Genomic DNA, 121896 nt, shown 5'->3' on the forward strand with positions numbered 1-121896 from the left:
GTTCCTGCAGGGTAATAATGAGATTCTCAAAAACCTGGGCCTTGTTGCTCTCACAAGTTTCTTTTGAGTGGCCGTCTTCACCACAACATAAACAGCAAACTGTGTATTTTCGCTTCCTGGCCTTACGCTTATCCTCAGCACCATCACTCTTATACCCAGCACCCCCACTGGTGGAAGGAGATTGGGCCCAGGAACTGTCGGGGGAATCAGTGATCAGCACCTGATCCTGAGCTCTGTCCCTGTATGTGGGGGCAGAAGCAGCCATGGATAAAAGTGGAGGGTCCCGAGGCTCCACCAGGATCACATCCTCATCCGAGTCATCAAGGGCATCAAGGGTATCGTCTATCTCTATCAAGCTGCAGTTAGCACTGGGGCCCTGAAATGCCACAGGGTTAGCTGCCCTCTCCAAGACTGACTCAGATCTTTTGGGCCGCTTTCGTTTAATAAAAGTGCTATCCCAATCCTCTTCCGCCCTTATCATCGTGATTAGCTCCAGGAAATTGGGAAGATGCCCCTGCTCATTGGCATACATCCTGAGAAGATCCTTGAGCCTGAAGCGCAGGTCCCTGTTCAGCTCAGCCCCTAGAAGGAGCTGGTGGAGGCGAGCCTGGTTTGCATCTTTCTCAGCTATGACCCCCGCCTGAATAGCATTCTGGAGCTGCACCTCTAAACGGATCACATAAAGAGACACTTTCTCCCCTTGCGCCTGCAGGGTGTTAAAAAATTTACCATGGGCGGTCACACTGTTTTCAGACTCCCCAAACACCAGTTTCATGGCCCGCAAGAAATCTGCCACACTTAGGTTGGGGTTGGCTGCCTGGAGCAAGCGCATGACCTCCCTGGCAGGGCCCCTAAGGGTTTTCATCAAGCGCTTGAGCTTTTCCTCCTCAGAGAGATTCCAATCTGGCAAGACCCCATTGACCTCAATCAGCCAGTTTTCAAAAGTTTCTTCCCCCTGGGCTGGCATCGCCCTTCCAGAGAACAACTTTAAGTTTCTCTCTGTCAATCTGGCCATTAAAGGAGCAAGGCTCCTCCCCAGGGACCTCAGCATGGAATGGGCCCAAGGTGGCAAGCGTGCGTTCCGGCCCCGGCTGTTAAACACATGTGCAAAGATGCTAGCCATGACTGACAATGACTGGCTATCTGAAGGTAACAAAATGCTCAGGCTTTTCAGAGAAGCCTAATCTGCAGGAGGAATCTCCAAAGCAATGTGCAGGACTCTGCCTTCCTTGTATCTCAGTAGGGACTGTAAAGAAAAAAAAAAGGAGGCAGGGGGTCAATAAAGCAGCAGACTACAGGGTAGCAATCTGCAGCCCAATTTTCTCCCTTCCTGAATACCCTGCACTGCATTTTATATCTGCCCACTGCACTAAGAAAGCCCCGCAGAAGGACAATGACAACCTCATAGCAACAGCCAGTGTCCCTTTGGCAGTAGGTTCTTTTCAGAGCCACATTCATCTCCTCCCTCCAGTCCTCCAAGAGGGAGGACAACTGTTGCTTCGAATTCTAGGTGTAATCCTGTGTGGGGCTGATACTGGGCTCTCTAAGGAGGGTGCCATGGCCTAAGACTGACAGATTTGTGGAAATAAATAAGATCTTATTAATCTCATGGTCTAACGTCTCCACCACACCCCCTTTTCAAAGTTTTCCTCGTTATTTCTGATGCTTACAGGATCTCAGGAACAAGTGCACGCCTTTGTTTCAGTTCCAGCCTCTGCAGTCAGCGCTGCGAAATCTCGCCTCCGGGGTCCAGTCGGCCTCTGTCCACTAAGGGTCGCCGATCGGGGTCCTCAGGGCGTCAAGACTGCGCCACGGCGGCGGACAGAGCAGGGAAGGGAAGGGTCAATAGCAGCCTCATCCTTCACCACCCCCCTCCCCGGTCGCCCCTGCTGTCGCCAGGTGGAAATTTTCCTCTCCCACCTGCTGAATACCAGCCAAAGCGACCCCCCCCCTTTACACGCCCCCAGGGAAACCGTGGGCCTACCAGCTCTGCAACCAGCTACACGGATTTCAAGTTCGGCTTTGGCTTCGATGACCTGCCACGGAGAAAGGGAAAACGAGTTGGACACTCACACCCCCATATTCTCCCCAAGAAGAGATGAGGCAGTTTGCGATTTCAACCCTCCACCCTTCCAACCCCCCCCCGAAATGCTCCCCCACCCTCAATCCAGGCAAATCCTACCCATTCGGCAGCATCCAGTGGCACCCTACCTCCTCCCTCGGTGCAGCCCGGCCACGCGAATTCTCCTTCCCCAGCGGGGAGCCGCCCTGGACTCTCCGCGCCGGGCAATCGCGCCCCTTCCCCTACCTGTACCTGCTGATGGACAACGGATGCCCAGGCGTCGGTAGCTGTGAGTCCGCGTCCGCCGCCCTGCAAGGGGAAAAAGACGGGCGCCTCCTCTGCCGCTCCGAGCAAACCCGAGCTGCGCGCCCGAGCCGCTTCCCACGGCCGCACAGAAGGGGTAGCCAAGTAGAGGCAGCGAGGTTCCCACGCCAGACGCCGCCTTTTAGCCTCTGCCCACTGAGACAAAAGAGCGTGACGCGCGGGGCGGTACAGCCAATCAGCGGGGCGCAGGGGCGGGCTCTCCGCGCAGCCACGGGGCGGGCCGAGAGGCATCAAGCACAGCTTGGAATCACCCACCCGCCGATTCGCAATTTACTCAGGAGTTGGAGACTCTCCCCAACCGCCGCTTCCCTTCCTCTCCCTTTCTCCCTTGGCTTAAATCCGCGCTCTGAATTCGGGGGCCTTAAACAAGAGGTGGGACCGAAATCAGCCGAACAATAAAAACTTCCTTACCTTTGTATAGGGCAGGGCGGGATGGGGAGCACTAGCGGTTTCTGGGTACAAATAGGCTCGCACGAACCTCTTTATTCTCAGCAGCCCTGTGCAAGAAGTGGTAGTATTTTCGTTTAACAGAGAGTGGATTGAAGCACCAAGGCTCTTATTCAGTATTCACTAAAGTATAGGTGCAAGGCAGGCTGCATCAGAATCATTTTGGGGAGCTGGTTAGAAGTGCAGATACCGGGATCCCACCTCTGAGGGATTCTCGTTTACTAGGACTAGGGGCGAGGGCGTGATTTTGTTTTTTAACTAGTGTTGTAAGTAAAACCTGCAAAAGATGGTACCTGTGTAAGGCAGAAACCTGTCAGAGAAGGAAAACTCGAATATTTTTCACTAATAGAGAGTAGTAGAAAAGTGGTAAGACTGCACCCTGTAAAAGGTGGAAAACTTTAGAGACCTGGAAAAACAAGGCAATCATGTCGAGTTCCGGCTTTCACAAGTAGTTGATTCTGAGGTCCCTCGGTGGCACAAACGGTTTGTGCTGGGCTTCTAACCTAAAGGTTGGCGGTTGGAACCCACTTAACGAGCCCCACAGGAAAACAGCCTGGCGATCTTCTTCTGTAAAGATTACAGCCAAGAAAACTCTGTGGAGCTGTTCTGCACTATAACACATGGGGTCGCCATGAATTGGAGTCAACTCCATAGCAATGGGTTTGATTTTGATTTTGTAGTTGATTCTGACATGTAGAGATTTGTGAACCATTGCGTTAAAAATGACATCATTCTGAAGGTGATAAGTAATGGGCCTGCCACCAATGTATCTGTCCACAGATATCTGTCTGTCCACAGCGTATCTATGGTGAAATACAACTCCAGATGAGAAGATCCTACCTGGAGTCCATGATCTTCCTGAAAATGTATGCAAAGATTTCGGACTCTGTGGTAGGCTGAATAATGGCCACCCAAAGATATCAGGTCCTAATCTCTGGAACCTGTAAATATTACCTAATAAGGAAAAAAGGTCTGTGCAGATATGATTAAATTAAGAATCTTGACATATAAAGATTATCCTAGATTATTTGGGCAGGTCCTAAATCCAATCACATGTGTACTTACAACGGAGAGGCTGAAGGAGATTTGATACACATAGAAGAAGCAAGAAGGCGATGTGAAGAGAGAGGCAGAGATTGGAGTCGTGCAACCACAAGCAAAGGAAAGCTGACAGCCATCAGAAACTGGAAGAGGCAAGGAACGAATTCTCCCCTAGAGCCTCCAAAGGGAGCTGACACTTTGTTTTTGGTCCATTGAAAGTGATGTTGAACTTCTGGCCTCCAAAACTGTGAGAGAATAAATTTCTGCTGTTTTATTAAACCACCAAATTTGTGGTTAATTTGTTATGGCAGCCACAGAAAACCAATATGGACTATATTTTTCTGAATCCATATTTTTCTTCATTAACATTTTCCTCCTTCTGCTTCTACTTGAGGAAGAGGTGTGAGAAATGAAACAAAATGTGACTCCTGAAGTATAGCTCTCTGCCAATGATATAGTTCCATTTCCTGGCTGGAAGATAGGGTTGTAGGTTGCCCTTCTCCATTGCTGGATTTGGCATCATTGGCCCCAGAGAAGGAGCAACCCCATGGAAACAACATGTAGGGCTGTCTGGAGTGAACAGGCCGTGATGCCAGTGGCTCGAAAGGCTAATTCATTTTCTCTTACTTGTGCTTCTGGTAAAGCATGTCTTCCTTCCATTATGTAGAGTGTGACTAGGAGGTCCCTATGGGACTTGCAGAGTTCAAGGGTTGATGGTGGTATGAAAGGTAAAAGTGGACAGACTGTCCAAGTGCAAAGGAGCCTACCAAGGTACTTCATCTGCTCCTTTCTGCCTTCTAATTTCCAACTCCAATACCTAGAATTCTTTGGAGAAAACAGTCCAAATTGGGAGACTACGCACCTTCCATCTCAGGATTGTGGCCTTTCTCTTGCGAGTGGAACAGTGAAGTGGTGGTGGTGGTGGTGATGGTGGGAGGGATGCTGGAGGTAGACAGAAGGTACCTTGCTCACCTTTCACAGTCAGGGTGTATACCAGGCAGTTGCTCTTGGATTTGCTTCAGACTCTTGCTTCTGCTCCCCAGCACCATGACATCTGACCCTGGTCTTTCAGGCCTACTTTTCTTCTACATTTAAATTGGCTCCATCACCAAATCAGGGGCTCCACAGTGGACTCAGTGATATCAAAAAAGACAAAGAATAGATCTCAGAGCTCTGACAAAAATAGTGAAAGGAAATGGATTGTGTAAAGGTGCCTGGATTGGGCCCAAAGAATAAAGCCAGGGTCTCTTCACACAGGGATGGGAGTAGTGTTTGCTACTGGCTCCAATTCGATACAGAGAATCCCTTATTTCTGGCCTCATGGGGGAAGGGAGCCTTCCAATTGCAAGGATTCAGGCTCTGGTGGCTCTAAAGAGAAGACATTTTTCTATTGCAACAAATAAACTAAAAACCTGAAGGTTGGGAGCTAAAACTTTCAGTTGAAACAATAATAGCTACTTTTTGCTGCCTGCCTCCTCTGGGCCAGGAATTTTCCATGCCTTACCTCATTTAAGAGTCTCAGCAACACTGTTGAGACAGGCATTGTTATTCCCACCAAAGCAGCTAAGGGCATGCAGGCACTTTACTAGGGCTTTGGTCCATTGGGAGTCAAAGCCTAGAGAGAGATGCTTATGGGAGATTCTATCTATGTTAAGCTGGCATCCCAAAGGTTGCATTGTCCACAAAAATATCATTCAACATTAGGGTGATATAAAGATATTTTTAGGCAAACAAAAACTGAGAGTTTGTCAAAAGCCAACCTGCACTAATGGAAATTCTAAAGGATGTACTTCATGAGGAAAATTATCTCTGAAGAACTAAGATGGTGAAAGGAATGAAGAGCAAAGAAAGCGGTAGTACCTGGGCAATGTTCAACGTAAGTGAACATTTACGGAAGAAGGCAGCATAACAACATCTATTCAGGTTTTTTCTGAAAATAAACTTGAAGTACCTCACAATAGGAAAAGACGTCAGGAGGGGCATAAATGGAATTCAAGCTTGCTAAGGCCTTGAATCATATTGGAAGTGATTTAGGTATTTATTAAATTTACACTTAGATAATTCTGTATTAAAATAATACAACAAAATGTAAATTTCCAAACTAGTAGGTAAAAAAGTTGAATAGTAAAAAAAATCAATTTTTTATTTAGTCAACTTTTAAATTAAAAAAAGAAAAGAAACATAGGTGAGATGAATAAAAGCACAAAATAAAGTGATAGCTTTATACCCAGATAGGTCAATAACTTAACTTTATTAAATGTTTATGAGCTAAATTCTCAAGTTAAAAAAGAAAACATACTGTCCAATGGGATTAATAAATACAACTACATGCTGTTTACAGGAGACTAATCCAAAATATATGGATATTAAAAGGTTGAAAGTAAAAAGATGGAGAAAGACAAATCATGCAAATACTGTATAACTGATAGAAAACTAGTATAGCTGTATTCATATCAGACAAAACACACTTAAAAGCAAAAGGCCTTATTAGAGATATAGAAGGTCATTTCACAATGATGAAAGTTTCAATTTCTGAGGAAGTATAACAAATTTGCATTATTATTTTTTTATAACAAAGCCTCAAAAATATATATAAAAAAATCAACATACTAAAAGGAGAAATAAATATATAATTAGAGTGGGAAGTCTTACCACACCTCTCTCAGTAGTTGATCACAGAGACAATAAAAAATGTCAGTAAGGATATAGAATTCTTGAATATGCTTAATAACTTGAGCTAATAGACAATGTATAGAACACTGCAACCAACAACTGTAGAATACACATACAGAACATTTACAAAACTTGACCATGTACTAGGCCAGAAATCAAGTCTCAATACATTTCAAAGAATTGAAATCTGATCACAATGCAAAAATGTTACAAACAAACAAACAAAAAGATAACTTGAAAATCCCTGTATGTTTGGAAATTAAGGTATACGCTCTGAAATAACTCATGGGCCAAATAAGAATGATAGTGGAAATTAAAAATAATATTTTTAGCTAAACAATAATGAAAATATTCATTCCAAAACTTGTGGGATGCAGCTGAAGTAGTGCTTAAAAGGAAAAAGTATCAGCAAAAATGAAAAGCCAAAAATTAATCAGTTAAGCATCCATCTTAAGAAGAAAGCAAACAACAAGAAAAACCCAACAAAATTAGAAAAAAATGAAATAATAAAGATAAGGACAGAAATTAATGGAATAGAAAGAAATTAAAATAACAGGACAAGAATGTCCTCACTCGCCACTTCAAGAAAAAGAAACCAATGGCATCCAGATTGGAAAGAAAGAGGTAAAACAATTGCTATTTGCAGATGACATGATTTTATATATAGAAAATGAAAAGAAAACACCAAAAAATTATTAGAATAAACGAGTTCAGTAAGGTTGCAGGATACAAGTTCAATATACCAAAATCAATTGTTTTTCTCTACACTAGCAATAAACAATTCAAAAATGAAATTAAGAAAACAATTGCATTTATGATAACATCACAAAGAATAATATACTTCTGAATAAATTTAACAGAAGAAATGCTTGACTCCTAAACTAAGAACTACAAAATATCGTTGAAAGAAATTAAAGGTCTAAATAAATGGAAAAAAAATCCTGTGTTCATGTATTGGAAGACTTAATATTGTTAAAATGGCCATACTCCCCAAATTGATCTACAGATTAAACTTAATCTCTATCAAATCTCAATTGGCTTCCTCATAGAAACAGGCAAGATGATCCGAAAATTGATATGGAAATGCAAGGGACCGAACAGCCAAAAACAATCTTGAAAAAGAACTAAGTTAGAGGACTCACACTTCTCAATTTCAAAACTTACTACAAAGCTACAGTAAACAGGAGTGTATGCTACTGGCATAAGGATAGAAATATAGATGAAAGGATTAGAATAGAGAGTGCAGAAATAAACTCATACATCAATGGCTGGCTGGTTTTCAACAAGAGTGCCAAGTCCATCCAATGGGGAAAGAATAGTCTCCTCAACAAATGACACTGAGGCTCTGAATATTCACATTCAAAAGCCTGAAGTTGGACTTCTACCTCATTCCATATTAAAAAATTTAACTCAAAATGGATCAAAGACCTAAATGTAAAGCTAGAATTATAAAACTCTTAGAAGAAATTGCAGAAGTAAATCTTCATGACATTGAGTTTGGCAATGCCTTCTTATATACCATGCTTAAGCACAACTGAAAAAAAAAACACATAGATTAGGCTTCCTCAAAATTTAAAAATTTGGGGGCCAAAAGACACAGTCAAGAAAGTGAAAAGACGATCCACAGAATGAGATAAAATATATGCAAACCATTTATCTGAAAAGGGACTTGTATCTAGAATATCTAAAGTACTCTTACCACAGAATAATAAAAAGCCAAGTAACTCAATTTAAAAATTGGGCAAAGGATCTGAATAGCCATTTCTCCAAAGAAGATATACAATGACCAATAAGCACATGAAAAGATGCGCAACATCATTAGCCACCAGAAAATGCACGTCAAAATCAAAATGAGAACATTTTGATTACAACCTCATGAGAGACCCTGAGCCAGAACCACCCAGCTAATTCACTCTCATATTCCTGACCCACGGAAACTATGAGATAATAAATGTTTGTTGCTATAAGCTGTTAAAACAAACAAACAAAAAATACCACAGTGAGATACTACTTTATACCCACTAGGATGGTTACAATCAAAAAGACAGACAAGTGTCGTTGAAGATGTAGACAAATTGGAACCATCGTACATGGCTGGTGGGAATGTAAAATGCTGCAGCCACTGTGGAAAAGAGTCTGGAGTTTCTTGAAAAGCTTAAATGTAGCATTAACATACGATTTAGCAATTTCACTCTTAGGCATATTCTCAAGAGAAATGAAAACATATGTCCATATAAAAACTTGTATATGAATGTTCATAGCAGCCACTATTCATAATAGCCAAAAAGTGGAAACAACCTAAATGTCCATCAACTGATGAGTGGATAAAAGGATTCATGCCACAACACGGATGCACCTTGAAAACATTATGCTAAATAAAAGAAGCCAGGTAGATACAAAAGGCCATCTACTGTACAATTCCATTTATATGAAATGTGCAGAAAAGGCAATCCTTGAAGACAAAAAACAGATTAGTGGTTGCCAGAGCTAGGGAGAGGAGGGAATGAGAAGTGACTACTAATTGGTATGGGGTTTCTTTTTGGAGTAATGAAAAAATGTTTTAAAATTGGTAATGGTGGTGGTTGTACATCTCTGTGAGTATATTTTAAAACACAGAATTATATACCTTAAGAGTGAATTTTATAGATGTGAACTATCTCTCAATAAAGATTTTTTTTTTAAGAATACATATGGTATGGATCCATTCATGTAAAGCTCAAACACAGATGAGACTAAACTGTATTGTTTAGACATGCATACAGAGGTGATAAAAATAAAAGGAAACAATGAAATATTACCACAGAAGTCATGATAATAGTTCCCTCTGTGGGGAAAGGTGGAGTTTTGATTGAGAAGAGACCCACAGAGGGCTTCTTTGGTGCCAGCAATGTTTTAATCCTGATTGTGATTGATGGTTACATGGGTGTTTGGTTTCTGACTATTTGTTAAAATGTACATATTGTCTGATGCACATTTCCGTGTATATATATCCTACTTTCAATAAAACATTAAAATTAAACTCCTTCATATGAGTTTATGTGGACTACACTGATTTAGCACTGTTAGAATGAACTGACAATTGGCCTAATATTATTTTAAGAGTTTCTTCTCTTCTTCCTAGGTCTGTGGGTAGTGCCTGCAGTCTTAAAAGCTTTCAAGCGGCCATCCAAGATACAACAGTTGGTCTCTATTCGCCTGGAGCAACAGAGGAAGAAGGAGATTCCAAGAATCAGAGAAGGAAATGGTTTGCAGCTCTAATTTCCTTGATGAACTACTACCTCAACGGATAGGGCCCGTCTACCATTACTGAACGTTTTGATCAGGGACCCATGAAGTCATCTTTACACGAAACAAGAATTTACTTCAGTAAATAAAAAAGTGTCTGCCTTGAGCATTGCACCGTATTGAAGAATTACCTATGTGAGATTGAAATGACAACAGTAACTCTAAAGCAGAACTTTAAAGGGCAGTGAGTATAAGTTGGAAACCCCGGTGGTATAGTGCTTAAGTGCTACGGCTGCAAACCAAAGGACTGGCAGTTCGAATCTGCCAGGCGCTCCTTGGAAACTCTATGGGGCAGTTCTACTCTGTCCTATAGGGTCGCTATGAGTCAGAATTGACTCGACGGCACTAGGTTTGGTTTTTTGGTTTTTGAGTATAAAAGTTAACAGCGGTAAAACAATAGGGGCGGAAATAGTGAGAATGGTGACACAATCTGAAGTATGTAATAACCATTGTTAATGAATTAAACATGTAAAAACTTTTGAACAGATGTATGCTGTGTTGTGTACATTTTCACCAAAAAAATTTTTTTTTTAATGATGGACCAATTCAGGCTATTTATTCCAGATAGTCAAAGAAAAAAGTTGTTAAATTAACTATTTGTAAGATTAAAAGAGGGAGTAGGGGAGGAGAGAGAGCTGGGTAGAGGGGAAGGAAGATTTGACTGTCTAAAAAGAAGTACTTCTATGGTTCCTGAGCAAAGCACTAGAGCATAGGGGTAATAGCGGTAAAGTATGCAGGCTTTGCAGCCAAAACAATTAGTTTCCAATTTTGCACCTACCACTTTGTTGTCAACTTTTCAATCCTTCTGTGCTTCTGTTTCCACATCAGCAAATGGAAATTATAATAGCATCTAGCTCAAATGTCATTATAAGGATTAAGGTAGATAATCCTTAGAATGTCTTAAGAATGATTTTTGACACTTAAGTGCTCAATAACTATTATCTATTATTATTTTTTCCTGAAGCTCGTTAGAAGGTGCATTATGTTAATTCTGAGTCCCTGTTGTATGTCTGGAGTCCCTGAGTGGTGCGAACGGCTAAGCGCTCAGCTGCTAAAAGAAAAGTTGTCATCGGTTTGAGTCCACCCAGAGGTGCCCCAGAAGAAAGGCCTGGTGAGCTACTTCCAAAAAATCAGTCATTGTAAACAAACACAGTGTTGCCATGAGTTGGAACTGACTTTATGTCAACTGCTTTTGTTTGTTTTTCGGCTATATGTCTGTTGTTGTCCCGTTTTTTATTTATTGTAGAGACATGAAAATATTAACATTGCATTTTAAAACAACCCAAATGTCCATCAACAGATGACTGGATAAACAAAAGGTGGTATATATATACAATGAAATATTATTCAGCCATAAAAAGAATGAAGTACTGATACATGCTACAATGTAGATGAACCTCAAAAACATGATGCTAAGTGAAAGAAGCCAGACACAAAAAGTCACAGGTTGTATGATTCCATTTGTATGAAATGTACAGAATAAGCAAGTGCTTAGAAACAGAAAGCAGATCTGTGGTTGCCAGGACCTGGGGGAAGGGGAAATGGGAAGTAATTGCTTAGTGGGGATGATGAAAAGGTTTTGAAATTAGATAGAGGTGGTAGTTGCACAACATTGTGAATGTACTAAATATCACTGAATTGTGTACTTTAAAATGTTAATTTTATGTTACATGAATTTCATCTCAAACAAAAAAGGTGCATTTTAAAACATTTTTCTGATGTTTCACTCTTTTAAGCTGGTTCTGCCTCCTCAGTTAGCCCAAAGGAGGCTGAAAGCAGTGAATATTTATTGAATGTTCTAATGTACCAGGTGCCTTTCATATGCCAACTCACTTATTCCTCAAACTCATCTTGTGGATTGGTATGTTTAATAGAAACATACATTCAGAACTCAGCTGTGATTGATAAGGGGTCATGGTCAGGGGTGGGGAGAAGCTAGGGCTCTGGTTCTTGAAGTAGTCCCCAGTGTTCTGAGGAGTTGAATATAGAGTAAAGCTACTGTACTGTTAATTGGTCCCGTGCTAGTGAGTCATCTGCACTGAAGGTATTCTACCTTCTTTCACAATTACATAGCTGGGACTGAGCATCTGTCATTAAAATTCAGGTAATCTCTTTCCAATGCTCTGTGACATTTAAGAGAGCTGACCAAACTCCTTGTCAATGCTTGTCTAAAGCTGCTGTCCTGGGCCCACAAATCCTTCCCTCAGCCCACTTATTTTTCATAAAGGAATTAGTTGGATTCCTCTACACCAATAAAAAGAACATTGAAGAGAAAATCACCAAATCAATACCATTTACAGTAGTCCCCAAGAAGATAAAATACTTAGGAATAAATCTTACCAGAGATGTAAAAGACCTATAAAGAAAACTACAATACACTTCTCAAGAAACAAAAAGAGACCTACATAACTGCAAAAACATACCTTGCTCATGGATAGGAAGCCTTAACATTATAAAAATGTCTAGTCTACCAAAAGCAATCTATACATTTAATGCAATTCTGATCGAAATTCTCACAGCATTCTTTAATGAGATAAAGAAACAAATCACCAACTTCATATGGAAGGGAAAGACGCCCCAGATAAGTAAGACATTACTGAAAAAGAAGAACAAAATGGGGGACCTTACTTTACCTGATTTTAGAACCTATAGTACCGCCACAGTAGTCAAAACAGCCTGGCGCTGGTACAACAACAGATACATAGACCAATGGAACAGAATTGAGAATCCAGACATAAATCCATCCACATATGAGCAGTTGATATTTGACAAAGGCCCCGAAAGAGTTAAATGGGGGAAAAGACAGTCTTTTTAACAAATGGTGCTGGCATAACTGGATATCCATCTGCAAAAAAAATGAAACAAGACCCATACCTCACTCCATGCACAAAAACGAGCTCAAAATGGATCAAAGACCTAAATATAAAATCTAAAAGGATAAAGATCATGGAAGAAAAAATAAGGACAATGTTAGGAGCCCTAATACATAGCATAAACAGTATACAAAACATTATTAAGAATGTAGAAGGAAAACTAGATAGCTGGGAGCTCCTAAAAATCGAACACCTATGCTCTCATCCAAAGACTTCACCAAAAGAGTAAAAAGACTACCTACAGACTGGGAAAAAGTTTTTAGCTATGACATTTCTGATCAGCGCCTGATCTCTAAAATCTACATGATACAGCAAAAACTCAACTGCAAAAAGACAAATAACCCAATTAAAAAACGGGCAAAAGATATGAATAGATACTTCACTAAAGAAGACATTCAGGTAGCTAACAGATATATGAGGAAATGTTCACAATCACTAGCCATTAAAGAGAAATGCAAATTAAAACTACGATGAGATTTCATCTCACTCCAACAAGGCTGGCCTTAATCCAAAACACACAAAAGAATAAATGTTGGAGAGGCTGCGGAGAGATTGGACCACTTATACACTGCTGGTGGGAATGTAAAATGATACAACCACTTTGGAAATCAATTTGGTGCTTCCTTAAAAAGTTAGAAATAGAACTACCATACGATCCAGCAATCCCACTCCTCGGAATATATCCTAGAGAAATAAGAGCCTTTACACGAACAGATATACGCACACGCATGTTTATTGCAGCACTGTTTACAATAGCAAAAAGATGGAAGCAACCAAGGTGCCCATCAACAGATGAATGGATAAATGAACTATGGTATATTCACACAATGGAATACTATGCATCCATAAAGAACAGTGATGAATCTGTGAAACATTTCATAACATGGAGGAACCTGGAAGGCATTATGCTGAGTGAAATTAGTCAGAGGCAAAAGGACAAATATTGTATAAGACCACGATTATAAGAACTTGAGAAATAGTTTAAACTGAGAAGAAAGCATTCTTTTCTGGTTACAAGAGGGGGGAGGGAGGGAAGGTGGGCGAGGGGCATTCACTAAGTAAATAGTAGGTAAGAACTACTTTAGGTGAAGGGAAAGACAGCACACAATACAGGGGAGGTCAGCACAATTGGACTAAACCAAAAGCAAAGAAGTTTCCTGAATAAACTGAATGCTTCGAAGGCCAGCATAGCAGGGGCAGGGGTCTGGGGACCATGGTTTCAGGGGACATCTAAGTCAATTGGCATAATAAAGTCTATTAAGAAAACATTCTGCATCCCACTTTGAAGAGTGCCATCTGGGGTCCTAAACACTAGCAAGCAGCCATCTAAGATGCATTGATTTGTCTCAACCCACCTGGATCAAAGGAGAATGAAGAACACCAAGGACACAAGGCGATTTTGAGCCCAAGAGACAGAAAGGGCCACGTGAAGCAGAGACTACATCATTCTGAGACCAGAAGAACAAGATGGTGCCCGGCTACAACCGATGACTGCCCTGACAGGGAACACAACAGAGAACCCCTGAGGGATCAGGAGACCAGTGGGATGCAGACCCCAAATTCTCATAAGACCAGACTTATTGGTCTGACTGAGACTAGAAGGACCCCGGTGGTCATGGCCCCCAGACCTTCTGTTGGCCCAGGACAGGAACCATTCCTGAAGCCAACTCTTCAGACATGGATTGGACTGGACAATGGGTTGGAGAGGGATGCTGGTGAGGAGTGAGCTTCTTGGATCAGGTGGACACTTGAGACTATGTTGGCATGTCCTGCCTGGAGGGGAGATGAGAGGGTGGAGGGGGTTAGAAGCTGGTGAAAAGGACACGAAAAGAGAGAGTAGAGGGAGAGAGCGGGCTGTCTCATTAGGGGGAGAGTAATTGGGAGTGTGTAGCAAGGTGTATATGGGTTTTTGTGTGAGAGACTGACTTGATTTGTAAACTTTCACTTAAAGTACAATAAAAATTATCTTTAAAAAATTACTAGAAAAAATAAGGAAAAAAGACGCAAATTCCCAGTAAACAAAAAATCTACAAAAATGAAAGAAACAAAAATGACGAACAAAGGGAATTGAACACAGAAAAATAAGAGGAACAAAGAAAATATCACCAGCTCAAAAAAGCACTACAAAATGATAGCAGTAAACTCACACATATCAATAATCACTCTGAAAGTAAATGGCTTAAATGTACCCATAAAGAGACAGAATGGATAAAGAAAAACAGGACCCATCAATATGCTATCTACAAGGGACACATATTGGAAACAAAGACATAAATATATTAAAAATCAAAGAGTGGAAAAAATATATCAAGCAAACAGCTACCAAAAAAGAGCAGGAGTGGCAATACTAATCTCAGATAAAATAGACTTTAAGGTAAAATTCACCATAAAAGACAAGGAAGGACATTATATAATAATTAAAGAGACAATCCATCATGAGGACATAACCATAATAAATACGCATCCAATGACAGGGCTCCAAAACACACAGAACAAACTCTAACAGCACTGAAAAGAGAAATTGACAGTTCCACAATAATAGTAGGAGACTTCAAGACATCATTCTTGGTAAAGGACAGAACATCTAGAAAGAAACTCAACACAGATACAGAAGATCTAAAGGCCACAACCAGGCAAATTGACCTCATACACATATATAGAACACTCCACCCAACAGCAGCAAAGTACACATTCTTTTCCAACCCATATGGAACGTTCTCCAGAATAGATCACATCTTAGGCCACAAAGCAACCCTCAACAAAATCCAAAATATAGAGATGATACAAAGCATCTTCTCTGATCACAATGCCATACAAGTAGAAATTAACAACAGGAAGAGCAAGGAAAAAAAAATTTTAAATGGAAACTGAATAACAGAAGAAATCAAAGATGGAATAAAAAAATTCCTAGAATCAAATGAGAATGACAACACACCATACCAAAACTTTGGGACACAGCAAAGCCAGCACTCAGAGATCAATTTATAGCAATATATGCACACATCAAAAAAGGAGAAAGGAACGAAATCAAAACATTAGCTATACAACTCAGAAAAGTAGAAAGAGAACAGCAAAAGAAGCCCACAGAAACCAGAAGAAAGCAAATAATAAAAACCAGAGCAGAAAAATAATAGAAAGAATCAACAAAACAAAGAGTTGGTTCTTTGAGAGGATCAATGAAATCAACAAATAATTGGCCAAATTGACAAAAGAAAAACAGGAGAGGAAGAAAATAACTCAAATAAGAAATGAAATGGAGGACATTAAAACAGACCAACTTAAATAAAAAAGATCATAACAGAATACTACGAAAAATTATACTCCAACAATTTTGAAAACCTATAGGAGATGGACAAATTCCTAGAAACACACTACCTACCTAAACTAACATAAATTGTTAGATAGTCTGAACAGACCCATAACAAGAGAAGAGATTGAAAGGTGAAAAAAAAAAAAAGCTCCCAACAAAAAAAAAAGTCCCAACCCAGATGGCTTCACTAGAGAATTCCACCAAACATTCAGAAAAGAGCTTACACCAGTACCACACAAATTATTTCAGAACATAAAAAAGGAAGTGAGACTTCTGAATTCACTCGATAAAACCAGCATAACCCTGATACCAAAACCAGGCACGCCTGATACCAAAACACCACAAAAAAAGAAAATTACAGACTAATGTTTCTCATGAATATAGAAACAAAAATTCTCAGCAAAATTCTAGCCAATAGAATTCGGCATCATATATAAAAAAAATAATAATACACCAGGACCAAGTGGGATTCATACTAGGTATGCAAGGGTGGTTCAACACTAGAAAATCAATCAACGTAGTCCACCATATAAATAAAAAAAAAGAAAAGAATCACATGATCACCTCAATCGACACAAAAAAAGGCATTCAGTAAAGTCCAACACCAATTCCTGATTAAAAAAAAAAAACTCTCAAAATAGGAATAGAAAGGAAATTCCTCAACATAATAAAGGGCTTCTATACAAACCTATTGAAACCCTGGTGGCATAATGGTTAAGTGCTATGGCTGCTAACCAAAGGGTTGGCAGTTCAAATCCACCAGGTGCTCCTTGGAAACTCTATGGGGGGGGGTCCTACTCTGTCCTATAGGGTCACTATGAATCGGAATCGACTTGACAGGAATGCCTTTGGTTTTGGTTTATACAAACTCAGTGAGAGAGGCTGAAAACATTCACCCTGAGAACGGGAACAAGACAAGGATGCCCTTTACCACCACTTCTATTTAACATTGTGCTGGAAGTTCTAGCTAAAGCAATAAGGAAAGAAAAGAAATAAAGGGCATCCAAACTGGTAAGGAAGAAGTAAAACCATCCCTGTTCATGAATGGGAGCCCTGGTGGCAAAGTGGTTAATAGCTCAGGCTACTAACCTAAAGGTCAGCAGTTCAAATCCACCAGCTGCTCTTTGGAAACCCTATGGGGCAGTTCTACTCCATTCTCTGTTGCTATCAGTTGGAATCGGCTCGAGAGCACACAACAACATTGATGAATGATATGATACTATACATACAGAACCCAAAAGACTTCACAAGAAAACTACCGAAACTAATAGAAAGATTCAGCAGAGTTGCAGGATATGAGATAAACATACAAAAATCACTTGGGTTCCTATACACCAATAAAGAGAACTACAAAAAGGAAATCAGGAAAGCAATACCATTTATCACAATCCCTAAAAAAATAAAATACTTAGGAAAAAATCTAACCAGAGACATAAAAGACCTATACAAAGAAAACTACAAAACACTACTACGAGAAACCAAGAGGCATACATAAATGGAAAAACATACCACGTTCATGGATAGGTAAGCTCAACATTGTGAAAATGCCAATTCTACCCAAAGCAATGCAATGCAATTCCGATCCAAATACCAACAGCATTCTTTAATGAGATGGAAAAGCTAACCATTAACTTTACATGGAAAGGAAAAAGGCCCTGGTAAGTAGAGCACTATTGAAGAAGAACGAAGTAGGAGGCCTCACAGTACCTGACTCAGAACCTACTCTACACTCACGGTAGTGAAAACAGCCTGGTACTGGTACAACAAAACACGTTGACCAATGGAACATAATTGAGAAACCAGATGTAAATCCATCCACCTACAGTCACCTGATCTTTGACAAAGGACCAAAATCCATTAAATGGGGGAAAAGACAATCTTTTCAACAAATACTGCTGAAAAACTGAACGTCCATCTGTAAAAGAAAATGAAACAGGACCCATGCCTCATACCATACACAAAAAGTAATTCAATAGACCGGTGGAACAGAATTGAGAACCCAGATATAAATCCATCCGCATATGAGCAGCTGATATTTGACAAAGGCCCAGTGTCAGTTAATTGGGGAAAAGATAGTCTTTTTAACAAATGGTGCTGGCATAACTGGATATCCAGTTGCAAAAAAATGAAACAGGGTCCATACCTCACACCATGCACAAAAACTAACTCCAAGTGGATCAAAGACCTAAACATATAGACTAAAACGATAAAGATCGTGGAAGAAAAAATAGGGACAACCCTAGGAGCCCTAATACAAGGCATAAACAGAATACAAAACATTACCAAAAATGACGAAGAGAAACCAGATAACTGGGAGCTCCTAAAAATCAAACACCTATGCTCATCTAAAGACTTCACCAAAAGAGTAAAAAGACCACCTACAGACTGGGAAAGAATTTTCGGCTATGACATCTCCGACCAGTGCCTGATCTCTAAAATCTACATGATTCTGTCAAAACTCAACCACAAAAAGACAAACAACCCAATCAAGAAGTGGGCAAAGGATATGAACACACACTTCACTAAAGAAGATATTCAGGCAGCTAACAGATACATGAGAAAATGCTCTCGGATCATTAGCCATTAGAGAAATGCAAATTAAAACTACGATGAGATTCCATCTCACTCCAACAAGGCTGGCATTAATCCAAAAAACACAAAAGAATAAATGTTGGAGAGGCTGCAGAGAAATTGGAACTCTCATACACTGCTGGTGGGAATGTCAAATGGTACAACCACTTTGGAAATCTATCTGGCGTTATCTTAAACAGTTAGAAATAGAACTACCATACAACCCAGAAATCCCACTCCTCGGAATATACCCTAGAGAAATAAGAGCCTTCACACAAACAGATATATGCACACCCATGTTTATTGCAGCTCTGTTTACAATAGCAAAAAGCTGGAAGCAACCAAGGTGTCCATCAATGGATGAATGGGTAAATAAATTTTGGTATATTCACACAATGGAATACGACGCATCGATAAAGAACGGTGACGAATCTGTGAAACATTTCATAACATGGAGGAACCTGGAAGGCATTATGCTGAGCGAAATCAGTCAGAGGCAAAAGGACAAATATTGTATAAGACCACTATTATAAGATCTTGAGAAATAGTATAAACTGAGAAGAACACATACTTTTGTGGTTACGAGGGGGGGAGGGAGGGAGGGAGGGAGAGAGGGAGAGGGTTTTTTACTGATTAATTAGTAGATAAGAACTGCTTTAGGTGAAGGGAAGGACAACACTCAATTCATGAAAGGTCAGCTCAACTGGACTGGACCAAAAGCAAAGAAGTTTCCGGGATAAAATGAATGCTTCAAAGGTCAGCGGAGCAAGGGCGGGGGTTTGGGAACCATGGTTTAAGGGGACTTCTAAGTCAATGGGCAAAATAATTCTATTATGAAAACATTCTGCATCCCACTTTGAAATGTGGCGTCTGGGGTCTTAAATGCTAACAAGCGGCCATCTAAGATGCATCAATTGGTCTCAACCCACCTGGAGCAAAGGAAAATGAAGAACACCAAGGTCACATGACAACTAAGAGCCCAAGAGACAGAAAGGGCCACATGAACCAGAGACCTACATCATCCTGAGACCAGAAGAACTAGTTGGTGCCCGGCCACAATTGATGACTGTCCTGACAGGGAGCACAATAGAGAACCCCTGAGGGAGCAGGAGATAAGTGGGATGCAGACCCCAAATTCTCATAAAAAGACCAGACTTAATGGTCTGACTGTGACTAGAGGAATCCCGGTGGTCATGGTCCCCAAACCTTCTGTTGGCACAGGACAGGAACCATCCCTGAAGACAACTCATCAGACATGAAAGGGACTGGACAGTGGGTAGGAGAGAGATGCTGATGAAGAGTGAGCTAATTATATCAGGTGGACACTTGAGACTGTGTTGGCATCTCCTGTCTGGAGGGGGGATGGGAGGATAGAGAGAGTTGGAAGCTGGCAAAATTGTCACGAAAGGAGAGACTGGAAGGGCTGACTCATTAGGGGGAGAGCAAGTGGGAGTATGGAGTAAGATGTATATAAACTTATATGTGACAGACTGACTTGATTTGTAAACGTTCACTTGAAGCTCAATAAAAGTTAACAAAAAAAAAGTAATTCAAAATTGATCAAAGACCTAAATATAAAACCAGAAACTATAAAGATCATTGAAGAAAAAATAGTGTCAACACTAGGGGCCGTAATATACAGCACAAATAGGGTATAAACCATAACTAATAATACACAAACACCAGAAGATAAGCTAGATAACTGGGATCTTCTGAAAATTAAACAGTATGCTTATCAAAAGGCTTCACCAAAAAGTAAAAAGAGAACATATAGACTGAGAAAAAAAAATTTGGGTATGACTTATCCCACAGAGGTGTAATCTTTAAAATCTATAGGAAAATCCAACACCTCTACAACAAAAAGACAAATAATCCAATTAAAAAATGGGCAAAGGATATGAACAGACATTTCACCAAAGACGGCATTCAGGTGGCTAACAGACACATGAGGAAATGCTCATGATCACAAGCCATTAGAGAAATCCAAATCAAACTACAATGAAATACATCTCACCCCGACATTACCAGCACAAATCAAAAAAAAAAAAAAAACAGAAAATAACAAATGTTGGAGGGGCTACAAGGAAATTGGAACCCTTATGCACTGCTGGTCTGTCATACCGTGGGGGTTTGCCTGCTGCTGTGATCCTAGAAGCTATGCCACTGGTATTCAAACACCAGCAGGGTCACCCATGGCAGGCAGGTTTCAGCTGAGCTTCCAGACTAGGACAGACTAGGAAGAAGGACCTGGCAAGCTACTTCTGAAAAGAATTAGCCAGTGAAAACTTTTTGTATAGCAGCAGAACATTGTCTGATACAGTGCCAGAAGATGAGCCCTCAGGTTGGAAGGCACTCAAAATACGACTGAGGAAGAGTTGCCTCCTCAAAGTAGAAAAAAAAAAAAGTAGAGTCACCCTTAATGATGTGGATGGAGTCAAGCTTTCGGGACCTTCATTTGCTGATGTGGCATAACTCAAAATGAAAAGAAACAGCTGCAAGCATCCATTAATAATCAGAACCTGAAATGTATGAAGAATGAATCTAGGAAATTTGGAAATCATCAAAAATGAAATGGAATGCATAAAGATCGATATCCTAGGGATTAGTGAGCTGAAATGGACTGGTATTGGCCATTTTGAATCAGACAATCACATAGTCTACTATGCTGGGAATGACAGCTTGAAGAGGAATGGTGTTGCATTCATCGTCAAAAAGAACATTTCAAGATCTGTCCTGAAGTACAATGCTGTCAGTGATAGGATAACATCCATATGCCTACAAGGAAGATCAGTTAACACCATTATTATTCAAATTTACGCACCAACCGCTAAGGCCAAAGATGAAGAAATTGAAGATTTTTACCAACTTCTGCAGTCTGAAATTGATCGAACATGCAGTCAGGATGCATTGATAGTTAACTGCTGATTGGAATGTGAAAATTGGAAACACAGAAGAGGGATCGGTAGTTGGAGAATATTGCCTTGGTGATAGAAACGGTGCATGGTAGAATTTTGCAAGACAAATGACTTCTTCATTGCAAATACCTTTTTCAACAAAATAAATGGTGACTTTTATACACTTGGACCTCACCAAATGGAACACACAGGACTCAAATCAACTACATCCGTGGAGAGAGACGATGGAAAACTCAATATCATCAGTCAGAACAAGAGGCTGACTTCAGAACAGACTATCAGTTGGTCATATGCAAGTTCAAGTTGAAGCTGAAGAAAATTAGAGCAAGTCCAAGATAGCCAAAATACAACCTTGAGTATGAAGTAGCGAAAATGCATTTTCTTTAGTGATTTAACATTAGAGAGAGGATATATTTTCTCATTTGTTTTAGTATAGCTGTATAAGCTGTGATTAATCTCTAGTCCTTGGAAAATGGTGCAGGCTCTGTTCAAAATATAGCTGAGCAGCCTGTTCCACTCTTAAATATAACAAACACCCTAATACCTTATAATATGTTTTCCTCTGTTCAAAATAGGTGATTGAGAGCTTGACGTGACTAACGCCATAGTGATGCTCTAAGTAATCTCTAAACATTTTTTAATTGCACCAGCTGCACCGGTCTCTTCCAAAGGGGTGCGGAGCTATCTCAGCTCCTGTGGCCTTGGTCTCTTTTCTTCCTTTTGTTCTCTTGAGAAATGGCCTTCAGCCTGCAAACCAACAAGAAGGCGTTTTTTCTTGCTCCCTATCTCAGCCACAGTGGACCTGGCAAAACACCTCCACTAGCTGAGAGATTCTTGAGAGTTTTTCAGCCTGTTACAAATATACTGATTAGAATCCAGATGCCTGACATGTTTATTTTTAGTTTAATAAAGAGTTTTTGTAGTTGTTTTGTGATGTATAAGGCCATCTGTGTGCTACATGCTCAAAACATTAGGTAACCCTGATCTTTCCCATATAAAACCCTCCCATCAACCCTTTAGGGCAGACAGAATTTGGGAGGAATTTAACCCCCTCTGTCTCTTGAATACCGGTATTCAATAAAGCCTTCTTACTTTTTACTGCTTACCTCCTCCTGTCTCAGTATTGGCTTTGCGGCAGGCGGCTTGAACCCGCCGTTTCCGGTAACAAATATATCCTACCTGAATTTAGAGACCGTCACAAGAATAGATTTGATGCACTGAACACTAATGACCGAAGACCAAAGAGTTATGGAATGACATCAAGGACATCATACATGAAGAAAGCAGGAATTCATTAAAAAGACAGAAAGAAATGAAAGACCAAAATGGATGTCAGAAGAGACTCTAAAGCTTGCTCTTGAACATCAAGCAGCTAAATCAAATGGAAGAAATGATGACGAGCTGACCAGAAGATTTCAAAGAGTGGCTTCAGAAGAAAAAGCAAATTATTATAATGACATATGCCAAGACCTGCAGTTAGCCTGAGACAAGAACTAGGTGGTACCTGGCTACCACCAATGACCGCCCTGACTGGGAACAGAGCAGAGAGTCCCTGGCAGAGCAGGAGAAAAGTGGTGTGCAGAACTCAAATTCCAATAAAAAAGACCAGACTTAATGGTTTAACTGAGACTGGAGGGACCCCAGAAGACATGGGCCCGGGACTCTCTGTGAGCCAAGAACAGAAAACATTCCCGAAGCCGACTCTTCAAATATTAGACTGGACTATAAAATATAAAATGATACTCGTGAAGAGAGTGTGTCTTAGTTCAAGTAGATAAGAAAAAAAAAAATTTTTTATAAGACTAAATGGGCAGCTCCTGTCCAGAGGTGAGATGAGAAGGCGAAAAGGGACAGGAGCTGGTTGAATGGACACGGAAAATCTGGGGTGGAAAGGAGGAGTGTGCTGTCACGTTATACAGAGAGCAACTAGGGTCACCCAACAATGTGTATATAAATTTGTGTATGAGAAACTAACTTGAACTGTGAACTTTCACTTAAAGCACAATAAAAAAATAATAAAGAAATCAAACGACACATTGCATTGGGAAAATTTGCTGCAAAAGACCTTTTGAAAGTAAAAGGAAAGATGTCACCTTGAAGACTAAAGTGGGCCTGATCCAAGCCACAGTGTTTTCAATCACCTCATATGCATGCGAAAGCTGGACAATGAATAAAGAAGACGGAAGAATTGACACCTTTGAGTTACGGTGTTGGCAAAGAATACTGAATATACCATGGACTGCCAAAAGAAAGAACAAATCTGCCTTGGAAGAAGTACAGCCAGAATGCTCCTTAGAAGCGAGACTGGCAAGACCATGTCTCACATACTTTGGGCATGTTATCAGGAGGGATCAGTCCCTGAAGAAGGACATAATGTTTGGTAAAGTAGAGGGTCAGCAAAAAAGAGGAAGACCCTCAACATGATGGATTGACACAATGGCTGCAACAATGGGTTTAAGCATAACAACAATTGTGAGGATGGCACAGGACTGGGCAGTGTTTCATTCTGTTCTACATAGGGTCGCTCAATACTACCTAACAACAACAACAACATGCACTGCTGGTGGGAATACAAAATGGTACAACCATTTTGGAAAGTGATATGGTGCTTCCTTAAAAAGCTAGAAATGGAAACACCATGTAATCCAGCAATCCCACTTCTAGGAATATGCCCTATAGTAATAAGAGCTGTCACACAAATAGACATATGTACAGCCATGTTCATTGCAGCATTATTCACAATAGCAAAAAGATGGAAACAACCTAAGTGCCCATCAATAGACGAATGAATAAACTATGGTACATACACACAATGGAATAATATGCAATGATAAGGAACAAAGATGAATCTTCGAAATATCTCATAACATGGATGAATCTGGAGGGCATTATGCTGAGTGAAATAAGTCCATCACAAAAGGACAAATGCTGTATAAGATCACTATTATAAAAACTCATGCAAAGGTTTATACAGGAAAAAAAAAAACTTCCATTCCACAATTTCTAGACATAATGATCAGTGACATGGGTTACGTTGTTCACATTATCTCAACATTCTCATTTCTGTTCTAGTTGTTTCATTTCATTTCATTTATCTAACCTTTCTGCCCCCCAACTTTCTCATCTATGCTTTAAAATAGCTGTTGACCCTTTGTTATACATAGATTTTTTTTTTCCAAACTCAGTACTCAGGGATAACAACCGTTACTCTTTGTGCTGAAATGTTACTTAGTTTAAAAGTAACTTCAGGGGATAATTCAAGGTTTGAAGAGCAAATCGGGGTCATAGTCTCAGGGACTTCTCCAGCGTCAGTAGGTTTAGTAAATGTGGATTCTTTAAGAATTTGAAGCTCTCCTATAGGATCACTATGAGTCGGGATCAACATGACGGCAATGGATTTTGTATAGAGAAGTATTATCCTAAGTATTCGGCTTTCATTACACAATGCTGGAACACAGATGAATGAGTGGATTTTGATGCCACCATTGGCTTAACTTTGTCAAAATGGCTATAAAAATGCACACTTGCTTTTTTATTATTATTTTGTCTATAATTGTTAATGTAAACAACAGGCATCTCTACTCTTATACCATCCTTATTCCAATTATGGGAGATCTGTACTCTCTAATTTATTAATTTCTGTTTGGTGAAACTTTCTACCTGGTATTACTAATAGTGAAGTGGAGGAACACAAATCCTAAACCCAGATGCCTGGGTTTAAATCTCAGCTGTCATTTACCAGCTATGTGAGCTGGCTCAAGTAACCTATACTCTCTGTACCTCAGAAAATGTAGATACAATAGTATCTACCTCATGAATACAGAAAAGTTTCAAATTGGAGGCATTCAGTGTCAGACTAAGAATGATGGGGCCAACCCACAAAAGGTCAGGGTGTAAACCATTTAGGAAGAATGTGTCAAGATGTAAGCAAGTTGCTCTGGGAGGGGGGAGGGGGGTGGGGTGGGGTGGGGTGGGAACACATAACCAAGTACAATTTTACAATCAAGTTTCCCCGAACCAGGTAGTGGTGACTCACACCTTCCTAGCTAGGTGGCCAACCTTTGCATTTCGAAGGACCTCAAGCTGAAGCTGATCTTATCTACAATCAATCATTAACCCTCTACCTGTCTTTTGTTCTCTATGTATAAAGACCTCTCCACTTGAATTGCAGAGCACTTTGTATCTTTACTTAGTGTTGCCCAGCTACAGCTGGTCCTATTCCAAAATGAAACTCCTTTTCTTTCACTCTTAAAAAATAATAATAATAATAAGATTTTGAAGCTCTTGTCCACATTTTTCTCCCTTTTTATCAGGATTTGTCTGTTGTGTTCCTGAACAGAACGTTCAGTAGTGGTAGCCAGGCACCATCTAGTTCTTCTGGTCTCAAGGTGGAGGAGGCAGTGGTTCATTAGACAATTAGTCCTGTCGTACAGTTCCTTTTCTGATTCTTGGGTTTCCTTCTTTCTCTTTTGGTGCATAAGAATAAAGATCAGTTCTTGTATCTTAGATGGCTACTCATAAGCTTTTAAGACCCCATACACTACTCACCATACTGGGAGGTAGAACATAAACTTTAAGAACTATCTTATACCAGTTGACTGGATTGTCCCACAAGACCACAGCCCTAAGCCCCAAAACCAAGAGAACTAATCCCATCAGGTGACTGGTTGTGTCCAATTAGTATCAGCATTTGTAGCCTCCTCTTTTTTTGCTTGTTGTTATCGTTGCAAAACCATATACAACCTAGCATTTGCCCATTCATCCCTCTTCCCTATGTACAACATACTGACATCAGTTAAATCAGTCATGCTGTACAAACTTCACCTATATTCTGTGCCACCTTTCCCGTTTCTGTAAACAAAGAATGACAACTGCCTAGAGAGTACCTCTTCCTCTCTCCCCTCCCCCACCCCTGTAACCACTAATGAACATTAGTTTTTCCATGTTTATCTATTCACGTCAAGTCATAAAAGCAAGAACATACAATATTTGTTTTTTTGTGATTGACTTATTTGGCTCAACATAATGTCCTCCAGGTTCATCCACACTGTAATATGTTTCTGGAACTCACTTGTCTTTATCACTGAGTATTATTCCATTGTATGTATGTACCACATTTTACTTATGCATTCATCCTCTGATGGGCATTTAGGTTGTTTCCATCTTTTTGCTACTATGAATAGTGCTGCAACGAACATAGGTGTGCATATGTCTGCCTGTGTCACTTCTATTAGATCCTTAAGGTATATACCTAGGAGTGGAGTTGCTGGGTCATACAGCAGATCCACATCTAGTTTTTTGAGGAACTGCCAGACTGTTTTCCACAATGACTATACCATTTTGCATTCCCAACAGCAATGAATGAGGGTTCCAACTTCTCCACATCCCCTCCAACATGTGTTATTATTTTTTTTTATCTTAGCTATCCTAGTGGGAGTCAGGTTCCCTCAATGTTTAATATTTTGACATATTTGTTTTATTGTTCTCTCTCACTACTTATATATTCATAGTATTTTTTCCTGAAATATTTGCAAATGGGTTGCATACATTACTCCTTAATACTTCAGTGCATGTTTCCCAAGGACAAAGGCATTCTCACATGTAACAACAATATAGTTATCAAATTCAGGAAATTTAACAGTGATACAGTATTGTAATCTATAGCCCTTACTCCAATTTTGCCAATTGTGAGGGAGGATATTTTTGCTCTATTTGGTTTCCCAGGATAGAAGGAAAATTAATAGTTAGACAATGAAAACTATGATTTTTGACTATATAATGTGAAGATTTATCTAAAAAATTAAAACTGCCTAGCAATAAATGAAATGGCTTTTTTCCAAAAATAGGTAATTCTCTATCTAGGCAGAGACTAGATGAGTCCCTGTTAGGAATGAGGGAGAGGAGATCACTTATGATTCTGAGTGACAGAATAAGCTTTTCCCTGTGTTTATTTCAGCAAACCAAGTGACTTATATGTGATGCAATGGACTTAATTCTTTTTTTCATTTACTGTTTCTAGTGTCAGGTTGGCCCTTTGTGCATGTAGCTGGAGTAGCCAGCCTCTTCCATGGCATAGTCTTGAAGCAACCCCCAAGTTCCATCAACCTGAAAATATTTTATTTTAGAATGTTCTGTAAACAAGTTAATCCTGAAATAATAATACTATCTAATATGTATTATGTGCCTACTATGGGCCTGGCGGAGCCCTGGTGGTGCAGTGGTTAAGAGGTTGGCTGCTAACCAAAATGTCAGCATTTCGAATCCACCAGCCACTCCTTGGAAACCGTACAAAAAAAAAAAAAATTACCATCAATTCCAAACTGCTCCACAGGGTTTTCAAGGAGCAGCTAGTGGATTCAGTTAGCAGCTGAGCTCTTAACCACTGTGCCACAGAGCTCCATAGGGCAGTTCTATTCTGTCCTATAGGGTCAGTATGAGTTGGAATCTACTCAACAGTGATGTGTTTGGTTTGGTTTTTATGGGCCAGGCACAGGTTTAAATGCCTTGCAAGTATTAACTCATTAAGTCTCAAAAAAAAAAAAAAAACCCCTAGGACATAGTTGTTTTTATTATTTTACCACTGAGGAATCTAAGGAAACCCTGGTGGCATAGTGGTTAAGTGCTACAGCTGCTAACCAAGAGGTTAGCAGTTCAAATCCACCAGGCGCTCCTTAGAAACTCTATGGGGCAGTTCTACTCTGTCCTATAGGGTCGCTACGAGTCAGGCTCGACGGCAGTGGGTTTGGTTTTTTTTGTTTAAGGAATCTGAAGCTCAGGCAAATTTTGTTATCTTGATTTAGTTCAGGTCCAATATGTTAGAAAATTTAAGATACTAAGTTACAGTTCAAATGAGCATATATAGAGATTTTTAAAAAATTAGTTTAATTCTTAAAAAGAAAAACGTTAAGAAACTGAAACAGTATTTCAAGACTTCAAGAAACAGTATTTCTTTCTTTATACCTATTCCTTTCCAAAATGGCAGTCTAACTTGGACTTCTTACTTATTTAGGTTCAGTTCTCTATGTCTACATTTCCTGATTTTCTGATTGTTATTGTAATTACTATTTTTATTTTAGACATAAACATTTTCATTGATATTACAACTCAGGATTAAAGGTTTCCCCGAACTGTTCTGTGTAAAGCTGTTGAATCTTCTCTGCTTCATTATCATTCTAGGAGATGGAGGGACCAGGAGGATGCCCCCTTCTTTCCCTGGCCTTGTGGGTTTCATATTTTTCAGAAGTTGTTGTTAGTGCTGTCAACTCAGCCCTGAGTCACGGGGACCTTATGGATAACAAAATGAAACGTTGCCCGGTCCTGTGCCGTTTTCATTACTGTTGATACGTTTAAGTCCATTGTTGCAGCTATTGTGTCAGTCCCTTTCATTGAGGGTTTCCTAATTTTCATTGGCCCTCAACTTTATCAAATATGATGTCCCTTTTTAGTGACTGTTTTTTCCCGTGACGTGGCCAAGGTGAGTTGAAGTCTCACCATCCTCGCTTCTAAGGAACATTCTGTTTGTATTTCTTCTAAGATTGATTTGTTCATTCTTCTGGCAGTCCACAACATATTCAATATTCTTCGTCAACACAGTTAAATGCATCAATTCTTCTGTCTTTTTCACTATCAGATCTATCAAAATAGTTAACTCCTGGCTAGTTCTTACTAATCCTCCAAATTTCAGCGTAAATGTCACATCCTCAGAGACGTTTCTGTTACCCTCCAAGACTAGGTCAGATTCTCCTGTTACCTGCTCTCACTGCATCATTGACCTTTCCTTCATGGCAATTATCACATTTAATTATATGGTTTATGGTTAGACAGTAATACCACTCCCTGAGGGGCCCCATCTGTTTTGCTCCTCAAAGTATTCTCAGTACCTAGCACATTGTAGCCACTCAACACATATTTGTCGAATGAATGAATGAACAACTGAAGATCTAGTTCCACACCAAAAAGAAAAGATACTAGCAAAGAAAACATAATTGATGAAATAGTTTCCCTGGAGGTAAAAAGTAGGTATTCTAGTATCAAAGGTCAGAGCTAGGCAGTGATTCAGTCAAAACCAGGGATTTGGTGGATCCAGCAGGGAGTTGAGGTCCAGGCCAGAACTTTGGTTAGTAGTTACAGGGCACCACCAGCAGCAAGAAGGATCTCACTTAAGTGCGAGAATGCTGTAGCTGGCTGGAGGTAAGATGGCTTCCAGGGTTAAACCCTTCTGGAAAGAAATGATGCTACAGGACACGTGCCCTTGTTATTTTGTTCACTGGGGACAGAGAATGGAGCTAGGCTGGAAAGAGTTTGAGGAATAAACGAGTTTGAGGAAAAACTGCTGGCTCCAAAACAACGCCCCCTCTCACTGAGTGGTGCAGTGGTTAAGTGCTCCGCTAACTGAAAGGTCAGTGGTTCGAAACCACCAGCCGCTCTGCAGGAGAAAGATGTGGCAGTCTGCTTCCTTAAAGATTAGCCCATTGCCGTCGAGTCAATACTGACTCATAGCGACCCTGTAGGACAGAGTAGAATGTCCCACAGGGTTTCCTAGACAGGGTCGCTATGAGTTGGCATTGACTCGACAGCAATGGGTTCCCACTGAGTGGGTTTCACAGAACTGGCATTAAAATTTCTACACACAGCCCCCAGATGGCAGCAGTGTGTTATTCTTGTGGTGCAAGGTCCTGATAATTGCTCTGCCTTGACATGGTCACACTCAACACCCCATGACTGCTCCCACGGCAAACTTAGATTTAGGATTTCCTCACCCTGTGTTAAGAGAGTGCTCCCGGAAGTGACCCCATTGGCCTTTCCATGAAGCCTGGTTCCCACGATTCTGACTCCTCAAGTTGCTCTTCTCTCCTTGCCATTCCTGAGTGCCCCCAACCCTGCTGGAAATCATGAGTCAGTTATTTCCTCCAGCACCCCATAGTCAACATGTCCAAAAAGGAATTCATATTTCTCATCTACCTACCTTCTCCCCAAGCCTACTCTTCTTTATAGCATCTTGAACATCTTCCTATTCATTAAAGCCTGGTGAGTCCACCTCTAAAATATTTCATATCTGCGTCCAATTTGTCTGGGAGAGGTCAGCTGGACAATGCATGCGAAAGCTGGACGATGAATAAGGAAGAATTGACACCTTTGAATTGTGGTGTTGGTGAAGAATATTGAATATACCATGGACTGCCAAAAGAACGAACAAGTCTGTCTTGGAAGAAGTACAGCCAGAATGCTCCTTGGAAACGAGGTTGGCGAGACTACATCTCACATACTCTGGACATGTTATAAGGAGAGATCAGTCCCTGGAGAAGGACATCATGCTTGGCAGAGTACAGGGTCAGTGGAAAAGAGGAAGACCCTCAATGAGGTGGATTGACACAGTGGCTGCAACAATGAGCTCAAGCATAACAACAATTGTAAGGATGGCTCAGGACCGGGCAGTGCTTCGTTCTGATGTGCTTAGGGTCACTATGAGTCAGAACCAACTCAATGGCACCTAACGACAACAACAACAACCTAACTCATCTGCTTATCTCCATCATCTTCCCACCACAAGCCATCCTGCAACACGATCTGTGCTTTTACTCGAACTCTTCCCAAGGACAGGAATGCCCTCGTTTCTTAATCTATTTAGGTTGTAGACATGACTCAAGGTGCAGATCAACTAGCAACTCCTTCAAGAATCTTTTCTGGGTCTCTTCCCAGCCCGCACCCCCATCACTCTTTCTACTGCCTTTCCACACCACTTTACTTGGAATTCCTTTTATACCTCTAATTTTAACATTCTGCTTTGTAGGAAACCCTGGTGGTGTAGTGGTTAAGTGCTACGACTGCTAACCAAAGGGTCAGCAGTTCGAATCTGCCAGGTGCTCCTTGGAAGCTCTATGGGGCAGTTCTACTCTGCCATATAGGGTCGCTATGAGTCAGAATCGACTCAACAGCACTGAGTTTATTTATGTACATGGGTATCTGCCCTGGTCCTTAGCATACTAGCAACTATGTGGCACAAATGCTACAACTTGGGCCCCCCACAACACCCAACGAGAGACCCTTTCCCACTGAATTCACACCCGGTCTAAAAATCCTTCTCAGAATAGCACTCTAGGCAGATCCAGTCCATAAAATGAAGCATATTTGCCGGCCCTGTCCTAACTATAAGCAACTATAAAACAAAGACTGTCCGATTCTTCTTTGAATTCACCACAGCATCTTACACATAATCTATGTTCATTTAAAGACTTCTTGAATTAATGAATAAAAAAGAAATGTGGAATAAAGCAAAATTCCAGCAGCAGGAATGCTGCTTGCAGACTGAATGTGTCTATTTTATCTTCCTGGTGATAGTCACATGGTTTGCATCAATATTTCCCAATAGTATTCAGACCAGCAACTTACTGAAAACTGCATGACCAATGACACACTCAGCAGGTTTACAAAGCACACTTAATCCTTAACCACACATTATTTTTCTCAACCTAACATTCAGACTCATCAGCCTGTTTTCACATCCTGCTTTCAAATTTTCAGTCCATTGAAAAACATCGTAAAAGGGTTGCACAATTTGGGCCTTAATTGATCCATGCTGAAGTGCTCTCTTTCAATATCACATTTCCAAAGGGCTTATACAGGTCCTTATCCTGAGTGCAAAAAACAATACAACACAGATATGTTCTGAACTGCCATTTGCAAAAACATTTCCTAGACATATTATAAGCTGGCATTTCATTGTGTATATGTGTGTGTGTGTGTGTCTGTGCATGCAGGTTTTTAAAAGGAAGATTATGTCTTATTTTGCTTGGTTCTGTAAGAAGTTTGAAATTTCAAGGCTAATTTGAGTTTTCACTTCTTTCACAGATGTCTTACTGTGCTTATAAAGAATTCCCAGAGTCTAAAGGGATGCAAAACAGATGTTTAGTCTCAGAAATCTGGAAGGGGGAAAAAAAGAGCTACTTTGTGGTGACAGGACTATATTTATTACAAGATGCAACATAGTACGATTGTGAAAGCCTCACAATCACTTGTTCCCAAATTCGTGCCCAGTATTCAAAAATCCGCCATGAGCTTTGTTGCATAGCAATTCGAACAAACTGTAAAAGAAAACATTTATGAAACGATCAGGGAAATGTGAACACCGACTAGATATTTGATGATAATGAGCAATTATTGGGAATTTTGTTAAATGTGATAATGACATTGAAGTTTTCTTTCTTTTTTTTTTTTTTTTTTTACTAAAAAGCATCTTTAGTTTTTAGAGATGTATACTGAAATATTTATAGATGAAATATGATGCCTGGGATTTGCTTCTAAATAATTCACTTTTAAAAATTTTATTGTTTTATGTGAAAGTCTACAGCGCAAACTAATTCTTATTTAAAAATTTATCCACAAATTGTTTCATGACATTGGTGGCAATCCCCATAGTGTGTCAGCATTCTCCCCCTTTCCCTTTCCACCCTGGGTTCTCCATGTCCATTCATCCAGCTTTCCTGTCCCTTCCTGCCTTCTAGTCTTTGCTTTTGGACAGGTGTTGCCCATTTGGTTTCCTGACTGAACTAAGACATATTCCTCAAGTGTGTTTTTTTGTTTCATAGGCCTGTCTAATCTTTGTCTGAAAGGTAGACTTTGAGAGTGGTTTCAGTTCTGAGTTAGCAGAGTGTCTGGGGGCCGTAGTTTTGGGGATTCCTCCAGTATTTGTCAGACCAGTAAGTCTGATCTTTTTTTGTGTATTTGAATTTTGCTCTGTATGTTTCTACTGCTCTATTTGGAACCTTTTATTGTGATCCCTGTCAAAGTGGTCGGTTGGTGGTAGCAGGGCACCATCTAGTTCTTCTGGGCTCAGGCTGGTGAAAGCTGTGGTTCATGTGGTCCATTAGTCCTTTGGACTAATATTTTCCTTGTGTCTTTGGTTTTCTTTATTCTCCTTTGCTCCAAATGTAGTAGGGCCAGTATGTGTACCTTACATGGCCACTTGCAAGCTTTTAACACCTCAGACGCTCCTCACCAAAGTAGGATGTAGAACATTTTCTTGATGAACCATGTTATGCCAATTGACCTAGATGTCCCTCAAGACCATGGTCCCCAGCCCTCAGCCCCAGTAACTCAGTCTCTCAAGGTGTTGGGATGTGTCTAGGAAGCTTCTATGGCTTTGTCTTGGTCAAGTTGTGCTGACTTTCCCTATATGGTGTGTTGTCTTTCCCTTCGCCAAAGTTAACACTTGTCTGCTATCTAACTAGTGATTTCTCCTCCCCACACCTCCCCTCCCACATAACTATCAAATATTTTTTTTTCTGATTGTAAACTTTTCTTGGATTTTTATAATAATGGTCTCATACAATATTTGTCCTTTTGTCATTGATTTATTTCACTCAGCATAATGCCCTTGAGATTCATCCATGTTGTGAGATGTTTCACAGATTCATCATTGTTCTTTATCATTGTGTATACCATAATTTGTTTTTCCATTCACCTGTTGATGGGCATTTAGGTTAAATAATTCATTTTTGGGGCAGGGACTGGGTGGAGGTATAAATGAAACATGGCTGACCATGTTGATAACTGTTGAAGCTGGATGATGAGTACATAGGCATTCATTTTAAGTCTCTCTGCTTTTGTATATGTTTGAAGTTTCCCATAATAAGAGATTTTTTAGAACACCATGAAAGTGGCAGCATAGTTTTTGGAAGGCTCCTGGTAATACAAATTTATCCGAGAATGGTAACCCACAAACTTCTTAGCCCACCTTGACCACATTAGCAAGGATGAGCTAATTAAATGTCCTATCATGAGGCAGAGGCCACCAGGGACAGGAAATGAGGCAGGGCAAGTCTGGCAAGAAAGGAAGCTAGGAAAGGCCTGGAACGTAGACTCTTGCCAGAGTGGACAAGCCACTGCTTGCCAAGGAAAGAGTTTGGGGGGTGGTAGCAGTTGGAGAGAGGATGCCAAAAGAAAGTAGCAGATGCTGAAGGGGGAAGGTGTGTGTCTTTTTTATGCATGTTGTTGGGGACTAGTGGAATGCAGCTTATATGTCAGGGCTATAAAACAAACTCACCTTTTGGCTGGAGCTATCTTTGCCTCCCCTCTAGCGCCTTTGAAAACGTTATGGAGAAAAGACATTTAGAATTCATTTTTAGTCCAATTTTCAAGTCAAACAATAACTTATTAAATCATTTTCTGTTTTTTTTTTCCCTACCCTTTAAAATCCACACGTCTTACTAACTATAGTAGACAAGTGTTAACTTTGGTGAAAGGAAAGACAATACAAAATATAGGGAAAGTCAGAACAACTTGACCAAGGTAAAGCCACAGATGCTTTGTAGACACATCCAAACACCTTGAGGGACTGAGTTACTGGGGCTGAGGGCTGGGGACCATGGTCTTGAGGGACATCTAGGTCAATTGGCATAGCATGGTTCATCAAGAAAATGTTCTACATCCTACTTTGGTGAGTGGTATGTGGGGTCTTAAAACTTTGCAAGTGGCCAGCTAAAATACATATATTGTTCCTACCACGTTTGAAGGAAAGGATAATGAAGAAAACCAAAGACACAAGGAAAATATTAGTCCAAAGGGCTAACGGACCACATGAACCACAGCTTCCACCAGCTTGAGCCCAGAAGAACTAGATGGTGCCCAGCTATCACCACTGACTGCTCTGACAGGGATCACAATAGAGGGTTCCAGAGAGAGCAGGAGAAAAACACAGAACAAAATTCAAATTCACAAAAACAGACCAGACTTACTGGTCTGACAGAGACTGGGGGAACCCCCAAGACTATGGCCCCCAGACACCCTGCTAACTCAGAACTGAGGCCACTCCTGATGTCCACCTTTCAGCCAAAGATTAGATATAAAAAAAAAATTAGATAGGCCTATAAAACAAACAATAACACATGCGAGGAGCATACTTCCTAGTTCAATCAAGTATACAAGACGAAATGGGCAACACCTGCCCAAAAGCAAAGAGGAGAAGGCAGGAAGGGACAGGAAAACTGGACGAATGGACACAGAGAACATGGGATGGAAAGGGGAAGAGTGCTGACACATTGTGGGGACTACAATCAATGTCACAAAACAATTTCTGCATACATTTTTGAATGAGAAACTAATTTGCACTGTAAACTTTCACATAAAACAGAACAAAGTTTTTTTAAAAAAATCTACACATCTTGGGTCAGCTGCTTTTTTTCCATATCTGCTTCTACTGTTTTCCTAAAAATGATCAGATGTTACTATTTTACTGTTTATGAATGCTAGACCCAAAGGAGTCCCTGTAGATCACATACTCCTTATTGGACAGGTGAGAAAACCGAAGCTCAGAGACAGGAAGTTACACAGTGCCTAGTCCAGTGCTAGGAGCCCTGGTGGCACAGGGGTTAAGAGCTATGGTGAGCTATGGCTGCTAACCAAAAGACTGGCAGTTCGAATCCACCAGGCACTCCTTGAAAACCCTCTGGGGCAGTTCTAATCTGTCCTATAGGGTCACTATGAGTCAGAATTGACTCAGTGGCAATGGATTGGGTTAGTGCAGTGCTGGCACATGGTGGACACTCAATCAATAGCTGTTGCATACAGGACTAATACATACTGGTACAGCCCTACCAAGTAATTACAGCTGTCATAGGATCTAACTGGTTTGTGCCCACATCATATATTTTAATATATCATGTGTAGTTGAGCAAATGAATGAATGGACGAATAGAGAAAGTAGCAAAGCTAGATGGCTCCTGACTTAGGACTAGTGTTTTCTCTCTGTAATTCTAATTCTGCTCTTCTTTGGGCCCCTAAGAAATTTCTCTGGTTTTAAGGGCTCAAATGATTAGACTGGGCCTAGAAAATCCAGAATAATCTCCCTATTTTAAGGTCCCTAACTTCAATCATTTTATTTTGTTGTACATAGGGTTGCTGTGAGTCAGAACCGACTAGATGGTACCTAACAACAACTTTAATCATGTCTGCAAAGTCCTCTTTGCCATGTAAAGTAGCATATTCATAGGTTCCAACAATTAGGACATAGGTATCTTTGGGGGCCATTCTGCCAACTACACATCTTGGCGCAATGACCAAATTTGCAAGTACTGAATTCAAACAGACTCCATTTTATTTAGGTAATGTATCAGATGTAATCATTATGCAATCTACAGTATACCTAGTCCATTTTTGGACTATGATCTATCTGAGATCTGCAAAGCATGATAAGAAATATTTGTTAGGTACAACCATGGCTGGACCCTTGGGAATATCCTGATTTGGGTGGACCACAGGGCTCATGCAATGTATCAATTCCTTCATTCTTATCATTGTATTAAAGGTCCTGCTCATCTGGTTATTTCTGGCAGTTACTACTAATAGTTAGCTACTTCTTGTATCAGGAGTAGGAGGTTACCATAACATATTTTTTTGATTTATAAAACAGAAGTCAACAGTTTGGACTTGATTGGATGAGAACACTGATGGCCAGAGAAATGAAGGAGCCTGCCCAAGGTCATAGAACTGGTATTTGTAGAAAAGATTCTCACTTCCAAATGAACTCCCCAAGTTATTGCCAATGTTATGAATCATGGATGGAATTATAAATTGCTAAATCTAGTATGTTCATGTCACAGATGGGAAGCAGGCCCAGACAGGAGAGAGACCTACCCAAGGTCACTTGGAACTAAGTAGCCTCCCCTTGATTAAAATCACCTGACACTAAGCCAACTCTTATTCTTTTCTAGATCCCTAGCACCTAGCACATTGCCTGGTAGGTACATAGATGAATGAATGTGCAAATGAACCCTAAGACAACATTTAAAAAAAAAACTCATTTTGCAATTAAATGATTTAAATTTTTAAACAGTCTTCCAGCTGATAAACAATTTGGCAATAATGTGAAATAAGATGTTTCTTCTTCAGGTAGCTGCCTCCTTAAACCAAAACCAAACCAAATCCATTGCTGTCGAGTAGATTACGAATCATAGCGATCCTATAGGACAGAGTGGAGCTGCCCCAGAGAGTTTCCAAGGAGCAGCTGGTGAATTCTAACAGGCGATCTTTTGGTTAGCAGCCAAGCTCTTAACCACTGTGCCACCAGGACTCCAGCTGCCTTCTTAGAATAAACAAATACATCCTTGGCTATATTACACAGGCTTTAAAGTCAGAATGACCTGTTTTCCAAGGTCATTCTGTCTCAGTCACTTATTAGCTGTGTGATCTTAGACTCATAATTCAATTGTTTTATGTCTGTTTCTTCACCTGTAATAATGCAACCTATCTCAGAGGACTGACATGGAGACTTAGTAAAATGACACATGTAACTTGGCACATACTAGCCACTCCAAAGTATTGATTTTCTCTTTTTATATTCTAGTCTACCTGATAAGTGTTGAAAACTAATAGTAAAATATTTTCCTGTTGCTAATGGTAAACTTAAAATGTGACTATTAGGAAAGACAACGGCCAAAGAACCTTCAGAAACAAAACATCAAGGGGACTGATGTCAAAAACATCTAGCACATTCAAAAGGCAGTAAAATTCCTCCCTTGCTTAAAGTAAAAACATACGAAGATTTAGTTACAATATTTGCAAGAAATTCGATTGCTTAACCTAATCATTGGAGTTTAACAGAAAACAGTCTCTGAAAGAAATGTTCTTGTTCCCTTGTTTTCTTCTAAAACTACTAATATTCTCGTAGCAAAATATTCTATTAATATGAGTGTAAAGTTGAATTGGCAAAAGTAGGAGTTCATGGAAACAACAAAATGGTCAATGACTCTGGAAAACAATTGTGTTTAGATCATTCTGATGCCTCTCCCCCTGGGATAAGCTGAACATGTTTGTGGCTACAGGAATTTGATTTCCATATATCTCATACAGATATACGATCTCAAGAGTCCTCAGTTAAATGTTTTCTGTCATAATACTCAGAGTTGATGTGTTAAGAATCAGAAGGAGGGTTCTTATAAAAAAATGTTCTACTTACCTGGAGATGGCTTTCCAGAGTCTTCCTAGATGCTTCTAGATAGCTAAAATAAGCATCCTTGCCCTCACCCTAGGGTTTGGACCCTGTACAAATTCAGGGTAATTAATAAATGTGGTGTGGCTAAAGACAACACACTTAACACAAATGAGAAAGAAACCCTTTGTGACATTCAAACCATTTTGTTGTCTTTATAGAAAATATGAAAGTATGTAACCGATTCTTAAGAGAGCAGCTACTGAATGCTGATTTTCTTAGTCTCAAAACTAATCTGCTAATATTATTAACTTGTAATCAGAGGTCCCCCATCAGGTATACCATGAGTCTCCTTAAGCACACTGTAGTCTATTTTAAGCTTAAAATTAGAAAGGACCAGCTCTCCACTTCCCTTAATTATTATAACCCCAATTTATCAAATACTTATGTCTCTTTAGGTGCTTTCTGCAAAGGCTGTACTACTATTAAACCAAGTGCAGGCTCTTACAGAAAACACAGAACAGCAGGGAAGTTTACAATAAATAATTCGGTACAAGATAAAATAGCTGCCTTTGGAATTTTTTTGCATTTATGCTTTCAACTCGTTTTCTCTGCCACCTACTCCACACAACACAATGCTTTGCCCAAAATAAGACCAAAGAAAAACACTTGGGTGACATACAAAAAAACATTTCATATTTATTTTACTGAAGCTTTCATATAAAGAGTTAAACAAAATGATCCCTAACTGAAGACGTTACCAAAAAGGTTCTTAACATTGTTTCACGTATCCCTTCGGTGCCCAGATGAAGAAAAACTTATCTGAGTGAAAGAATATGAATGACAATCTGTATAATGGGTTTACTTAGGTATGTGGGGAAAAAATCTATATAGGTTAGACATAAAATAGTAAATGAACCTACTAGTTTCCTACTGGTGATGGGAATCCTGCTGATGTGTTGATGTTTCCAAGTACTCCCAATGCTTGGGGGTCACTTTGCAGCAATTATAAAATAGCCATAGGGACTCCCTTAATTCACCCTCCCCCATTCCCTCAGCTATTTCACTGCTATAAGAGGATGGAACCAAAATACAATTTCCCCATTCCCAGGCTTTATGACAGTCAGCATCTGTAGTTCCCTAGGTAATCAGAATTTCAAAGCATCCCCACCCCTCTACTGCCACCTACATAGGATAACACTAAAAATGGCTTTGGGTAAGGCATTTAGGTGTTTTGTCTTCCAGAAAAATAAAAAAAAAACCTGGCTAGGAAAGAATCTCATCCCTACAGAGGAAAACCAATTACTCCTTCTAGACAACAAAAGAGCAGAGTGGAACATCCACTGTGTCTGTCTCCCAGCCTCAGTCTGACCTCAAATATAAAAGCACAGGAAGGAAATAACTTTACATCTACCACTGGCACAAACCCCAATTTCCTCAGAAAAGCCAGGGCACAGAGCTCCTCCATTGTGGTGGAAGCATGTGGCCACTTGTGCCCACTTGTGCCCAAATCTGTGAGGAGCAGGGATCTCTCATTTTCCCTCCTCAAAGGGCAGGAATTGCAAGTAGCATCATCTTATAAATACAAATGGGTAAACATTTCAAGAGCTTGTGATATAAAATGCTCAAGCTCCTACTAGTAACCTGAGTTTGTGTGTGTGAGGAGAGAAACACCGGGTGGGTGGGGAAACCTCTCACTTCCCATAAAGACTTCTTTAAATTTAGAGGAATTAGGTGGAGGAGAGGAAATATATATAGCAACGTTGCAAGGATGGGTGAGCATGGAACCCTAACATATACAAAAAAGGAGTACAAACTTTGGCACCTAGGATGGCTGACTATTAACACAAAACAGGAAACCTACTAATAACCATTTGTGGCAGTAAAGGAAGAGGGGAATCAATCCCAGGGCCCATCCTGAAAGAGAAAAAGGCAGAACCATTCTTTTTTTCTCCAGCAAACAGCAAAGTTCTAAGTGAAGATAATATCTCATTTCTGTTTAGAAACCTTGTAAAGAAACATTAAGTGCTGAAAGCCCTCAAACAAATGTGGATTCACACAGAAGTTACAAAATATGCAAGAGTTAGTCATTGTTTCTCAGTCTACTCACACTTTACCTAAGATGGAAGTTACTCCGCCCCTCTAGGTGTTCTGAGCAGATTTATATCTAAATTTCCAAAGAAAGGTGAAGGGTAGGCTACAATGAGGGGGAATGAGAGAGAATGCAAAAGGGGAAATCAGTGGGAGAGTTGGAAGGTCTTAAAAATGACTGGTGGAGGTAAAGAAGGGGGTAGGCACTAAGGACTCCCAACTAGATTTTAAGGGGGTTCTGGCCTAAAATCTGGGGGTCTAGCACTAACCAGGGACATAGTAAATTCTTGATTTGAGTAGCTGAGGTGAAGAAAAACAATATATCATTAGAGGCTGCCTAGTTCAATGCCTATACCCAATGGGTCATTCTGCCTCCACTGCTCTGAGAAGTCTGCAATGGCTTTGAAAGGTCTTGGTAAAGAGGCTCCTCTGCTTTTCCTGTGCCTGTCATCATCGTGGCCAACACTAATTTCTGGGGCTGTGGAAGCAGGAGAAAATGCTGCTGAAGGGGATGATAATTCTGGACTGTTAAGAAATCTAATGGCCACAAACATTACTCAATGGGATCTCAAGTAACAGGTCTTATCAATATTGTTTCCAACATGTTCTCTGTGACTCAAGTTTGGCATTAGCATTTGCCACCTAAAATAAGTTCCCCAAACAAATAAAACTTGTTGGTGCTGTCTGACCACAAAGAATACAAAGCAGGTATAGATCCCTCAGGAAGTTGTCACAACTCTTGATAATAACCCTACTGCCATCATCACTTTTCAATTTTTCCCCTGGTTTGAAGCCTTTGCAAAGGATGTCTGTCTGCTTTTATAATTCAGTGAGGATGACTCCACTCTCTTCTCCAAAGGGTCTATTATTTTTAGTTTTTTTGGTGCACAATTCAATACGAAGACCTGTGGCTCTTATGAGCTGCCTGTTTTTAAATGGTCCGGTGGTTTCAGTTTCCATTTAGCAAGTTCCCAGATAACAAATGGAGAATGGATGAATCTTCACAAGGTCACATTGAAGGTAAAAATAAATTATCCCCATTACGGAGAGCCTCACTTCAGGTTTTCTATCAGCACTACAGAGTCAGTTTCTTCTTTGGTTTGCTTTTCATAGATGTCATACTTTTTCCAGTGCTAGAAGAAAGGAAAAAAAAAAAAAAAACACATACAGTGACTTCTTAAACAGTATTTTTTCCCTGAGTACTCACAACCAATGCTTATTTTTTGCCTATGTGCATGGAACCATGAGTGTACGTTTTCCTGCCTCCCCCCCTTTTTTTAAACCTAAGAATCTTCATCCGTTTGAACAGTTAATGAAACCAAACAATCAGGAATTAATACTAAAGGGGAAAAAAGCACGGGAGTATTATATGAGGTTAAATGACTGTCTCAAGAGATAAACAAATTTGGACCTTTCTAAAATTAGAAACAAAATCTTTTGAAGAAGGAAAAAAAGGGTGACATGCTTTTCTTATTTCAACTGTTTCACTCGGACGTTAATTCTTGCCTTTATTTTCTTAACACTGCACATTTAATTGGGGTAGTTGGTTACACAATTGCATACATTTGCCAAAACTCTTTGAACTGTACACTTTTAAAGGGTGAATTTTATTTTATGTAAATTATACCTCAGTAATCCTGATTTTTTTAAGGTAAAACGCACAGATTTCTAATATAAAACAATACAGAAAAATTACATAGCCTTGGAATAATGGCTTAGTTCTTCAACAACTAGCACTGAAACAACTGGCTAAGCATTTGAAAAACAAAGGTAAACCTTACCTCACAGCCTACACAAATTCTTGATGGATTAAAGACCTAACTGCAAAAAAAAAAAAAAATCAAATACATGCTAGAAAAATATACAGAGGAACAATTATAAAAATCTGAGGTAGAAAAGGGCTTTCTACACCTAAAAAATAAAGATTTTACTGCATAAAAAAAGAAAAAAAATTTGTACATCATTAATTACCCTGACTACAACACAAAGGCAAACATATATAACAAGCTGAAGGGTAAATATGTGATATATAAAGAGCTCTTACAAGTCACCAAGAAAAATATGAATATTGCAGGGAAAATGGACAATGAACAAGAATTTAACAAAAAAATTAATTCAAGCCAATAAATGTATGAAAAAATATAAAACTTGATATGTTAAATCAAAATACAACATCTTTTTCTTATCTATCAAATTGGCAAGAATTAGAAAAAACAGATAACACTATGTGGGCAAAAGTATGGTAAAATAACCATTCCTACATACTGCTGGTAGATATATAAACTGGTATAAAACCTGGTTGTAATCCATGCTCCTTGTGAAAAATTTAAGTGTATATATTCTAACCCCACATTTCCTTAATACAAAGGAAATCATACTCTGTATATGCAACTTGGGTTTTTTATTTAATAGCGTATGTTATATATTTTTACACATTAGTAAAAACAGATTTACCTCAATTTCTTTAATCTCTGCATATTCCATTGCATGAATGTACCATTTTTTAACTAGTATTCTTTTGTTGCTATTTTTGTTAGCTGCCATCAAGTCAGCCCCAGACTCATGGCAACCCCATGTTTTACAGAGTAGAAATGCTCCATAGGGTTTTCTTGGCTATAATCTTTACGGGAGCAGATTGCCAGGCCTGTACCTCTACAGAGCCCCTGGGTGGATTTGAACCACCAACCTTTAGGTTAACAGTTGACTGCAAACTGCTTTTGCCCCCCAGGCTCCTTACCAGTATCCTTAATGGATATTTAACTTATACAATCTTTCTTGATGACAATTTGTCGATATTAATCAGAGTTTAAAATGTATACACTTTCCTTTGATCCAGCAATCTTTCTTGTAACATGTTATCCCAAGAAGGTAATTAAATTTGTACACAAGCACTTAGCTGTGAAATGATGTCTATAATAATGAATTTTTTAAAAATCACCTAAATATTCAACAATAGGCACTTGGTTAAGTACATTATGACACATTCACACAATGGAATATTATTTAGCCATTAAAAAAAAGTATATTATAGGATTGTTGTTGTTAGGTGCTGTCAAGTCGATATTGCCTCCGAGTGACCCCAGTGACAGAGCAAAACTGCCCCACAGGGTTTCCTAGGCTGTAATCTTTACGAGAGCACTGGAGGGTTCGAACTGCTGACCTTTTGGTTAGCAGCCGAGCACTTAAGCATTGCACCACCAGGGTCCCTATATTATAGGAGAGGGGTCAGCAAACATTTTCTGTAAATGGCCAGATAATAAATATTTTCAACTTTGAGGCACATACGGTCTCTGTCCCAACAACTCAACTCTGCTGTTGCAGCATGAAAGCAGCCATAGAAAATACATAAGTGAACGGGTGTGGTTGTGTTCCAATAAAACTTTGTGGACACTGAAATTTGATTTCCATATAATTTTCATGAGCCATGAAATAGTATTTTTCTTTTGATTTTTTTCAACTATCCAAAAATATAAAAACCATTCTTAGCTCAGAGGCTGTACAAAAACAAATGGTGGGCAAGATTTGGTCCACAGGATATATAGTTTGCAGATTCCCTATTATAAGAGAGAAATTCTGGAAGGAAGGTGTGGTAGCAGCATAGCTTTTGAATCTCCCCAGATGCCGCCGTAACAAAAAAATTAGTAAGAAAAGCAAGAAGGGCAAGTAGGAAGGCAAAACCACAATCGACAGACATAATCTATGTCAAAACCAGATGAAAAAGATTCCCCCATGAGCCCCAACATATGCGTGGGTGAGGACAAACCACAGATAGTTACGATACCAACATGGTTATCTGCTGTGGAAAAATATGTAGAGGGAATCAACAGGGCATCTGATAGACCTGAGAACTCTCAAATAACTCATTCAAACCTCAGCAAGCTAATTTATGAACAACAACTGAAAGTAGGAAGGGCTTGCACCTTCAAATAGTGATTGAGTGAAGAAGAGGTGCATGATACAGTCTGGGAGCAGTCTAGGCCCCATGAACTCTCAAAACTAATCATCTAAAGCTCCCTTCCAGATCAAAGCCTTGCTCAGAGGAGAAACCAATGGGAATAGACACTAAATTGAGCAGGACAGGGATAAGAGAGACAAAAAAAGAAAAGTCCAGATAAAAGTAGAGGTACAGGGCCAGGAGATTTCAATAAGTAATTTACCAGACTTTTGAACAATTCTCAAAAACAACAGAATATGGAATTCTCTAGCCATAAAATTAGCAGAGAAAAAACTATCCTAAATCAAGTCTCCTTCTAAAAGTCCCGGGAGATTAATATTATGTAAAAATGAGCAACAGAATAATATTTTTACAGAATAAAAACATGCCAGAAAGTCTCCTTCTAAAAGTCCCAGGAGATTAATTTTATGTAAAAATGAGCAACAGAATAATATTTTTACAGAATAAAAACATGCCAGAAAGATAGGTCCACAAAAAATAGATGAACACTATAATCTAATACTTTAAAACACATTAAGAAGTTACATGATACAAAAAAAAATTACATGATATGGAAGAATATCATAAATCAGAATCAGAACAACTCAGAAATGAGATGATAAAACTAAAAAAAGAATTAGAAATACAAGAAAATAATCATTTCAGAAATGAAATCTAAGCTAGAAAGACACAAGTGTAAATAAACACAACAGATAATACCTTAAAAGAAATAGAAGACAAAAGGAAGAGGTTCTTAATCAAAGAGGAATGAAGATGGATGAAAATGATTCAAAAGGATGTGACAAATATAGAAGGCAGGCAAAGAAAGCAAGGGATCAGAATAACTAAAGTCTGTAAGTCAAGAAAATTTTTACTGGAAAAAAAAAAAACCTTAAGATTTGAAACTATATACTGAAAAGACACAAATATCTCAGAAAAATCAACCCAGAATGACCAACACCAAGCTAAATTCTTGTAAAATTATTGGACTTTAAGAAAAAAAAAGTGTTTCATACAAAAAAGAAAATTACTACATTATCAGCAGACCTTGAAAACAACATCTTATGCCAGGAAAAAAAAAACGGACATATTTAATTTAAGATACTCTGGGTGACACAAGTGGTTTTTGATTGGTTTGAACACACCCAGCAGCTTCTCTGATGAAAATGTCTTGTGATCTGCTTCCATAAAGATTACAGCCAAGAAAACCCTATGGAGCAGTTCTACTCTGTAACACATGGGGTTGCCATGAGTTGGGGACCGACCTAACGGCAGCTAACAACTACAACAAACAAGAAAGTGTGAACCACGGATCTTACATCTAGCCAAAATGACTTTCAATTATAAATGCAGCAAACTCCATCAACATGTAAATAATTCAGGAAATGCTGGTCCATTGAGTCCTTCCTGAGGAATCTCCTAGAGCTTCAGACAACCAAAATGACCGGAGGGACACTGACATAAAGACTGGTAGTAAGTATTACTATACATCCAAACATAGAAGCAACACTAAATGAAGGCTATAAGGGCGGAGATAATATTGTATATAATGGCTACATATGCTGACAATACAGATACTACACAACTTAAAAAAGGGGGAGAGAATAGGGAGAACATACTGAAAAAAATTTGCTCTTTTCAGTAATCAGTAAAAATTATCTCATAATTTAGCTAAAGTTCAGAAGTTCCTTCAGTTCTATTTCTTTCTCATCAGTTCATTTTTTCTCACCAAATATGATCATTTTATTAAAACATATTGCATAATATGACTGGTTAAAAGTATGGCCTGGAGAATCCGGATGGCTGGGTTCAGATTCCAGCTCTCCTACTTGTGAACTTTGGATCTTAGCTCTGTTATGTACTAGCAGTGTCACACTGAGCAAGTTTACACATGATCCCTCGGTGTCTCACCTTCTCCATCGGTATACATGGAGATAATAGGTCCTCACCTCTGCATGGCGCTTAGAAAAGTATCTGGTATATAGTAAAGGTTCAATGAGAATGAGCTCTTAGTATTGCTGTTACTATTCCATTTATCAGAAACCCTACTGGCATAGTGGTTAAGTGCTACAGCTGCTAACCAAAAGGTTGGCAGTTCGAATCCACCAGACGCTCCCTGGAAACATTATGGGGCAGTTCTACTCTGTCCTATACGGTCGCTATAAGTCAGAATCGACTCAACGGCACTGGGTTTTATTCCATTTATCAGTAACAGCATTTATTTCTCTCTGTTGTTCACATAACATTAAATATGGTTATGTCTAATGACAGGACTAAGAGTGATTTTATTTTCTCTGGATTATATGTATTTCTAACTTTTCCACTTAAAAATTTTCTTGAAATATTTGCATGCATTTAAAAGAAAAATATTTTATTTTGAAAAACGAACCCTGAAAATTCCACTTTCACTGGTTTCTGGTCATTAGATCTCCTGCTGAGCTGTGCTGGACAGGAAACAAGTAATCTGTTTCAATGAGGTGAACACTGCAGCATAATTTTCAAAGAATATATTAATCTTTTCAATTGCCCTTTTCAATTCCTAAAGCGTGGATTACTCTTTCATTTTCGCCCTTTATCAGTACCAAGCTCTTCTTCTGGGTGCTGCTTCTATGAACAAAGCCATGCAAGGTACAAGGAATAAATGCAAAGGCTCTAAACCTATTATCCAATTTTGTAAATGACGTGCCAGTCTAATTTTAAAATCACTTGTAGAAAAAAAAATAAATCCACCAAACTGCCACTCCATAATTTGATCCTTATACAACCAATTTTTTTTGCTCTATTTATTTAATTGTGCTTTAAGTGAAAGTTTACAAATCAAGTCAGTCTCTTACACAAAAACCCACATACACCTTGCTACACACTCCCAATTACTCTCCCCTAATGAGACAGCCCGCTCTCTCCCTCCACTCTCTCTTTTCCTGTCCATTTCGCCAGCTTCTAACCCCCTCCACCCTCTCACCTCCCCTCCAGGTAGGAGATGCCAACATAGTCTCAAGTGTCCACCTGATCCAAGAAGCTCACTCCTCACCAGCATCCCTCTCTAAACCATTGTCCAGTCCAATCCATGTCCGAAGAGTTGGGTTTGGAAATGGTTCCTGTCCTGGGCCAACAGAAGGTCTGGGGGCCATGACCACTGGGGTCCTTCTAGTCTCAGTCAGACCATTAAGTCTGGTCTTATGAGAATTTGGGGTCTGCATCCCACTGCTCTCCTGCTCCCTGAGGGGTTCTCTGTTGTGTTCCCTGTCAGGGCAGTCATCGGTTGTAGCCAGGCACCATCTAGTTCTTCTGGTCTCAGGATGAAGTAATTGCTGGTTCATGTGGCCCTTTCTGTCTCTTGGGCTCATAATCGCCTTGTGTCCTTGGTGTTCTTCATTCTCCTTTGATCCAAGTGGGTTGAGACCAGTTGATGCATCTTAGACGGCTGCTCGCTAGCGTTTAAGACCCCAGACGCCACTCTTCAAAGTGGGATGCAGAATGTTTTCTTAATAGATTTTATTATGCCAATTGACTTAGATGTCCCCTGAAACCATGGTCCCCAGACCCCTGCCCCTGCTATGCTGGCCTTCGAAGCATTCAGTTTATTCAGGAAACTTCTTTGCTTTTGGTTTAGTCCAATTGTGCTGACCTCCCCTGTATTGTGCACTGTCTTTCCCTTCACCTAAAATAGTTCTTATCTACTATCTAATTAGTGAATGTCCCTCTCCCACTGCCCCTCCCTCCCCCGTCTCGTAACCACGAAAGAATGTTTTCTTCTCAGTTTAAACTATTTCTCAAGTTCTTATAACAGTGGTCTTATACAATATTTGTCCTTTTGCAACTGACTAATTTCACTCAGCATAATGCCTTCCAGGTTCCTCCATGACATGACCAATTTTTAAAACAAGGCAATCAACAATAGAATACTGGCTTCTAGATGAAAAACATCAATAATGAGGACAAATCAGCACTCCTGAGACTAACATAACTGGTTTTCAGTTGTTAGTCATCTAATCCTAGAAAACCAGCTTTTTACATAGGCTTTTATATTTTAAAGAAATAAACAAATGCAGTAGTGTAGTGGAACAACAAGTCGCAAGATTTGGTTAAGATATTTTCCACAGTAAATTTTCCATAGAAATGAATGGGAGTTTAATGTACCTAAGCACCATGCAAGAATACTGAAGCTTTTATATACAAGTCAACTAATTTCATGTCCTAGTTCATGTCAGATCAATATTCAAAAGAGGAAGTTATACAATATGAATTGTAGATCCTCATGTCTTAAAATCATAACAGCTTAAAAAAAGAAAAAGTGGAGTGTGGCATGGAGGGGAATAATTTGGTACCCTTTGAGGTGGCTATGAATCCAACTCCTCACTTTAAAAAGATATAATTTAAAGGAAAGAAACACGTATCCTGCTTTCCTAGCAGGAACTGAATTTCAGAATGTCCAGAGTCCAGTTGATGATGGGAAGTAGTGCTTTACAGAAAAATGCCAGCTTATCAATGTAGATGAAATGAGAAAAACTATCATTTCACAACCCCTAAAGAAATCATTGATTCCGGCAAGGATATCAACTAGTATAAAATGAATTAGCTGAAGAGGTGATGGGAGTGCTAACATAACACCACACAGATTATCTTCAGGTGGCAAGAGGGAAAACAAGTGAAGATTGTACAGGGGGCACGCTGTTATCACCCTAAATACGGGATCAATCTTAGCAACCCTAACAGTGTGACAACTAAATAGGTGTTTCCTGATAATAGGGATGACTGGAAAAATTTGAATATGGACTGAGTATGAGATCAAATTCACGAATTAATTCATTTTTAAAGAACAGTAATGATAATTTAGGAAAACATTCTTCATTTTTAAAGACACATGTTGCTTATAAACAGACTCAAAAATAACTAAAAATATACAAACAGCAGAAGATAAACTAGATGACTGGGACTTCCTAAAAATTAAACACTTACATGCATCAAAAGATTTTACCAGAAGACTAAAAAGAGAACTTACAGACTGGGAACAAACCTTTGGCAATGACATATCTGAGAAGGGACTAATTTCTAAAATTTATAGACAACTTCAACATCTCAACAACAAAAAGACAATCCAATTAAAAAGTGGGCAAAGGACATGAACAGACACTTCACCAAAGAAGACATTCAAGCGGCCAACAGACACATGAAGAGATGCTTGTGATCATTAGCCATTAGATGCAACCCCGAACAACAACAAAGATATCATCGTGCCCTGGCAAAAATGTCAATGATTAAAAAAAAACAGAAAAACAACAAATGCTGATGAGGGTGTGGGGAGACTGGAACACTTATACACTGCTGGTGGGGATGTCAAATGGTACAACCACTTTGGAAATCGATTTGGTGCTTCCTTAAAAAGCTAGAAATAGAACTACAATCCCACTCCTTGGAATATATCCCAGAGAAATTAAAGCCTTTACATGAACAGATATATGCACACTCATGCTCATTGCAGCACTGTTCACAATAGCAAAAAGATGGAAACAACCTAAGTGCCCATCAATGGATGAATGGATAAACAAACTATGGTACATACACACGATGGAATACTACACAACGTCAAAGTATAACAAATCCACAAAACATCTCACAACATGGGTGAATCTGGAGGGCATTATGCTGAATGAAATAAGTCAATCACAAAAGGACAAATATTCTGTGAGGCCACTATTATAAAAGGTAAAGAAAAGGTTTATGCACAGAAAGAAACATTCTTTGATGGTTACCAGGGATGGGAAGGGAAAGGCAGGAAAATCACTAGCCAGATAGTAGACACGTATTAACTTTGGTGAAGGGAAAGCAATACACAATAAGGGGGATGTAAGCACAACATGACCAAAGCAAAGGAAGACAATGGGAGGAACACAAGAGTAAAAGGAAACAATGGTAAATACTGTTACATACACAAACCTGTAATAACAAACAATAATTTACAAATGGATACACAGGTAGATATGTAAATTGAACAGGTGTGGGATGGCATATGGGAGTACATAGGCAAGCATATATAGGCTTGGCAGAGGACATTTCTACATACGTATTTGTATGTACTACAAATATATCCATGTATACAGTAGAGTCCACAGGGGGCAAAGTTATGAAAACGTCTTAGTCATAACCAAACACCTTGAGGTACTGGGTCATTGGCCTTGAGGGCTTAGGACCATAGTTTCAGGGGACATCTAGGTCAATTGGCACAACATAGTTTATAAAGACAATATTCTATATCCTGCTTTGCTGAGTAACATCTGGGGTCTTAAAAGCTTCGAGTGGCCATCTAAAATACAACTATTGGTCTCTTCCCATCTGGAGCAAATAAGAGGGGAAGAAAATCAAAGACTCAAGGAAACAATTAGTCTAAAGGACTAATGGACCACATGAACCACTGCCTCCATTTGCCGGAGACCAGAAGAACTAGATGGTACCCAGCTACCACTACTGACCACTCTGACTGAGATCACAACAGAAGGTCCTGGACAGGGTGGGAGAAAAATGTAGAACAAAATTCAAATTCATAAAAATGACCAGACTTACTGGTCTGACAGAGACTGGTGGAACTCCCGAGACTATGGCCCTTAGACATCCTTCAAACCTGGAACAGAAGCCACTCCTGGAGATCACCTTTCAACCAAACAATAGGCCTATAAAGGGAACAATAACGCCAGTGAGGAACATGTTCCTCATAACAATCAACCATATGAGACCAAAAGGGCAGCATGTGCCCCAAAACAAAGTTCAGAAGGCAGGAAGGGGCAGGAAGGATGGGCAAATGGAAATGGGGAACCCAGGGAGGAAGGGGGTAGAGTGCTGTCACATTGAGGGGATTGCAACTAATGTCACAAAACAAAATGTGTATCAAATTGTTAAATGGAAAACTAATCTGCTCTGTAAACTTTCATTCAAACTACAAATGTTCAGAAAAAAAAAAAGATACATGTTGTTGTTGTTAGGTGCCATCAAGTTGGTTTTGACTCATAGCGACCCTATATACAAAAGAATGAAACACTGCCTCGTCCTGTGCCATCTTCACAGTCATTGCTAAAGACACATATTGAAGTAAAAAAGAAAAAATCAGCAGGGTTTGGAAGTCAACTCCAAGTTAAAAAGCTGCTTTCCAATCAGGAATGCAAAACTGTGACCCAAAACCAAACCAAACCCATTGCCATCGAGTTGATTCCGACTCATAGTGACCCTATAGGACAGAGTAGAACCATACCACAGAGTTTCCAAGGAGCGCCTGGTGGATTCAAACTGCTGACCTCTTAGTTAGTAGCCGTAGCACTTAACTACTACGCCACCAGGGTTTCCAAAACTGTAACAGTATTGGAAATATAACTGGTTTCTAAGGAGCAGGGAAGAACAGATCAATTTCATGGTTGAAAAGAGAAATACAGATGTAGAGGAGAGGCAGTTCCCTCTCCACCCTCCTCCCACCACCAAATATGGCCAGGAGCCCAAATAGTCACAAAGAAAAGTAACCAGCAAAGCAAATGGAAGAAATGCTGTTGGCCAAAACGTTTCTACAGTGATTAACAAAACATCATCAAAACACTAGAAACTTTAATGAAAGCTATACTGAAGATTTTATTTCTAGCCCAAAGTTATTGACTCTTAATCCAAGGAAATAACCCATGCCCTTTCTAAACACTCTTTTCTTCCACACTACGCCATCAATAATGGTTCCTAAGTAAAAATTTTAAGAACCATTATTGATGGCGTAGTGTGGAAGAAAAGAGTGTTTAGAAAGGGCATGGGTTATTTCCTTGGATTAAGAGTCAATAACTTTGGGCTAGAATGTGTTCTGGTTCAGATTCTGCAATGAACTCTGTGTGACAGTCCTTGACAAACTTCTCGATGTCTCCAAATGTCCCTATCTCTAAAGGGAGGGAGTTGGACTAGAATCTACAGTTTTGGAAATTTATTACTACAGGGAACTACTTAAACATATAAACATCTGTCTCATTAGATGGTGTCTAGGTCCATATTCATTCTATAATTCAATGAGTCTAGAAGTAAAAGGCTAAGTCTTTCTGCTGCATTTTGTGAGGATTGCTACCATGTTTAAAAAAAAAAAAGTGCATTATTCATTTGGTTAAAAAGCAGGCATGAAAATTTGCTCTGACCCTTTTCCCTGTCTGGCATTTTTATTACACTTTTAAAGCACTGATTCTGTTTAATGGTCTACAACCACCACAAACAAAAACACCGTAAGCTTTTAGTGGTCCATCTTGTCAGTATATGCGCCTCACTAAATTATAGAATTATCTGACTCATCAGGACAAAAACAACATATTATCCTCTACATAGCAAATTGAAAAAAGTGGCTTTTCCATTTCTGAGAAAGATAATTGATCTGATTTTGCTATCAATGTTACCATCATTCACTCAATCACCCAGACCTGAAACCTTGGAATTATTTTTTACCCTCCACCCTTCATCACACACACAGAATTACCAAGTCCTAACGATTTTCCTTTAATAATGTCTCTTTTATCAATCTCCTCCGCTACCACGTAAGTTCAAGTCCCTATTAGCTCTCAGATGTGGATGACTGTAATGTTCTTTGTTCCCTTAATGACTGACACAGGGATTTTTTTTAATATTATTATAAAAGTAATACATGCTTATTATAGGCAATTTAGAAAATTCAGAAAGGTAGAAAGAAAATAATATCAATTACCCACAATCCTTCTGCCTGAGATGATCATTTTGACCCATTTCCTTTCAATCATTATTCTATGTATATATTAGTATATTTTTTATAAAAATTAGGATAGCAATATATGAACATATTTATGATTTTTTTTTTACTCTTATGAGTATTTTGTTATGACATTAAATGCTTGGAGAACTAAGCTTTTAATTTTTTTTTTTTAACTAATACTCCATTGTTGATGTTCCATTGGTTTGTAATTGTTTATGTTAGAAACAAATGCTTCACTGTCCGTCTTCGTACCATTGTTGGAATACTTCCTTAAACTAGATTCCTAAAAGCATAATGGGATCAAAGATTGTCACATCAAAGATTGTTACCTTTTGCCGAGTTGCCCTCCTGCAAAAAATGGCATGGGCGCAGCATCATCTGACCTCCTCTAATTTCACAAGAGGGAAGGAGAATCAAGATCAACAGCCCAAGACTGATTCCGATGAGGCAGAGGTCAGACATGCCTCTTCTCTCCGCCATCTTTATCAATTCTCTCTCTCTCTCTGGGGTGGCTCTTTTTAAGCCCATCAGATGGCAAAACTGACCAATCCCCTCCGTGGGCCACAATTACCTTATTCACACAGTCCTACCCAATCACTTGGGTGGGAGTTACAAGACCATGGGGAGAAAGGGCTCACAAAAGTTATCCATCACATGGCACCTCCAGAAAGGATATATACCATTTTATAGTCCCACCAGCAAGTGTATAAAATGTGCCAGTTCCCCCATCTCCTTGTTAACACTAGATAGTAGCACTTTTTAGATTTCTATTAGGCTGAAAATTTATATTTCCTCAATGCTCCAGTTCATACGTCTTACATATATTAGTGAGTCCAAACATGTTTTCACAGATATTGTGCATTAGTGCTATGGTATTTTAACTAGTTTACATTCTGCTAAGAGGGGTAGCAAACTCAAGTGCCTTTCAAGAGCCTGGCATGTTAGGTCAACATGTGAAACCACAATGTGTAATATAATTGGGAATCGTAGAACTTGTAACAAATTGGAGTGTGTGCTCTGCTTAAGACTCCAAACCGAAAAATTTTAAATGCACCATGCTGGCCAATCAAAATATCTCTGGGGCAAATTCAGGCCTACATTCCCCATTTGCTATCATGCTAGTGCCTTCCTGCTTTAATCCATTCCCTCCAGATTACTGTCAGAATAACATTTCTAATGACATACCATATAAGGTCATAATGTGACTCCAAATCTTTTTGTCACACTCCCCTATCCCAACCCTCTACTTTTTCTTTTTTTTTGTACTTTAGATGAAGGTTTACAAAACAAACTAGTTCCTCATTTAACAATTAATATGCATATTGTTTTTGTGACACTGGTTGCCAACCCCACGACATGTCAACTTTCTCCCCTTCTGGTACTTGGGTTCCCCATTACCAGCTTTCCTGTCCCCTCCTGCCTTCTCATCTTTGCCCCTGAGCTGGTGCGCCCCTTTAGTCTCATTTTGCTTTATGGGCCTGTCTAAACTTTGGCTGAAGGGTGAACCTCACGAGTGACTTCATTACTGTGCTATAAGGCTGTCCAGGGGCCATACACTCAGGGTTTCTCCAGTCTTTGTCAGACCAGTAAGTCTGGTCTTTTTTGGGGGGGTCGGGGGGGGCAGGGAGTTAGAATTTTGTTCTACATTTTCCTCCAGCTCTCCAGGACCCTCTATTGTGATCCCTGTCAGAGCAGTTAGTGGTGGTAGCCGGGCACCATCTCGTTGTGCTGGACTCAGTCTGGTGGAGGCTGTGGTAGTTGTGGTCCACTAGTCTTTTGGACTAATCTTTCCCTTGTGTCTTTAGTTTTCTTCAATCTCCCTCGCTCCTGACGGGGTGAGACAAGTGGAGTACCTTAGATGGTCACTCAAAGGCTTTGAAGACCCCGGATGCTACTCACCAAGTAGAATGTAGAACATTTTCTTTATAAACTATGCTATGCCAATTGAGCTAGATCCCCACCTTCTACTTCTATCATACAGTACTTTTAGGAGACAGTGAAAGTCTTGAAGACAAGCATTCTATCTTACACAAGGCAATGCAGCACCGAGAAAAGCGGAGAGAGAGAACACTGGAATTAGACAATCCTGGTTCAAATCCTACCTTACCACCTGTGTGACCTCAGCTAAGTTATTTAACCTCACTGAGGCTCAATTTCCTCATCCGTAAAATCGGACTAACAGCACCTACTTCATAGAGTGGTTATCAGGATCCAATGAGGTAATATAAGCAAAGTACCTAATTCACTGCCTGGCACATAGTAGGCTTTCAAGAATTGGTTACAGTTGCTGTTAGAGTACTCGTACAACTCCCAACCTCCAGCATCTATCCACACAAGCTGGTGAAATGAAGAAATAGACTGGGATCATCCTAAGGAAAATAACTAACAGTGACTTTCAAAATGTGGCGCACAGACTGCCTTACCAAGATGGGAATCACTTGTGGGCTCCTGTTAGATATGCAGATTCCTGGGCCCCACCCCAGACCTGCTAAATCAAAATTACAGGTGATAGGACCCAGTAACCTCTATTTCTTATAAGAACTCCAGTTGACTGTGACTCAACTCAAGTTGAAGAACCACTGATTGCCATGCTCACCCCAGTAATGGTGTGTAATCTCCCCATCAGACACCTGGTTTCTGGGTCTACCTGCTTAGGGGTGCCCTATACCCCCAAGTCTAGCAGAGTTACCCACTGTCTGTGACAATCACTTGGTGAGAAAGTTATCCAGATGAATCTTCCTGTGATAGCACATCAGCCTCCCTGCCTCCCTTATTCCACCTATCATCATGGCCATTGTGAATTGCCCATTATCTCAAGAATTATTTGGGGATTAAAGATAAATTAAAATTATCATCAACAGTAATACTAATCACTGGCACTTATTAAAAGTGCCGGGCCCACTAAGTGGTTTTTATGTATTAAATTGATTTAATCTACATATTAACACTATGAGCAGGTGCTACCCTCTATTTTACAAATGGGAAAACTGAGGCACAGAAAGGTTAAGGAAGTTACCCAAGGCAAAAAAGATGGTACATGACAGAGCAGAGATTTGAATCCAGCAGTACAGTCCAGGCTGTACTACTTTCCTAAATTAACTACCCTGTGTCTTGTATCACTCATTTAAGATTTATACAGTGATACAGTGTTTTTATTCCTTTATTTAGATAAATGTATTTATCACAGTAACCTCAAATCCTTTTGTTGCCATAAGGTCTCAGGGTTCCTAGTCACAAATTCCGGCATAAGAGTCTGCATGACACAACTATTAAAAGTTGGGGTAGGTTTGCTCTACGTCCATGTCTCTGGAGTCCAGTTTTCCAGGTAAAAGCATGAATGAAATACATTTCAAGTGCTTATCCTATCTACATTCCCCCACATCAAATTTTAAAAATTATCTAAGAGTCGGAAGGCCTGCCTGTTGGGCTAGTTGCATAAAGGAGGCTCCTTCTCCCTGCATGTTTTGATAAAATATGTTCCCTGCCCCAGAGAATGGAGCCCAGTGATTTGAAATGGGTAAAATATTCTGGGGACTTCATAACCAGTGTGCTTGGCCTGAGAGACAGCATTTTAAACCAGCCCTTCTTTCATCTTTTAGATAAAACCTAGTTTAAAGTAACCAATTCCAAGTCCCATAGAGTTACTGCTTACCAGGGTATCATCATTCTGGTCTCCAAACATTTCTTTAAAAATCTTGCCAGGGTCAGGAATTGGAGGGAATATAATGATCTTCAGCCTTTAAGAAAACAGATACTTTGGGTCAAACCTTCTAGCCCACAGGAACATTCCACCTAAATACAGCATATTAAAGGAAGGATTGAACAAAAGACAAGGAATATAAGTCATCTTTAGTGATGAAGCAGTTGTAAAGAAATTTCTAAAACAGGCTATGGAAAACTGATGTCTTAAGAGCATCAAGTTTGGGTGGGGCAAAGGGACTATCAGGAAGAGCAAATTAGTCAGTCGTATAATTTAAATAATAATGGTGCTTTGTTTATAATAAACCAGACAGTGGCTTGCTGTTTATGCTTTTGGAAAAAAAAAAAAAAAACTTCTGAGAACAGGGGATATTCTTGTTTAATTTTTCTCTCTCCTTTTTACTTCTCTCTCCATTTTTGAATCTAACAATGCTCCTTGGTGGACCTGCTCATCTCCCAGGTCCCTGAACATTACAGTGCCCCAGGGTTCAGTCCTTTGACCTCTTCCCTTCCCTTCTCTATCTCACTCTCTGGGTGGTCTCTTACAGTTTAAGGGCTTTAAATCCATTAACATGCCAAGGACACCCAAAATTCTATTTCTAGCCCAGACCTCTCCCTTAATCCAGATCCATATATACAATCAATCACCTATTTAACATCTCTCCTGGTGACCCAGTAGTTAAGAGCTATGGCTGCTAACCAAAAGGTCAGCGGTTCTAATCCACCAGCCGCTCCTTGGAAACCCTATGGGGCTGTTCTACTCTGACCTATAGGGTCGCTATGAGTTGGAAATCGACTGAACAGCAACGGGTTTGGTTTGGTTTTTGGTTATCTGCTAGATGTCTCAAACTTAACATGTTAAAACTGAACTCATCTTTCCCCTAAAGCCAGCTCTCTTCACCAATTTGTCTCAGTAAATGCCACCAATACTCAGTTGTCAAGCCAAAAATTTAAGAGCTATCCTTGAATCCTCAATTTCCTTCACATCTCTACAGACCAACCATAGGCAAGTCTTATCATTTCTAGCCTTCAAAGTATATCCCACATCTGACCACTTCTTACTACCTCCATTGCTAATTCCTAGGCCAGGATACCATCGGCTCTCCCCCCAGACACTGTAATGCCTCCTAACTAGTCCACCTGCTTCCATTCTTGCCCAAGTTGATTCTTCATTCAGCAACTAGAGTGATATGATTTTTTATGACTGTAAATCAGATCACATCTCTCCCCTGCTTAATACCCTCCAATATTTCCCCATCATGCTTAGCATAAAATCTCAGTTCTTTGCCATGGCCTGCATGATCTACTCCCTGCCAACCTCTCCAGCCTCATCTCCTGCCACTCTCCCCCTTGCACACTCAGTGTCACCAATCAAACCAAAACCAAACCCATTGCCGTCAAGTGGATTCCGACTCATAGCAACCCTAGAGGACAGAGTAGAACAGCCCCATAGGGTTTCCAAGGAGTGGCTGGTAGATGCAAACTGCTGACCTTTTGGTTAGCAGCCAAGCTCTTAACCACTGCACCACCAGGGCTCTGGCACATAAATAGGCACTCACTAAATGTATGTTGGATGACTGAAATTGAAATGATGATAAAATATTGGTTCTGTACCCAGCTTAGTAATTTTATTCCAACCTGAAGTATTTACTACAAGAGCAAATCCCAGAAGCAGACTAGTCCCTGTGATGAGACAAAATAAAACATTCTCAAGAAACAAGCCCAACCTAGTGAAGTTCTCTCTCTTACACCATTAAGTTGCAGTCCTCTTTGCATTAATGCCTGACAAAACATTTAATTACTAATAGTCTCCATTTCCAAACCTTCATTTGTTTGAAAGCATAAAGTGAACACAAGGCCTATTCAAAAATTCTAAACGAGTGCAAAGAAAGCAGTGCCTGGACTGAGCCCTGGGCAATAAATGCAACACTTTCCTTACCAGAAAATGGGCACAAGAACACTTCTTTGCCATTCCATACTACCAAAAGCAACATTTGGCTAAAATGCTTCTAATACACCGGGCAAGCATAAAACACCGGCACAAAGAGTAATACCCAGAGCATCCAGGCTAGCAGAAACTGCAGAACCTGTCTGGGCAACTGCCTTACCTTTTTAGGTAAAGCAGAAGGGCTATGATTGCAACTGCAATGATGACTGGAATGATGAGTAATACAGTGATGTACAATGTGGAGTTGGTCTTCTTACCTGGAAAATGGAAGAAAGCAAAGAGAAAAAACCTTTTAGAAATAAAGCAAGAAAAAGTTGTCTTGGACTCGTGAGAACACAGATAGTTCTGGCCCCTACTCCAACCTATTTTCTAAACTCTTCAATAATGTTCTATATCTAAATAGTAAAAAAAAAAAAAAAAAAGAAAGAAAAAGTCCTGCTCTGGTGCCTGAAATTCCCCGGGTGACTAAATATCTTAAGGATCACCTGAAAGCAGGAAATCTTAACTGGTTTCATATACCATTAACAAAGATGTCATATCTATTAAATGTCATTTAATTAACCCAGTGAGTATATTTTCTTATTGGTTATTAGTTATTATTATTAGAATACCTAAAATAATCATAATAACTGCCACTACTACTATTTTTAATGGAGCACCTACTATGTTTGCGACACCATAAATCAAAACAAAACCACTGCCGTTGAGTCAATTTCGACCCATGGCAACCCCATGTGTTATACAGTAAAACTGCTCCATACAGTTTTCTTGGCTATAATCTTTATAGAAACATATCAGCAGGCCTTTTTTCCATGGTACTATTTGCATCACACAGGGACCTTTCCTGACACCACACCAGGTGCTCTTACATGCTTATATTAATGCTACAGAGGTAGACATTATCTCCCTTTTATACAGATGAGAAGGATAAGCCTCAGAGTGGTTTAGTGACTGCTCTAGAAAGGCTTTGTAAGTGATGGAGTCAAGCCTCAAATCCAGCACTGTCCAATTCCAAAGACGGATAGTAACCGCCTTGCTACACCTAACACATAGAATAGCATTTGTCTATTTATATGCTCATCTTTCCCACTAGACCAGGAGCACTTACAAAGCGTCATCAGGGTCTAGCACTATTGTATTAGGTAGCCTCTAAGATGTCCCCAGAGCCCTGGTGGCGCAGTGGTTAAGAGTTCGACTGCTAACCAAATGGTTAGCAGTTTAAATCACCAGTGACTCCTTGGAAGCCCTATGGGGCAGTTCTATTCTGTCCTATAGGGTTGCTATGAGTCAGAATCAATTTGACGGAAATGAGTTTGGCTTGGTTTTTAAGATGGCCCCAAGTGATCCCCACCTTCTGGTATTCATACTCTTGTGTAATCCCCTCTTCTTGAGTGTGGGCTAGACTAATTGACTCCCCTTTAAAGAATAAAATAGTAGCTGTAGAGGCAGGGCCAAGATGGCGAAGTAGTCAGATGTCTCCTATAGTACTTCTTACAACAAAGACTTGAAAAAACAAGTGAATCAGTTATATATGACAGTCTAGGAGCCCTGAACATCAAAGACAAAGTTAAAGACTCAGACTAAGCAGCAAGAGGAGGGAGAGACAGTTCAGAAGCAGCAAGGATTTGCCAGACCTGACCTGGCCAGCACCCTGCAGGCTAGATTGGCCAGTACGTGCCAGCTGAGACAAGCAGTAGCGTGTTGGATGCATTTTCCACACTGGGAGAAAACGAATGACAGAGAGTCTGCACAACCCTCTGCAACCAGGGAAGGCAGTACTAGATCTGTGAGAGTTAAGTGCAAGCATCTAACACACCACCCAGGATCAAAAAAAACCCTTCCCCTCTGGGAAATACTCTCCCATTCACCACCCCTCCTTCCCCACTCTGCTCCGGTCTTGGTCTGGCTTCAGCAAATGCTACAACCCCTGGGCCGGAAATGGGACCCATCGTGCACCTCGAGCCATTCTCCCAGCTTTGGAGAGGGAACAAATTAACAAACAAATAACACAGAAAAAAGATAATCTGCCAGCTCACCTAAGCCGAGACCCAAGGGCAGGCACAGCCCCTTTGCCTAGGCACAGGCATAATAGGACCACAGACTTTGAATGCCTTTCACCCCGCCTAGACCTGTGTGGGCCCATTTTCAACAGCATAGGCCCTCATTAGGACAGTACAACAGGATATTTACCTGAAGCCTATTTTCAACTGCAACAGCTAAAGGGAAGTGGCAGATACATGACATGTGACATCTCCCTGCCCAATAAGCAAGGTCCTCACCTACCCACATCAGGGGCCTGAGGACTGGTGGCTCCATTCACTCCACCTAGCCACCCAAGACAGGGGTCTGAAAATAAGTGGTGCCTCCCAGTCCTTACAGCCAGCAGCACTGGGTGCCCAAAGTCCAGCTGTAAAACCCACTCACCTACACGCTCTAAGAAACAGGGACACACTTTCCACCCAGGCACTCAGGGGCAGCTGTCAGCCCGCTACCTTGCTCAGCATGTAACCCCCTACTGTAGCCAGGTACCTGTGCCTGCTCCAATCACCCCTACGTAACCCTGCCCATCTAGGACTGTAGGTGAGAGCCTGTACCACATACTCAGTGAACCACAACCTGGACACCTGAGCTGAATCGACATAAGAAAACTAAACAGACTCCTGGGCTCACATACCTAGTAGCAGCTCTAACCACCTGGTGACAGGACGTGAGAGCTTCAAAGACGCCAACAATCAAAGCAGTTCACACAACCAGCCTATTTGGGCATATCGAAACAATAAGCTAGGACACGGTAAACAAACATAAAATAAACAAATATAATAACTTATTGATAGCCAGGAGGAAAAAGTCAATATTAAAGCACATAAAGAAGCGGATCATAATGGCTTCAGCAAACGACCAAAACAAAAAACCAGGAAACCTCCCAAAGGAAGAGAAACTGTTGGAATTACCAGAGGTACAATTCAAAAGATTAATATACAGAGCTCTTCAAAAGATCAGGCAAAATGCAGAATAAGCAAAGGAACACACTGACAAAGCAACAGAGGAACTTAAGAAAGTTATACAAGAACATAATGACAAATTTAACAGGCTGCAAGAATCTACAGAGAGACAGCAAATAGAAACCCAAACAGATTAACAATAAAATTTCAGAATAAGACAAGTAAATACAAAGTCACAGGAGTAGTATTGAGGCAATGGAAGTCAGAATTGGTGAGAATGAAGACAAATGCACTTGACACCAATTTATTTGAGGAAAGATCAGATAAAAGAATTTATAAAAATGAAGAAACCCTAAGAATTATGTGGGACTCTATCAAGATGAATAACCTACGAGCAACTGAGTGCCAGAATGGGGGGGGGGATAACAGAAAATACAGAGAGGGCTGTTGAAGACTTGTTTGCAGAAAACTTCCCTGATATCATAAAAGACGAGAAAATATCTATCCAAGATGCTCACTGAACCCCATACAAAGTAGATTCCAAAAGGAAGTCACCAAGACATATTAAAATTTAACTTACCAAAATTAAAAATAAAGAGAATTTTAAGAGCGGCTAGGGATAAACGAAAAGTCATCTACAAAAGACAGTCAATAAGACTAAGCTCCAACTACTCAGCAGAAACCATGCAGGTAAAAACACAATGGGATTACATATATAAAGCCTTGAAGGAAAAAACTGCCAACCAAGAATTACTTATCTAGCAAAAGTGTCTCTCAAATACGATGGAAATTAGGGCATTTCCAGATAAACAGAAATTAAGGGAATTTGTAAAAACCAAACCAAAATTACAAGAAATACTAAAGGGAGTCTTCCGGTCAGAAAATCAATAACATCAGATAACAACCCAGACTAGACCACAGGACAGAGCAACTAGACATCAACCCAGATAGGGAAGTCAAAAAAATAAACCAAAGCTGAAACGCTGAAAATAGGAAAACAGAGACACATCAATATGTAAAAGATGAGAACATGAAAACAAAAAAGAGAGACTAAATAATGTAGTCATAGAGCTTTCATATGGAGAGGAAGTCAAGGTGATATCAAGTAATAAAAGATTGGTTTAAACTTAGAAAAACAGGGGTAAATATTAAGGTAACTACAAAGGAAACTAACAATCCTATACATCAAAATAAAAAAAGAGGAGAAACAAAGACTCAGGAAATACAAAATCAGCAAAAATGAACAAGATAAAAAGAAAATAAAGAAAAATGACTCAGCACAGAAACTTAAGTGGAACAAAAAACTGTCAACAACACCAAAAAGAAAAAACAAAAAAAAAAAAACAAAAATGACAGCACTAAACTCACACCTATCAATAATTACGCTGAATGTAAATGGACTAAATGCACCAATAAAGAGACAGAGAGTGGCAGAATGGATTAAAAAAACACTATCGGTTTATATGCTGCCAGAAGAGATACACCTTATACTCAAAGACACAAACTAAAACTCAAAGGATGGAAAATATATATCAAGAAAACAACAATCAAAAAAGAGCAGGAGTGGCAATATTAATCTCCAAAAAAAAAAAAAAAAAAGACTTTAAAGCAAAATCCACCACAAAGGATAAGGAAGGACACCATATAATGATTAAAGGGTCTATACACCAGGAGGACCTAAAAAAAAAAAAAACCCCAGTGAACCATAATAAATATTTACGTATCCAACAACAGGGCTCTGACATACGTAAAACAAACTCTAACAGCACTGAAAAGAGAAATAGACAGCTCCACAATAATAGGAAGAGCCTTTAGCACACGACTTTCAGTGAAGGGCAGAATACCTAGAAAGAAGCTTAAAAAGACACAGAAAATCTAAATGCCACAATCAACCAACTTGATTCATAGACATATATACAACACTCCATCCAACAGCAGCCAAGTAAACTTTCTTTTCCAACGCACATGGAACATTCTCCAGAACAGACGACACATTAGGCCATAAAGCGAGCCTTAACAGAATCCAAAACATTGAAAAAATATAAAGCATCTTTTCTGACCACAAAACCATAAAAGTAGGAATTGATAATAGAAAAAGCAAGGGAAAAAATCAAATACATGGAAACTGAACAATACCTTGCTCAAAAACTACTGGATTATAGAAGAAATTAAGGACGGAATAAAGCAATTCATAGAATCAAATGAGAATGAAAACACATCCTACCAGAACCTTTGGGACACAGCAAAAGCAGTGCTCGGAGGTCAATTTATAGCAATAAATGCATACATCCAAAAAGAAGAAAAGGCCAAATCAAAACATTAACCCTACGACTCGAACAAGCAGAAAGAGAACAGCAAAAGAAGCCCTCAGGCACCAAAAGAAAGCAAATAATAAAAATTAGAGCAGAAATAAAGGAAATAGAAAATAGAAAAACAACTGGAAGAGTTAACAAGACCAAAAGCCGATTCTTTGAAAAGATCAACAAAATTGATAAACCATTAGTCAAACTGACAAAAAAAACAGGAGAGGAAGCAAATAACTCGAATAACAAACAAGAGGGGCGATATCACAACAGACTCAACTGAAATTAAGCGAATCATAACAGAATACTATGAAAAACTGTACTCCAATAAATTTGAAAACCTAGAGGGAATGGACAAATTTCTAGAAACAAACTACCTATCTAAAATAACACAAACCAAGGTAGAAAAACTAAATAAACCTATAGCAAGAGACTGAAGAGGTAATTAAAAAAACTCCCAACAACAACAACAAAAAGCCCTGTCCCTGATGGCTTCACTGGAGAATTCTACCAAACTTTCAGAGAAGAGTTAACACCACTACTACGAATGGTATTTCAGAGTATAGAAAACGATGGAATACTCCCAAACTCATTCTATGAAGCCAGCATAACCCTGACACCAAAACCAGATAAGGATACCACAAAAAAAAAAAAAGAAAATTACAGACCAATATCCCTCATGAACTTAGGTATAAAAATTCTCAACAAAACCCTAGCCAATAGAATTCAACAAAACATATCAAAACAATAATTCACCATGACCAAGTGGGATTCATACCAGGTATGCAGGGATGGTTCAACGTTAGAAAAACAGTTCACATAATCCATCATATAAATAAAACAAAAGACAAGAGTCACATAATTTTATCAATTGATGCAGAAAAGGCATTTGACAAAGTTCAACACCCATTCATGATAAAAACTCTCAGCAAAATAGGAATAGAAGGAAAATTCCTCAACATAATAAAGGGTATTTATATGAAGCGAACAGCCAACATCATCCTAAATGGAGAGAGTCTGAAAGCATTCCCCTTGAGATCAGGAACGAGACAAGGATGCCCTTTATCACCACTCTTATTGTGCTGGAGGTCCTAGCCAGAGCAATTAAGCTAGATAAAGAAATAAAGAGCATCTAGGTTGGTAAGGAAGAAGTCAAAGTACCTCTAGTTGCAGATGACATGATCTTATACACAGAAAACCCTAAAGAATCCTCAAAAAAACTACTGAAACTAATAGAAGAGTTCAGCAGAGTATCAGGATACAAGATAAACATAAAAAATCAGTTAGATTCCTCTATACCAACAAAAAGAACGTCGAAGAGGAAATCACCAAATCAATACCATTTACAATAGCCCCCAAGAAGATAAAATACTTAGGAATAAATCTTAACAGAGATGTAAAAGACCTATACAAAGAAAACTACAAGACACTACTGCAAGAAACCAAAAGAGACTTACATAAGTGGAAAAACATACCTTGCTCATGGACAGGAAGACTTAACATTGTAAAAATGTCTATTCTACCAAAAGCCATCTATAGATACAATGCAATCCTACTCCAAATTCCAATGACATTTTTCAATGAGATGGAGAAACAAATCACCAACTTCAGATGGAAAGGGAAGAGGGCCCGAATAAGTAAGGCATTACTGAGGAAGAAAGACAAAGTGGGAGGCCTCACACGACCTGATTTCAGAACTATTATACCGCCACGGTGGTCAAAACAGCCTAGTAGTACTGGTACAACAACAGATACAGAGACCCATGGAACAGAACTGAGAATCCAAACATAAATTCATCCACCTATGAACGGCTGATATTTGACAAAGGCCCAAAGTCAGTTAAATGGGGAAAAGACAGACTTTTTAACAAATGGTGCGGGCATAACTGGATATCCATTTGCAAAAAAAATGAAACAAGACCCATACCTCACATCATGCACAAAAACTAACTCAAAATGGATCAAAGATCTAAATATAAAATCTAAAATGATAAAGATCATGGAAGAAAACATAGGGCAATACTAGGAGCCCTAATACATGGCAAAAACAGAATCCAAACCATAACTAATAATGCACAAAACACCAGAAGAGAAACTAGATAACTGGGAGCTCCTAAAAATCAAAGACTTATGCTCATCAAAAGATTTCACTAAATGAGTAAAAAGACAACCTACAGACTGGGAAAAAAAGTTTTGGCTACGACATATCCGATCAGGTTCTAACCTCAAAAATCTACAAGATACAGCAAAACCTCAACAACAAAAAGACAAGTAACCCAATTAAAAAATGGGCAAAGGATATGAACAGGCGCTTCACCAAAGAGGACATTCAGGTGGCTAACAGATACATGAGGAAATGCTCACGATCATTAGCCATTAGAGAAATGCAAATCAAAACCAAAATGAGATGCCATCTTACCCTAATGAGGCTGGCATTAATCCATAAAACACAAAATAATAAATGCTGGAGAGGTTGTGGAGAGACCAGAACACTTAGACACTGCTGGTGGGAGTGCAAAATGGTACAACCACTTTGGAAATCGATTTGGCACTTTCTTATAAAGCTAGAAAGAGAAGTGCCATAAGATCCAGCAATCCCACTCCCTGGAATATACCCTAGAGAAAGAAATAAGAGCTGTCACAGGAAGAGATACATGCATGCCCATGTTCATTGTAGCAGTGTTTACGATAGCAAAAAGATGGAATCAACCTAGGTGCCCATCAACAGATGAATGGATAAACAAAGTATGGTATATTCACACAATGGAATACTATGCAACGATAAAGAACAACAATGAATCAGTGAAATATCTCATAACATGGATGAATCTGGAGGGCATTATGCTGAGTGAAATCAGTCAATCACCAAAGCACAGACACACCACTATTATAAGAACTCAAGAGAAGGTTTAAACACAGAAGAAAACATTCTTTGACAGTTACGAGGGTGGGGAGGGAGGGAGAGGGAAGTACCCTAACTAAACAGAAGACAAGAATTATCTTAGGTGAAGGGAAAGACAACATATAGTACAGGGGAAGTCAGCACAACTGGACTAAATCAAAAGCAAAGAAGTTTGCAAAATAAACTGAACGTTTTGAAGGCCAGCGTAGCAGGGGTGGGGGTTTGGGACCATGGTTTCAAGAGACATCTAGGTCAACTGGCATAACAAAACGTTATTAAGGAAACATTCTGCATCCCACTTTGGTAAGTGGCATCTGGGGTCTTAAAAGCTAGGAAGCAGCCATCTAAGATGCATCAATTGGTTTCAACCCACCTGGAGCAAAGAAGAATGAAGAACACCAAAGACCCATGGAAAATAAGAGCCCAAGAGACAGAAAGGGCCACGTGAACCACAGACTCCACCAGCCTGAGACCAGAAGAATTAGATAGTGCCCGGCTACAACTGATTGCCCTGACAGGGAACACAACAGAGAACCCCTGAGGGAGCAGGAGAGCAGCGGGATGCAGACCCCAAATTCTCGTAAAAAAGACCAGACTTAATGGTCTGATTGAGACTAGAAGAACCCTCCAAGACATGAACTCTCGATTAACCCAGAACCAAAACCATTCCTGAAGCCAACTCTTCAAAGACTAGACTGGACTAGAAAACATAAAATACTACTCATGAAGAGTGTGCTTCTTAGTTCAAGTAGATACATGAGACTAAATGAGCAGTTCCTGTCCGAGGCAGGATGAGAAGGCAGAAACGGACAGGAGCTGGTTGAATGAACACGGGAAACCCGGAGCAGAAAGTGAGAGTGTGCTGTCACATTATAGGGATTGCAACTAATGTCACATAACAATGTGTGCATAAATTTTTGTATGAGAAATTAACTTGAGCTGTAAACTTTCACCTAAAGCGCAGACACGCACACAAAAATAGCAGCAGTGATGTTATATCATTTCCGAGGTTAGGTTATAAAAGCCTGTTGTTTCCAAATTGGGTGTTCTCTCACGCACTCTCACACAATCTCTCTCGCTTGGATCACTCATTTGAGGAAGCTGGCTACCATGTCATAAGGCAGTCCTGCAGAGAGCACCGAGTGGCTAAGAACTGAGGGAGGCCTCCATTCAGTCACCAGTGAGGAACTGAACCTAGCCAACAGCCATATGAGTGAGCTTGGAAATGGATTCTCCAGCCCCAGTCAAGCCTTCAGATTGAGACTGCAACCCTAGTGGACAGCTTTGCAAGTTCATAAGAGATCCTGAGACAGAGGTACCTAGCTAAGCTGTGCCCAGATTCCTGATCCAAAGAAACTGAGGTAATAAATGTGCTTTGTTTTAAGCCACTATATTTTGGGGTAATTTGTTACACAGCAATAGGTAACTAATACAACCATGCCTGGAACACAGCTTGCTTGGCCTTTCAGTTAATAGGGAAATGACTACCTCACCAAGCCATCTATCCAACTGGTAGACAGCTGTTTAAAAAATTCTTAAGTTGTCCTATTTTGCTCCCCAGAGCCAAAGAGGATAGCCTCTTCTACCTGACAACATCTCAAATATTAGTAGATGCCAGCAATCATGACCCACCCCCTTCCCTCCCCCCCCGGCAAAGTTATTTTATCAGTAGTTCCTCTCTAAATTTTGAGGTCCTTCAATATCCGGGTTATCCTTTTCGAGGACAGATTCCAGTCTGCCAATGCCATCTCCTACAAGTGGTGCCCATAATGAAATAGTGCACACCTCTGATCTGGCCAGACCACTGTTCCCCACCCCACAGCATTCCCTTGTTCTGGATGCTACACCATTACCGCTGCCTAAGACTGCATATGCCTTTCGGCAATATTTAAGTTTCCAGCATTGAGTCACACACTAAGTTTATAGTCAAATAAAACCCTAGACTCCATCTGACAACACACACATAAACTACAGGCCTTTCCAATCCTGTACTTGGGCCTGGTACATAGCTTGACCAGCCGCTGAATTAATTAGCTAAATTGATTTTTTTCCAAATCTATGTATAGGTTTATCTCCATTAAGAATGTCACCAAGGTCATTGTTCCACTCTTGATTCTGTCGTCCAGCACATAGGACAGTCCTCTAGCATTGTACAATCTGCAGATTTGCACATGCTTGTCTTCTATATTTTTGTTCAGGTTGTTAATAAAAATGGAGGGCAGGGCAGAGGAGAGGAAAACACTGTTTGGATTGTGGATTTTCAAAGAGCTGTATATTGTAAATTAACCTTGGGTGATTTGACAGTAATTAAACAGAAAAAATTTTTTTTCAATTATAACTACTCTCCGGCTGATATTGAGAAAATACAACATCCCCTTCCCTCAGTCTATTTTCTGCTTTAGCTTAGTTTCCCTGCATCAGTGTTTTAAATTTTAATGAAATCCTGTTCTCTTACCTATACTCATTGCTCGACTCCAGTTACTCCAGAGGTTGTTATCTTCATAGCAGAATTTACTTGTTCTGGCTCTTATTCTGACGGTGTTCAAAGTATCAGGAAGAATACTGGGTACCATGAAACAGATTCTATCCTTGGATATAAAATAAAAATACACAAAGAATAGTATCAGTTTATTCTCTTTCTCTGTTACTGAGTCCTAACATAATTGCCAAATTCTGCATATGGTTAAAACTTGTATTGTAATTCAAATTATCTGACTTTGACTCCCCCCAAAATTGGCAAAAATCCACAGAACAAAGTGTTTTTTGTTTTTTTCCAAAGCAGTATACATTTAGGTTATTGCCCATGCTGCCCCACCCCCAACTGCTGTCTTTAAGCACAAATAGCTAAATTTGAATTTACTCACCTCTGAACTCTGACATTTGATCTCTTTAACCTTGAAAATAAAAAAAAAATGAATGAGTTCCAAAATTTCAAAAACACATTTTATGTCATTTAACAGTTTTTAACAAGCTTTCCTTTTATCTCATTAAAGGATGACCAGGAATAGTGAGAAAAGGTTGGTCTTTTTAATAAGTAGTGCTGGGTCAATTATATATACATATTGGAATCGACTCGACAGCAGTGGTTGGTTGGGTTATGGGAGAAAAAAAGAATAGTCACTCCCTACCTCGTACTATCTGCAAAATCAATTTCAGATGGATTGCAGATCTAAATGTGAAAGGTAAAATACATGAGCAAATAAATAAATATATAAATAAAGCAAGCTTTTAGATGAAAATGTAGGTGAAGAATTTCATGACCATGAAGTAGGAGAATATTTTTCTAAAAAAGGACAAAAAAGTTAACCACAAAGGAAAATTTTTTATAGTCTATATTAAAACTAAAAACTTCTTCAGCTCAACAAAAGACACCATATGAAGAAAATAAAAAGGTGACACATAGCATGGGAGAAGACAGTTGCAATTTCTGACAAAGGACTTGTATATATTATTATATATATCACACACACACACACACACACACGCACATATATTTCCTGCAAATTTGTAAAGAAAACACAGACAACCCAATAGAACCCAACAGAAAACTTGGCAAAATACTTGAACCGTCATTACACAAGAGGATATACAAATTTCCAAAAAACATATGGAAAAGTGTTTAACCTCATCAGTTATCGGGGAAATGCAAATTAAAACCACAAGATACCAATACACACACCTACAGGACCATACCAAGTGTTGGTGAGAATGTGATGCACCTGGGGCTCTCAATTTCTGCTGTTAGTAGTGAAAATTGGCACAAACATTTTGGAAACCTGCTTCTTATCTACTAGAGATGATCATATATAATCCCGTGAATCATCTATGCCTACATACATGGCCAACAGAAATGTATGAACATGTATACAAAGAGACAAGCGCACAAATACTTGTAACAATAAAAAAAAAAAATCCAAGCTGGAAACTATCCAAATGTACATTAATGGGAGAATGCAGAAATAAAATGTAGAATATTCACGATGGAATGAATGCAATGAGAATGAACCATCTACATCAATATAGGTGAGTCGCATAAACATAACGTTGAGCAAAAGAAGCCGGACACATAAAAAAGATCTACATATGTGGGATCAGAAACCCTGGTGGCATAGTGGTTGAGTGCTACAGCTGCTAACCAAAAGGTCAATAGTTCGAATCCACCAGGTGCTCCTTGGAAACCCTATGGGGCAGTTCTACTCTGCCCTACAGGGTCGCTATGAGTTGCCATCAACTCGACGGCAATGGGTTTGGTTTGGGTTTTATATGGGATCAGACTGACAGTAGTAACTCGAAAGATTAGATAGGAAACTTAAGAGGTCAGTGAGTTTATGTTAACAGGGGAGAAACAATTTGGAAAAGGAGACTGATAATGGTTACACAACTCAAAGAATGTGATCAATGTCACTGAATTGTACATGCAGAAATTGTTGAATTGCTGTATGTTCTGCTGTGTATGTTGTCAACAATGACAAAAGTAAAATAAATTTTAAAAAACAAAACTACATTCTGTATAATTCCATGTAAATAAAGCTCAAAAAGAGGCAAAAGACTAATCTATGGGATTGGAAGTCAGGATGGTAGTTGCTTTTTGCGAGGGTAATGCCTGGAAGGGGTTACGAGGGTGTTCAGGGGTACTGGTTACATAAATGAAGAATCATTTGTGAAAAGTCATTGTGCTATACACTGATAATTTGTGCAACTTTTTCTACAGTGTATTATGTATCAATAAAAAGTTAAAAAAAAAAAAAAAGAACCAGTCTCCCTTGTTGAGAGTGTAAGATATCCAAGAACGACTAGATTGGAGAAAAGAAAATGCAAAGCAAAATTCTCCTCCACACAATTTCAGTCACTTACTATCTGATGCAAAGAGTCCCTGAAACGCAAATATTTCAAAATTGGAGTAAACACATCAACACATTAAAATTTGTTGCTTAGTCAACTGATATTAAAGAGATGTTTAAACAGTGGACAAAGCACAGATTTTTCCCATTCAATCTCATTCACTAAATGGTTCCTACCAGCATTTATAAAGAGCTAAAAGGCCAACTGAATGATGAAGGGCCATCCTATCAAAATGTCATCCAGAGGCAGAGAAAAAGCCACTCAGGAGCTACTACACCCCATTGCTGACTATTTGTAACCAGAGGTCTGAGGGGAATCACAAGTGCCAACTAACACTGAATGACCAGGCTGTAGGTTGATGTCCCCTTTCCCTGGGCCATCTCCCAGATATATAAATTCCAAAGTCAGCAAACCATTGCACAGATTTAAAATTCTGGGCTCTTGTTCAAATGTAAATTCCCTCTCGTTTCTTATCAGCTTCTCGGATACTATCGTGAGAAAGGGAAAACAAGGGCACAGAATACCAAGCTGGTAGTCTGCAGGGATGGGAAGGGGGGCGGTGGTCAAAGATAAATCCGTCTTCATGATTCTGTCATGAGCCACCTTTGACCACAGCTCTCGTGTGATGGCCCCAGTTCACATCCTAACTGGAACATCAGGTAAAATAATTCCTGAAAAATTCTTGCAAAAATTTTAAAAAGGGTCTAACCAGCAGAGGTCAAAACCAGTGAGCACAGAAAAAGCTGATGAGTCCTAGGGGAAGAAGCAGCTGGTGAACATCTGCTAAGAGAGAGAATGTTAAACTGAAGTATTTGTTGTTGTTGTTGTTAGGTGCTGTCGAGTTGGTTTCGACTCATGGCAACCTTATGTACAACAGAACAAAACATTACCCAGTCCTGCACCATCCTCACAATCATTGTTATGCTTGAGCCCATTGTTGCAGCCATTGTGTCAATCCATCGCATTGAGGGTCTTCCTCTTTTTCACTGACCCTCTACTTTACCAAGCATGATGTCCTTCTCCAGGGACTGATCCCTCCTGAACAACATGTCCGAAGTATGTGAGACGTAGCCTTGCCATCCTTGCTTCTAAGGAGCATCCTGGTTGTACTTCTTCCAAGACAGATTTGTTCATTCTTCTGGCAGCCCATGGTATATTCAATATTCTTTGCCAACACCATAACGCAAAGGCATCAATTCTTCTTCAGTCTTCCCTATTCATTGTCCAGCTTTCACATGCATATGAGGCCAGTTGAAAATATCATGGCTCGGGTCAGGTACACCTTAGTATATAAACAGTTAATTCCAAATAGACTATAGTTCTGATTTAGGTAGATAAATCTCATAGTATATATGTTTTCTTCAGTTCAGAAGTTTGCAGGAAAAGTAACCCAATTCAGCAGGAATTTACTAAGTGATGATTACGCACATGATGTTATACCAAGTATTCTTGATCAAACTATATAGTACGTAAAGACCAACATTTGAAGTCCTATTGACTTTTGATCTGTGTGAGCTGTATCAAGATTAAGTAACCTCAGTTTTCAATAAAATGTAGGTTAAAACAGTACTCATTTCACAGGTTGTTATGAGAATCAAACAAGCTACTATATAACAAGCACTTAGAAACATGTATCTTTGTAGCATATCGTAAACACTAAATACCAAACCCATTGCCATCAAGCCAATTCCGACTCATAGTGACCCTATATGACAGGGTAGAACTGCCCCACAGGCTTTCCAAGGAGTGGCTGGTGGATTTGAACTGCCTGCCTTTTGGTTAGCAGCCGAACACTTAACCACTGTAGCACTAGGAATCCAAACACTCAATAAACGAAAAAAAAAAAATTTTTTTTTATTACTATTAAGAGGAAGTATCGAGGTGGTCCCCAGTGGTTAAAAATACAAGCTTTGGAGTTATAACTTTGCTTAAGTCTTTACCGTCACGAGAGATGTAACCTCAGGCTTAACCTCTGAGACTAAGTTTCCTCATCTATAAAATGAGGACAAAATAACAGGACCTAGCTCCTTAGGGTTACTGTGAGAATTAAATGAGATAATGCAGGTATAGTGCTTATCAAAGTACCTAGTACACGGTAATCACTCAATACATGCTTGCAGGAACAGCACAAGTAGATATCCCTTGACTCCTTCCTACCAGAGCTTATATTTTCAGTGGAGAGACAAGGCATACACACATAAACAGATTAAGTATCAGGGCATAATTTAGTGCCAAATGAGTAATACATATAGCATGTGTGTCAGGATTTCAGAGAGAAAACAGGAAAGTCTGGAGTAATCAAGTATATTTCAACTTTCTGATAACTCACTTCGTTGTAAATCTAAGCACTACCCCACACCCTACATGGATGGTTGTCCTTTGCTTTTCCCTGCATGGTATTGTATGGGGACACTGTGGTTTCTGATACTAATAATGATCATTATATTTCAGGAGACAGAGTCATCTGCCAACTTCCTGAAGGGCTCTGTTCAACTATGGCTCTGGTCACTCCCTCTGGAGTTACAGCTTGTCAACACTGAATTATTTTAGTAAGCATTTTGAAACTCCCATGATGAATTAAATAACTGGACCAAGGAACTCAACTACATGCAAGAAGCTGGGCTCCTTTAAAAGCCAGTAGAAGACAGAAAACACTTGGTTTCTAACCTCTAAAACTCAAATGCACACAGGGCCAGGCAGGTAGCAACAAATGACTGGAGCAATCCCAGTGGTCTTAAGGCGCCATCTTATGAAAACTATACTCCTCAATTTTAAATCTGGGCAAAAAATTCAAATTTAATAAACAAACAAAACCTCACTTTCTGATCCAAATGAAAAAACGTATAAGGCCCTAGTTTGTAACCTTTAGTCCAAAGTCTAACAATGGGACTGATGCCAGAGGTCATGCCACATTCTGGACAATGCCCCACAGGGACCTCTAATTAGCATGTTTCATGTTAGAGTCTGAATAGCATATATAATCCAACAAATGCTGATTACTTGAATTTGACTACTTAATTGCCACAAAGTCCAAGAAAACTGAATGGCTTTACCAGGGCCTCCAAACGGCTACATGACCTGATTCCTGCCTACTGCTCAGACATCTTTTCCTGCTATATTTTGGCCATATCGGCCTCCTTTCTGCTTCTCAAACATGCCCAGTTTGTTCCTGCCACAGAATCTTTGTACTTGCTGCTCCTTCTCCCCGCAGATCTTAAATGGCTAGCTCCTGCCCATCATTCTGGTCTCATCTCAAATGTCATCACTTTGGATGACTATCCTACCTAACGCTCCCTCAGGCCCCCCGCCCCCGTCATTCTCTATTATGTTACCCCATTGTATCTTCTTCCTAACATTTACTCTCTGAAATTAGCTTCTTTGTTTACAAACTTATTTTCTAGCATGTAAGTTTCATGGGGGGCTAGAGTGAAACAACTTGTTTGTCATGTGTCATGTTCACTGCCTTATCTCCAGCACTTACAACAGTGCTTGGCACGTGGTAGATACTTAATAAAAATTTGTTGAGCAGATGAGTTAATGAATGGCTTGAACCATACTACCATAAACGTGCAACCCTTCTACCATGCCCTGTTTCAGACAAGAAGCATCAGTATTATCAGTGGCTTAAGGTGACAAATCCAAGAGCTACATTTCATTGATATTTTGATTTATTCCGTGGTGATACATTCAAGTGAAAAGAAAAAATATCTAAATAAAGCCAAGCTAAAAGAAAAAACTTACAGGAAAGATTTCTGAAACAACGTGGCTGTTATTGATTTCGAGTTGGTAAAGTAAGCATTTGCTCTCAAAATTCTCTGGATTTTTCCATTCCACATACAAGCCGTCATTTTTGAAGGAAAGATTTTTAATATCTGGAGGGTCAGGTTTCACTGCAAGATAGAAATAGAAGAATACAAATTAACTTCCAGAGTTTATTTTGATGAGATACATGTATGAGTAGGGATAATGAAGGTCACAAAGTTCAATTAAAATAGAGCTGATGCTTTCAATGGCCTCACATGCTCAGACATACAGTTTTAGAATTCCTGGTTGGCCACAATTAACAGAGCAAGTTTATTTAAAGCTGCCTAGTAAAATGGATTGAAAGAACAGCTTTGTAGTGTCTGGCAGATTACATAAACTCTGACCTGCATCGAGTTAGAAAAGGGTCAGGCCATAATCAGGACATCCAGTTGCAACATCCAGAATACAGAAAAGGAGTGTTGGGCTCCAAATGTGCCTTCAACTGATAGGTACGAGGCACCAGGTACAAGGGGCTTTCCCAGCTGTCACTCATTCATGCCAATCAAAGATCACAACTAAAAATGTCGTTATGTGCTATCAAGTCCACTCTGCCTCAGAGCCACCCCATGTGACAGAGTAGAACCGCCCCATAGGGTTTTCTTGGCTGTAATCTTCATGAAAGCAGATCACCAGGTATTTCTCACATGGAGCTGGTAGGTTTGAACCGCCAACCTTTCGGTTAGCAGCCAAATGCTTAACTGTTTGTGCCCCTGGGCTCTTTGCCAGTCAATTTGGATTTTCAGAAGTCAGCTATGTTTAAGACCAAGCATTAGAAGAGAATGAATAATTAACAGAAAACATCTTGAAAAAACGTCATCTTCTGGCTGAGGACGATCTTCTTTTATGTCACCATTAACATCCAGGAAGAAGAGCAGCAAAATGAGCTTTAATAAGGCCCATCTAGGACAATGTGTCAAGCAAAGGGGGAGGAAAGAGAAGGGCTTTGCTTCAGATTACCCCATTCAGCAAGCTGCCCTGACTTCCCTCCCCTGACCTACAAACTAAGCTGCCTTTGGTCCACTATTAGAATTCACTTCCATGACTATCTAAAGGCGTGTTAAATAGTGTTCTGCTCCAAGGCTTGGGAGCATTTTTCAATTAATGACTATTTGCTTATAAATCATTTACACCATATAGACAGAATCTGAGCTCCCTGTTAGGATATTACAACAAATAAACCATGATGCTTTTAGTACTGTGTTTTAGAGATTTACAAAATGCTTGTGTACACTTGGTATCATCTGGAACTTATAATAATCCTTTGAAGTCAAGAGAAACCATGCACCCCATTTTACAGATGAGGACCAGGTAAAGAGAGATTATATGCCCTGTCCAAAGTGGAGGAGCTAGGACCTCAACCAGATTATTTTGGTTTCAAGTTGAGGGCTCTTTCTAATAGGCCGACACTCAGCTGATATGCCCCGTTAGGGCTACACTGCTTGTTTTGATTGCTTAATGCCTGTGCCATACAGAGTGTTAAATATTTTTAATATCATCCCTTATTACACCATCTGGATTCTAAGCATTTGCTAACTAATAGATAGCTAATTCAGGAAGTATATATGTGATCATGTTTATTCTGCAGCATCATTCTCTCAAGTAGCACAAGTAAAAAGAGAATAGATCTTAGAGTCAGACAGCCTGGGTGCCAGTCTCAGTTTTTCAACTGCTCTAAGTCTCAGAATGTTCATAAGTAAACAGGAACAAAACATCTGGCAAAACACATGCTCAATAAATATTAAAATTTCCAAGCTTGTTTCTTTAAAAAAAGATCTACCAAAGAACCAAAACCAAAACCCAAACCTGTTGCCATGGAGTCGATTCTGACTCATAGTGACCCTACAGGACAGAACAGAACTGCCCCATAAGGTTTCCAAGGAGTGGCTGGTAGATTCGAACTGCCAAACTTTTGGTTAGCAGCTGTTGCACTTAACCACTAGGCAAACAGGCCACCCTAGCAAAGAAAACCCAGTGCCGTCGAGTCAATTCCGACTCATAGCGGCCCTATAGGACAGAGTAGAACCGCCCCGTAGAGTTTCCAAGGAGCGCCTGGCGGATTTGAACTGCCGACCCTTGGGTTAGCAGCTGGAGCACTTAATCACTATGCCACCAGGGTTTCCCTATCAAAGAAAGGTATCCATAAATACAGTCCCTTGTTTTGAGAAGATCCTAAGACCATAATCATCATTTTTTATTTGTACTGATTGTTCAAAAAACAGAACTCTTCTATCCCCACGATCATAGAGGACTTCCAAAACTTACCATAGGAACTTAGAGGTACTACATTGAATGATGGTCTAATTTTTCCTGCGTTATCCTTGACCATTATTTGGACGCTACCTTGTTCCAAACTGGAATCCTTCAGATTAAAGGAACAACCGATACGTTGACCTTCGCTATAGATGTTTTCACACTGAAGAATTTTTCCCAGGCTGCTGTGCCTACAAGATAAAAAGTAAGACCGACCTTTTGCATTACTTTTAAGAAAGTAAGAAAAAAGGTAGACTTCTTTTTTTTTTTTTTTAAGGAATGAAGGAAATGCCCATGAAAAAGCAATATTTGCAATACGGCAAGATACCTTTTTTTAAAATTTTATTTGATAATGTGACTCCATTTCACACTACAGAAAGGATATTCCTTTTTTAGTGGACATTGGTATTTTCAATAGCTATGGAAATTATAGGCGTTTTGTGCTTTTTAAAAATGCTCATCTGCTGGAATCCATGATTCTCCTCTGGCCCGTCTGCCTGGCCCTTCCTTCCTTTGCTTGGCTTGTTCCTCTCCCTCCTCCTTGTCCCCAGGGCTTCACATCCTGTCCTCCAGCCCTGTGCACACTCTTCTCTCTTACTCATTCACTCACCCCTGGTTCATCACTTTCACCCCTCAATATCATCTCTATGCTGGGAATTCCTAGTCATAACCTCTCCTCTCTTCCTGAAGTTAGCCTCAGATTCAGTGTCCAAAGCACAGAACATTCTCCCTCTTCCATGCTAAGCTATCTTTTCTTTCACCCTTCCCCATTTCTATCAGTCAGTCCTTATTTTCTCTGGGATCTCATATTGTTGTTGTTGTTAGGTGCTGTAGAGTTGGTTCCAACTCACAGGAACCCTATAGGACAGAGGATAACTGCCCCATAGAGTTTCCAAGGAGTGGATGGTAGATTCAAACTGCCGACCTTTTTGATTAGCAGCCATAGCTCGCTGTAGCTCTTAAACCACTGCACCACCAGGGCTCCAGATCCCATATTAGACACTTTGAAATTGCCTTTTGTTCCCTGCTTTCTCTAGATTCTATTACCAAATTCTGTTATTTTTCCTTTTGCAAAGCTTATTGGATCCTCTCCTGTGCTATTCCCGTTGTCCACACCCTGTTTCATGCCCTAATCACTTCATTAGCAGAGCCCTTCAGTCACTGCCAGATCATTGTTCCAGAGCCCAATGGTTTTCTAAAGTTGTCTACCTCCACTGCGTGGCTTTAAATGACTTCCATACACAGTATTGCTAGTATCTTATTTCCCATTTGACTGCTACACAACCTCTGCTCGATGACCACAATACCTAGTACAGTGGAGACAGACAGAATGTGCTTGTAACACTTTATTCTTCACTAGGTTATCAAGGGATTCTGGTGTTTTTAGTAACTGGCAGAAGACACGGGGTCAACGTTTACATCATCAACCACAGTGGGAATTGTGAAAGGTACTTCAGAAAATGGCATTTTATAAAATGACCTAAGAGAGTGAGAATCCCAAACTTTTGACCTTTTAGCTCAGAATCCTCTTTAGTAATTTAAAATGCAGATTCCTCAGACCTTCTCCCAGAGAATCTGGCTTAGAAGGTTCCAAACAGGGCCTAAGAACCAGAATTTTGAAAGCAATTCTCCAGGGGATTCTGCTGCCAATCAGGTTTTTAAAAACTCAGATCTAATGTATTTACTCCTTCAAAGACAGTACAAAGAAATGCTTCGGTATAGAAGATGCTCTTGTCCCTCAGGAGATTGTAAGGCACAAGCTTTTTCTCCCAGCTCCAGGCTCCTGTGGTTCACAGATGAGAGCAGCCTTTTCAAACTTTAAAGTTATCGTCAAAGCTAACTGGTAGATCAGACAGGCCTGGGATGTTTCCACCCACAGCCAGAAACAGAAACTGAAGAAACTTAAGACATGCTTGTTACATAACTAAAGAAAGCCATGCACACACACAAAATTTTTTTTAAATAATGAAAGAAGCTCCTCTAACGAACAATCTTTTAGTCTCTTTTTCATTTTTATGCCATATTTCACATATTCTCACAGACACCAGCCATAAATTTTTTAAAAATTTGTTGTAATTTAAAAATAGTAATTAAAAGAGAAGGAGCCCTGGTGCTGCAGTGGTTAAGCATTCAGCTGCTAACCAAAAAAGGTTGGCAGTTTGACTCCATCAGATCCTCCTTGGAAACCCTGTGGGGCAGTTCTACTCTGTCCTACAGGGTCGCTACGAGTTGGAATTGACTCGACAGCAACAGATTTGGTGTTTTTGGTTAATAAAAGAGAAAAATACTGGTTTTAAATAGAATTCTTTTGGACTTCTTGTTGAAGATTAGATAATAACCTAAGATACTGAAAACATTCAGGTGTTTCCTATTTATATTCACACACTGAATTTCTCCATACACTCACATTGCAGCCCCAAGGAGAAAATGGACAAATAAAGGGAAAGAGAAGTGGGCAGTTTTACCCTAAACCAATTCCTAGTGCTTGATAATGTGCTGGGTAGCGCAGGTCTATACTACAGAAAGAGCGCACACCGATGACCAACTCTGGGAATGCAGATGACAAGAAGCGGGGATCCCTGATACCTGTCCCCCTTGGGTGTCAGTGAACCATTACTGTCTTGGGAATGCTTCAGGAACCACCTCCGAAGAAGTTGATGCCCTGCACAAAGGCATCAACTAGGGACTGAAAGGCAGCCCAAGCACTGTCTGCTGTTGGCTTGGCAAGAGGCAGCATCAGCCCAGAGGAGGAGGAATATTTTTCAGATTGATTTGGTCTAGTTTTTTGTAATTCATTCACTCAGTGGGGGCACTCTTTTTGCCACTTGCACTAAGACAGTCTGCGCGAGCAGTTTGAGATTGGCTGCTAACCTAAAAGTTGGTGGTTCAGACCCACCCAGAAGAGGAAGACAGGCCTGGCAAACTGCTTCCATAAAGATTATAGCCAAGAAAACCCTTTGGAGCAGTTCTATTCTGTAACACATGGGGTCGCGATGAATCAGGGGCCAACTCGATGGCAGCTAACAACAATGACAGCAAGTACGTGTCCCAAAGCACTTCCCTATTTTTGTCTTATAAGGAACCAAGGACTAGGCCACCATCTACCTCTAGTGCCACCTCGATTCTAATACACAGTCAGCCGCGGAATAAGACACAGCTTTAAGACTTCTTCTCTTCTTTTCCAGTCCCTTACTTTTTTTATACAAACACAGGCTCTTCGAAGGTTTTCCCTGTGGTCTTACCATTAACGACTTCAGGGAAAGCAATAGGGGTTAACTGCATAACAAACACAGGAATGCAACCAACTTATACTCAGTACCCAGTGCCGTCGTGGAGTCGATTCCGACTCATAAGTCATCTTAAAAGTCTGTAGTAAAAGCTCTCCCTGCATCAGCAAAGCCTGGCTACTCCTTTCAAGGCTTGGTTCCTTGGCCCCTTCACTAGCAATTCTTCTGGGAGTCAGATCTACTCAATCCTGTTTTCATTCCAGAGCTATAATGCTCCTGAGTTACCTGTACCTCCTACGTCCTTGCCCTACACTAAAATGCTATCTAGCTTTGGATCTGACCAAACATTTAAAACTTATTTATGGAGTACCTAGCATGTGTGAGACACTGAAGTCAAATAAGACACAGCCCCTGCCCTCAAGAGAGATCAGTCTAGTGAGGACTACTACCAAGTAAACAGGAAATGACAACACAGTATACTAAGTGCTGTGACACAGGGAAGTGTGAGGTGCCATGGGACACAACGAAGGGACACGTAGCTAGACTTGAGAGGTCAAAGAAAGTTTTCTGGAGAGGAAATGATGTCTGAGCTAATCAGGGCAGATACAAGCTCTCATCAGATGAAAGTGTGAGGCATGGGATTTAGGAAGGATGCAGAATACTCCCACTATTCGGTTTTAAGAATGTCTGAAGAGCGAGTTTGAGGAACTGAAAGAAGTTCTGGTGTAGGCTGGAGGGGAGGATGCAAACAGGCACATGGAAGGAGATGAGAACTGAGGCGAGAGAGACTGACAGGAGCTAGATCATAAAGGACTTTATCTGACCACACTGATGAGTTTGGACTTTATCCCAAAGTCACCAGGAAGTCACTGAAGGGTTTTAAGTAAAGGAGAAACAACAAGTATCTAGAGTAGGCAAGTGAAACTACAAAACCTCAAATGAGAATCATTTACCTCGGGGGGGGGGGACCCCTCCTGACTGAATCACATATTCTCAGTGCCCTCTGGCTTCATCTGGAGCGCTCTGCAAGTTTTCCAGGAGTACCTGGCCATCTGCTCCAGTAAACATTACAGCCTAGGAAACCTATGGGGCAGTTCTACTCTGTCATATAGGGTCGCTATGAGTAGGGATCAAATCCACGGCACACAAGAACGACAACTCTTCCACAGGAGAGGAGAGTGAATGCTAACCCCTAGGGCAACTTTGGAGGTTTTATTTCAAAAATTCATGTGATTTTTGCATTCTATTCCAGGATACAGCCATGGGTGTTTTAACACACCAAAAGTATTTTTTTTGTCAAGTTATCAGACAAAATGGATACTCCAAGATGAAAGGCCATGTTTATCCTTGTAGCTTTAGAAGCCCTGGACACAGTGTTCCACTCCTCAGTTTGAGAAGTACCATTAAGCCATTCTCTCAGAGGCAATTTTAACAAATGATAGCAAGGGGGAAAGGCCACACAGAAGACAAACTGCCAACACTGGATTTTTCCCTTGCCAGCTAAATATCCCCATTCCTGAGAATGCTTTTCCCAAGAGGCCAGCCCCTGAGAATCTCCCCAATCTGTGCAGACTCTCATTTGCCCCCCATTTCATCAAAGCCTGCTCCCTGTCACCACCCCAATCCCCACCGTCGCTTCCCACCACGAGTCTGTCTCTATCTTTGTAATAATCTTTACCACACACTGCCTTATCTTATTATATAGGTAACTGTGTCTGGGGCTGTCTCTCCTTCTACACTGTAAGCTTTGGGAGCAAAGAGACAGGTTTCTCATCTTTGTTGGCCCTCCAGTGCTGTATCCACAATATATGCTGAATACAAGTTCACTGAATTGAATTGATTAACCTGGTCCTTTCTTCTTGTTTTGTTGCTGCTAATTCTAGACTCTAAAGGAAAGGACATGTTCAAAGGTGAATTTGGAAAACAAATTTTATAGACAGAGTCACAAATATAAAAGACAAGTTGTGTTGTGAGGAGCTAAGCTGCTTTTTGACCCTGGGAATGACACAATTTTCTTTTTTAAAAGTAGACACCAATTACTCATACACTGCTGGTAGGAACACAAAATGGTACAGCCACTCTAGAAAACGGCTCAGCAGTTTCTTTTAAAACTAAGCCCGCAATTACCACATGATCTACAAATTGCTCTCTTGGGTATTTATCTCAAAGAACTGAAAGCTCACGTTGACACAAGAGCCTGTACTCCAATGCTCACAGAAGCTTTATTTATAATAACCCCAAACTAGAAACAACTGAGATGTCCTTCAATGGGTGAATGGCTAAGGGAACTGTAGCCCCCCCAATGGAATGGTACTCAGCAATGAAACAGCACAAACTACTGATACAAGCAATACCTTGGATGGTTCTCAAGGGCATTATGCTGAGTGAAAAAGGCAAGCACAAAAGAATATATGCTGTTTAATTTCATCTCAACAACATTCTTGAAATGACAAAAGTATAGAGAAAAGATTAATGGCTGCCAGCGTTTAGGGACTGGTGGGGTGGTACAGGAGGGAGGTAGGTGTGGCTATAAAAGGGCAACTTGAGGGATCCTTATGGTAATGAACTGTTTTGTATCTAAACATGTGATAATTACACAGAACTACACAGACACATACATACACAAATGCAAGTAAAATTGCTGAAATATGAATAAAGTCAGCAGATTGTACCAATGCCAACTTTCTGGTTTTGGTACTGTACTCTAGTTATGCAAGTTGTTACCATTAGAGGGAAATGGGTGAAGGGTACACGGGACCTCCCTGTGTGTTTTTTGCCACTTCCTATAGATCTATAATTATTTCAAAATAAAAAAAGGTTTTTAAAAAAAACGTAGACACCAAAAACTGATACATTTCCCACTGAAGGAAACTGTCCATCTTCTTAGGTTTGCAGAAGAGGGAGCTTTTTTTTTTTTTTTTAAACTAGGCTGGATCCAAAGGCTCTGTCCTTCTACTATACATGCATACTCACCAGTAGTAGAGCGTGTAGTTAGTGTCGGGACTCGTATTATTGCCAGGGAGCCAAGAACACTTCATGTAGCTCAGGTTGTGCCAAATGCATTGCAGCTCAGTCACAGCAGACTCAGGGTCACCTAGAAACCCAGGCCAAGAGTTTAGGACTCTTCCTTTCCTTATAATGCAAACTAGCCAACTCACTCTGGGGAATGGGGGTTAGCAGGGGTATTTTGTGCTGCCTTATCTTTTTTATCAGAAAGTCAATCCCTAATCTCTCATCATTTTACACCCAGGACAGAGAAAACCCAAATCTAATTTACTCACAACTTTCTCTATTACCTCTTGATAATAAGAAAATATCTTTGCTATCTCTGAGGGGTCCTAACTCTTGTACCCCTAACTGGAGACAGAAGTTAAAGGTCAAATAATATTTTAATCATAGGCAATGACTATAGAATTCCTAACTGAATGTGGAAATAGAAACAACTCCTACATCTTCTGAAAAAAAAAAAACCTTACTGAGATACAGTTTACCTTCCTATCTTTTGATCAATACTGACACAAGTCTTGTTTAAAAAATTTAAACAAGCTCATCAACAGATGAATGGATACACAAAATGTGGTATATACATGCAGTGGAATACTACTCAGCCAGTAGGAGAAATCAAGTCCTGGTGCATGCCACAACATGGATGAACCTTGAAAACACGCTGAGTGAAACAAGTCAGTCACAAAATATGATCTCACTTACATGAAATAAGCAAATATATAGAAAACAAAGATTGTTGATGTTACCAGGGGTTGCAGGGAAGGAGAAAAGGAGAATTTCTGGGGGAAAAGGCATTCGGTTTATGTTCATGGTGGTGGAATGTTTTAGAGGTAGATAGCGATAATGGTGGCACATGAAAAATGTAATTAACGTCATTAAATGGTAAATGTGGAAGTTGTTGCGTTGGCAATGTTTGGAGTGTATATTTTCACCACAATAAAAAAAAATTAAGCAAACAAATATTTCTCCTGAAGCAATTCTGGGGACGAGTAAACATAACTCTCAGCAGCTGTCTATCGCTGTGACTTTAACTGACTGCCCTCGAGCTGATTCTCACTCATAGTGACCCTACAGGACAGAGAAGAACTGCCCCATAGGATTTCCTAGACTGTAATTTTTAGGAAAGCAGACTGCCACATCTTTCTCCCATGAAGCAGCTGGTGGGTTCAAACTACTGACCTTTTGGGTCGCAGCCAAGTGCTTAACCACTGTGCCACCAGGGCTCCTTGTTGTGACGTTAGGAGCTCTAAAATCTTTATGACTTGAAATCTCTACCCTTTATAAAGGCTTTTGAGTTAAAGCATCAAGTCTCTAAATTAAATGCCCCTGCTTCAAATGCCAACCTGCTACCTCTAGTGATCCTCGCAGGGGTACTACACTGACATCTTCAACCATTCTACCGTCATGGTGTGATTTAGGTTTTTTCAAAGTATTTATAAACTCCTAAAGGAATGAGAATAGGCAGGTAAGTTGTTTTAAATCACGCTCCCAGACTTCTGAATTTTATAATTTTATACATATTGCTTCATATACTTTTGACTATTGGAAAGTGGGTAGAGAGAATGGTCTGAAGCACAGGACATGTAATGCTAAGGTTTGGAAGTGGGACACGGGAGAGGACAACCAAAGGGCAACATAATATTAATAAATAATACATACAGCATTTACTCTTTGCCAGGCACTATTCTAAGCACCTTACATATATTGATTTATGTAATCCTCTCAACAATCCTGACAGACCGTGCTACAATTTTATCATGTCCATTTTACACATGAGGAAACTAAAGTACAGACAACTTAAGATTACTTAACTTGTCCGTACTTTAGTTTCCTCATGTGTAAAAAATCCCAAAATAAGTAATTGGTACACATGGGATTTAAACTTAAAACAGCTGGTAGCCCTGCTCTTAATCAGTATGTGCTACTTCCTGTATGTAACATAAGCACCACAAGGACACTGGCGGTGAGTGGGAAGCGAGTAAGGGATCCAATGATCAATCTCACTACGTGACAGCTTTTCCTAGGACTAGTCCATTGTTGGAACTAGGCCAACATGCCCATTTTTCTTTTTTTAATATCTTTCCCCAAATATATCCTGTGTATCAAACTAATTTCCATATAAGTAAGATACTATTTTGTTTTTAAAGCACTGGACCTGGAGAGGAGCCCTGGTGGCACAATGGTTAAAGCTCTTGGCTACTAACAATTCAAGCCCACCAGCTGCTCTGTGGGAGAAAGATATGGCAGTCTGCTTCTGTAAAGATTTACAGCCTTGGAAAACCTACGGGGCGGGGGGCAGTTCTACTCTGTCCTACAGGGTGGCTAGGAGTCAGAATCAACTTGAGGACAGTGGGTTGGATTTGGTTTTGGTTGGACCTGGAATCTGAAGACTTAAGATCTAGTCTCAGTGCTGTCACTTGTGACTTAGAGCAAGTCACTTCAGTTCCCTTCTTCCACATAAAATGAAGCAGGGCAATAATATATGCCTTGTTCACTTCCCAAGATAAGCTTGTAAGACTCAATTCTGGGGAAGTGTATGCATGTGTGTGATTTTTTAAATTATTAAGTGCTATATAACTGTCAGGCATTGTTATTCATGTTGTCTGTAAGCTCTGTGAATGCAGGAATGTATTATCATTTATCATTGTGTGGCCAGCAACCAGCCCAATGCCTGGCACTTATTAGACTCTGCAAATGTTTGAGAATTCAATGAACGATGAACATAAGTACATGCATAATTTGGATTCATTCTTTAAACACCAAGAAATAGTACTTTCAGCTGTTACCTTCAGGGGGTGAGATGCACTTTTCCACCAAAATGCTAGGTTTCTCACTTTCATTCGTACTACACTGGGACCCCACTTGCAGACAAATTCTCTCATTCAGGGGCACTTCTTTTGAACGATGAGTTTCTGGAGCAATTTTCTAAGGTTAGGAAATAAAAAAAAATAGCATTGCTGTAACAAATACAGAGAAATACACTTAAACGATAAAACATTAGCATACCCATGTGCTTTTTAAAACAAAAGGTTAGTTCTCAAATGGTATAGATAAGTGATTCTTAACCAGGAGTGATTTTGCCCTCCCCTCTTGGGGACATTTGGCAATGTCTGTCCCCCTTGGGGACATTTGGCATTTTTGGTTGTCAGAATTTGGGAGGCGGGTGCTACTGGCATCTAGTGGGTAGAGGCTAGGGACAATGCAAAACATCCTATGAAGCACAGGACAGTCCCGACAACAAAGAATTATACTGTCCCAGAGGTCAGTAGTGTAGCTGCTGAGCAACACCGGTACAGATAAAAGAAAGTTGTCCTCATTTTTAAACATATAAATATCATGCTGACATATCAACTGTCTAAAATTAATTTTGAAAGAAGCACAATATGATTATCAAAATTGAATTCCAAAAGATTAGTCCAAAGGACTAATGGATGACAACTACCACAGCCTCCACCAGACTGAGTCCAGTACAACTAGCTGGTGCCCAGCTACCAACACCGACTGCTCTGACAGGGATCACAATAGAGGGCTCTGGACAGAGCTGGAGAAAAATGTAGAACAAAATTCAAACTCACAAAGAAAGACCAGGCTTACCAGTCTGACAGAGGCTAGAGAAACCCTGAGAGTATGGCCCCTGGACATCCTTTTGGCTCAGTAATGAAGTCACTCCTGAGGTTTACCCTTCGGCCAAAGATTAGACAGGCCCATAAAACAAAACAAGACTAAAGGGGCACACCAGCCCAGGGGCAAGGACTAGAAGGCAGGAAGGGACAGGAAAGCTGGTAATAGGGAACCCAAGGTTGAGAAGGGAGAGTGTTGACATGTCGTGGGGTTGTTAACCAATGTCATAAAACAATATGTGTACTAACCATTTAATGAGAAGCTAGTTTGTTCTGTAAACCTTCATCTAAAATACAATAAAAAGAAAAATTCAATTCTAAGCAGATACGGTATACCATCAAGATCAAGTTAAAAAGGATTGCTTTCAGAATCCATTTATTGTGGTTACCTCTTAGGAAAGAGGAGTCCCTGGGTAGTATAAACTGTTAACACACTTGGCTGCTAACTGAAAGGCTGGAGGCTGGAGTCCACACAGAGGCTCTTTGGAAGGAAGGCCTAGTGACCTACTTCCGAAAAATTAGCCATTGAAAACCCTATGGAGCACAGTTTTGTTCTGACACACACGGGCTCATCATATGAGTCAGAATCGACTTGATGGGAACTAGTTTGGTTTTCTAGGGAGAGGAAGGAAAGGAGGGGGGCCTGAGGGAGAAGGAGAGAGACTTCATTAAGCACCTTTCTTTATAGTTTGACTACGTGGGCTATCTCATATGCATATATAGAAAACTGAAGGATTGCTATTCGCACTTTCGCACTTAGTGTACCACACTCCTATTCTGAAAAGTAGATAAGCTTTGTGGAACCACAGAAAACTAACTTACAGGCAGCATACAGACGTAAATCACAAATCTGGTTATTATGATTTAGAATAATGCGATCAAAGGGTTCTTTCGGAAATTCGTATTTCCCAAGGTGACAGAGTTGGAATAATTATGAATGGAGCTGCTTTTAATTGGAGCTCCAAGGAGAGCACTTCCTGTTTTGCAAGTTTCTGACTCAAGTTGGAGATAGCATTTCCTTTTATATTTGTGCCGATAGTCACAAAGGGGAAAATTTGTCATTGTTACTTCTATATACCACCCCAAGCCAAGAGGTTGTTTTGCCATTTTATATGCCTGCTGCCAGCTTCGCATGAGGGCAAGCATGAAATGCCATCAAAAGCAGGACATAAGTATGCCCTCTGAGAGGTAAACTAGCAAATCAACAATTAATGAATAAACCATAGCAAAGACATGAAAAATTAGTTTATAGAGACAGAATGGCTCTTAGGCTCAGGCAAGATTACTCTCTGAAAACGGAGTTGGTCAATCCCGAAAGCACAGAAAAAGAAATGTCTGCGAGGCAAAAGCAGAGAGAGACATGAGATTGATCTAGCTAAGTGGACACTGAATATTTCTGTCCCACCAGCAAAGCTATGGAGACCCTCAGCTGGGCTCCAAAGCTATTCTCCTACTAATTCCTAATTCCTCACCAAGAAATCAGTTTATAATTTTGGTTTTCCATGCATGTTCTGCCTACAGGGATACAATGTACCACTTATGCCAATAGGAGGCTTCCTGGAATGCTTCACTGTTATTGTTCTCATGGCAAAGTAAGGAATTGGCCCTTGAGAGATGAATGTACTCTCAGTGTACGGAGGAAATGAGGTTTCTCAGCCTGAAGACCAGCTCCCAGGATCATGGTAGTGGGGGCAGGAAGGCTCTGAATGCAAATGTCACCAACTTCACAATTTTACTAAGGACAAGTTCTGTATATCCCCAAAGGAGCCACTCAGACTCAAAGATCCCTGATAATTTTTGTTTAGAAGCTGCGTTTGCCCTTGGAGGGCACCAGGGGAAACGCATCATGGAAAAAATCCCAGTTCCCTTATTATATTAGATATTATTCCAGTCACGGGGCTGAGGAGTTGTATTACACAGAGATTTTTATTATAATGGAAATTTTTTTTAATTAAAAATAATTCAGTACCTAAATCTAAACCTTATGGTTTTAGCATATGAGTAATAAAATAACTTAGAAAAGAGATAGTGGGGGTTAAAATAAAAAATTAAAAGTAAATAATATTAAATTAGCATGACTAAAGTAAGAACTCAGATTACCACTGATCACCAAGTCCGGCATACCTCTCTTGGTCAGAGAAGTAAATAAATTCCTCACTAGATCCTGATGGGGTTTGTGTGATGGCTGCCATGTGACTCTTGGCTTCAGTGAATCATTCCACTGGTAGCTGTTGTATGACATTATGCTCTACCCCTCAGAGAATCTGGCCTTATTTGAAAATTTATCAAAAGCCCAGCCAGTGTCCTGAGCTGATCCCTTCCCCTCAGGACCAATGTTCATTTGGCTGGATCACACCTTTCCGGACTCCAGAATTCCTCTCTCAGTAGGAAAGGGAGTCGACTTCATCTCCCACCTCTCTGGATGACTGGACATAGCAACCAAAAACCAAACCCATTTCAAGTAGATCCTGACTCATAGCAACCTTGTAGGACAGAGTAGAACTGCCCCATACGGTTTCCAAGGCTGCAAATCTTTACAAAAGAAGACTGCCACATCTTTCTCCCACATGGCGGCTCTGGGTTTGAACTGCTGACCTTCTGGTTAGCTGAGCACTTAAGCACTGCACCACCAGGGCTCCTTGGACATAGCAATAGTCTTGATTAATTTACCTAATGGGACTTGTCTATCTCATGGTGATGAAAGATATCCTAAAATCTGGTGCCAGAACCTTTTTCTGCTTGCCGGGGGCAGGGCGGGGGGGGGTATCTATTAGATGTTGTTAAAACATGGTGGAGGAAAGCCACTTACACTAATCTTTTTTTTTTTTAATCATCTATGAATCCCTGTCTCTCATCTTGATATGCCAATCTTAAAACTGAAAATGACAATCTGCTCCTGTAAAGATTACCAGCCTGGGAACCCTATGGGGCAGTTCTACTCTGTCATGTGGCTACCATAAGTCAAAAATCGATTCAATGGAACCTAACCACCACCACAACAACCTTTCAGAAGCAGATCGCCAGGCCTTTCTTCCAGGGAGCCTCTGAGTGTGTTCTAACCACCAACCTTTGGGTTAGCAGCCAAGGGAGTTAACCGTTTCCATTACCCAGGGACTCCTACTAAGGTAAGTGAAAAATATTACTGCACCCAGAGAACTCACCATCCAGGATGCTAAATAGAGTCTTGCCAAACTGAGGTCATTTCCTTCTAGACCGTCAAGAGACTCCGTAGATGGAAGTCCGTCGATTTCTGCAAGACTTTGTTTTTTGTTTTTTTTTGTCTTGGATCCCTCTATTCAGTCTCTTTTCCTCTATGTTTATGCACATCTATACGTATCCTTATTAGCACTTACACTGTAATGTCCCCACTGGCCTTTACATTTATCTCCTCTTTTAGACTCTGACCTCCCTGATTCACCCTTATCCCTACACAGTGAATGCCCATTTGTGTTCCAAAGTGTGGTCTTAGGGCCAGAAGATCAGCATCACCTGGAAGCTTATTAGCAATGCAGGCTCTCAGGTCCCATCCCAGATCTACTTAATAAGAATCTGCATTTTAACAGGATCCTCAAGTGATTTGTAAGCACATTCAAATTTGAGAAGGCGGGGGCGGGGGTTAGAGGCCAGTTAAAACACCTGGCTGCTAACTGAAAGGTTGGAGGTTTGATTCCATCCAGAGGTGACTCAGAAGAAAGGCCTGTCAATGTATTTCCCCAAAATTAGTCACTGAAAACATGATGGAGCTCAGTTCTCCTCGGACACACATGGGATCACCATGAATTGGAATTGACTGCAGGCCAACTGGCTTTGTTTGTTTTTTTTTTTTTTGGTTTGAGTTAGAGGCTAGTGCAGGTGAATGATGAGCATGTTTGTGTGTGTTAATACTCATATTTTGTGGGTTCTGACTCCCCCCGTCAAGTGAAGGCCCTAAATGGTAGCCTCCGGAAACATCCTATCTACTCACTTATTCTGGCTCTAGTTTCACCCTCCACTTTTCTCCAAAACGGTGGCAGAACTGGACTTATGTAAGAAGGATAAGAAAATGAGCTGTAAGAAAGAAAGGATTCCAGCCTGCCTGGATGGGGCTCCATTCAGGGCAACCGAACAGCTGGTACTTCCTCAGGTCAGATCTTATTACCATACCAAAACTGTCAAGGCGAAATCCTGTCCATACTATAGACTTCTAAATGCCAGCTGACTGTCTACTTCTTTCAAGAAGAACTTTGAAGATTTGAGTGATTTTACTAAAATGATAAAGATCATGGAAGAAAAAATAGGGACGATGCTAGGAGCCCTAATGCATGGCATAAACAGAATACAAAGCCTTACTAACAATGCACAAATACCAGAACAGAAACTAGATAACTGGGAGCTCCTAAAAACCAAACACTTATGCTCATCCAAAGACTTCAACAAAAGAGTAAAAAGACAACATACTGACTGGGAGAAAGTTTTTACCTATGACATTTCCAATCAGCATCTGATCTCTAAAATCTACATGATATTGCAAACACTCAACAACAAAAAGGCAAATACCCCACTTAAAAAGTAAGCAAAGGATATGAACAGGAACTTCACTAAAGAAGAAGACAGTCAGGTAGCTAACAGATACATGAGGAAATGCTCACGATCATTAGCCATTAGAGAAATGCAAATCAAAACTACAATGAGATTCCATCTGACTCCAACAAAGCTGGCATTAACCCAAAAAACACAAAATAATAAATGTTGGAGAGGCTGTGGAGAGATTGGGACACTTATACACTGCTGGTGGCAATGTAAAACGGTACAACCACTCTGGAAATCGATTTGGTGCTTCCTTAAAAAGCTAGAAATAGAACTACCATACGATCCAGCAATCCCAGTCCCCGGAATATATCCTAGAGAAATAAGAGCCTTTACACGAACAGATATGTGCACACCCATGTTCTTTGCAGCACTGTTTATGATAGTCAAAAGACAGAGGCAACCAAGGTGCCCATCAACAGATGAATGGATAAATAAATTATGGCATATTCACACAATGAAATACTATGCAACGATTAAGAACAGTGATGAATCTGTGAAACACTTCATAACATGGAGGAATCTGGAAGGCATTATGCTGAGTGAAATTAGTCAGGTGCAAAAGGACAAATATTGTATAAGACCACTATTATAAGAACTCAAGAAATAGTTTAAACAGAGAAGAAAATATTCTTTGATGGTTATTGTGGGGGAGGGAGGGAGGGAGAGGGTATTCACTAATTAGATAGTAGACGAGAACTATTTTAGGTGAAGGGAAAGACAACACACAATACAGGAGAGGTCACCATAACTGGACTAAACCAAAAGCCAAGAAGTTTCCTGAATACAACCAAACACTTTGAAGGCCAGAATAGCAGGGACAGAGGTTTGGGGACCCCGGTTTCAGAGGACTTCTAGGTCAACTGGCATAACAAAATGTATTAAGAAAGTGTTCTGCATCCCACTTTGGTGAGAGGCCTCTGGGGCCATAAACGCTAGCGAGCAGCCATCTAAGATGCATCAATTGGTCTCAACCCACCTAGATCAAAGGAGAATGAAGAACACTAAAGACATAAGGTAATCATGAGCCCAAAAGACAGAAAGGGCCATATAAATCAGAGAGTGCGTCAGCCTGAAGCCAGAAGAGCTAGATGGTGCCCAGCTACAACTGATGACAGCCCTGACAGGGAACACAACAGAGAACCTCTCAGGGAGCAGGAGACCAGTGGGATGCAGACCCCCAATTCTCATAAGAAGACCAGACTTAATGGTCTGACTGAGACTAGAAGGACCCCGGTGGTCATGGCCCCCAGGCCTTCTGTTGGCCCAGGACAGGAACCATTCCCAAAGCCAACTCTTCAGACAGGGATCGGACTGGACTATAAGATATAAAATGATACTGGTGAGGAGTGAGCTTCTTGGATCAGGTGGACACTTGAGACTATGTTGGCATCTCCTGTCTGGAGGTGAGATGAGAAGAGGGGGATAGGAGCTGGTTGAATGGATTCAGGGAATACAGGGTGGAGAGGAGGAGTGTGCTGTCTCATTAGGGGGACAGCGGCTAGGAGTACACAGCAAGGTGTGTATAACTCTTTGTATGAGAGACTGACTTGGTTTATAAACTTTCACTTAAAGCACAATAAATAAATTAAAAAAAAGAGTCATGTGATTTTAAAGGTACTCAGTTAACGAACATCTGTTCAGCTTCTAGTTTATTTCCTTCACTGCACGGAAGAGCAAACCAAGGACAGTGGGGCTAGGGTCTGAGCTGATTTGCTTCCTAGGTTCAGGGCTGGACCAGGAATCATTAGCTCCCCGCAGACTAATAAGGTGATGTCCCTTCCAAGACATATATTTTTGAAATATTTGTTCTACGTTTATTTAGTGACTCCAGCAATAAACCGATTTTTCTATTAATAAAAGTTGTATATAGGGAAAAAAAACAGATCGAAAATGACTTCCAAAATTTATCTCAGTTAGCAACTTGGTACCTCTGGATGTTCACAGAAACCCCCTACATGTACAAACTATCAGAATGCCACTGCTTCAATATGCTTCAAGGATATGTACACCCCAGTTTTTTGTCTGAAGACATTAATGCTATGTCCAAGGGATTTAAGAGGAGAAAAAAAAAATGACCCTTCCCCTGCTGCCCATTCTCAGCACCAGGATTGTAAACTTCAAAAGGCCCAGGGAGGAAATCTACCATCACTGACTGGAAGGAATAATCAGTGTTGCTCACAACTGCATGATTGATAGCTATCAACACTGTCACGTGGCTGGAATATATGCGCAGGTCGTGGGCAACGATCACCCTTTATGATCGCTATCTGGTCTCTTCCAAAGAAAAGTGGAGGAATGAAGATTAAAGTAATAACATTAAGTTGAACCATTTAATATTGACAATATTCAACCATTCTGACCTATACCAAAACCCATGGCCATCAAGTCCACTCCAGCTCATAGTGACCCTATGGGACAGAGTAGAACTGCCCCACAAAGTTTCCAAGGAGCACCTGGTGGATTCGAACTGCCGACCTTTTGCTTAGCAGCCATAGCTCTTAGCCACTATGCCACCAAGGTTTCCTTTTGACCTAGAAAAAATGGCAAATTCATTTTTAATACTAGTAAAAGCTAACAATTACTGAGCACTAACTCTGTGCTGGGTGCATTACAAACATCATCTCCCTTAATGCACACACCATCCATGTGAAGTAGGTGCTATTATTACCCACCCCGGTTTTACAAACAAGGAAATGTTTTTGTGACAGAGATGTTAAGTGACTTGCCCAAAGTCACACTGCTCAAAAGAAGCAGCAGCAAAATATCAAACTCAATTCTGACTCTATTGCTTCCTAAAATTACTTTTAAACTCTAAATTTCCATAAGCGCAATGAAGAATTAGCCTCATTTCTGGGCTAGAATATCAACATATCTACCTATAGGGTTGCTATGAGTTGGAATTTACTCCGCGGCAATGGGGTTTTTTGTTGTTGTTTTTTTACCTGATTGATCCTTGAAGCACAATTGAGAGGCTAATAAAAAGTGACCTGTTAGAAAATAGGTGACCTCTCCTCATGGTTTCAGTTAGATATATTTCAAAACCTACCAGCCACTCCATAGGAGAAAGATGTGGCGGTCTGCTTCTGTAAAGATTAAAAAAAAAAAAAAAAAAAAAAATCCCACTGCCGTCAAGTCAATTCCAACTCATAGCAACCCTATAGGACAGAGTAGAACTGCCCCACAGAGTTTCCAAGGAGCACCTGGTAGATTCGAACTGCTGACCTTCTGGTTAGCAGTTGTAGCTCTTAACCACTACACTACACCACCTGGGTTTCTCTGTAAAGATTACAGCCTTGGAAATCCTATGGCGCAGTTCTACCCCTATAGGGTCACTATGAGTTGGAATCAACTTGATAGCAACAGGTTTAGTTTTAGGTTTATGGAGTTTACACCCAGTGCAGTGACATCAATAGGGGAGTGCAGGGGGTGCGGACTACAGCGAGTGAAGCTGTCAAAGGGGGTGACACCAAAATGACTGTCTATAAAAAATCCCTCCCAGGGCAGGAACCGTTCCCAAAGCCAACTCTTCAGACATGGATTGGACTGGACAATGGGTTGGAGAGGGATGCTGGTGAGGAGTGAGCTTCTTGGATCAGGTGGACACTTGAGACTATGTTGGCATCTCCTGCCTGGAGTGTAGATGAGAGGGTGGAGGGGTTAGAAGCTGGCGAAAAGGACACGAAAAGAGAAGAGTGGAGGGAGAGAGCAGGCTGTCTCATTAGGGGGAGAGTAATTGGGAGTGTGTAGCAAGGTGTATATGGGTTTTTGTGTGAGAGACTGACTTGATTTGTAAACTTTCACTTAAAGCACAATAAAAATTATTTTTAAAAAATCCCTGTAGTTATAACAAAAAACATTTTTTGTACACCCAGCTTACATGCATCAATATACCTACAAGGCTTAAACTGTGTGCTAATTTATTTTTTGAACCTTCTACAGCTACAAACCAAAAGATCAGCAGTTCAAATCCACCAGCTGCTCCTTGGAAGCCCTATGGAGTTCTACTCTGTCCTATAGGGTCGCTAGCAGTCCAAATTGACTCAAGGGCAACGGGTTTGTTTTGATTTGGTTTTAATGCACTCTGGTCAGAGCTGTCATTATTACCCAATTATAATGATGCTTCGAATCACATGGTTTTGTCTGTACAGGCTACAAGCACGTACTGTTGTTTTTGGTGCTGCCGGTGTTTTTTATAGATGCTGATTTTGTCAAATTGCCTGGTGTTTTAGCTACAATACTGTGGTAATTAGTATTTGTGAACCTACTATCAATAACTTTTTTGAGAATAAAGTAGCAATTAACAGAAAAGAATGAGTGATATATGGGAATTATGATTTACAAGCAACATCAGTACAAAAAACATTGCTAAGTATTCTCTATGGTCTGGTACGGGAGGAGGTCCATGGGGGGGGGTGACACCAACCCTAGAGATGCCATTGACCCAGAGGCACTCTTCATCACCATGTGAAAAGGGGAATTCAACCAGTCTCACCGCTAGAAATACTGCAAATTTCCACCTTTTGAGGTCTTCTTTTAAAATGCAAATACTTCATTAATGCTTCAATTCTTTATCAATTAACACCTAAGCATTAATTAACACCTCAGCAGGAAAGGGGCATGGAAAGCAGATTAGCAAGTTTCCCTCTAGAGGAAAAGCCTATCTCATCCTCATTTATGTTATTTTCCCTGTCCCAGCAACCCAGGAACGTGAGTGGGCTACACTTTATGCAAGAGAAAACTATGACTCACAGAGGTTGTGTAAGTTGCCCCAGCTGGAACCTAGTTCTCCTGACTCTTCCTGCCTCCAAAGCTGTGTGAACATGGTAAATTCACAACTCATTAATCCAAAGTATTGTCACTAATAACAACTTCTCATTACGCTGCCTCAAAATCCTGAACCTAATTTTGAGAACAACCTTGAAGTCAAAAATTCAACCCCAAACATCCCCCATCATCCCTCCACACACAAAATTAAAGAAAATATAAAACATAAAACAGCTTTGGGCAAATGATCTGATGCTCTAAAGAACCTGTCAGTTATAGGGGGCTACAAGCCAATAAGGATCAAAAGAAAAATCTGTTGAGGTAAGAACCTGGAATTATCCAATCTTGTTAACAAAAATTTACTCAAATGGATTGAGTGCATCTGACTAGAAAAGTTAAATGTTCCCCTCATTTTTCCTCAGACATTAGGGTAACTTCTTTTCAACCCCACCTGCAACCAACATCTTATTTTTTCACTTTCCATATGGCCATTTACTTTGGCATCATATAGGTCTTGCATATCTATCTGTACATGTGATGAGCAATATGGTACATGTGAAACGTCTTTGAGAAATTGAAAGTGTTCGATACAAATGATACAGCTACAGGCATGAACATAGGAACAGATTTTAACATACTGTCAATTATTTATTGAGTGCCTAATAGTTAAAGATATCTGGTATTTCCTATCAGAGAAATCTAAATTACATTTAATTACCAAATAATTAGCAAACATTTTTAAATGTTCCATTTCGTCAACAGTTGATTCTATAATTTTCCCCCAATTAAAATCTGAGCACACTACAAAATAAATTCCCATGTTGAAGTAAAATTAGAATTTGGCTTGTTCTTGGCTCCAATTCATAGGGTTCACTTTTTCATTAATGATAAGAAAACTTACCTTATCCTGTTTGTTGCCAAAATGACTAAAATACGATAGACTACAGTTCGGGCTTGCTCCCTCAGGAGGGTTCCATGTCCATATTATTGTGCAGAGGTTTTCAACAGAAACACTCAAATTGGTCACAGGTGGCTGAGTTTCTGTTCCAATCAAGCATAAGAAATATGTTTTTGTCAGCATCAGCCAGTGTTTTTAATGGCTCATTTAATCCATTCCCCCAAGTCCTAGAGGCCAAAAAGAACAATATCTAACATTTATTGAGCCAGGCACTATTCTAAGTACTCTACACATATTTATACATTTAATCCTCATAACAACCCTATGAGATAGGGACTATTATTAATTAGCCCCATCTTACAGATTTTTTTTTTTTTTTTTTACAGATAGCGACCCCATGTGACAGAGTAGATTTGCCCATAGGATTTTCTTGGTTGTAATCTTTATGGAAGCAGATCCTCAAGGTCTTTCTCCCATAGAGCTGCTGGTTGGGCTCAAACCACCAACCTTTCAGTAAGCAGACAAGCTCACCCATTTTGCACCACCAGGGTTCCTTAGACAGGAGCATTTCCCATTGCCATCAAGTCGATTCTGACTCATAACGACCCTATAGGACAGAGTAGAACTGCCCCATAGAGTTTCCAAGGAGTGCCTGGTGGATTTGAACTGCCAACCTCTTGGTTAGCAGCCATAGCTCTTAACCACGACATCACCAGGGTTTACAGACAAGCGCATACAGAAGAGTATATTCTTGGGGCCCTGGCAGCACAGTGGTTAAGAGCTACTGTGTGCTACCACTGCTAACTAAAATGTTTGCAGTTCAAAACCACCAACCGCTCCTTGGAAACCCTATGGTGCAAGTTCTACTCTGTCCTATAGGGTCGCTATGTACTAGCATATCTCACTCAATATAGACACTTCAATCTCAGCGCTTCTATGAGTTTAAGAAGTTCATCTTTAATCGTGCTCACTAACGTGACCTGGTAATTGTTTTTATACTTTTTCCAAAGAATTACTGAGAAAGGGACTTAACAGCCCTTGTTGTTCCCCTGAGGTCTGACACTAAACAGCTCCAACCATGGCTTTGGCTAATGTGAAGACAGACGGGAAAGAGGTGAAATTGTGCTTTGAAAAATGTATTTCAGCTGGAGAAGCCCCATCACAACCTCCACCAGACATTTACTGAATCTATTATTTTGGACCCAGTTCTAATATCAGAGGAAGGAGTTTTTACATGCCTGCCAAATACACGGAAATGCATGGAGGGGGAAAAAAGGAAACATCCTTTCTTTTGCTGAGAACTTCTCCTGAGATGAGGACTAGCAAAGTCATCCCCCAGACACTGGGTGAGGGGTGTACAGGAACTTTATGTACTACTTGCAAGTAAGGTTTACTAAAATAATTTTTTAAATCATCCCCCAAAGACTGTCGAAAGTGGCAAACTTAATCGGAGTACAGTTAACATATTATTTTACCAAAGCAGAGTTGTATTTTATGCCGTTTGGAGTGCACTAGGGCCTCTTACACAATCTGCAATACTTGTTTTGTTACCTGTGCCGTTACTTTACTCTTTAAGCAAACGAGTTCCATTTGTCCCAAAACATCAACCCCATAGGCACTAAATAGTTTGGGTTTCCCTAGTAGTCAATTTTATACATAGCAGCTACTTGGTCTGCCTGCCTACAAAGGTCTTCAACCGTCAACCTTCATTCCATCTCCCCCCGCTGCTGCTGCTGCTGTTGTTGTCAGGTGCCGTCGTGTTGATTCCAACTCACGGTGACGCCATGTGATAAAGCAGAACTGCCCCACAGGGTTTTCTAGGTTGTAATCTTTACAGAAGCAGACTGCCACGTCTTTCCCGCAGAGCGGTTGGTGGTTTTGAACCACCTACCATTTGGTTAGCAGCCAAGCATTTAACCACTGCACCACCAGGGCCCCTCCCCCAACTGCTACCAAAAGCTTTTTCCCAAGGTAGACAAAGGCCCCATTGTGGGAAGAAGCAGCCCATAACAGGACAAAGCCTTGTAGAAGCAGGGAATTCCTATTATACTTCATTAAAATTCAGAGCCAAGGTCCTGGTTGCACAGTGGTTAAGCACATGGCTGCTAACCAAAAGGTCAGTAGTTTGAACCCTCCAGTAGCTCTGCGGGAGAAAAGACCCGGCAATCTGCTCCCGGAAAGATTTACAGCCTTGGAAACCCGATGGGGCAGTTCTACTCTGTCCTATAGGGTTGCTATGAGTCTGAATCGACATCCTGGCACACAACAATGACAGAGCCAAGGAGCCCCAATGGCTCAGTCAAGTGTGCTACCATTGGGATTTTAAGCATCTACAGGAGTGTACAACTATTCCAGCTCGGCTTTTCTAACATCACGTCATTGATATTTTTGAAGACAAATCATGTATCAGGTATAGTGCCTCCAAAAAGACTTTGTTACTATGGGAGACTACAATCTACTTTAGGATTATCTGCCACATTCTGCAGTTTCTGGAAACACACTGTAGGAAAAATCTGGGATGTTGTTAGTTGCCTTCGAGTTTGCCCCTGACTCATGGCAACCCCATGCACAACAGGATCAGACCGTTGTGATCCACGGGGTTTTCACTGGCTGATTTTTGGAAGCAGATTGCCAGGCCTTTCTTCCTAGTCTGTCAGTCTGGACACTCCACTGAAACCTGTTCAGCATCACAGCAATAAGCGAGCCTCCACTGACAGACAGGTGGTGGCTGTGCTTGAGGTACATTGGCCAGGAACCTAACCTAGGTCTCCCACATGGAAGAGGAGAATTCTATCACTGAACACCACTGCGCCCAGGATAACTGGTTTAACTCTTCCTGATACTTCACCCACCTACCTACCTTCCACTCCCAAACAAAAATTAAAGCCACTGTTCTACATCCAACTTTGGTGAGTAGCGTCTGGGGCCTTAAAAGCTTTAAAGCAGCCGTCTAAGATACATCTATTGGTCCTATCCTGTCTGGAGCAAAGGAGAATGAAGAAAACCAAAGACATAAGGGAAATCTTAGTCCAAAGGACTAATGGACCACAGGAACCACAGCCTCCACCAGCCTGAGCCCAGAGCAGTTAGATGATGTCCGGCTACCACCACCAACCACTCTGACAGGGATTACAATAGAGGGTCTAGGACAGAGCGGGAGAAAAATGTAGAACAAAATACAAATTCACACACACACAAAAAAGACCAGACTTACTGGTCTGACAGGGACTGGAGGAACCTCCGAGACTATGGCCCCCCAACACCCTGCTAACTCAGAACTGAAACCACTCCCAAGGTCCACTTTTCAGCCAAAGATGAGACAGGCCTATAAGGGACAGAAAACCTGGATGAATGGACACAGAGAACCTGGGGTTGAAAGGGACGGGGAGGAGTGCTGACACATTGCAGGGATTGCAACCAATATCACAAAACAATTTGTGTATAAATTGTTGAATGAGAAACGAATTTGCTCTGTAAACTTTCACCTAAAGCACACACACACACATACAAATATGAAAGCCCTGATAATAACATATTACCTTACTTAAATTGTACCCTGATTTTCAAACCAATGTAAAACCTTTTTAAAACTATTTTTAACCTCAGTATTTTAAGTCATCGGAGGGAGCCTGGTGGCACAATCATCAAGCCTGTTAATTTAAGTACACAGCTGCTAAATAGGTAGCGGCTTAAACCCACCTGCCGCTCCATGGTGATCTACTCCCGGAAGGATTACCGTGTATGATACGATATGGGGCAGTTCTACTCTGTCCTATAGGGTCACTGAGTCATAATCGACTCCATGGCAAATGACACATTTGTCATAGAACACGTGATTTCCAATCTCTCAGATGGGTATAGTTTTTTTCCATCTGTTGTGAAGTGTCCTTTAGTTAGATCTTCTAACTGGTTTGCATTTTAGGCCATTTGTGGGTATCTGCCAACCCTCCCCCTCCCTTTTTTTTTTCCTAATAGTTCCTTCCCTGACAGGGAACACAACAGAGAACGCCTGATGGAGCGGAGAGCAGAGGGATGCAGACCTCAAATTCTTGTAAAAAGACCAGACTTAATGGTCTGACTGAGACTAGAAGGACCCCGGAGTTCACGGTCCCCAGACCTTCTGTTAGCCCAGTACAGGAACCATTCCCAAAGCCAACTCTTCAGACAGGGATTGGACTGGACAATGGGATAGAAAAAGATGCTAGTGAAGAATGGGCTTCTTGGGTCAAGTAGACACTTTAGACTTGTTGACATCTCCTGTCTGGAAGGGAGATGAGAGGGCGGAGGGGTTCAGAAGCTGGCCACATGGACACGAAAACAGAGTGAAGGGAAGGAGTGTGCTGTCTCATTAGGGGGAGAGCAACTAGGAGTACATAGCAAGGTGTATAAAAATTTTTGTACGACAGACTGACTTGATTCGTAAACTTCCACTTAAAGCACAATAAAAAAAAAAAAGAAAAATATTTCCTTGCATTTCTCTTAAAAAATTTCTACCTCTTATACAATAAAAGGAGTCCTGACGGCACAGTGGTTAAGAACTCAGCTGCAAACTAAAAGGTCAGCAGTTTGAATCTACCAGCCACTCCTTGGAAACCCTTCGGGGCAGTTCTACTCTGTCCTATGGGGTCACTGTGAGTTGGAATCAACTCAGCAGCTGTGGGTTTGGTTTTTTGGTTGGTCTAACCACAAGGAGTTGGCAGAGGCATGCACATTTCGGGGAACAGTTAAGGAAATCACAAGAGTCATACGTGAATCATCCATCTCCCTCCCTCATATCTCCTCAATCATCAACTCCTGTCCATTTTTAGTTGCAACATCATCCTTAATCACCCCAAGCATGTTAATGCAGGCAGGCAGACACTAACTAGTAAGTCATGGTCCTGGATTGGAGGTGTTTACAACATACCTTTCAACCCTAGAACCCTAAGGAGTTGCACACTCCCGTGACTCCCCTACCCAGCCAATTCTCCTGGCTCATTTCTCCAGCGTCATTTCCCTCACACTGTACCTGACTCAGGGCCTTTAAAAGCAAATGAAACAATTCTGCCTGGATGGATTTTGCATACACACCCTCCTGCCAAGCTGGGCTCCTGCTGACCACAAAGAGGAACTCTCACCCCCACTTATTAGTCTCTGCTCCTACTACTCTCCTCACTGGGAATGACTTCTTCTTCACCTACTTTTGATCTGAAGGTTTCCCTCCAGGAAACTACCAGCTTTCAGTTTCCTCTCTTCTAAGCATCTATAGTGTTTATTGTTTAGATGACACAGTCCAGTAATTATAAAGCAAGTCTCTAATATATGAGCATTTACTTCTTAACAAATGTCCTATACATACTTTCATGTGTCCCATCCAGTCAGGTCCTACTATCTCGGGAAGCGCCCAGCCCCTCTCCCAGGCATTGACTGCTCTCATTTCCATAGAAACAGGCAATGAATACAGTGGTTAAGGGGATGGTCTCTGGAATCAGGCTGCTAGATTGGAAGCCTGGTTCCTCTTTAGCAGCTCTGCAACTCTGGGCAAGGGTCTTAGCCTCAATGTGCCTCAGCTTCCTCACATACAAAATGGGACTAATGATAGCACCTACAACACAGGTTGTTTGGAAGGATGAAGTGCAACAGTACAAGTAAAGCACTTAGATCATTGCCCGGCACAAACACTATATAAATGCTAGTTGTTATTAAGGTGTGCCACCACCTGGGCTACTGAGCTAAAAAGACTAAAATAAACTTGGCTGGTAGCCAAATCATTTCCATAAACACTCACAGAGGATTAGAGTGGGAAGAGTCCTTAGTACTCATGGACTTCAACCTCATTCCATAGATAACTGTGGCACAGGAAGGGAAATGAATGGCTCAGAGTCGCACGACTGGTAATGTCAGAATCAGTTAAAACTCAAGTCTCCTTGTACCTCAATGCAATTCTCTCAATATTTCTAATGTGGAAAAAAAAAAGTTTCTGTATTCTACGCAACTGCGTTATCACCAAACTGCTGTGACAAAACTGAAGAAGTTGGCAGTTCCCAGTAATGTCTAGAAGGCCCAGTATTGTTCCAGGTGTGTGTGGGAGGATGTGTTGTGGGAGGGAGGGTGCTGGAGTGGCACTGTAAAACTCAGGTGCCTAGGAAACCCTATGGGGCAGTTTGTCATATAGGGTTGTTATGAGTTGGAAGTGACTTGACAGCACATAACAAGTCTCTGGGTGGCACAAATGGTGAAGCGCTTGACCACTAGCCAAAAGGTTGGTGGTTCAAACTCACCCAGAGGTGCCTTGGAAGACAACCCTGGCAATCTTTCAGAAAGATCACAGCTTGAAAACCCTATGTTGCTGTTGCTCTTACGTGCCATCGAGTCGGTTCCAATTCATAACGACCCTAAGTACAACAAAACAAGATACTGCCTGGTCCTGTGCCATCCTCACAATCATTGCTATATGTGAGCCCATTGTAGCAGCCACTGTATCAATCCATCTCGTTGAGGGTCTTCCTCTTTTTCGCTGACCCTCTACTTTACCAAGCATGATGGCCTTCTCCAGGAACTGATCCCTCCTGATAACATGTCCAAAGTACGTGAGATGAAGTCTCGCCATCCTTGCTTCTAAGGAGCTTTCTGGCTGTACTTCTTCCAAGACAGATTTGTTCCTTCTTCTGGCAGTCCATGGTATATTCAATATTCTTCACCAACACCACAATTCAAAGGCATCAATTCTTCGGTCTTCCTTATTCATGGTCCATCTTTCACAAGCATATGAAGCGGCTGAGAACAGCATAGCTTGGGTCAGGCGTACCCTAGTCCTCAAAGTGACACCTTTGTTTTTTAACACTTTAAAGAGGTCTTTTAAAGCAGATCTGTTTGGTTTCTTCACTGATACTGCTTCCATGGGCGTTGACTGTGGATCCAAATGAAATGAAATCCTTAACAACTTCAATCTTTTCTCCCTTTATCATGATGTTGCTCATTGGTCCAGTCCGGAGGATTTTTGTTTTCTTTATGTTGAGGTGTAATCCATACTGAAGGCTGTGGTCTTTCCAGTCCTCTTCACTTTCAGCAAGCAAGGTTGTGTCATCTGCATATTGCAGGCTGTTAATGAGTCTTCCTCCAATCCTGATGCCCCGTTCTTCTTCATATAGTCCCGTTTCTTGGACTATTTGCTCAGCATACAGATTGAATAAGTATGGTGAAAGGATATAAGCCCTGACGCACACTCTTCCTGACTTTAAACCACACAGTATCCCCTTGTTCTGTTCAAATGACTCCCTCTTGATCTATGTACAGGCTCCTCATGGGCACGATTAAGTGTTCTAAAATTACCATTGTTCATAATGTTATCCTTAATTTGCTATGATCCACAAGCAGAGAATACCAGAAAGATGTTTATCTATGTATTGACTATGCAACAGCATTCAGCTATGTGAAAATCCTATGGAGCAGTTCTATTCTGTACACACGGGGTCGCCATGAGTCAGAATGGATTTGTCAGCAACTAACAACAATGAGGTGGGTGACCTTAGACAAGTCCCTTCCCTTCTCTGGACTGCAGTTTCCCAATATGGTTATGGGAATCAGATCTCCCCAACTAAACCAGACGTACCTTGGGGGCAAGGATTATGTTGTACACTCTAAGGTTCTACATAAACCTATAGAGCCTGGCTCATTATTAAACAAGGCAAACACCTGAGTTATTATTGACTAACTTCAAACCTCCCTCCAGTCTCTACTCAAAGCCACCCTTTCAGTGAGGTCTTCCCACCCTATCCTATTTACAATGGCAAACCTCTTACCTGCTTTATATTTCTCCATTGTACTTAGCGCCATCTGACATACCTTTTACTTTTTTTCCCCCTCTCTGATTCTGGCAATAACATATAAATTCTTCGAGGGCTGAGACTTGATTTGTTTTGCTCGCTGCTACATCCTCAGTCCCTGGAACACTGCCTGGCACCGAACAGACTGTGCATAATTTTTTTTTTGACTGAATCCACAGGTTTCGTAATCAACATTTCAACTTGGGTTTCAAAGCACAACACTGGTGAAAATGCAGTAAGCAAATTCTGGGTGCTTGTGTCAATATAATAATAAAAACCATAAAATTAGGAACTGCTTGGCAGTCCAAACCCACCAACGGCTCCTCAGGAGAAGAGACCTGGCCATCGCTCCTGTAAAGATTATACCCTAGGAAGCCCTATGGGTCAGTTCTAAGTTCTACTCTGTCATACAGGGTCGCTATGAGTTGGAATCGACTCTATGGCACACAACAACAACACTGTCACCCCAAGTGCCCCGAAGCCCATGCATGCCAGGAGTTGTCCCTGAGGAGGTCATTAGCCCCCAACTTTTCAGAGCAACTGTGCTGGGTTGATTAATTAAAGTGGCCGCACAGGGTGAGGGGTATATGGGAACTCTTCGTACTACTTTTGCAACTTTTCTGTAAAGCTAAAATTCTTCCAAAATAAAAAGGTTATTAAAGAAAAAAACAGGTTGCCGCACCTCCTGGATGCTCCTCCGGGTTTCCCAACTTATTTCTTTGAGGCCAGAGGAGCCCAAGCCCCTCAGACTTGACAGCTCGCAAGGACCAGAACACTTAGAGGTTCCCTTCAACTCCCATCCCCAAAGGCCACCCTTAGCAACTAAGGACCAGCGCCGACACAGGCAAGAAATCCCGACTCTCCCGGACCTCGGTCGCCGTCCCCTACCCTGGGCTCCTCCTAGGCGACATCCAGGGTCCTGACTCACGGCCTTCCGACGCTGCGGGCAAGTTTCAGTCCCGCGCCCGAGCGCCTGGGGCCTCAGCTCTTGCCGGCCGCGTAAAGGAAGTGCGGCTGTAAGTCCTCCTCCGCCGCCTCCGCGCCCGGCGTCAGGAAAGCCCCGCAGCTCTTGCGCCTCGTAGTTGGAAGCCTGGCGCGAGCGCCGAGCACCGCGGACCCTGCGCGGGAGGCTGCGGATACCAATAGCCGGGCGTCTAGAGTGCAGCCCCAGCGCCCACAAGCTGCGGCCTCGGCCCCGCGGCGCCCTCGCTGGCCTCCCCGCCGCACCCCCCGCCAGTCCCGCCAGGGCAGCCGCGCGCCCAGAGCCCGGGGACCGCACTCACCGGTGGGCGCCGCACCCCCGCAGCCGCCGGCGCAGAGCAGCAGCGCCCATAGCCCGCAGAGCAGCTCCGGCAGCTCCATGTGCCCCTCGCCTCAGAGCCTGGCGGGGCTGGAGCCTCAGCAGGCAGTCCCCGCCTCCTTGTCTCCGGCTCCCACTTCCCGGCGCCAACGCCCGGGAGGCTGGGGGCCGGCGCAGATGGGAAGCCGCTCCGCCCACCGGCCTCAGGTAACCCGGCTGGCGCGCGCTGGCGGCCCGGGGCGGGGCGCGCGGCTCCCAGATGACACCTGGCCTTGCCACCAAGGCGCCCCGGGCCGCCCCCAGCCCTCTGCAGTCTGTCCTTCGACAGAACGGCACTTCCTCGACCACGTCGCAGCCCAGCTGGGCGCCTGTCTCGGTCCCCGCCCTCCGGGCGGTGGAGTCGGCGCCCCGGAGACGCCGCTGCGTGCAGATTTGTGGGGCCTCGGAGGTGCCAAAGGCTCTGTCATATAAAAAGGAAAGCGTCTTGGCCCAAGAGTCTGGAGACGTGGCTTCCGGCCCTTGGCCTCTGAGCCCTAGTTTCCAACGTTAATAATACCAGCCCTATCTCACAGAGGGGACTTGGCAGGGCCGGGTTTGGTGAAGTGAGAAGGATGAACACTGCGTATTTGAAAGCTAGTAATGCATATGTTGAGCCCGGAAACAAAAAGCACTTTCTAAATATGAGGGACAGGACCATACCGTGTATATGCATTTTTAAAAGCGCGCAACCAACTTTCTATATGTTTCTTTTTCGTGGAAGTATACTGAGAGGAGGGAAAGTGAGTGGGAAGGATACACATTGAATTCATGAAAGTGGCTGCCTAGGAGGGACGGTGAAGGAGCCCTGGTGGCGCAGTGGTTAAGCGTGCTGGGCAGCTAACTGAAAGGGTGGAGAATGATGTGGCAGCAGTGGCATTACTAGGGGGTGCGGAGGGTGTGGACCTCACCAGGTGACACTGTCATGGGCAGACACCAAAATTGCTGTCTATAAAATTTTGTGCGGTGACTTAGCAGAAATGCTTCAAAGGTCAGCGAAGCAAGGGCGGGGGTTTGGGGACTATGGCTTAAGGGGACTTCTAAGTCAATTGGCAAAATAATACTATTATGAAAACATTCTGCATCCTACTTTGAAATGTGGCATCTGGGGTCTTAAATGCTAACAAGCGGCCATCTAAGATGCATCAATTGGTCTCAACCCACCTGGAGCAAAGGAAAATGAAGAACACCAAGGTCACACGACAACTAAGAGCCCAAGAGACAGAAAGGGCCACATGAACCAGAGACCTACATCATTCTGAGACCAGAAGAACTAGTTGGTGCCCGGCCACAATCGATGACTGCCCTGACAGGGAGCACAACAGAGAACCCCTGAGGGAGCAGGAGAACAGTGGGATGCAGACCCCAAATTCCCATAAAAAGACCATACTTAATGGTCTAACTGTGACTAGAAGAATCCCGGCGGTCATGGTCCCCAAACCTTCTGTTGGCCCAGGACAGGAACCATCCCCGAAGACAACTCATCAGACATGAAAGGGACTGGACAGTGGGTAGGAGAGAGATGCTGATGAAGAGTGTGCTAATTGTATCAGGTGGACACTTGAGACTGTGTTGGCATCTCCTGTCTGGTGGGGGGATGGGAGGATAGAGAGGGTTGGAAGCTGACAAAATTGTCACGAAAGGAGAGACTGGAAGGGCTGACTCATTAGGGGGAGAGTAAGTGGGAGTATGGAGTAAGGTGTATATGAGCTTATACGTGACAGACTGACTTGATTTGTAAACATTCACTTAAAGCTCAATAAAAATTATTAAAAAAAAATCCCTGTAGTTAGTTATAACAACAAAAACATTTTCATAAGCCCAGTTTACATGTATCAATATACCTACAAGGCTAAAACTCTACGCTAATTTACTTTTGGAACTTCTGATGTGCTCAGGTCAGAGCTGTCATTATTACCCAGTAACAACAGGACTTGGAATCATGTCCTTTCATCTGCACCTGCTTGCGCTGTTGCTTTCAGTTGGTGCTTGTGTTTTTATACTCACTGATTTTGTCAAATTGTCTTTTGTTTTAGCTACAATGTTGTGGTGATTAGCATGGGGGGGACGACACCACAAGCTACCGCACTGGCTGACAGCAACCCTAGTGACACCGCTGTGTGGCACAGCCTTGGAAATCCTATAGGGCACTTCTACTCTCTCCTTCAGAGTTGACTCCATGGCAGTGTATTTGGGTTTTCTTTGGTAGGAGGGTCAGTGAGGTTGTGATGGAGGAAAACAGGAGCTCCACATTAGTTTCCTATTGCTGCGGTGACAAGTTACGCACATTTAGTAGCATAAGGCAGCACAAATTTATTATTTTACATTCCTGGGGGTCAGTTATCTGAAGTGGTTTTCGTTGGGCTGAAATCAGTGTCTGAAGGGCTGAGTTCCTTCTGGAGATTCTGGAGGAAAATCTGTTACCCTGCTTTTCCCAGCTTCTGCATTCTTTGACTCATGGCCTCGTCATTCAGACCTCTGCTTCCTTTGTCGCATTTCCTTCTCTGAGTCTGACCCTCCTGCATCCCTGTTTCCCTGATAAAGACCCTTGTGATTAGGTTGGGCCAGAATAATCTCCCCAGCTCAAAAGCCCTTGATTTAATCACATCTGCAAAATCGCTTTTGCCACATAAGGTAACATATTTACAGGTTTCAAGGGTGAGGATGTGGACATTGTTGGGGAACCATTATTATGCCACCACTTTCCCCCTAAGAGTCCTGTCTGGATGGATAATGAAACCCTGCCATTAACTGGTGTATTTTGGTTGAATTAAGCCAATGTATAATCTGAAGTCAGTTGCAAAACATATGGCATAAAATGTTGATGATATGCCTAGCCTACACCCTGCCCAAAGGCATGGGAATGTTTAACCTATCTGAAACAAAGGCCCCACTCTTGGAATTAAAACCCTCAAGTTCAGTAAATATTTATTAACCTCTTCCAGGAACTATGCTTGTTGTTGTTAGGTGCCATCAAGTCGGTTCCAACTCATAGCCACCCCAAACACAACAGAATGAAACAGTGCCTGGTCCTGCACCATCCCTACAGTTGTTGTCATGCTTGAGCCCATTGTTGCAGCCACTGTGTCAACCCATCTCATTGATGATCTTCCTCTTTTTCACTGACCCTCTACTTTACAAAGCATGATGTCCTTCTCCAGAGACTGATCTCTCGTGACAACATGTCCAAAGTATGCGCAACGTAATCTCGCCATCCTTGCTTCTAAGGAGCATTCTGGTTGTACTTCTTCCAAGACAGATTTTTTCCTTCGTTTGGCAGTCCATGGTGTATTCAATATTCTTCGCCAACACCGCAATTCAAAGGCATCAATTCTTCTTCAGTCATCCTTATTCATTGTCCAGCTTTCTCATGCATTAGAGGCTATTGAAAACACCCTAGCTTGAGTCAGGCGCACCTTAGTCCTCAAGGTGACATCTTTGCTTTGCAGTGCTTTAAAGAGGTCTTTTGCTGCAGATTCGCCCAATGCAATCCATCCTTTGATTTCTTGACTACTGTTTCCAAGGATGTTGATTGTGGATGCAAGTAAAATGAAATCCTTGACAACCTCAGTCTCCTCTCTGTTTATCATGATGTTGCTTATTGGTCCAGTCCGGAGGATTTTTGTTTTCTTTATGTTGAGGTGTAATCCATACTGAAGGCTGTGGTCTTTGATCTTCATCAGTAAGTGCTTCAAGTCCTCTTCACTTTCAGCAAGCAAGGCTGTGTCATCTGCATATTGCAGGCTGTTAATGAGTCTTCCTCCAATCCTGATGCCCTGTTCTTCTTCATATAGTCCAGTTTCTTGGACTATTTGCTCAGCATACAGATTGAATAAGTATGGTGAAAGGATACCACCGCCCTGATGCACACTTTTCCTCACTTAAACCACACAGTATCCCCTTGTTCTGTTCGAATGACTGCCTCTTCATCTATGTACAGGTTCCTCATGAGCACAATTAAGTGTTCTGGAATTTCCATTCTTCACAATGTTATCCATAATTTGTTATGATCCACACAGTTGAACGCCTTCGCATAGTCAATAAAACACAGGTAAACATCTTTCTGGTATTCTCTTGCTTTCAGCCAGGATCCATCTAACATCAGCAGTGATATCCTTTATTCCTCGTCCTCTTCTAAGTCCGGCCTGGTTTTCTGGAAGCTCCCTGTCAACATACTGCTACAGCCGCTTTTGAATGATCTTCAGCAAAGTTTTGCTTGCCTTTGATAGTAATGATATTTTTGGATCATTTCTGCATTTGGTTGGATCACCTTTCTTGGGAATAGGCATAAATATGGATCTCTTCCAGTCGGTTGGCCAGGTAGCTGTCTTCCAAATTTCTTGGCATAGACAATTGAGCACTTCCAGCGCTGCATTCATCGGTTGGAAACATCTCAGTTGATATTCCGTCAGTTCCCAGAGCCTTGTTTTTCATCAATACCTTCAGTGCAGCGTGGACTTCTTCCTTCAGTACCCTGGGTTCCCAATCATATGTTACCTCCTGAAATGTTTGAATGTCGACCAATTCTTTTTGGTACAGTGACTCTGTGTATTCCTTCGATCTTCTTTTGATGCTTCCTGCACCATTTAATATTTTCCCCATAGAATCCTTCACTGTTGCAACTCGAGGCTTGAATTTTTTTCTTCAGTTGTTTCAGCTTGACAGATGCTGAGCATGTTCTTCCCTTTTGGTTTTCTATCTCCAGGTCTTTGCACATGTCATTATCATATTTTACTTTGTCCTCTTAAGCTACCCTTTGAAATCTTCTGTTCAGCTCTTTTACTTCATCATTTTTTTCTTTTTGTGTTAGCTACTCAATGTTCAAGAGCAAGTTTCAGAGTCTGTTCTGACATCCATTTAGGTCTTTTCTTTCTCTCCTGTCTTTTTAATGACATCTTCCTTTCTTCATGTATGATGTACTTGATGTCATTCCACAACTCTTCTGGCCTTCAGTCATTAGTGTTCAACGTGTCAAATCTCTTCTTGAGATGGTCTCTAAATTCAGGTCAGATATACTCAAGGTCGTACTTTGGCTCTCATGGACTTGTTCTAATTTTCTTCATTTTTCACTTGAACTTGCATATGAGCAATTGATTGTCTGTTCTGCAGTTGGCCCCTGGCCTTGTCCTGACTGATGATATTGAGCTTTTCCATCATCTCTTTCCACAGATGTAGTCAATTTGATTCCTGTGTATTCCATCTGGTGAGGCCCATGTGTACAGTCAGTGTTTATGTTGGTGAAAAAGGTATTTGCAATGAAGAAGTCTTTGGTCTTGCAAAATTCAATCATGTGATGTCCAGCATTGTTTCTGTTACCAAGGTGGTATTTTTCAAGTACCAATCCTTCTTCTTTGTTTCCAACTTTTGCATTCCAATCTCCAGTAATTATAGATGCATCCTGATTGCATGTTAGATCAATTTTAGACTGCAGAAGTTGGTAAAAATCTTCAATTTTCTCATCTTTGGCCTTAGTGGTTGGTGGGTAAATTTGAATAATAGTTGTATTAACTGGTCTTCCTTGTAGGCATATAGGATAGATCTTGAAATGTTCTTTTTCATGATGAATGTGACACCATTCCTCTCAAATTTGTCATTCTTGGTGTAGTAAACCATATGATTTTCCAATTCTCAATGGCTAGTACCAGTCCATTTCAGCTCACTAATGCCTCAGATATCTATCTTCAAGAGTTTCATTTTATTTTTGATACTTCCTATTTTCCTAGATTCATACTTCGTACATTCCACATTCTGATTATTAATAAATGTTTGCAGCTGTTTCTTCTCATTTTAAGTCATCCCACATCAGCAACTGAAGGCCTCGAAAGCTTGACCCCATCCGTGTCATTAAGGTCAACTCTACTTTGAGGAGGCAGCTCTTCTCCAGTCTTATTTTGAGTGCCTTCCAACCTGAGGAGCTCATCTTCTGGCACTATATCAGACAATGTTCAGCTGCTATTCATAAAGTTTTCACTGGCTGATTCTTTTCAGAAGTAGACCGTGGGGTCCTTTTTCCTAGTCTATCTTAATCTGGAAGCTCAGCTGAAACCTGTCCACCATGGGTGACCCTGCTGGTATTTGAATACCGGTGGCATAGTTTCTAGCATCACAGCAACACACAAGCCCCCACAGTGCAACAAACTGACAGATGCATAGGGGAGGAAATACACACACACAGGAATTATGCTAGACACTCATTAATAGCAGGCCTTGCCAACAAAGAGCTGCAGCCAGTATGAAGGGCTATCTTAAGGGCAAGAACAAGGAATTGTGGGATAAAAAGGAAAGGCATCTTATGGGAGGAAAGGAGAAAGAAGTCTTCCAGGAAGACAGCCTGCCTGAGCTGAACCTTGAGATACTGATCCTTGGGGCTAAAGCTTCAGAATAAAACCTTGCATGCATGTTTTATGGAATAAAATAATGTTTATGAAAACATTTTATGAACTGTCAAAGCCTGTAGAACTGAGAAATATTACCCTTATTTCTAAATCCCCAAGCAAACAGGCCAGCCACTCTCTCAGGCCTCCCCTGCCCCATCGCCACGTACATATGCACTTGTTGACATTTGCTGTAAACATTATACAATAAGTTTATAATAACGTTCCCCAAACGATTATGTCATCTGCCTTTTAAGGAGTCTTCAGCTGGAACAGGAGCCCCTGGGTGCTGGCTGAGTGCCATCTTAGGAACTGCCTGACATAGATTGAGTGAGCACCTAATGAAATGAACAGTAATGGCAGCACTGATTAGAAAAATAAGAGTTACAACTTGTCATTAACTTCCAGAAAAGGCCTTGAGAATTTGAACATTGTGAGGAAAAAAACAAAGGGTGTCAGGAGGTGGGAGTGGAGGTGTGTGGGGGATTGGGAGATGGGAGGGTAGGGAGAGGGGAGGCATGATTTCCTGTCACCATGATAGTTCTGGCCTGCTATCCATGAATAAGACTGTTATAATCAGTTCGCCTTCCTCCAGACACTAAACATAAAGCAACAATTTAAAAAAATTTTTTTCAAAAGGGGTAGAGAGGGCTGGGAATGCTGTTCCTTCAGCACAAAACTTTTATTTGTAATCTCTGTGTAATTTAACCGAAGAGTATCTTGGATTGAATTAGACCACTGCCTTGGTCTGCAGGAAGATGAAAACAAATGGAAGACTTTCCAGGAATGGCAATAAACAAGGAGCTCTTATTTTGGCTTTATGTAATCACAGTCATGATGAGTCAACATTAAGTAAGCTTTAACCCTTGATCCAATGAGCCCTGATGACTTGGGTGTGAGACTATCAGTCGCCTTTCTCTCTTTGGTTTTGGCCTGGGGTGGCTGGAGTCCTGGATTGACCAGTGTTGCTCAGCCACTCCATTTGGCTTTTTCAATCTATACCCTTCTCACTAATGCTTTCTCCTTTTCTGTAAATGGAGGTAGGAAAGGGCATATACAGGAAAATATCTGGGATGAAAGAATGATGTCCTTCTTTCGAAAGTCACATCTCCTTCAATCCAGTTAGAGACACCCTTCTGAGTTCATAAAGGACACCAACAGCATATAGCTAAAAACTCTGGTCCCTTAGGTAAAAATCTCATAAAAGATCCTCTATGTTTTATTGAAAGGAGTCCTGGTGGTGCAGTGGTTAAGCACTTGGCTGCTAATTGAAAGGTCGGCAGTTAGAACCTATCAGCTGCTCCAAGGGGGAAGATGTGGCAGTCTGCTTCCATAAAGATTTACAGCCTTGGAAATCCTATGGGACACTTCTACCCCGTCCTATAGGGTGGCTATGAGTTGGAATCAACTCAAAGGCAGTGGGTTTGTTTTTGGTTTTTGGTCATCTTTTATTAAGCAAAAACTGTAATATAATACAAAGAAAATGGAGAAGTAGCAAACAGGGAATTTCCCTCCTTCTGAATCTAGAGCAGTGATTCTCAACCGGAGATGATTTTGCCTCCCAGAGGATATTTGGCAATGTCTGCAGATAGTTTTGGTTGTTATGACTTGGGGGGTGGGGGAGGGCGAATTACTGTTTTTTTTTTTTTTTTAGTGGGTAAAAACCAGGGATGCTGCTAAGCATGCTACAATGCACAGGACAATCCCCCAAAACAAAGACTTATCCAGGCTAATGACAATAGTGCCAAAATTGAGAAATCCTAAGCCAGAGTACTCTTAACAAAGAATCTTTGGTATTTTTCTCCCTTCCACCCCTTCCCCTAGTAAACCAAACCCAAACCCATTGCCATTGAGTTGATTCTGACTCATAACGACCCTATAGGAAAGAGCAGAACTGCCCCATAGAGTTGCCAAGGCTGTAATCTTTACAGAAGCAGACCGCCGCGTCTTTCTCCCTCAGAGTGGCTGGTGGGTTCAAACCACCGACCTTCGGGTTAGCAGCCAAACACTTAACCACTGCGCCACCAGGGCTCCTTCATTGTCCCCATGTCCACCACAAAGAGAGATTAATACTGAAAGGGCATATCCTTGACACCTTCCTTTCCTGTATCTAGTGCATCCCTCCTTCTAGCCATGCGTCACTTATTACATTGTAAAACATCTCTCAGAACTATTCGCCCCCCTCCTCACCTCCGCTGTTCTATTTCAGGTGTTTCTTGCCTTTCCGTTAGACTATTTATAGAACAGTCATCAAACTAGTCCTGAAGATCACCCTCCAGGAGATGGATCTTTCCAATATCCAAATCCGATCACATCACTCTTTGGCTTCAGTTTCTTCAGTGACAACCTCCCTTCAAGTGCCACAAAAGGAAATTCCAACTCCTTTGCCTGCAGGCTTGCTTCTTCATGACAGACTCCCCAGACTCTTCTCAGCTTCATCTCTAGCCAGGCTCCTCAAGTCACTGGGAGCTCTAGCACCCCTAGCTGATTGGCCACCCTCAGGTAGGATGTCCCTTTTAGAGATTTTTGTTTGGCCCACAATCTTGTTTAAATTTACTTGAATTTAGATGCCAAAAAACAAAACAAAAAATCAGGAGATATGCATAACACCCCAGATTTCCAGCTTCTCTTAAGAAATCGGAAGTTGTGGTACCATTGAACTTGCATTCCAGTGTGCCAAGAGTCAGCTGGAGCTGAGCAGGGGCTGCTGGTTTTCAACAGGGCATGTACCCTCCCCCCCATCTGGTGGGCTCATGGCTTCCTATTGCTCCTTGGCCTACCCTGATTGCCTCATTTATTACTTGCTTGGCCTCTGTTTACCACCTCTGATATTTTCTCCCAACAAACCTTTTCTCTTGCTGTTCTGTTTGCCCAGAATGCTTTTCCATACTGCAAATATTACCTTTTTGGTACCTTCTTTAACCCCCAAATGCAAAATTCTTTGCTCCTTCAAGTGTGCTCATAACACTTGACAAATTTAGAAAATAATGCGGAGGTTTGTGTGCATGTCTACTTCTGCCGCTGAACTTGAGCTCTTGGATGCCAGACACCCTGTACAGGGTGACTCCAGGATTTCTACATAGGAGGAGCTTAGGGACTATAATCTGATTGGAATTGACCAGGGGGGCTTTTCTTGGAGCCATGTTTGTACAGCAAGTGTATTGCTCTTACTGAGATTCTAAGTTTATTTGGAGTGGTTTGGAAAAGACCCCCTCTGGCACAACACAGAATATAAATATATAACATAAAGATAAATGAAAAGTAGTCAGTGTCCTCAATGTTTGGATTTAATTGGATTGAAGACCCTTGTTCTTCGACAAAGGAGCCCTGGTGGCAAAGTTTTTAAAGAGCTCGAAAGGTCGGGTGTTTGAACCCACCAGCTGCTCTGCAGGAGAAAGATGTAGTAGCCTTGGAAACCCAACAGGGCACTTCTACTCTGTCCTTCAGGGTCACTATGAGTTGGAATCAACTCGACGGCCCCAGATTTTGGGTTTCGTTCTTCAACAAGTGGTTTTCTTCCACAGGTTTAGCAGGATTCACTTAAGAGAATGCTATTTGCACCTGAGGCCTCTGACTGGACATTGTGGGTTTAGCCTGAGTTCGAGTAGGCATGGTGTTTGGGTCTCTGGGTCAATCTCCTGAAGCTCACCAACCTCAAGGTCTTCAAACCTAACAGTGGTTATTAACTCTTTAATCCAACAAGGCATTCACTCCTCTCCTCAGAACTCTCTAATGGCCAGAGTTCTCACAGTGAGGCCACACTGGCTTCCTGGCTGTTCGTCACACAAGCCAAGTGCTCCCCTTCCTCAAGCCTTTGCCATTGCTATTTCCTCTGCTATTTGCTCCCTCTCACCCCGCCCCCTCCCCAGATACCTACGTGTCTCACTTCCTGGCCTCATTCAAGTGTCTGTTCAAGTATCACACTCTCAGTGAGGCCTACTCTGGCCACCGCATTGAAAATTGCAAGCACCATCAATACTCACTCCTGTTACCGATTAGGATCCAGGTAGGGTCCATGCTCTGGAGCAGTCAAGCCAATGAAATGTACTCCAAGTCAGAAAGAGTGAGAAAGTTTATTGAGAGGATGTATACATTACCGGGGACCTGACAGCAACAAACACAGCCTCTATGGAGCCCCAAAGAACAATTTTACATTAAAGCTTATATAGAATTTTACAAGGCTTGGAAGTGTCTTCGTAGCCCACAGATGGCCTAGCTGGAAGAGTTATTTTTTACAAGATGGTGACAAAAGACTGTCTATCAGACTAAAGACGATACATGCTGGACATCTCTGTATCAAGCTAAAGTTATATGTATCGGACACCTGGGCTCTGATTTCCCTGTTGGGGGGTTGTAAGTCATAGGTGGTCAGAACAAAACAAAGTTATTTGCATCAGATTAAAACAAAGTCTTTAACATTAGGTCAAAACAAAGTCATTAACAAAGGTGTGCAAAGGAGGAAGCAGGCAGAGGAAGGAGAAAAAGTTATAGGTCCATCACGGCGGTGGCTATGTCAAGCTCTCAGTCGCCCATTTTGAAAAGGAGAAAACATGCTGGGGAGTATTGGGATCACACTCCCTATCCCTCTTCCAAGGACCCCTGGTGATGCAGGAAACATCCTTGGAAACCCTATGGGGTCGCTATGAGTTGGAATTGACTCAATGGCAGTAGGTTTGTTTTTTTTGGTTTTATCCCTTTTCCTGGGTCAGTTTGTCTCTCCACAAGGGCAGGGATTGTCTTCTGTTTTGTTCCCTGCCACATCTCCAGCACTCAGAACTGCACCTGCCGCATAGTATGTGTTCAATAAATACATTTTAATGAATGAATAAATTATACTTTGCTAGGTACTGTGGAGGAGCCCTGGTGGCACAGTGGTTAAGCACTCAGCTGCTAACTGAAACACTGTCAGTTCAAAAGCACCATCCACTCTGCAGGAGAAAGATGTAGTAGTCTGCTTCCATAAAGATTACAGCCTTGGCAACCCTATGGTGCAGTTCTACTCTGTCTTATAGGGTCGCTATGAATCAGAATTGACGGCAACCTTTTTTTTTTTTTGGTTTAATTGCTGTGAGGGATACCAACCAACCAACAAATGACAACAGCCCCTGCCCTTGGGAAGGTCCTATTCTAAGTTGTGGAAAGGTACATAAAACAATTAGGAAACATGCAAAAATACAGTAAAAATGCTCCATTTGTGGTACAGGTTCAGAGACAGGCCAGACAGATCAGTGTAGCTGGAATTGCTTTTGAAGGCTTCATGGAGTGAGTGGAACTTGAATCAGATTTTAAGACCTGAAAGAATTTGAGTGTGTGTGTGTGTGTGTGAGAGAGAGAGAGAGAGAGAAGTTAGCTGCAGCCAGTTTATGACTTAATATTCATGGAAGGCTTTTACAAGCAGGGTAGTATCCTAATAAAAGTGGTTGTTGGGAGAGCTTTCTAGGATGAATTACTAACCCTTCTGTAATTCTTGCCTGGAGGCAAGAAGACGGGGATAGACTTAATGAGGGTCTAGGGACAAGGAACTGTGGGCTCCCCCAGTCAGACCCCGGGGCTAAGAGGCTGATTCTTCCCTGGACAAAAATATTTGGGGTGTTGCTCCGTGGAAGAGTGTGCCCCTGAAGCCTGGCACCCCCACTCTCTTGCTCCTCTTGAAAACATGTAATATTCTCTCTAGGCGCTTGCTGGCCTCACCCTCTCACACTGCAAACCCTTCCTCTGTGGACTTGGCCCTGCCCTGTCTCCAACCCTTTGGTCTCTGAAAGAGGAAGAAACTCTGTGTGTTAGCATCCAGGGCCACTCCTTTGGCTTTTGGTTGGTGTGCTGTCGTCACAGCCACTACCCCAGTAAAAAAAATCTCAGCTCAATTCCCCGCAATGTTTTTTTAAATTTATTTTTAAATTTTATTAATTTTGTTGTTGTTGAGAATATAAACAGCAAAACAAACACCAATTCAACAGTTTCTACGTGTATAATTCAGTGACCCTGATTACATTCTTCGAGACGTGCAAGCATTATAACCCTCTTTTTCTAAGTTGTTCCTCCCCCATTAACATAAACCCATCACTCCCTAAGTTTCCTATTTAATCTTTCAAGTTGCTGTTGTCAATTTGATCCCATATAGACAGTTCTTAAAAGAGCACAATGCTCAAGGCAGGCCTTTTTTAATAGTTAAGCTAAACTGTTGTTTGGTTTTAAGAAGATTTCAGGGGGTATTTTTTTTTTTTAATTTTTATTGTGCTTTAAGTGAAAGTTTACAAATCAAGTCAGTCTCTCATACAAAAACCCATATACACCTTGCTATATACTCCCAATTCCTCTCCCCCTAATGAGACAGCCCGCTCCTTCCCTCCACTCTCTCTTTTCGTGTCCATTTCGCCAGCTTCTAACCCCCTCCACCCTCTCATCTCCCCTCCAGACAGGAGATACCAACATAGTCTCAAATGTCCACCTGATCCAAGAAGCTCACTCCTCACCAGCATCCCTCTCTAAACCATTGTCCAGTCGAATCCCTGTCTGAAGAGTTGGCTTCGGGAATGGTCCCTGTCCTGGGCCAACAGAGGGTCTGGGGGCCGTGATCACTGGGGCCCTTCTAGTCTCAGTCAGACCATTAAGTCTGGTCTTATGAGAATTTGGGGTCTGCATCCCACTGCTCTCCTACTCCCTCAGGGGTTCTCTGTTGTGTTCCCTGTCAAGGCAATCATCGGTTGTAGCCAGGCACCATCTAGTTCTTCTGGTCTCAGGATGAAGTAATTGCTGGTTCATGTGGCCCTTTCTGTCTCTTGGGCTCGTAATCACCTTGTGTCCTTGGTGTTCTTCATTCTCCTTTGATCCAGGTGGGTTGAGACCAATTGATGCATCTTAGATGGCTGCTCGCTAGCGTTTAAGACCCCAGACGCCACTCTTCAAAGTGGGATGAAGAATGTTTCCTTAATAGATTTTATTATGCCAATTGACCTAGATGTCCTTCAGGGGGTATTTTTGGTTTAAGATTTAAAGATGATCTCAGGGCAATAGTTTCAGGGGTTCATCCAGCCTCCATGGCTCCAGAGAGTGTGGAGTCCATGAGAATTTGAACTTCTGTTCTACATTTTCCTCCTATTGATTAGGATTCTTCTATAGAATCTTTGATCAAAATATTCCATAATGGTAGCCAAGCACCATACAGTTCTTCTGGTCTCATGGCAAAGGAGGCAGTTGTTCAGGGAGGCAATTAGCCACACATATTTTCCATTTCCTCCTCCTATTCCTGACTCTCCTTCTTCCTGTGTTGCTTCAGGAGAATAGATACCAATTGTCTTAGTCATCTAGTGCTGCCATAACAGAACTACCACAAATAGATGGCTTTAACAAACAGAAATTTTCTTTCTCACAGTCTAGTAGGTCACAAGTCCAAATTCAGGGTGTCGGCTCCAGGGAAAGGCTTTCTTTCTCTGTGGGCTCTGGAGGAAGGTCCTTGTCTCAATCTTCCCATGGTCGAGGAGCTTCTCGGGCGCAGGGACCCTGGTCCAAAGGACATGCTCTGCTCCCAGCACTGCTTTCTTGGTGGTATGAGGTCCCCAACTCTGCTTGCTTCCCTTTCCTTTTATCTCTTGTAAGATAAAAGGTGGTGCAGGCCACACCCCAGGGAAACTCCCCTTACTTTAGATCAGGGAGGTAACCTCAGTAAGGGTGGTGTTACAATCCCACCCTAATCCTCTCAACATAAAATTACAGTCACAAAATGGAGAACAACCACACAATACTGGGAAGCATGGCCTAACCATGTTGATACACACAGTTTTGGGGGACATAATTCAATCCATGACACTACTTGTTGTGCCTTGGGTGGTCGCTTGCAAGCTTTTCAGACCCCAGGCTCTATACAAAGAAGTAGGAGGTAGAACAGAGGCACTAAACACGTTATTAGGCCAATTAACTGGGATGTCCCATGAAACCATGACCCTAAACCTCCAAACGAAGGAACCAAATCCCATGAGGTGTTTGGTTGTACTACATAAGCAGCCTCAGAAGCTACTCCTTTTTTTTTATTTTGTCATTGTTGTAAATATATCTATCACATGATTTTTGCCAATTCAATTTTTTATACGTGTACAGTTTATCAATAACAATTACAATAACTGGTTGTGCAGTCCCTGCAATTTTCTCATTGCACTCTCTCTCTCCTGGATCTAAGACCCTTTTTAGGCCCCGTTCCCTGCCCTGGCCTACCCAGGATGGGTTAATCCTTGCACCCTTTGCTCCTCACAGTTTAGCTCCTTAGCACTAGTATCTCTTTCTTCTCAGCCTCAGGGCTATCTAGATTAAGGATTCAAAAGTGTTCTTTGCGTGTTAGACGCCTGCACCTTCTTGCCCTGAAAAGTCTCCTTTGTTTGCCTGGAATGGGTAGGGTAATTAATATTTGCATTTAAACAAAGAAACCTCTGGTC

The 121896-nt window shown here is 41.0% G+C and overlaps 2 protein-coding genes across 3 annotated transcripts in view; both read right to left on the bottom strand.

Annotated features, from left to right (window-relative positions):
* Positions 1-2499, bottom strand: part of ZCCHC12 (zinc finger CCHC-type containing 12) — a gene marked incomplete at its 3' end in the record, with an annotated part of 2531 nt that extends 32 nt beyond the window's left edge. The window contains exons 1-4 of the mRNA XM_049871427.1: positions 2315-2499; positions 1985-2036; positions 1671-1804; positions 1-1246 (exon numbers count right to left, since the gene is read on the bottom strand). The exon at positions 1-1246 is cut by the window's left edge and continues 32 nt beyond it. Coding sequence (XP_049727384.1) covers positions 1-1123 — 1123 coding nt within the window. The remainder of the gene's footprint in view (positions 1247-1670; positions 1805-1984; positions 2037-2314) is intronic.
* A 36600-nt stretch (positions 2500-39099) lies between these two features.
* Positions 39100-107430, bottom strand: IL13RA1 (interleukin 13 receptor subunit alpha 1). 2 transcript variants are annotated; one of them, XM_049871229.1, is made up of 12 exons: positions 107044-107430; positions 97959-98098; positions 86891-87029; positions 84072-84192; positions 77884-78062; positions 75559-75707; positions 69840-69869; positions 69431-69563; positions 58989-59085; positions 56834-56918; positions 42298-42337; positions 41563-41649 (listed from the first exon to the last, which is right to left on the bottom strand). In XM_049871229.1, exons 1-11 carry the CDS (start codon positions 107120-107122, stop codon positions 42326-42328), a joined length of 1164 nt encoding a protein of 387 aa, XP_049727186.1. In that variant the 5' UTR covers positions 107123-107430; the 3' UTR covers positions 41563-41649; positions 42298-42325. The 2 variants fall into 2 exon arrangements, with proteins under 2 accessions (XP_049727185.1, XP_049727186.1); XM_049871228.1 differs by lacking the exon at positions 42298-42337 and having other exon boundaries at positions 39100-41649; positions 107044-107429.
* Positions 107431-121896: the final 14466 nt, after the last annotated feature.

Source organism: Elephas maximus, chromosome X (genome assembly GCF_024166365.1).
Source record: "Elephas maximus indicus isolate mEleMax1 chromosome X, mEleMax1 primary haplotype, whole genome shotgun sequence".
NCBI classification, from domain to species: domain Eukaryota; kingdom Metazoa; phylum Chordata; class Mammalia; order Proboscidea; family Elephantidae; genus Elephas; species Elephas maximus.

Coding starts and splice junctions, on each gene's coding strand:
- IL13RA1 (XM_049871228.1), bottom strand. CDS start 107,122: ATGGAGCTGCCGGAGCTGCTCTGCGGGCTATGGGCGCTGCTGCTCTGC. Junction 56,919..58,988: donor CTTCTGCTTTACCTAAAAAG/GTAAGGCAGTTG, acceptor GTTTTCTTAAAG/GCTGAAGATCATTATATTCC. Junction 41,650..56,833: donor ACCAGAATGATGATACCCTG/GTAAGCAGTAAC, acceptor CCTTTCTTCTAG/CACTGGAAAAAGTATGACAT.